We start from the raw sequence: 117,416 nt of genomic DNA, 5'->3' as shown, positions 1-117,416 counted from the left end.
GGATGCCACTGGAACCCAGAGGCAGGTTCAGCATCACTCGCGGCAGGCAGCTCTGCACCGCCCGGGCACCTCACGCGGCGCGGCGGGGGGCAGGGCACGGGTGTTGGCAAAGGGAATATGACTCCAGCAAGGGTGCCCTCGTGTGCGCGTTTATTTATGCGGAGCGATTAGCGCGCTGCGCTGCGCTACGAACCCGGCCACTCGAGGTTCGATTGCTGCTCACGGGCCAACGCCGGTGACGATTATTTGAACCGGTCCTGGGCCTCCCCTAGGTCGACTCAGCCTCAAATGAGTACCTGGTGCGGTGTGTAAACGTCGCCACTGGGGAGATAAAGGCGGCCGGCCTTCATAGGTGCTCGCTAACAGCACTTTCCCCAATAGTCTGATGAGGCTATACGGGGGATCTTTGTCTTTGTTTATATATACACAATTAGAAACATCATTGGGGATGCTGCGTTGGTAGTTCTGCACAAGCACAGATAACAAAAACAACTCAACACATCCGTCAATAATACTGCCTTCAAAGTAAAATATATAGCCGGTGGCATTTCGGACAATGGACGTTCCTCATAGAAGCGCCATCGTCTGAAACGTCGCCTGTTATATACATATTATTTTACAGTCACAGTGTCGTTGACAAATGTGTTGTGTTTTAATCCTGCTGATGCACAACTGCCGAAGTAGGAGCGTCATTGAATAATTGTTCTAAGAGTTGCTTGTTGATAAATGTACTTACCTGGGTCACACGTTTTCCCCCTCCTCTAGATGTAGCGAGTGATTCAGAGGGTTATTATATTCATTGTATTTATTTTTAAACTGGCGTTACATTCTTTTCATGTTTATTCTTTCAATTCATATTACATCTTTTATCATTATTAACACCTATTTTTCTTCAGATGGCATTTAAAAATGGAAATAAAATTGACCGATATAAAACATAAACGTTCAAAGAATACATACTCTTTGGTTTGTGTTGCTTCCGAAACGTGATTTAATTTCTTTGTTTTTCTTTTTCACCTACGTGACTTCACCGAAAAAACCAAAGAGTATGGATCCTTGCAGTCAAATCTAGAATTAAGTTAAAAGAATACGCCGAGCATGTTTAAACAAAAGTCCGAAATGAATTTCAAAAGAGAATTCATGCGTGCATTAATATTAATGAGAGTATATGTTAAGATAAATGATTTTAAATAAGAGCACGCGTAATCTATTAAAGTAAATTTCATAATTTTATGCGCCACCCAGACTTTTTGGGCTACCCTGTGTGGGACTGTGCAACCTGGGCCATACGCTTGGAACTCTGGAGGACAAAAGGGTCAACCGGCAATTGAGAGCCAGCTGCAAACATAAAAAATAATAATCCCAATAACGTCAGCAATCCTGTACACGAAGACCAAAAGCTAATTTTGTTAACGGCTTTTCGGAGGTGGAATATTGCATGAGTCTTTTAATAGACGCGCTGTAAAATTGGTAAACTAATGACACGCTCTGGTACCTTGATGACAGACACACATACACACGCACACGTTATTATACCTATATGGCACTGAAGATAATTTGCTTATGCGCACACAGATCCACTGTTTTGCTTTGCAGTTTGGTGGTGAAATGCTGTTCGCAAATACGAAAGCTGTTGGAACGTTTGCGCAAATCCGTAAATGACAAGAAAAAAAAAACACCCCATCAGAACAAAACAATGTTCCCTGTATGCTGCCCGAGTTCCATGCCACCAACTCGCACTATAATGTCTCATGGTTGTTATTGTTTGACTTGCATCCCACTGGGATTTTTGCACACAGCGTTGAAATACGGTGCTTTTTCTGGAAGACTTTGATGTTTTTTCCCAGGATTTTTCTGTTGCGTGTAGTCACTTTATAGATGTTTCTTGTTCATGTTTTGTTTTGTTGCGGTTGCACCCGAACCAAGAGCCGCATGGCTCCACAGGGTTACACTTAATAAATGAAACTGTAACTAAAAAACTGCCCGGTGTGTGGTGGTGCAGTGTGGTCAAACGACCGAAATGACGACGCAGCATGGGAGAGGCAACTGACTGTGCACGATTCCTGTCAAATGCACACTACGAATGCACGCGCGTACAGCGATATGCCCACACGTGCACAGCACTGTGACATGCGGACAACAACGCCAATCACTCGCAACACACAGTCGCAATAGACGCTCCGCGTCATCTTTGTGAGCGTGTATGTCGGCATAGTCGGCGATGCACGCATGAGCCAAAGACGATTTTCATGTTTTACGAATTTGCTCAAGCGTTCTATGGAGGAATGCGATGACAAACACTGTGGACTGTATCAAAGCATTTTTGAGGTACATTTATACTAACGCGATCTAACCCAAAAACCTTTATTCATAATAATATCGTTCTGAATGAATGACGTGACTTTACACCTGTTAATTAGTCTCATAATCGTCAAATACTGTTTTGGATGACTATTGGGGAATTCGTGTGTGATATTTTTAACACGCAACATTTAAAGGGAGCAGATATACTAATTAATTACCCTTCCCCAACCCACACTTATCAGCCTGGCAATGTTTTGGTAGGTAATTTTTAAAATATATATATCTGAAAGTTATATTTGAACCGCAAATTCAATATTCCGCGCTGGTCAGATCGGTGAAATTTGGTCAAATAACCCCCATGACCTCCACGGTGTTGGGTAGAGCTTCATCCCGTAAATGGTTTATCTATGGTTCATCAATATTTTAACTTCATTCTGGAAATGTAAAGGAGACAATAGATGCTTCTTATTGCAATGGCTGGGAAATGTTTCTGTCCGTCTCGTCCCGTCCGAGAATACTTCACGTTTTGACGAAAACGACAACACCACCAAAACGTACCGAACAAAAACTCCCTTAGCGAGATCTGCACAGGTTGCGGCAGCAATTGGCAACGGCATGCCTTTAAATAAAGAGCCCATTCGAATAATTGGCGTGGGCGCAGGGGAGGGTAGGGGAGGGGTGACCGTTGAGCCAAACGAAAACAACACCGTAAAGCTGTCGTGATTTCAGGAATTCACTGTTATTTTCTTTGAACCTATCCACGTGACTTTAAATTTCGATGTAAAGCTTTCGTGACTGCAGGGATTCATCTTCTTGGTTCTTTCGCTAAAGTCACGTAGAAGGGAAATAATAAAATAATGAAAATAAAACACAATAAAATAATTCTCACGACGTTGCGGCCACAACGCAAGGACGGCTGCTTGCGTTGTGGCCGAAACGTCGTGAGAATTATTTTATTTTGTTTTATTTTTATTATTTCATTACTTCCCTTCTACGTGACTTTACGTGACTTTACCGAAAGACCCAAAGAACGAGACCTCCACAATGGACGGTCTTGCCGGCTTGCTGGGTGGGAGTTCTCCAAAGCGGCTTCAGGTTGCGTGCGTCACGTGACGCTGAGCGCGATGTCCGACGTTCCGCTACCACACGTGCCGGGAGCTTCTGCCAGAGACGAAAGTGAGCTACTCGTGTGTTCGCTCTCCTGACAAAACAAACACACGAGGGAGTTATTCAGCACAGCCACGGAAAGCCCGTGGCAGCTCGCTGCTGTAATATTTTCCAGCCCATCGTAATTATATTACACACCAATGCCAAGTTTTATCTGATTCAAAACGTAGTTACGTTTCAATTAGTAATAAAGGTGAAGAAAGAGGCTCGTCAAGGTTCCCTTTGCAGTACTTAAGAGCAAAACTTTAATTATATTATTAAACGCTGGTTATTTCAGATAATGCATTTTTAAGGTCGCAACTCTCAGTCTTCGGTCTAAAAGGCACCTGTCACGTGACAATCGCCAGGCACTCCCATCTCAATTTCCTCCTCATCCTCAAAGCGAGGGTCCCCAGGTGCTGGAGGAGACCGGACCTCGTTTGATGTCCAATTTCATGGTCTCGTGGCTTCACTGGGGCATCCACTCATGGGGGACAGTGTGAGCCCCATGCACCTTTCGCACCAGGGGTCGATGTGTGTGTGTGTGAACACTTGCAGACTATTGGGGGGGTGGGGGGGGCAAACATATCTCTCATTAGCAATGTAGTGTGCTTTGTTCACTTGTTTCAAACACACCCATCGATTCGCTGCATATGTATGTATGGGCGACTGCTGTGGGCGAGCACATGCTAAGGCCGGAATGGCACGCGACGGTAAGTCGGAGGTCTGTCCTCCCTCCCCAAGTGCTGACGCGAACCCACCACACTCACGGTAGCAACTTACTCACCTAAGGGGCCGTCCATAAATGACGTCACGCGATTTTGGACGATTTTTGACCCCCCCCCCCCCATCGTCACACGGCGTCAAAAAAGTCAGACCCCCCTCAAATATGACGTCACAAAGCTCTGCCCCCCCCCAAAATAAAACATGCTTCAAATCGCTTTAAACTATTGTCATTGTAGTGCGTGTTTAATGTGGCGCTGCACTCTGATGTTGTAGGAGAAAATATTTATTACAAAGTCTATTTAATTAAGTAGAACGTGTTGTCTATATTTATTTAAAGTTGCGCATTTTGATGTGGCGTCACATTTCTCAAACCCCCCCCCTCGTCACACATCGTCACAAATGTCGGACCCCCCCCCCCCCCCCAGGTGCGTGACGTCATTTATGGACGGCCCCTAAGGTGAAGTCGACATCGCACAGGTTCGTGCCGAGTCGGGTGCAGAAGGAACTGGGAGAGGTGTGGATTTGAGACGTTTTCTGTGTGCCGCGTGTGAGCGCTATCTTCTCGCTTATTTGTGATGGTTTTTTTATTGTCCGGGTCCGTTAGGGCGTCCTACCAGGTGTGGACAACATCTCTCGCAACGAGGACATTCGCAGCCGACCTCCTGAGCAGGAGTAGCAAATGAGACTCGTGCATTTTTAAATCCTTTATATTAAGTTCACTTGCTTGCTTGCTTGCTTACGACCGTGAAAATCTTTCGGTCATTTTTTAACACACTTCCCGTGATCCAATCGAGCTGACATTTTCCACACAGACTCGTTGTGCGTGACAATGAATTTTTTGAAAAATTTTTCCAAAATTTTACACTGTTTAGGGATTTTAAAAAAAAAATATTCAATTACCAATTGCTTAATGCTGGCAGACAATCATCTGACCCATAGGTAGCAGCCATCTCAAGTCAGAGGACGAGAGGACTCTAGCCGCCACGCATAAAGGATTTAGAGTGAAAAACTTTGTTTTTACGGGTTAATTTTTTCACCCTGGGTAAGCAATACGCAGTGTGCTTCAAAAACATGTTAACACTTCTGAGAATTGGCAACAATGCCACGAGAAATGCGCCTCTGGAGACCACGTGGAGAAGATTCCAGGCACGCGTTGACAACGATGGCGAACAAGTGGGAGGCTCCTTGACTGTTTGAAGCTATTAACATTACATTTGTTCTCATTTTACAGTGCATTACCCGTTTCCTTTTCCATTAAAAACGATAGTCGCATATTAGTGTTTCAAAAATGTTGAAGCACCCTGTACACACGCATCGTCCACGTGTGTTGGGATGCCACTGGCTGATCACCCAGTGCTCGGTGATGTATCCCAGTGCTGCACTTTGATCGATGATGGCAATGGGCAAATTAGCTTGCACCTGGAATGATGTTTCGTTCAAAGCGTATAAATGCTATGAGAGGATTATTGAACCGGCCGCGACAATAGAAAGAGGAGTTTACGTGCTGTGCTGTGCTTTTACGTGCCTTTTGTTAAATGGAAATGCCAGCGACGGCGACATGAGAACATTAGAGGGTGGGTGGGTGGGGGATGGATTTGTTCGCAATAAAAAAGCAACGAAAATAAAGACCCTTGAAACGTCTCCAAAGAAATATCCATACAGAGCTGCATCGGTGTGACACAAAAGGAAGAGGCATTGGACATCAGCGACGCAGGTGTGAACCCAATCTAAGACAGATTATTACGTTATAAATGATTGCATAATGGATCCTCGCAATTCCGGTAACAGTGGCGGCACGGATTAATCGGGTGGGTAACTCATAGATCTTCTTTTTTGAGCGCGTCAGTGAATGGCTGCAATCCACGCGAGCAGCGTGTCTGAGTGGTTGCTGGCTCACGATTAAACCATCACGTGTGGGACATCCTCCAGCTGAGTTATGGGGTGATGAGTAAGAGTCATCAAAGACAAATGGGGTTTCCGACATGCAGTATCCGTGCCGATTTCTGAGTATTATACCCATTGTGAGTCGTGCGTGGATTAACTTCACTCCCGCACTGACCATTGTGGTCAAGTGTGGAAAAGCAATCCTCTTGACCAATACGGCGTGGGGAGATCTTAATCCGGAAGTGGATTGACTATACGGGATGATTGTTTTTTTGTTATTCCACTCCAGTTTCCCACCATCAATAAAATATTACATCTGGAGTTGTCCATTATTGAGTGTTGATAGCGTTAGACTGATCACTGCACGCCCACACACAATCATACTAAACGTAATGTGACTTAAATTCAACATATTCCATATCGTTTTGGTTTGATTGCCATACACTATTCTATTATGTCGGGCATATATGATGTTAAATTGCATATTGATGCGATTTAGCATCATATTACAGGGGCCTTCCCATGATATACGGTGCCCCACTGCTTAAGAATGTGTTTTTGTCTTTTGACAAGATTGCAATAGTACACATTTGATATAGTTGCGGGGGGGGGGGGGGGAGCGGGGGAAGGCCAATAAGATGATGAGTTCGCCAAACATCCTCTACCAAGACTCTCCTCGAAAAGTCTTGAGATTCATTGGAAGCTTGGGTTGGTGTTGTCCCCAAACTGCAAACAAAGCCACACCAGTGCAGTAAGAGGAGACACGTGGAAATGCTTTCAGGATGGAGAAGGAATCACCCTCTGAGAGAAATACCGCAGTTGTGTCCAGAAGACCGAGGAGGCAAATGAATCCAGGCTGCCACGCTCAGCTTTTCTAAATCCTCTTATTGATCCATGTTGGAGCAATCCTAATGAGCTGAATCGCCTTCCCTTGTCCACAGTAACTATGTACGTTTCAGATAAATGCTCCAATTCCTTCAGAACAGAATTGTTCTATATATAAAAAAACAATTGATTTCCTGGACTTAGCAGTTTCAATGTAAACCTCCTGGTAGTGCAATCGAATTATTCAGGTGAAAATCCATATATGTTTAGTAGGTCTTGACTTGAAGCTTTCGTGACTGCAGGATTTCATATTATTTGGGTCTTTCGCTAAAGTCACGTAGATAGGTAAAAAATAACAAAAAACTACGTTTCGATCGCATCAATGACGGTCGCTGACACGTGGCACAGAAAACGTCAATGACGGTCGCTTGTGTTGCGATCGAAACGTCGCAGTTTAACAAAAATAAATTTATTTTGAACCTATCTACGTGACTTTACCGAACGACCCAAAGAATATGTTTAGTAGGAATTTGTATTTCGTGGTGGGGATTGTAAAGCACTCGGACCATGCGACAAATCCCCCGCGATCGTACAGCCCAGCAACGTGAAGCAGGCACAAATCACGAGGATAGAACTGGAACTCCTGTGGTAATATTGGCAGAGAAAAATTGGTAAAAATCCATTTTTCCATTTCTTCGCGCACACACATTCTTAAAAAGGCCATTGGCCAAACATCCCCAAAACACTGAACTATTCTGAACAAAAAAGCCATGCGATTCATTTTTGAGGGTTGCATGAATATTAAACACGTTACTTCGTGTACAATTCTGGCCTAAATATGTCCACTGATATAATCATCCAAGATTGTCTTTGTCCACCCAGAAGCAGAAATAGCTTTTGCAGAAATGTTAACATCTGAACAGTATGGAAGAGTGGAGACTGAACGCACATGGAAAACGGGAGCCCCTCCACTTACATTTTTATAAATGATTTGCTTGTTTCCATCCATCCATATTGATTATTGTCCATAAACGACGCATTTAAAAAAATGAAAATTCACCAGGTTTGCGAGAAACAATTTTGTCCCAGGGGTTTAATCATGCAATATTACCTTTGTCTGGCACGGGACAGGGGTATTTTAGTTTTGTACCTAAGGGACCTATATACTTTTGTTAGGATGCCTCATCAGAACTACGGTACGTACTGGAAATGAATCCCAGCAACATATTCCCATTTTTTTTATTAACTTCAGCTGGGTGTAATTTGGGGCTTGATCCTGAAATTTTTGGGCCGATTTCACTTCACGGACCGGCCTAAATCGCTTAGATCAGAATTGGGCCCGAACGGAAATTAACGACCAAATATGTCAATCAAAAATATCGAATGTTGCGGGATTATTTAATTTAAAATGTACGATCCAACTGTTGTTCGTAACATTGTCATGACCTTGTACTTTTTGGGGGGAAATCTTACTCGAAAGTTGTTCTTGCAAAGAGCTGCCAACTCGTGTATCATAAAAAAAAAACATGGAAATCACACTTTTTTATTATCAATACGAGTTGTCTGTCAACTTCATTGTTTGGGAGAAATCAGGCCAACTTGAATGCGATCGAGTTATTTCAAGTTGGCTGTCTATAGGACACGAGGTATGTTGGAATCACGCACAAAGCCATATCGTATTCACAGCGAGTTGGATTTATTGCAAGAATGTTATGACATGTTGACAGCTACCAAAAAACCCAGAAGTTCACTGAAATTATTGTACAGAGGCTGCTTGTGTCCAACTGTGTATACACTCAACCCCAATAATCTACCATGGTGTTCATCTCTCAAAAATTATGGATATCTTACAAATAAAAAAAACATGCCCAGCTTTCCCAAGAATTCAGGAAAGGAACCAAACCTACATTACGAAATGAATACGAATGTTGAAAAACTTGTAATATTTTGGAAATTTGACCTAAAAAAACGGATCCCACCAAATGTTTTCGTGTCCACATGGGGAAATATAAAACTAATTTTAAGAGTAGGCATGCATGTTAATAGATTCCGGTCACCATGTGACCAAATGATGAAAATTACCTTGGATATGTAGAATACGTCCATTTGTGTTTGTCAAAGCTCGCGTTGTAACCCGAGCATCGTAACCACCACCCCTCTCAAGTTCCAGTTTACAACCATGCAATTCACTAACTTCGTTACATTCTCAAATATAAATGTAGGTGTTTACGTGAATATTGTATTATTTAAATAGATGAACAGCGCTGTGCTACCTTACAAAATTATACATTTTCATTTTTAGATTAACATTTATATTAACTCGCATTCATCAGTCAGCCACAACCTATCCACTGCTGGACGAAGGCATTCCCCAAGCCATCGACATCTCTCACTGTCTTACGATGTTAATGATCCGTGTTTAGTCCCCGTGCATGAACCGATTTCATCGCTGTCTCGTATTCTTGGGCACTGCGCGTCGTTAACCTCGATCGCCGGCTATCATCGCTCCGTGTGATGTCTCCTGCTCAAAGCCACTTACTATTCAGTCAACTTACTATTCAGTCAATACGATGTCCGCAACTCGTCGAAGACCTCCACGCCAATGTTTCACTTCCTGTCTCAGTTAATTCCATGCAAATACCTCTTCAAGCTTCTGTGCAATTGTTCAGCTTTTGGGATATTTTCCTTTGTAAATGCCTCATGTCACTGATCCATAGCAGTTAATATACACCGATTAAAAATCTGTCGCCACATTGATATGTTGTTTTATCACGTTTACAAAAAGTATTCAAACCTGCTCTCGTCCAGCCACATTTCATCATTTTGTTTTCCGAGCCGTCCTGAAATATTCCTTATAGCATTTAGTGAACTTGTTGAACTTTACATTTTCTGGTTATATTTATTTGGAGCTACACTTTGTATATTTATTAAGTTCTGGTGGAATTTTTTTGTAGTTCCATTGCCAATGGTTGTATTTTTAAGCAAATCCGAGATGCTAAACATTTCATTCATTTATGCCTTTATTTATCAATTCAATTTTCGGTACAAATCTTCAAACGCGCTATTATCAACATTATTCTTTAAACATTTACAAGCGTTAACTAAAATAGATGCACAATTGAACTCTTGAAAATCCACGATTTCTAAAGATCCTGAAATCTCAATTTTTACCGTGAATCTTTGAACCTCTTCCAGGAGCGGTTAATATCCCGCCCCCGAATATAATCTGCACTTAAGTGACATTTATTTGGAGCGCAGGCAAGCTTCAAATGAGCCACCATGCTTCACGGAGCCTCGCAACGCAGATATGTTTGACTCGTTGCAAGCACACCTCTTCTGCGTGTTGGGAGGAAGACGGAGACGGCACAGAAAATAGACAAAGGGAGCAGCAGAGGACAGGCAGTGATGTAGACAAACGGAGCGAGATATGAAGACAGATGCAGAGACAAACGTACCTCGAGACCGAGCTACGAAGAGACAGTGATACAAAGATGCAGAGACAAACGGAGAACGAGACACGCAAAGCTGCGAACACAAACCTACCTCCAAAGAATCACACCGCAGACAAACGTAGTTGCAGAGGCAAATGTGAAAGACTGAGCGATGGACAGATACAGAGATAAACGGAGGCACACTTTGTGGTATTGGTGTACACGCCACAGGCTGCTTTAATTTGTTGAATCGTGAAGGAGTTTTCGACATTTTAGACGCGTCTATGAGGACTCAAAACATTGTTTAACACAGACCCAAATGAGAGATATTCTCCATTTGGGATTTAAGAAAAACACGGCAAAACTCCCATATTCCGAGTTTTTTTTTTACTGTAGTTGATAGTTACGTACCACGCTTCTGTAATGCGTATCCAGTCAAGTCCCGTGCCTCGAATCTCTTAAATCGGCGATATATACCACGATCGTGCCAATCTTTTCACCGATTGGATTTTTCGCGTTGTGCCGCTGATTAGAGGATACGCCGAGTGCCCCCCCCCGCCCCACATCACCGTTGGATGAACAGAGTTCAGCTGCATCGCGTTGACACATCAGTACAAACGACAGCCTCCCACTCCCCAGTGGTTGTGTGTTGCGGGAAGCCACTAAACTTTCAATTAAACTTCCCGTTTTCACGTCGGCTTCTGCGCTCACACGCATCGAAATCTCCAAAATTCGACGTTAAAAGTGTTCAAGTTACGAGAAAGAGATTTTGGAAAGATGCACTTTGAAATTCAGTTCACGTGGCATTCACATAGGGGGGAATGTCCGTTATTTTAACCGGGGAGATGAAGGTATGCACTACAGCTGCAACTTTCTTCATGCAAAGAGTCCCATTTCAATGGTGAATGGATTCTTCACGAATGTGGTGTCCATGGGAATAGCCAAAAAGTGGCTTGAGGAAGTTCTATCAGTGATTCTTGGGACTGCAAAAGACAACATCCATAGAGAGAAGTCTAATAATACTGCAGTGCATTCATGTCAGCAACAACAACAAAATCCTGTAACTACGAAATTTAGAATGGATGTGGTCTTGACCAGTGGTTCCCAAACTTGATGGATCCGTAGACGCATGGTCCACTCGCGAAAAATATTTCGCGGACAACTATACAGTAAAAAACAAAAACTAGTGTTGTATGGAAAAAAAATATCGTATCCGCAACAGTTCCGTGGACCACTTCCAATAACCCTGCAGGCTGTCAGCAACTGGTCTCGTCATGTATGCATGTAAACAATGCATTACGTTATAGACGAACGATTCAAATGAATTGTTTCTGAATATTTAGCATTTACTTAAAGCAGACAAATTAACAATGGGTGGAACGATATTTTTTACAATTGGTGTAATAAAAATTGTAATGTAACTTGTGAACAAATACACTTTCAGTCGTTGGGAACGTGTATATTTAAACTATTCCCTCCATACGCTAACGGGATTTGTAGGAACAACTTACATGGCATACATTTTAACACAGTTTGGACTGAGGAAACCATAAATTCCCTAAAATGTGTGTGCAAGTGAAAACATGATAATGGAATGCACCGTCTAAATTCGTGTGATTAGAAAGTGGTAAGAAAAATTATTAAACGCCACAAACCGATTCTATAATGCAACCTGGCTCCCATCCCATCTGTTTAAATGAATAACATTTGAATCAGTAATTGTTTTCATATACAGAATTTCTCTTTTAAAAATACACCTTGCAGATTATAAGAACTGACCTGGTTATACTTTTTTGGTTTATTGAAAACAGTTAAGTTTTATATTATGTAAAAATACAAACGCAGCCTCGATAGAACGTCAAGCGATCGAAGGACTGAATTCTCCTTGAAATCCCACAGGGGTAATCCATACATGTTAGTTAAGGCACTGTGTAAATGTATACACTAAAACACTTGTACGTGTTTTATTAGCAATGTACACAAAAGATAAAAAGATTTCAATTCACATTGGGAAAAAAAAACGAATCATTTATTCACCAAGTTCTAAACTGCAGTTCGTTATTGCTATCATTTAACAAAGGCGACATTAATATTGAAATTTGGTGGGAGTCCTCTGCAAATAGTAAGGATGAAAGACACACAACGAGATGACGTCTTTGAAACCAGGGGTAGAGGGAGACCGAGGATGATACAAAGTAGTGATAGACACGTCAGCACACGCACACAAGCAATGATACCACACACACCACACACAACCCACCCATACTGATGTCATAATCGGTCATAAAGCTGTGCTGTCGTGACTCACGAGCAGCATTCAAACGCGGATTTACTTGCTCACTCTCTCAACATTCACAAGCGTTGTCCGTGCATTGGCACCGTCGCTTATGCTCAAAATCAATCAAGCGCTCAAAATAACTCAGTTACACGGTCACAACGATGACGTTGGAATTGTTTCCTCTCATTGTCGGTTACATTGTAATAAATGTAATGCAGCCTAGAGTACCATTGTTCTTTTGCCCCATGATCAAAGATTTTTTGTAAGTAAAATAACGTGTTTCAAACATCAACATTTTTTTTCTTGAAAATGATTCAAGTTTATAATTTCATGAAAATTAAAACAATTAACAAAATACACCTGATGATGACTGCTGTTTGTGATGAACAACATTAAGGATCTCAATTGTCACACACAAGGTTTACCAGATGACTGGCCTTCCCCTTAGTTGGCACAATTACAACCAGTTTAAAATTGGTGGGGGCCTGAGGGATGGAATAGGGGGGAATAGGGGTGAATAGAATGCGTGATTGGGGTATACGAGTGGGGCACTGCATTCATCAGCAGTTTACCCACCATTGCTCAAATGTGTACAGAACAAGTAAAATACAATGCCTACATAATGCCTGTGGCATGAGTAAGGCAGAACACCGAAAAAACGATCGTTCAGAAGATGTGCCCAGGTGATGCCGAGTGGTTATATCAGGTAGAGCAAGTAGTGTTTTTTCTCCCCACGTTGAAACTGAACTGAACAACCATAGTACACAATCAGACCCAGTAACGAATGTGGTGTGACACTGCTGAACGAGTCTGAATATTAAACGATATTTTAAAATCTTGACCTAAAGCTTTCGTGACTGCAGGAATTCATATTCTTTGGGTCTTTCGGTAAAGTCGCGTAGATAGGTTCAAAGAAAATAACAAAACACCAGGAGGAAAAAAGGGGGGGGAAAGCCTTCCCTCCCTTTTTTCCTCCTGATGACGATCGCTTGTGTTGTGATCGAAACGTCATAGTTTTTTGTTATTTTCTTTGAACCTATCTACATGACTTACCGAAAGACCCAAAGAAAATTATATTTTAAGATGTTTGCAATGCCTTTCCTTGACATAGATGTTAACAAGCCATTGTGGCCACGACCACCAACGCTGTGATGTTTCATATGATCAACGAAATAAGACGGTCACAAACATAGGTACAACTTGATGTCACACAACAACACTTGGTAGGTATTAGTCCAAACGGTCCGATTTTCCTGTTTCGAGTGAGCTAACTGGCAGTACCTCTTAAAATGGATAGGCATGGGACACAGGTTGTGCTGTGCATAGAGTGCAAGTGGTTAGGCACAGGGACGTGCAAGTGATTCAAGAGCAAAGCTGGTGGCACAAAAGCAGTGCACACTTGGGGCAGCAGTATGGGGGTGAATTTGGCAGTGATTGTCTGGGAGTTTACACTGGGGTTGTGGGTAAATGTATGCGAGAAGTGGAGCAAGCTTTGGAAGGGGAAGCCAACGTGAGAAAGAAAGATTAATGGAAAATAAGGGGTCGATCAGGGCAAAAGCATCCCCTCTCCTGTTGACCAATGAATTCATCAGTCTTCCTGAGCACACAGATAGCCACATGACCCACTGACACTCTGTCCTCTGGTCGACCCATGACGATTGTGATTCTGCCGGCCCATGCTTCCACATCAAGAGGTCACCTCTGCATCTCCATCACTGGAAAGTCACAGCAAAACATACAATTGTTAATACATTTAATACGTGCAATACATTGTAAAGTTGTAAAATAGTGGCTGCACGAGTAACCCAATAAATGTGTTTGCACGTAAATCACTTGGAAGGTAATACACGGTTGGCAGCCAACCCCAGCAGGAAACATTCATCTAAAATATAAAACTGTTTATCTGAACCAGCACATTGATGCTGGATTGATGTTAACACAGTGTGTGTTCAAACATCTGTTGTTGTTTAATTATAAGCACCATTTTTTGTATACCTTTTATCTCAAATACTCTCCCATTCCATTATACGTTTGTAATTCTTTCCAACTGTTTATATCGAGGACTAATGTTTAATCTCTCCCTTTGCTCATCATGTTTTGTCCTTTTCTTAGGATCCTCTATGTACATTTTATAGATTCTGCTTTTTAAGTTGCATATATAAACACCAACCCACTAAATAGTGGTGGCGGAGTAATGATGCATAAGTTAGCACACTGCTAAGAACTCACCAAAATGAGTTTGATTCTTAGCGACAGCTAAAATTGTTGGCAACTGATAAATTCACTGATCTTGAGCCCCTACTTGCACCAATCTGCACAGACCAGCATGGTGTAGCATGGCAAAAAAAAAAACTTTGACAGAAATGGCAAGATGAGGCCTTCATTCAGCAGCGCATTAATACAATGCTGTAAATTAATAGAAACTTACTGGAATAATGGTATATATGCTCATTGCAGATGTACCAGTACATTGCATGCATAGCATATATGTACAATGTAATGTTTGATTTCTTAATCTCACTGTGCATTGTTCAATTAATTATCAATGTCCAGCATCGAACGGGGACAATTTCTCGTGATGAATAAAAGCAAAAACGTCCTGCGTTATATATATGTTCACGCCTCTGATTAGCATGGTTGGCTACGTACGGTGCAAATTAAGTTCAACATATATACATATGTAACACACACGTGTGTGCACAGCTTTGATGCTATCCCTTAATTGTGGTCAAATAAAATGCAGGAGAGGCCCCTGGGACTTTGTCAGCACGGAATGTCGACAGTGGCATGTGGGGGGTGTGGAAAACCACACTGGCTCAAAAACTCCGATGGAGTGCAGCACTGTCCTAGTTTGTAAAATTGTGCGCTCGTGTGCATTCGCGTGAAAACGAGTGCATTTTTTTCTGTCCTAACCATGTGTACAATTCTAACGCTAATTACATCTGCGAGTGGGTGTGCTCCCTAAGGAAGCTTCCACCAGTCTCTCCCTCCTTAAAAGTCACCTGTCTGTCACTGTGAATTAGACTGTGCAGTATCCGCTGAAGCACGCCTGCCAATGACCTCGGTGTTATGTAGTCCTCATGCCACATGCGCGACTAAGTATTTGTGCAAAATAACCATGGGACAACATGTACAACATGATCAAGCACAGCGGTGAGATGTTTTGTGAGTGGTCCCTTTCTGGGATTCCCCTGTTAAGAGAGTCTGCTCATCTGCAAGCATGACACATTTGCAACTTTTAACTTAAAAGGAGTAGGCAATTATATTAGAGGATACTAAAGCTTCAGTGCATCATATAAATATATGGCCAAAGTAAAATGATATCCTTTAAGGCGACATTTGTGTGCACTTGTGTGCGTCTGTGCATGTCAAATATTCCCATTTAGCTTCAAGGATAATTGGGACAAGCACTGTTGGGCGAGTATCTATTAAACTCAACTATTTTATTTTACCAGGTAAGGCCCACTGAGCTATACGGCTCTTTTTAAGAAGCGACCTGGCCACAAATGATAGTTGAAGGAAGTGGTTTATCACGTGGAAATTCATAGCAGCAAAATACTCCAAAAGCATGTTTCTCAATGTGGAGGGAAAACACGGAGAAAGATCCATAGAAAAATCCATGCGACCATGGGGAGAACATGCAACATACAAATATACAGGCATCAAGGTGGGGGATTGAACCCACGCACTCCCGTATACCATGCGAGGTAGTTAACATCTCGCCACGGTGCCACCACACCTCCTTAAGGCTGCTGGCATGGCACTGCACTGCAGCAGGCAGTGGCTAGCACAATGTCTGGCCGCTATTTATTTCAGTGCTGATCATACTGTGTCAGCCAAGTCAACCTCGAAGTGACCCATGGCAAGTGGAGTTTTAGATGTCAATTCACACCATATCCTTATGTTATGTACACCAGACTTAGATGCTCACTAATAACTTAGTCCCAGCAGCCTATAAGGCTTACTAGGGCTCTTGCCACAGCATGTTTTGCATGAGTGTAATACTTTTGAACAGTTTATATGTTTATGTAGAACTGCTTTTTGTGTTCAGATTTTTGTCCTTCCCCCGCAACCTCCGATTAGCACGGCTGGCTGTGTACGGTGCGAAAGAAGTTCAACATGCTTGTTCTAAGTTGGAATAACTCACTATGTGGTTGGATGTGGGATTGAGAGTGAAGACGTTCAGGTGGCGCGAGCGGGGGCTGCCGTGCCCCCTTTTTCCCACGCCCCTTGCGTTTCCCAGTCTTTGTCTGCTCCTACGAAAAAAAAGCGGCGAACAGCAGTGAAACGACACATCGATACGATCGTGTGGCATATTCTCAAGCGCAGAGCGAACACATGGCAGAGTACTCAGTGTCTACAGAGTTCTCACCAAGTCTCTGTTTAGCAGGCACTGGCACCACCTATTACACTCAGGTGGAAGGAGGCAAACAGTGGATAAGGGAGGCAATGGTGCTTTAGCACAAATGTACACATCTTATTTTGACGTTGAGTTAAATTAAATGGAATGCTCATGAAAGGGATACCTACGGACACCAAATACCAATGCATGCTGTTCTGATATTGTAATTACAGTACACTCACCACCGTGCCGTGCCGACACACAATTGTATAAAGATAGATGCATATATACACACACACTCATACACACAAGAACATACAAAAATAGAGACATGCAATCATGCACATACATGTCTTAATGATGAAGTTTCATGGAATCAAGGTAAAAAATAAAGTGCTTCCGACTCATATTTCCAAGCAATAAACATTCCCTTATCTCCGAAAAACAATATTCTGACGCCCCTATCTCATTTCGACACTTCTACGACATTGCTAGGAGCCTTTACTCTGGCTTCCTAAATGATTCGGTGGATGTTTTTTTTCCACACCATGGCCAGCAGGCTATTCTAAGCCTCTGCAACTCAACTGCCTCAACCTCCCTGCTGTGCACACTATTGTGCTGTTTTAATGCACAGCCTTCAGACCAAATCGGCTATCTGAAATTGAAATAACCTATCTTCGTCAACAAATTGAAGTCCCTGTACATAAAACTAAATCCCCGACTGTATAGTTTCAGTCTCATTAGCTGAGATGACAAATTCAGCATCCACCTAATCTGCCGTTATAACTCGACAAACTAAATCCTGGTTATCACTGCCACAATCCCCCTGCTGAAATCGCTAAACCCCATCTTCATCGTTGGAAAATCACGAGAGAATGTGGCATTTCCCAAGCTGTCTTAATACAAGCTTAATATAGGGACAAAATAATTTCCCTACGGTTAAATATCGACCCCTCTTGTTCTGTAGCTCACAATTAGATTTGTCTAATTGTCTGTGACCTTGCACTGCCTGGGAATTTGTATTGAGTCATTCACAGACACAACACCCCCCAATGCTTTTAAAATGCCACCGACTGCAGTAATGCTCCTCTCTTCCTCTCTAAATGCAACCTATCATGCTCATCAACAAGCAACACTCCATTTACTACAGATCATTGTCTTTGCCACTATTGTTATCGTTTCGTTAAATAAGAGTAATTTCATTGATCTGATTCAGCTTAATAGCATGGAAACACCCATGCTCTGCCATGTGATAAATACATTATCAATGTGTTTTTGAATAACCTTTTGGCAAATCAACAGTGGTCGAGCAGCTGTGTCATTTTCAACATTGCTTCAAGGCCACCAATGTATGCTAAATGTACAATTGCCCGTCTGAGCGGACAGATACACTCTTTAAAAACGACACAATGGTCAATCAGAAGTTGCATAAAGCATGAAGATCAGTCGACCAGCTATTTTTTCAACGACCCTTCCACAACACACTATATTTTGCCTGCTGATAGTTCCCCACTGTGTTTTCATAATTAGGGCCGAAATCAGAGGTACAAACTGTGCCGAGGTGAGCATGGTGAGACGACACAGCAACTTGCTCTAGAGTATTGAGAAATTTCGTTTCCCATCTACGTTTGTACCGTTGGTTTAGGCTAAAGCAGAGACTGCCACCTGAACACGCTGTGAATCCAGTCTCTTCAATCCTCCCAATCATGTCGACCAATTAATTGCATGTTGCCCCATTTGCTCACTCATGCTAGACCTGTGAATGACATTGACGGTGGGGATTAATTTAATTTTTTGTAGCATGATTATTTTGTATAATAATTATCATATTCCGCATTAAATTCAACCTTCTGCTTTACACATTTGTCTTGTGTATTGAGTTCCTCTGACCACTTCTACACCACAAGCTCCTTAGAACGCACAAAAGAGCACATTTAAATATGGCTACCGCCCCTTAGTCATCTGCCAGTGACGAACATGCACTCGTAAACATTGTGGATCGCAAGGTCATGCAGACCTTTACAAAGTCCATGGCCATTACGAGAAAATGTGTTCAATTATTATGCTCAAGATTTGTTATTAGGTCATAGGTTTCCTTTAATTGTGAAAGCTTTTTTTAATGCTCTCCCCAAGGCTCAGTTTGATTTATCATATTTTAATATCCCCTGGAATACATCCGTGATGGTCCTGTTGGACGATATTCCATTAACTTGCACGCATTGCCCATCTTGAACTGTTCTCCTGCTTGCGCGTCTTCCTTTGTAAAGACTTGTTGGGCCAGCATCTTCAATCCCCTTGAAAATGTAAGACCAAATTACTTCTCCCGGGGTTTGCCCCTAATCCAAGACTCATAAAGCTCTCTGCAGAGCCATGGAATTGGCCTGTCCTACGTCAGAGCTCAACAGTAAGTTTTTTTCCCCTTAAGCCTTGCACTATGTAGTTAAATTATCTTTAAGTTGTGCTACAATGCTAGAACATAGGCTTATCTCTCCATAACTGTATTGATGACCATTTCTAAGCGAAGCAATGAATGCAAATGACAACCCCACACAATAATCACCCCGATATTACACAAGGGGAAAAACTTATCTGAATAAAACTATGAATGTATATGTGTTTCATTCAATGCTGGATTCAACCATACACAAATCAGAACCTGGAGGATTGAGGTACATTCCAATTTTTTTTTTAAAGCTACCCCCCCCTTTTCCAAGCCAACAATCTAGACACTACACATTGGCTACCTCTGAGCGGCCAACACCACCCCCGTCATTAATTCACCCAGTATCTGCTAAAGATCAACGATCAGATATGCAGAATATTTAATTATCCGGGAGGAATCCGATGAGCTATAAAGCTCTTTTTCCCAGATGTCCAGGAGGGGCACGGGGTAAGAACGTTACAATAGCAAACAGTACAAAAAAAAACACGACAGCAGTGCAAAGTACAAGAAAGGTAAACAAATCACACAAACATACAAATAAAACTAAACCATCCCCATCCTACCAGGCAAAGTCCACCGAGTTAACTTATTTTTCAGAAGCGACCTGGCCACAAATGATAGCTCGAGTGGCCCATCATTTGGATATTTATAGCACCAAAATAATCGAAACAATGTCAATGCATGTTTCTAGATTGTGATATTAAAACGTAGGCTTTTGCGACCAATATCATCCATAATATAGTTTTTTGGGTTAGATCGCGACTTTACCGAAAGAACCAAGAAGAGAAATATAAATGTGTCGTTCAACCCGCCACCACCCAACAGCCAATTTGTGTGCTGTACTAATAATGAATTGGCATGTTCTGTTTACGTGACAAATCTTATTAACCAGCTGTGTCGGGTGGTGGTGGGTTTAACGGCACATTTATATTTACGCGATCTAACCCGAAAAAAACCTATATTATATATTTTGAGTGGGGTGAATTGTAGATACACCACCTTTGAACTTTATTTCAGGCAGCATCTTGCCCATTGCATGCCTCACATTAAACTGTACGAGCTCGCACACTATATTTTACTTTGCTGTGTTCATATACACACACAACAACAATGTAACTATCCATGCTCGAACATAAGGGTTAAGATAAATATTGAGTACTAATTAATTTGGAGTGTTCTCTTGACATCCTGTTCTCAAATCGCTTGGACAGTCTCGCACACTCTGCAAGAGTAAACAGCTCCCCGTGTCAAGTTGTGCTCTCACCGTCCCACCCACGAGCGTGGACGCAAGCGCGTGCGGGTACCCATTGGGGACATCGGAGGTCGCAACGCCCACAGCCAGCCGGTGGTCAAGGCCTGTGTTACCTGAAACACAGCGCAAAACGGTCACTTGACTCGTCTTCATGTTTCAGTTTTTCAGTTTCATTTATTAGGTATAACCCTGTGAGCCATGCGGCTCTTTACTTGGGTGCAACCGTAACAAACAAAAACATGAACAAGAAACATCTTAAAGTGACTAGACGCAACAGAAAAATCCAGGAAAAAACAGCAAAGTCTTCCAGAAAAAACACCGTATTTCAACGCTGTGTGCAAAAATCCCAGTGGGATGCAAGTCATTAGCTATTGCCAATTCACTGCCGGAAGAGAGCATCATCTCCATGCCATCGGCACTGCCACCAGCGTTGTGCAGCCACCAATCTATATTAACTTGCAAAGTCAGCTGAAATGTAATTGCTCCATCTCCCTCCTGATTGTTTCCCTCCCCGAATGGAGTATATAATTCTGCTGTTTAGTTTTTTGTTTTTTATCTTGTCACTTGCCAGTGCATTCTGTCCCATCTACTCCCACAAGTTTTCACCAGCAGTGCATCACACAAGACCAAAACTGGCAGAAATTTAAAGCAATAAAACTGCAGGTTGCTCCAATGGAGAGCGGAGTACAACAGTAACCGCACCATTACTAATATGAGCCAATAATATCTATGTGTGTAACGTGCGTGACGTCACTCCACGTCGACCAGCCCCCTTCATTAAAAATCATGAACAGGAGGGGGTCTTCCACATGGACCCCCCCCCCCCCTCATTAATAATCACGAGCTGATGCACGAGGATGCTCAAGAGCGCAATGGTCGGCTAACGGATACGTGCGCGCAGATTTTTCAGAATTGTGGTAAGACTCGCAAGCGACCTAGGATAGGACAGGCACATGTGCCGGGGAACGTAGGACACCAATCGCACTCCAGAGGGTGTGTGGGGGATGCTCACCGTGACCCGAGTGCAGAGCGGCACTGCTGTACTGCTGCGGGTACCAGGCCGGGGGCGGCCGTGCGGGCGGGCCGTCGGTCCGTGCGTGCTGTGTGGGCGCGCATGTCTCCTGCAGCTGGGACCCGCCGGGCAACTGCAGATGGGGGAGCGGGGGGTCGCAGTAGGGATTGACGCATCAAACGGCCTCTTTAATGTCCAACGCTTTCTTTCAAGATGAGGGATCCCAACTGCCTCGATACTCTCATCATTTCTAAGCCTCAAAAGCTGTGATCTTGTTTGATTTCATTCTTGTTTTTAACTGTAAATGGGCGAGTAAAGAGAGGAATATAACTGTGTTTTCAGTACTTGGGTCACCTCATTGTATATAAGCTACTGCTTAGAAAAGGCACCAAGATTGGTGACAAATAAATCTGTTCATTAATAATATTTTTTATAACTGATGAATACAAAGCTTCCCAAACTTTAACAATAATTACAGTTCCTATTATAATATACAATTAACTCCATTCAATTCTGCATTCCCATTAATTGAAACACTGAAGTTTTCCTGTGTGTTGTATGCGATACTCAGCGACCCGAGTTCGATTCCCGCTCACGGCCAACACCAGTGACAATTATTTGAACCGGTCCTGGGCCACCCCGAGTAGACTCAGCCTCAAATGAATACCTGGTGTGGTGTGTAGTAAACATCGTCACTAAGGAGACAAAGGCGGCCGGGCGTGGTGTGTTGGCCACCCACAACCTCGTGTACTGTTCCGGCCTTCTTAGGTGCTCACTAACAGCACTTGCCCCAACAGTATGTTAAGGCTATACGGGGGATCGTTGTCTTTGTCTTGTACGCAGTCGATTTTTACTTCATTTTTTACGTCTATAATATATCCTGGCTTTTTTTTCAGTCTAACAAATGTCAGGTTTTTGCTGTTTTTTTATATTTGAGTTAACTACTTCAGTTTAATTTGGTTTTCTTAATTTTCAGTTCCATTTCGGAGATGATTAACTCAAATACCACTGGCAGAAAGTCAACACCTTGGAGGAAGCGCAGTCACTATTGCAAGTTAGCACAGCATCACTGGAGAGCTTCAGCATACAGGCTGAATAATCGTTCACTTTTTACAGCCCGTGAAAAAAAGAGCTACACCACATTTGTCAATTTCTGGCATCTTTAGTCATGTTCACGGATTTTAAGGAGCGAGGTGTAAAAATGACAAACGCCCCACTGCCGCTGTTATCCTTTCAATGCCGTGATTGCAGATTTTTGTTTATGGCTGTGAAATCAATAAAACAAAGGCCGTGGTATTCATCACACGAGACATGTTGACCCACATTAAATCCATTTGCAGTTCATCCGGAAATTGCATGCCTTACCTGAGCCAATTTTGAAAAAAAAAATGTATAGGCACAATAGCAATCCAGTTTTGAAATTAATATATAATTTATAATATGAATTAGATTAATAATAACCTGGCCTTTAAATATAACCTAGCCATATACGAGTACCGTACTTATTTTTACGTTTTAATAAACATGTCATAGGATAGGTTAGACTAGATTATTATAACAAGGCACTAGGAGTCATCATACGGCAGTGAGATGGAAAATTAACTGAGTTGCAATGAACTGCTGTGATACTGATCGGCATTGTGTGGAGAAAACATTGTTTACATCACATTACAGGACAGATCACATCACGGTGCCGAATACATTTTCAAAGTAGGTCAAATCACGATGCAAACACAGTGACAATAACTATGTCGAGCAGCCAGCGCTGAAGGGTAATAATAAGTGTGAAATGCAAGCTGGGAGGTTTTTAATAAGCTACAGCAATTTATCAATGTTTGAGAATCAATACCTGGCCTTGAACTGTTCATCTCAACGGTGCTTAAAGAACCAAAGAGTAATTACTGCAGTCACGAAAGCTTCAAATCAAGTTTTCAGAATCTACAGTTAACCATTAAAATGTGATGCACATACCCAAAATGTTCCAGGAGTTCACAATTAGACTCGATGCAGTGCATTAACTCTTCATTACTCTTCATTAGTTTTTGTGAGGATGGTTTGGCGTAGGTCAAAATAAAATAGCTGAATGAAAATTACATTAAAATGTTACAAAATCCAATAGAGGTATTAAAATTAACTAAAACATTAATGAAATCATCAAATTATTTATAACTGGATTAATGCTTATTATGTGAGAGAGTAAACTTAATTTTAATATACTGTGTTTGGCTCTTAATAATGGAGTTCACTATCCTGAGATGTAAAGGGAAGGGATGCCAACCACTTTTCCATGTGCACGTTGCATCATCTAACGTGTGGCAAATCCACACAAGGAAAATAATCTGAATATCTGCTAAATGTAAAAAGTTCATTTTAGTAAGTGAAAAATCTAAACAAATGAATGATAACAATAAACATAATAAAGGTTTTTGGGTTAGCTCGCGTTATTTATAAATGTGTCGCAACCCTCCACCACTTGACAAGTCCAATCACGAAAAAATGTGTCACGTTGACAAAAGACAAATAAATTTCGATTTAAAGCTTTCGTGAGTGCAGGGATTCATATTCTTGGTTCTTTCGGTAACGTCACGTAGAAGGGAAAAAAGTAAAATAATAAAAATAAAATAATACAATTATCACGACGTTTCGATTGCAACACAAGCAATCATCATCAAGTGTGAAAACTACAACAAGAACATTTCAAATTTCCTTGCTGTGGTTATTATTTTATTATTTCCCTTCTACGTGACTTTACCGAAAGAACCAAGAATATAAAAGACAAATAGTTCACTACTTTAGTGCACCGGTGTGTTGAAGAGTCGATCCACAACATTCACAATTTGAGTAGTACGACGTTTCGCTGGAAATTACATCCAGCATCTTCGGGCGATTTGCCAGAATAATGAAACCATCCACTTGCTCCTGGTCTGACATAGCGCAAGAAAACGTCACAATTGTTGAACCCCATCAGGAATCGAGATCAGAGGCGGAGGTGGGGGTGTATGCAATTATGTAATAGATCAGTAATCAGCCACTTAGCATGTGACTCACCTGTAAGGAAACTGCAATGTGCGTTGTGTATTACTAAATAATACACTTCCAGGCTACGCTGAGTCTATAGCTATCAAAGCGATTGAAATTATTTGAATTCGTCTCAATTTCAATTGTATCTCTAACTAATCTTTGCCAGTAATTAGTTCTGCATAACACTTCAACGTTATAAAAATCAACTGAATGTCCTTGTTGGCAAGCATGCTCTGCCACCGCTGACAGCTGTTTGGAAGAATTGAATGTTCTTTTGGTGTTCGTTTAGTCTTACGCTCATGTTACGTCCTGTCTGTCCAATATAACACTTACCGCATAAGCAATTGATCCGATATACACTTTCTGTTGATAACTTCAGTAATTCATCTTTAATACAAGACAATAGTTTTTTGAATTATGTGTACAGTATCAAATCTCACTTTCATGTTTTGCTTTTGCAAAACACGGGCTAATTTGTCAGTAGCTCCTGAGATAAATGGTATTTTGATTGTTTTGATAATCTGATCACTTTCAGCAGTATTGTTGTTCGATCTTGATTTGGCATTCAACGCTCTGTTAATCTGAGCATTATTGTAGCCATTCAGTCTTAGTGCTTCTTTAACATATTTAATCTATTTCCTTAAACTTTCACCATCTGACACTGTCTTTGCCCGATGTATGAGTGTCATGATTGAGAGGATTTATGTGCTGAGTGATGATGCGAATCTGCATTCAGATAGGCATCCGTGTGCGTTCCCTTTCGGTAGACGCTGTGTGTTATTTTGCCATTTTGACCGCGTACAAGCAAAATATCCAGGAAGGGGAAGTGTGATGTTCACCTCCATTTCCATGGTGAACTGAATGGTTGGGTTTTGCGCATTGAAATGATAAAAAATTCACGAAGTATATCTTTACCATGTGGCCAGACAACCAAAGTGTCATCGACAAATTGAGAAGAATTCAAATAATTGCAATCGCTGTGATAGCTATAGACTCAGCGCTGACTGGAAGCGTATTATTAAGTAATACAAAACACATATTGCAATTCCTTACAGGTGAGTCACATGCTAAGTGGCCGATTACTGATCTATTACATAATTGCAAACACCCCCACCCCTGATCTCGAATCCTGATGGAGTTCAACAACGATGACGTCATCCTGCACTACTTAAGACCAGAAGCAGGTGGATGGCTTCACTCTTCTGGAAAATCACCCGAAGATGCTGGATGTAATTTCCAGCGAAACATCATAACCGAATTGTAAATGTTGTGGATCCACTCGTCAACACACCGGTGGGCTAAAGTAGTGAACTATTTGTCTTTTGTGAACGTGACACATTTTTTGACTGATTGGCCGTGTCAAGCGGTGGAGGGTTGCGACACATTTATAAATAACGCGATCTAACCCAAAAACCTTTATTATGAATAATACTGGTCGCGAAAGCCTGCTACGTGTTAAACTGATAGCAACAAAACAAGAAATAGCACAGGAGGCACCAAGACAGGAATATGAATAGGGAAGGTTGGCTCCTTCCTGGGGATTCAGGCGACCACAGGCCTTTGCATAAAGAGCCTCAGAAAAGGTTTTGCATGCTTAAAGCCACAAGAGAGGGGGGGGGGGGGAGTGTCTGGTTAATTAACATCGCGATAACAAATACCTGCCACCGATTAACCTGCTGGTGCCCCCCCCCCACCCCCGCTGGGAAGGCAGACTGGAGAATGTACTTTATCACAGTGGCTTCCCACTGTCACCAGCGGCCCTTCGATGCGCCACTATACTGACCCGTCACAATGCACCGGATAAGTCACGCTATGGCAATACAAAATCCACAATGGATTTTTTTGCAAACACACCGGAAGTATTTTCCACCGCGCCAGTGAGATTATTTCCATGTAATCCAAAATCACAATCTCTTGCCAGCATAAAAATTGGTAATTTCTGCCATCACATCCCTCGGGCTTAACTGAGAGTGATAATAACCAGCCTTGCACCACATCGCATAGCTATTATGCAAATTATTAACAACCACGCTGCAACTGGCAGGGTCGACAAGGAGTCGACGCTACCTAGGATTTAAGCCGACGGCCCGGCGAGGCGAGCCCCCTTGCGAAGGCATGCTGCATCCCGGGCCAGGGTAATAGTCGTGTGCCTCCCACAGTGGGTCACACTCTGGCAAGAGTGTGACCCACTGTGGCGGGCTGTGCTGTGGCGGGCTGTGCTGCGCTGCCGTTGAATACTCCCATTCATCAAGCTACTCGGTACCGCGGCCGCCCCCCCGCCCCCGAGTCAACACGAAGCACAATGGTGCTGCACGTTAAAAAGTACGGCACAATACATCTCTAACACATCACTTTTTTCGTTTTATCTCCCGTGAAACAGAACAGCACGGTGGGACAGAAACACGCGTGCTAGACTATGATAAACTTGGCTGCAGGCAGGCTATTACACATTCAAATGAATATGAGGAAAAATGAAGCAAAAGAACACATTGGATTGTATTACTAGAAGCTAAGTTGCTATGCAGAAAGTGTTTATTAGGGCTTATGGTTTAGATGATTAGTTATCATTCACGGATACGAGTTTATTTCTGAGACTTTATAAAGGAATGAGAATTACATATCATAGGATATCAGTGTTCATGGGGTAATGGATAGGGTGCATGACCAAGGGTTATGAGTTTAATTGAACACCTGCTGTTGTGTGTGTGCATAATGAAACAGGTTGGCCAGCGTTCCCTGAACTCCACTGTGCATGCCCCCCCCCACCACAATCCAGGTTTTTTTTCCAAGTCATCAGATGCCAGCAACAAAGAGTGACTTAATTTGAATTGCAAGAGGGAACACTGGTGAAGATGTGAAACTTGATCCATGCCAGGGACATGAGGAATTGATTCTTCAAATTGTATCCCTGCTCAAACGAATGTAGAGTGCCTCTCGTATCTGTTGGTGGTCATTAGGCAGTGATGAAATATCCATATTGCATACTGGTTGGTCGAGTGTGACTGCGGCGTCCCTCACAATCATTTATGGCCTTCGGCCAGGAAAGTCACAAAAAAATTGCACACGAACGACGCATTCACGTAAGCACCCGATGCTCCGTTTTGAAGTTTTAAAATTAAACATCTTTGAAGTGTATTATGTTTTGAATTAGATAATTTGATTTCTTCATTAAAAGCTTATATCATTTTACATCTGGAAGACTTCATTGAAAAGGACATTTCGTGTGAATTCTCTCTCGTCGTTGAGTAGATGGCCTTGCCAGGAATTCGGTTCGATGCGGACTGTCACCTGGCGACACGGAGCTGCTGGCCGTGTGAGAAGACCGCCGTCTGCAGATCGATTCCAATGTAATCGAACGTTTGTCTCGGCGCCTCCATCGTTCATGCAGGGGGCGCGTAGATTTGCAGCGCCCCCTGCATGAAAACGACGGAAAGTGCAGCGTTCATCACAGATGAAGTTGTGCGCTTATAGAAGAGTATGGCAGGGGGTAGTATTTCCAAAAAATACTGTTATTCTCCAAACCTTGATACTCTTCTTCATATCTACTCGATGGTCAACTCCCAAATGGGTTTTGACCGCAAGATGAGCATTCTCACCACAGCATCACCTGACCGGCTTAGGGGTGAGGTCTTGTGTAAGGTTTTCCCAGGCCAGAAGTTAGACCTTGGGAATAAGAGTGCAGGTTTTTAGATGTGCAGGGAGAGGTGTGGTGATAGGCACACTAGGGGCTGCACACACACACCTGGGATGAGCCTTTATCTGCACTGTACATCAAGGACATCTCCCAGCCGGAGCTGCCACCTCCTCGTCTGCTTCCCCTCTCCGCAGACGCCGGTGGGGAGATGTTGAGCTGATGCATGGCTCCCTCTGCCTCCCCTGCAATGGGACATCCACCTGGACCCAGCATTCCTGTATTTCAACAATCACATACACGCAGATAAATACAGGTGAACAAAAAGGTGATTAAAACAACCGATACGAAAAATATTAAATGGTCACAGCGCAAACAAAGAAGCGGACGTGTGCTTGTGCAACATGAACTCCCACTTGGCGTTTAGCTTTGAATGCAACTTGATTTGCGGTATACTTTCCTTTTCAGGAAGGAGGCCACAGTCTATGATAGGTGTTGCAATAATGATTGCAACACCTAAACATTATTTTTATTCCCAAACATTTGTTTTGGCAAAACAATCAAACAACCAGTAATGCAGGTTTACGAAGGCTATCTAAATTCGGGTTTGGCTGTGTTCTTATTCAGGTTCTTAAGGCAAGCCACAAGAGCATAATGAGGGGGGGGGGGGGGTGAGCAATCGTAAAGCTCCTGAAAGGTTAAGGAGCATATTAAATATGCTGAAATTAGCAAAAAAAAAACAAAAGGTTTCTATAACACTTGGGGTACAAAAGGATATGGACATAACACATTGTTTGCCCCATCTTTGAACACTACTCGAAAGTTATAAAAATCCATGCGTTGTGCAAGTCAGCATGCACGCCTTATCAAAGGGATGATATAATATAAATAACTATTTTGTTTGTTCGATCTTTTTTCCTTACCTCTAAGCAAATATATCTAAGCAATGTGAATGCAAAACATTGCTTATATATAGCTGTTGTTCTTTGACCAGACATTTCTTAGATCAGCAATTATACACACACACACATATGCAAGACGCACCGTGACCAAGGAATCTTGCACCCAAATCACCATTGATGGGTTTCAAATACTCAGGGTGGCTGTTAACCGATCTCCATGGCAACACACAGCAACAGGAAATTACCATTTAATTGGGAGGCATCCACGCGTGACGTTGCTCTCCCCCCACCACCACCCCCCTCACTTCCCCATTGCACCCCCCCCACCAAAACCAGTGGTGTTTGCAACAACAACAACAAAAGGCTTGCATCTAGCGTGACGATTACGGCTCAACTCTGGTGCCACTCTGGCTGCTGATGCCAATTACCAAGCATTTGAGCACAAAATAAAAAGTGACTCCCATAAAAGAAAAATAACTGATAAACAAAAAAATTCAACATGCAAGAGGCAGTGACAATCTGAAGTGCAGCTCAAAGCGGCCCTTGATTTCAGAGGGCAGTGCACGAAAGAGAAGCACAATCTAAGGCGACACCACCATTGGCGAATATCAACTAGAACGCTGTATGGACAAATCTTATTTTCAACAGATGAACAAACCTCAGTTATAAAAACACGCAAATATTGGGGAGGGGGTAGAAATACAGAATGAATAAATGTCACACGCACAAATGCCGTAGCCGTAGTTTGGCCAGGTGCATTTACACATGTCCACACGCGCAAAGTATCACACGGTGTTTTACTGGGGCATTTAAAGAGGGCGAGCTATCGTTAAACATGCGATGTCAGACAGTCACTGCTCGATAGACAATCGATGTTGGGAACGTCACCGCAGCCGGTCAACGATGGCGCTTTTCCAGAACGTCACAAGTCGGTCAATGGTGGTGCTTTGTGCATCAGGTGAGGTGACTGGCAAAGTGCAGTTCATGTGAAACAAGCCACTTCCAAAAGCAATTTACAAAAGTGCCACGCTCCATGCTAACCATGCGGAATAACCGCATAATAACGGTCAATTACTAAATTATGATGTTAGACAGTGCATGGTTAGTCTGTGCACTGTTCGAAAATACTGTGGAAAATTGTTACGAAATTACACAGTTGGCGTTGCAACCTTAAATCGTTCAATTTTAAGGAACAAAATCTGAGTGGCTGAATGCTCTTTAAGCTGTCGCAGTGCATGCCTGCGTGAAGCCATGTCAGATTGAGGAATAGATGTACGTACATGTGTATGCACGTACGTACACTAAAACATAGATACCTACATACATTATACACAAACAACAACAAAATAGATTTAACATTTAGTCTCAAGAGACTGTTAAATGAGTGCCGTGAACAAGCACCTATTAGGTTTTATATGGCACATGTTGGGGGGCTCTGCCGAGCATCATGCTGAGCCACATTTGTATCCCTATTAAAAACATCCCCTCTGCCAAGTTGCCACATGGGAGGCCTAAGTTAGGCACATTCCACTTCTATGCACTTCCACTAACCCGCTGCGCCATCACGCCTCGGAGTAGACACACTCGTACATTTAAAATCAAGCACACAAGCACACAGCATCAGTGAGCTCAAGCACACACATGTTCACACATCCATTGCATTTGGCCTCATGCAAGCTGGATAAGCACAACGACCAAGACCCAACCGCTCCCCGACTGACCACCTTTGCGTGTGCACAAGGAACGAAATACAATCAGCAAGAGGCAGGATGTGTGTGCTTATATCTTCTGCCTCTCACAGAGCAAACATAACAACCCTGGCTGAGACCGCCCTTCCAATCCCCTCCTGCCCTTTCTGGACCCGCTCATTTCATCATCCATCCCTACCCTTTCATTACCGCTCAATTAGCTCAAGTGCGCGGCACTGAGCATGAAATAATAGCGGTCTAAAAATAACCCTGTTGTTGAACTCGTTAACATCTTGCGGAGTCCCGATGTATCCAAGAGCAACGGATGTCCCTGAGGACCAATCATTAACAGAATAAATAATTGTCGCGTTAGCACCCGAGGAAAGGGGAAAAATATTAATGCCATTTTCGTCAGTAACACAATTTATCCCAAAAAGCTATGCCATCTGGGCTCAGTACAAAAAAAATCTGCTGAGGTAGAGTTTTACAAAAGGACATTATAGGAATTTACTATCTCGGGCTTGAGACTAACAAACTGGACATGACACCAGCACACATTGGTCAGCTCTTGCGAGTATGACAGAAGTCTACAAGGCGGGTTCCTGAGAGGGACCGGGGGCATTGCATTCTCCAAGCTGGAAGCTCAACATCTACAAGCTGGAAGCTCAACATCGACAAGCTGGAAGCTCAACATCTACAAGCTAGAAGCTCTATCTACAAGCGGGAAGCTCAACATCTACAAGCTGGAAGCTCAACATCTACAAGCTGGAAGCTCAACATCTACAAGCTCAACATCTACAAGCTGGAAGCTCAACATCTACAAGCTGGAAGCTCAACATCTACAAGCTGGAAGCTCAACACCTACAAGCTGGAAGCTCAACACCTACAAGCTGGAAGCTCAACGTCTACAAGCTGGAAGCTCAACGTCTACAAGCTGGAAGCTCAACACCTACAAGCTGGAAGCTCAACATCTACAAGCTGGAAGCTCCACGTCTACAAGCTGGAAGCTCTACATCTACAAGCTGGAAGCTCCACGTCTACAAGCTGGAAGCTCAACATCTACAAGCTGGAAGCTCAACATCTACAAGCTGGAAGCTCAACATCTACAAGCTGGAAGCTCAACATCTACAAGCTGGAAGCTCCACGTCTACAAGCTGGAAGCTCCATGTCTACAAGCTGGAAGCTCAACATCTACAAGCTGGAAGCTCAACATCTACAAGCTGGAAGCTCAACATCTACAAGCTGGAAGCTCAACACCTACAAGCGGGAAGCTCTATGTCTCAAAAGCTGAAGCTCTCCGTCTACAAGCTGGAAGCTCAACATCTACAAGCTGGAAGCTCAACATCTACAAGCTGGAAGCTCAACATCTACAAGCTGGAAGCTCAACATCTACAAGCTGGAAGCTCCACGTCTACAAGCTGGAAGCTCCATGTCTACAAGCTGGAAGCTCAACATCTACAAGCTGGAAGCTCAACATCTACAAGCTGGAAGCTCAACATCTACAAGCTGGAAGCTCAACACCTACAAGCGGGAAGCTCTATGTCTCAAAAGCTGAAACTCTCCGTCTTACGGGGCAACCACGTGGTCGGAGACCCGAGTGAAGGATCGACCCATCGTAGGAGTAACTCCCCTGTAGTCTGGTAAAGGGGCAGTTACCCCTTGGTGTTACGGTGTTACAAATAAAAGTGTTGCCTCTAAAAGGGACAACGTCTGCGACTCAGTTGGATCCACGACACATAAAGAGAAAAAGTATTTTCATTCCACAGTGAACCTTGCAAGTGCTGAAAAGGACACTTCAATTGGGTGGATCGTAGGATGAAACATCTACCCACAAGTCAAGTTCACTTTTTTTTAACCAGGTAAAAACTCGGGAGACCAGGACAGTTGAATTTGCATGAGAGACCTGACAGTGAGGAAGAGGTCTATTGGGAGAAGGGGGCTCACGCCATGTGTGCCTCCTAATGTTAATGAGCATAACACCGTTATGTCTAATAACCCTGAAATGGGCTGTTAGACCGTGTACGTGACTATTGCACACTTGGGAATTGGCAGAGTAATGACATTTTGGTTATGGATGAAATGAAATAATTTGTTATATACTTTGCCAAGACATGAAAATAAAACATAATAACCATCATTCATGTTCAATGCATTACTGAATAAAGGTTTGTCCATGCTGATACCAGTGTTCAACGCTCATCTACGTCAATCCCGATTCATCACTCCATCTCCTGCTTGTTTGACCCACTGTGCATGTCTTCCCATATGCTGTGTTGTTACTTTCATTATTGGTCATAGTATCCAGTTGTGAAATGTTCGGCCAAAACCCATTTGCTTTTTTCAATATTGAATGTGAAGTCTTCGATGCTACAATTTTCAAAATCTATGGATCCCCTTTTCTGTTTCTTCGAGGAATTCAATTATGTTGCTTTGTGTGTACATTTCCCTTGCTGTAATGTGTTTGCTGTCAATTATGCTTTTCAGCCATCTGTCATAGGTACACATTTATCATGTTTTGATATAAGTACACAATTCTGATGAAATTTCTATTTGTAAAAGCACTCAAATCATTTTATCTGCACATGTATACTGTTTACAGGGACAAAACGCCATCACGTTTTTTTCGAACAAATTGTTGAAGCATGCTGCCTCACAGTAATTGTTTCTAATTTTCAATGTGGTCATATTAATTTTAAATTGCATCGGCATTATATTTTTTAAACTGTGTATTCATGGACTTGTTGGCTGTATGACCTCGCCTGTGCATTTGTGCATGCGCGTGTTCACCTGCGTGCGTGCGTGCGCACACATTCGTGCTGTACCTGATAGAGTGTGCGCGTGGAAGCTGACGCCCTCGTGGTGGGAAGGTGGCATCAGAGACGTTCCATTGGGCATCACGTGCTGCAGGCCATGCCCACCGGGACCTGCCACCCTCCCCCCTTGGCTGGGATAATGCCCAACGTGACCAAGGGGCCCCTGAGTCGAATAGTGGCCACGGGCGTTTTGGGATGAATAATTCCCTGGTGGCCCAGGGCCTGGGTGCATTGGGTATTGGCCCTGCACACTCTGTGTGGAGTAGTGGTCCATGTGTCCTGGGGGCCAATGACGATACTGTATCTGCCCCCTGGGCACATTCTGGGAGTTCTGCTTTGCAGTGCGCCGAGTTCCGGACAGGGCCAGTCAAACCTAACACAAGTGAATGGAGCAAGATTTCGTAAGTACTGCTGTGGTTATACGTGATGCATAAACATTTAACATTGACAACAACAACAGCACAATTTCAACGTATGTCGTCAGGAAAACCTTATCTGGGAAAAAAGTCTGCGTATATTAAAGGACATTTTTAAAGAGTTGCACTTTTCACCAGGCAAGGTGAGCAATAAATTAAACGTTTGAAAACATGCCCTACAAATATAATTTAAATAATGCTAACATGAATATAGATAGATGGTGCAACCAGACTGTAGCATAAAACATATTGATGTTAATTGTATACATCATATTTTATTGTATCTTATTGCTTCAGTACATTAAAACAAATTCCATGGCTCAGATTGTGCATAGACACGTGCGAAGAAAAATGTTATATGGGCAAAGTCACTAACAATATAAGACACCTGTCCCCATGTGAGCACAATGATATCACAACCAACAATTTCAATTTTTTTTCCACATTTTCCCCATCATGAATTTGACAGTCTCGATTACTAAAATGATGGGCATATTGTTAACGTGCCCCTAACGATGACAATGTAATGGCATAAAAGCAATGACTGTGTGGCAGCCGAGAGTGAAGTGACACGGCGACTGATGCGATTTAACATCACAAGTGGGTGATCCTACCGTAGTGGTGCTGAGTCCCTGGACCGTTGGTCCCCTCCCTGAGATCAGGCGTCCTCAGATTCATGGGCATGCTTGGGAAAGAAATAAGCAAAACACACAGAAACACCGACAGATAAGTGACAGAGGCAGACGAGGAACAGGAGACTTGGGCTCGCTGGAAGACGGGGCAGTAGGGGGGACAGAACCAAAAGGTCTCGCCATACTCAAGGCTGACACTAAACGTATCTCAGTCATACTGCTCTTTCCTCAGCACTTGTAATCATGTTAGACATGAACTAAATGAAAAGAATACAAGTCATATTGTAAATTAAATAAGGCAAATTTATCTAATAAGGCTGTGAGATGGGGTGCGAGATGAACTAACCTAATGCATATCGAACAATGGCTTGGGTTAGTTAAAATTTAAGAATGATGTTACAATATTCCATTGTCAGACAAGCCTCATTAAAAGTGGCAATACATTTACAACCACCCCCAGAGCGCTAATAGCAGGCAATGATTTAACAGGCCTGCGTGATCATTTTGGGGGAATCTACTTTTTTTCCAAGGCTACATTGATAACATTAAACGCAAGCAGAGCAGACATCTCTGTCTTGTTTAATGCAGGGCAAGGTAGCTATGTAACTATTAGCGTGCCGGGTCTAGAATTCCATGTCCACCATCCAAGCTCGGAAATTCTCCGTCTGCAACACCTAGCCCGTAATGCCATGTCTGAAATGTTTAGTTTAGAAAGTTAATGTGCTAAAATACAAGTTGTCAGTTCCTGTAATTGTAGCACAGAAGTGCTTTGTTTGGCCTCTCACGACTAATCAGAACCAATTCTTGCACAGCATTCCATTTATACCTTTCCTACAAGAGCAGCCAATGTAAAACGCATTGGAATGTTTTTTTTTTCAACTTTTTATCCCATCGCAAACCGGTTCAGTTTAAAACCTCAATCTTATTTCCGAACATTAAACAAGGCAGTTTGTAAATTGGGCCTACTGCATGAGTACTTGGTTGCCTTGTCCCCAGTGTTATACAGCCTGTTGACCAGATACAATACAAGCTAAAGTACCACTCTGTAAGCATTTTATTACAGTGCAGAGAAAGAATACTAAATGCTTAAATATATATATATGCGTGCTCTACAGGAATATACAAGAGCTTGCCTCGTGTGGGATGCAAACTTGGCAAATGCAAACAACTTGTTTTCCTATAACAGTCCCTAATAAGGAAGCCTGTAGCACCATGCCTGTCTGGTTGACTCGGTCTCAAATGAGTACCTGGTGCGGTGTGTAAATATCGCCACTAGGGAGACAAAGGTGGCCGGGCGGGGTGCTGGCCACCCACCCCGTTGTGTGCCGTGCCGGCCTTCATAGGTGCTCGGAAACAGCACTTGCTACGGCGGGGGGGGGGGGGGGGGGGGGGGCTTTGTCTGTCCGTGTATCCAATTCTCGGCGACCGGATACAATGCTGAGTGGTGCTATGCGTTTGGAAAGAAGTATTTACAGTGCCACGCTGAGCCACACACTGCACCCCCAGACAAAGTGCAAGTTTAATTAAAATAAACCAAATGCTCTTAACAGATTTCACTCTGTACTTCTGCACCCAAGCAGTCGCCACGAGGTGCTGCTGTCACGGCTTTATTGGCTTATAATGCGGCAGGCGCTGTCTACTTATGACACATGCCAGTGCATCACTGAGCCACATAATAAAGGTCTAAAAAAAGAAATAATCCGTTCCCTAAAATATTGGTTTGTCAACTTGTCAGTGTCGCCTGACAGTGTGTGACACAAATTAGCTTGGTTCCCTTGCAGCGCGGAGAGAAGAGCACCACTCTTAACTCAAGCCATGGGTACTCGGGAGCACATCTGCCAATGCACATGCGATGGACAATAAACAAAGACCCCCCTCCCCACCGTATAGCCTTAATAGACTGTTGGGGCAAGTGCTGTAAAGCAAGCAACTATGAAGGCTGGCACGGTACACAAGAGGGTGGGGATGGCCAAACACCACGCCTGTCTGCTTTTGTCTCCATCGTGGCGATGTTTACACACCGCACAAGGTACTAATTTGAGGCAGAGTCGACCTAGAGGAGGCCCAGGACCAGTTCAGATAATCGTCACTGGTGTTGGCCATGACCAGGTTTGTTTTGCAGCGCGCTAACTGCTACACTACCGCTCCCCACAATTTACAAAAACGCGACACGCATGCACACAACTTGCATGTGACATACAGTTCGCCTATGTGCAACCAACATGTGGTATACATTTAACACGCATGTCACATGCATGATACCTCTCAGAAATATACATGGCATGAACATGCATCCAAAGCATGATCATCTTTATCCTAAAGAAGTTTAACATGTAATAATGTATTCAAGAGTATTGGTACACCAAATGACATCTCACCCACACAGGATGCGCAATGTGAAATGAAATATATACACACCCGCACGTCTGGCCAGACAATCATAAAATGACAAACATAATGAACATGCACATTTATAAACAAAAATAAAGATCCCCTATATAACCTACATAGGCTTTTGGGTGAAGTGCGGTTAGCAATATGCCCGGCTGCCTTTGTCTCCCAAGTGGTGATGTTTACACACTGTACCTGGCATTCATTTCAGGCCGAGTCTACCTAGAGGTGACCTAGGATCAGTTCAGATATTCATCACTGATGCTGGTCATGATCGGGAATCGAATTCGAGACAATGGATTCATAGTACAGCAAACCAATCATTGCACCATGACTCACCATATTTTACATAGATGCCCACACACATGCAATACCCACAATAACACAAACTGTGGCAAAAGTGCATGCATCAGTTACATAAACACATCATTTTTAGAGTAGCACCACTCAGAAATCAGGCAGCTTATTACCCACAGTGGGGTGACTTCTTGTTGCCAAACAGTGTGCTGCTTCTACGTATTATTATATTACGCTTGTTCCCAGGAAAGCCTCACCGAGCCTCATGACTTTTACAGGAGGGTCCTGCCAAGGTTTTATCGTTGGAGGGCAATGATTGCTAGATAAACAATCCAATTGAGTAATTTCCAGGTAATTTTACAAATTTGGAAAAGTCGGGCCATGATGCCTCCACACAATGACCTACTCTTGCGAATAAAGTCACGGGATCTTTAACGTCCACTGTGAGGCCGACGGCACATTTTTACGGCGAATACATGGTTAATATACCAACAGTATTAATCAGGGAAGCTACTGGTTTCGTTTAATTTGTATGTGTTTGGGTCATAAGTACCTTTCTTGTACTTTGCATGATGATCACGTTATTGTATTGTTTGTTGCTGTAACATTCTCATCCGCCCCGACTGGCCATATGGTAAAAAGAGCTTTAGAACTTATCAGATATTCTGATTCTGATTCACTGGATCCATAAATTCAACTGCTGTACGCTGCTGCTACTCCTTGCTGCAAGGTGTGGCTACACGTTACTAAACTGTGTCCCTTTGCTTTTATAATGAGCTGACCCTACTTCTCAATAACTCTAAATTGTTTCTATACTTCCATCACCTACATTATGAGCAGCACATCAATTGAGCTTTTACAAACATCTCAATCTATGCGAACTGTCACTTCAATCACAGTGAACTGATGTTTTATGTTGTGCATACTTACATACGTTTAAACACTAAACACCCTCAGCTTCCTGAGGCATTGCTCTAATCTAAACATTTGATATATAAAATGTTCTGCACCTTAATGCGTGGTCAAGCCACACAGTCAAAACATGCAGATTATGTGATTTAAGGATTGCTGGCCTCATGATACCGTTCCTTACAATGCAACTCCATGCCTGCCTGTCAATGTGTGAACGTATTGTTTATTTGAGTCCTCTTCTGGTTATTTATTGCCCAACTTTCCCCTCAAGAGGGAGATATGGCAGCTTGATAAATCTATCATCGCATCATAAACAAAGCAATTGGCCAACAATACAAGTGGCACAATTTTACGGGACCTAAACACACACACACGTGCATGCCTGACGCGTACAGCAGGGACCTGGCAAAGACAACGCAAGGGCAACATGCTTCAAAAGAGATGTGCTTTATAGGCGTTCATGTCCTTCCTCTCCTATGCAAAATGTTTGGCAGGCTAAAATCACAATTCTATGTGTTGTGCCACATTTTAGGGCATGCCGGACCCAAACACGTGTGTTATGCTCGTCGCCTGCCCACGTATAAGGTGTTAAAAGGTGCGGCCAAGCGACTGTTTTCTCACAACACTGCTGGCAGGAGGACCTCCACTCGAGGGAGATCGACAGAGTCCCCCCCGCTCCCCCCCGAGGGTATTTGACGTACCCTTCCACCCTGGCCAGGCGTCTTGAAAGAGTTTGGAAAACCCACACTTTACCATATAATACTGTATTCCCATGAACACCACAGCTCGGTGACAGAGGTTGGGAGAATTTTAAGAAACTAGCTTTTTTTGTTCACTGCTGCACCCATAGAGTGGACCTGCAATCTCTGGATTCCAAGTCCAGTGTGTTAACCATAAGACCACGACAGAATTACCCACCCGAGTATGACGTGCTATATGGTCCGCCTTCAAAACGCGATTTATAATCTCAAAAGGGTGATTAACCGATTATATATAAAGGACATCAATGCATTCATTAATATGGAGAACCATGCCTAGGCTGCAGAGCACGTTACGTGCCCGTGTGCACTGATGAGCATCGCTTTGCGTTATGCCATAGGAAACTTTCTCATACCTCTGCCCAGTGGACGATGATCCGTGTGCCGTCTGGACATCTGGCTGCCAGGCCTGGGCCACCGATGAGGCAAACTGTGGAGAACGTTCGTGACATTGACAAGAGGTGAGCGAGGGGCGGTTGGGGGCAGAGAGACAAATGCTTTTAGGTTACAGAAAAAAGTATTCGCTCTTAAAAGGTAACAGGTACCATGAATGTTTGGTACTTTTGATGTATGCAAGTTAAAAGATGTTTTAATAATGGATTTGAAGTCAATTATGCATAATACCTTCCCCCATTGGTAATGTAGCAATTAATAAGCCATGCGGCACTGAACACACCTGGCACATTCTGCATGAATACCACTGTCATTATGTACTCACCAATGCTAATACACAGAGGAAATAATTGGGTAAACTTACAAATGAGCAAATAGGCACAAATGGACACACAAACACAATAATATTTGCATGCACAACACAAACACACGTACGTGTGCAACACAAAGGCGAGGATTCAACAGTGATACACATTCAAAGTATCCACTGTGGGTGAAAATAAACCCTGGTCATACCTGGCAGCAAATCAATGTGCAATGAGTTACAGGGGATTCTATAAAACATGTGTTGCCTCCACAAACTCGTGAACCCAGTGACCTTTGCCGAATCTAGCCCCTTCTATATCCCTTCCCACCATTCCCTGTCACGGCACTATGGACAAATAGCATGCCCACCAGTAATGGTTAAACCACCACCATCACCGTCCATTTTTGTTGTCTCTCTTCAAATCTCTACATCCTTTTCGATTTCCATATCTACCTATTACTTCATCTCTCTCACATAGCCTGATCCTTCTCCTCTGAATACTATACACCCTGATTACCAGCATGAGGGCATCTACTTTCTCTTTTGGCCGCAATACATCCGTAATTCGATCATTGACCGACACAGACTTTCAAATAATCCAAACTATTAAACTAAACTATTAAACCAGTTTTATTTTAAAGATAAGGTCCACTGAGCTATATAGCTCTTTTTCAGAAGTGACCTGGCCACCAATGACAGCTTATTAGATAGTGGCTTATTACGTGGAAATGTAAAGCAGCCAAATACTCTAAACGACTGTTTTCTAAATGTGGAGAGAAAAACCGGAGCACCCCCAGAAAAATCCATGCGACCACAGGGAGAACATACAAACTGCAAATATATCAGTGTCAGGGTCGGCATCGAACCCATGACCTCCTGTATACCAGGCGAGGTAGTTATTACCCGCTCCGAGATGTCTGCAAGTTGTAGTGCTGAATCTCGGAACGCGCAAGCAGTTAGCCATAATTTTATTTTGAGAGAAACATAGCGCCGCTGTTTTTAAAAGACATTGTACTCACTGCAAAGAACTGTAGCAACACAACCGCACTCAACGATAGCTCGTGCCAAACTGTGCCATACTCCCTCCCACATGGCCTTGTGGGAGCCTCGGTACATCTTCTGACCTCAAGACGTAACGATTTCCCTTCCGATTGGAATGGGAAAGGGTTAACATCTTGCCACCGTGGTGCTCCCATGTTGCATTTTCCACTCTTCCCTCAAGACGGGCCCCACTCTGAAGTAATGGAGGCTACCATTATGGCTGCCATGAACTCGTGCTGACAAGACATCAGGGTGAGTAGAATGAGGAGCCCATGGATGCAAAGAAGTCTGATGGAGTCACAATTGGACTCTGTTGCAGAGTCGATATGGGCTGTAATTTGGATGGTACATGCACTGGTGCAATCGAAATGACAACTTTATTGTTGCAAAAGGAGATGTAGCCCCTGATGACTAATTATCGTCTAATTATCTTCAACCACCATGCAATGTGAGTCAGGAGGGACCAAATGGCTATGTGCACGCACACCACACAAATACACAAACGTCTGTACGTGTAAACACCTGTGCATATGTGAGAATATTACAGCTGGGGTCTGTTAGCACCATCATAGAGCGTACACACTCAAATATTAACTTGGTCAACAGAACCAATTTGTTTAAAACTAATATACATAATTAGTTTTAATTCAACGCTGTTTTATACAGTATTTGTGCAAAGTGTTATTTGCATATAAGCACTTAAAAATACATTTTAGAAAGAAGTTTACAAGTTACATAATTTTAATTTGTATTTAAGTGTGCATCTGTATAGGTCATTATGATTGTTGTAGATGCATTTACACGTTATATAAACAGCTTTTAATACACACAACTGATTAAATAAGCATGCTTGCATTTATAATAGTGACGGGTGGAAATATCAATAGCGATTTTTACACCGCCGGGCAAGCGAATGTATTAGCAGGCCAGCATTATTGTAATAACAGTCATGAGAGATTTCAAGCGGTGTGTCTGCACGGGGCAAGATATATATACAGGGCATCTATTGGAACCAAGCTAAGAGACACAAGAATCAGAACAGTTTGTTATGTTGTGAGGAGATATGATGCCTTAAAACTGTGATTATTGTTCCCGCTGTATCAGCCTATACAAAAGCACAGTGACCCAAACTATTTCAAGAGGCTTAGTCACTGAAACAAAGCCATGCAGAGCCTGGCGAACACACATTTCATGTGACGCAGTTGTGACTCAACAATATTAGCCAAGCTTGTGTCAAGACAACCAGCTACACATTCTCCACAAGAAACACGTCTCAGCAGCGCACCCTGGAAATAAAATAAAAAATCAATAAAATATTACTATCCGACACGGTGATGTGAAAAGAGGAAGCGGGTGATTTATATGTATTATTCCTGACAGTGCAGTGTGTGATTCTGTGACATTCGGGTCTGGAAAGCTCACTTCTGTGTTCACATCACTGCAACTAATCCATTTATATGTAAAGGCATATTCAGGGGGAGGATTAAACAATTATGTATGACGGTATTCAAAAGCAGCATTTTTACAGCAAGTCACAATTATTGCAACATTTTAAGCAAAACCTTAGGGAAAGGGTGAATTCATCCATGGTGTTAAGCAGTTTCATATTCACATTGAAACGCAGGTTCATAAGTATGCAGTTGGGAACGAGAGTGCGACTGTAATCGAGGTAGGGGGGGCGCGCGCACACACAAACCTGCTTAGATGGAAAATTATAATCATTATCAGTCTAAAGGGCACAGATGCATTTGCAGACGATACATACATGCATTCCACTATGTACAATACAGCCATAGTGATCAGTACAGAGTTAAAAGTGACCTAAACGATGTATAACGGCAAGTCAACGCTCACCACTGTATACAAGGCTCCACATGCAAGAATTTTACTATTTCGTATTGAGGAGGGCTTGGAGAAATAGGAGATGCCTACATTTCATTCCACCACAAATTAAGTCAGTGTATATATATATACACTGCTGGGCAAACAAAGCAGCTGTGTGATGAGCTTAATGTGGATATAGGAAGCTCCAATTGTTAAGTGACGAAGCATTAAATACAATCAGCCAGCAGTAGACGGAAAATGACAGCTTTTCATGGTGATGCATAATCCATGTGTGATTGGTGCAAGAACCGCTGTCATGCATTGGTAAATGTCTTACACTGCAAGCTATAAATCATGCACGGCTTGTAGCACCAGTGATAGCTCAGACAGTGGAAAGACTTGTATCCCACGACGCTGCTGAGGGAGGTCTTGCATGTGTTCTCGTCCACAGAGCAAATAACGTGCAATGCAACATGTAAAATACACCTGGCATGAGGGGGGTCCCGTTTGTGAATGAAGCGTGCAATCACCTGCTTGTGCGAGCACTGCGCTCCCATGGATCCTAAGGGCACCGCTGTGTTGCACATGGCTGCAGAAACAATACACGCGCACACTAGCATTAAAACACACACACTTCCAGACCATTCCCTGATACATTACACGGCCCTTTTTCATACAGCAACCAAAAAAAACACCCAGAATGATAATTGTGCCTAGGAAGCAGCGCGTTAGGATTTATTGTGTGCAAGTGTGCATGTGAGCCACACGGGAAATGTGACCGATTCTCGGCTCGCGATGCGGCGAGCTAAAAATAGCATCACCTCCCTTGGGAGAACATGTGCAATCGCGCAGACGCATGAGGACGTGCAGACGCACGCGTGTACAAAGGCACTCGCATGCACGTAGGCTTTCACACACAAATGTACCTGCACACCTCCGATTATAATCAAGGTTGGTGAAGTACGGTGCGAAAGAAGTTCCCCATACATACTTTACACAAAGGCATGTGGCACACGCACGAGCATATGAACAATGTACAGCACACCTTTACAATATGAACAAAATAAACACGCACACACTTGCATAAATACACATCTTTGTCAGATAGACAGAGCAATGCCTACGCAAGCTTGAGAACAAAACCAATCTATATCCAGATTTGAAACATGTACTCTCATGAATGGCGGTCCTTTTCAGTCACAAAGCATGGACAAAACAGCACGCAGATACCCAGGCAAACGAGTTATAACTTCCATCGAAAAGGCTGTAAATAAAGGCTCTGATATTTTGCATATCAGGGTACACGGTTCAACTTACTACAGCCCATGTTACAAAGCGTATCCTAGTAATCCAAATACACATCAATACCATTTTCACCAATATCATTATCTGATATTCATGAAGTATTGCCATTCGTGACCATTTATTATGGCCAGTAATAAACACAAGGATATGGTTAGAAAGAATTATACCATGGTTAGAAGGCATTGTTTCTCCACTGCTGTGTTTTAGGCTTAGTCGATGAAGGGGAAGCTTATGCTGAATGCCAATTCCAATCGTGCAGTTGGAATACTATAATAATGTCATGTACTGACACCCTGCTGCCACCTGCTTCGATGGAGACACAAAACAAAGACAAAGATCCCCCGTATAGCCTTAAGACTGTTGGGGCAAGTACTGTTAGCGAGCACGTTTGTTGAAGGCTGGCACGGTACACGAGGGGGTGGGTGGTCAGCACCACGCCCGACCACCTTTGTCTCCCGAGTGGCGATGTTTACACACCGCACTAGGTACTCATTTGAGGTGGGGTCCACCGAGGGGATGCCCAGGAGCGGTTCAGATAATCGTCACTGGTGTTGGTGGCCATGAGCGGGAATCGAACTCGGGTTTCCGGGATCGTACCGCGGTCGTGCTAACCGCCACACTACCGCTCCCTACTAGACACATGCACACACACGCACACTCGAGTGCAGCTAAAGCACACACTCGCTGTGACATACACAGGGAAAACTTGCATACATTACCCCCACTGCCCCCTAATTCACCATCCTTCTGTGACTGCGCTTTGTGAAGCTTGACAGCTTCCTGACTGCTGCATTAAGCAGGCAGGTTTATTTAACATATAGAAATGTGATATTTCAATGCGCACAATTTGCCATTCAACTGTATGTACACACATAAATACGCACGTACACAGAAATATTACGTAAACCATTGCTTCTGTATCACAGCATTTATCTAGAGGGGGCTGGCAATTATGGCATACTTAACAAGGATATCATGCAATAAAAAATGTAGTACTTTTTGTGTATTCATTTTTAATATGTAGCCTTTAATAATATATTTACAACAACAAAAATTGTGAATAGTGCATATAGGTCACACCAGGCAAAGGTTCCATTCAATCAGCTATCCCACACACCCCACACAGTCTGCCTGCCAGCCACGTTGTCTGCCTTAAGAGGCCAACAATTGCTTAACCGCATCTTCCGCCGATTGCGTCTCTGCCATCCTCGTAGGCCACTTGCCGGGCTCCGCATCGCCTCGTCACACGTGCCCCTGGCCGATCTCACCAAATCCGGGGCCCCCGCTGAATTTTGCTGGTTGCACCTCACTTCTACCGTCACCTCATCGAGGCTGCGACTCACACGATGGCCAGGTTGCTGGTGGGTTTAGCCAGGCTTTTCAGCAAGCCAATTCAACTCTGTATTGTTTAGAGTCTGCGGAGCAAGCACGGCAGAGGGCGGGGTGAGCATTTTCTGCGTATTGGTGAAGATCCAATACTGAAGGTTCCCTCCTGTGTGTCAGGACGCTGGTATTTAGCTCCTGAACGTATTTCCATACGCAGGAAGGGAACTAAGTCTGAGGGTGGAATTGTTCCTTGCTCACCTTGCATAGCAATGCTTTCTATTATAAAGGATTGTTTTAACCAAGGGTCCAAACAAAGACGAGGGAGGCTATGGTCATCAAAATGGGCGAATGTAACGGGGCGCTGAATTAGGGTTAGTAATTGTGACGGGGTATGTGTATATGTGAAAAGAAGATGTTGGTGATTAGTAGTTTAAGAAGAAAAATCTGGAATTAACTTCAGCACAGGTGAATTTTTTATATATGGTGTATTGTGATTAAATGTCTGAGATTGACAAGAAAAATGTACAAGGGTTGACTTAAAAATGTCTGATGTTACAGCAGCTGCTTTGCTTTGTCACAAAAAGGTATGCATTTAGCCTCGAATGAACTCAGCAGCATAAATAAATCACTAAGATGAACTGATATAAACCAATACAGATAACCCTAGGTAAGGATGTATATTAAACAGAAACCTAGCCCCAGCATATTTTGTGAACTTGCTTCATGTCAAAATTGAAAACATTAAACCACAATGAATTTAACTCGATACAAATTATATCAAAATACTGCTAGACTATGATAATGAAAACAGTCACAATGACTAATGTAAGGCTTTTAATGGAGGCTTTTTTCCCTTATGAGCAATGATGTCACACGGGAATGAACTGAAAATAAAGTGATAAATCCAACTGTGTGTGTATTTTTAATATCCCGTTCTTCAACAATAACTTCATAGCAAAAGCTAATTAAATTTTATTTTCCAACAATCATTAATATCCTTACACTCTCTCCTCTTCGCCATTCTCACTGGATGTAGAGAACACGAATCGTGAGATTTAACCCCAAGGCGGTGGCAATGAAGCATTCACCAGCACCATTTGTGCCAAAGTTCCCTGCGTCAGTGAGAGCCAGCCATTCCATTCATCCCATATTCGTTTGATACAAACGTTTGGCTTCCAGCACCATGAGTTCATTGCTATTTACGCAGCTAGGAGCGCTTTGATGCTCGCTGTCTCATTTACAAAGGAAAACTGGACAATAGTATATTAATTTAAAAACTCATAATATGGCCACTGACCAAACATGTAGACTCGCATATAAAAACACATCTGGGCAGCAGTGGCAAATGAAATCTGAATTGGTCCTGAGCAAGCCCACTTCACTAATCTGCACTAACAGCATGGCGAGGTATGTTCAAATCACCCCCACGACTGACACAGCTTGGAAAGGCCTTCATCCAGCGGTGGATTGAAAAAGGGGTGTAAGTTTATATTTTAGTCAGATCTGATCCTACAATCCTGAGCCAACTAGCTCAATGATGAGCTTGCTGATGACTAGTTTATCTGTAAGTAGCATAAATGGAAAGATCAGCCACTAATTAGGTCAAAAGCATTGAACCAGGTATTTGTTCAATCAGATGGCAAATGGAATCAGGTGCATGTACAACACGTTTACAAGGGTAAGTAAGATCCATATGCATTCTCACGTACATGAAAACACAGCATTAACATAAACCATTCATGTATGCAAGCTGCACATATTGGGATATATTTGGCAAATAAGATGCTACTTACATTATGGGATAAAGCGTAGTGGATGTTTCATTCAGAACAAGAGTCAACCACATGACTGAATAGGATGGCTGCTGTGTCGAAATGAAATTCTGTGCATTATGGGTTATGAGACAATATATAAACACAGCAGGTCTCACCTTGGTATGGGTTTGGCTGGGGGCCTCTCCACTGTTGGTTGTGATGCTGATGGGGCATGGTGGCGCTGGAGCTGCTTGTAGGAGTGTGTTGGAGCCCCATGTACTGTTGCTCACGCAAGCCCTGGGTACCATCCACATCCCTGAATGACTGGCTCTGTTAAAATATACATGGAGATATGATCAGCTTAACACCCATGAATCAATAACTTACCTTCAACTAGTCTTGAGCTGGCTAATATAAGTCTCTTTTGCAAAAGATACGATTATATTTATTATGCTTGTTTACCCCAAAAAATCCCCCAAGAGTTGCACGATTCATTTTAGGAGGGTCCTGCCAGGTAACTGCATGAGGTTTAAGATCACAATTTTCAATATTAAGAGCACAATCAGAACAGATCATTCTCGCATATGTACGAGCATGTTAGAGTTCTTATTGACGAAAAAAATTAGATCACTAAACCAAATTAGCGAAGCAAATTTCACACACCAAAGGCGTACATTTTTTTTCTTACACAAATTGTCAAAGCATAATACACCGTGACAATATGAATAATTTAAGTGCACAAAATTAACGATATTTTACAAACACCTGTGGACAGATGTAATCTATCACAGGGACAGATCAAACATGTTAATTATAAAAATATATTCATTGGGTGTACGTGGTTCATTCATTGAGAATGGCAGATGCATTAGGGAAGATAAGTCTTTACACATCTAAGATTCTCAATACACATGCGGGGATACCTTTGCCTGTCTCTCACTGTCCCACAAATCCCTTACAACTCCCTCCTAAAAAAAATCTTCAATTAGAGAAGAACCTGGACTGAGCCCTCATCTCCACGAAGTGGTATTTAAGGTCTGTATCTGCGGATTAGCAGTGTACAACCCTCCATTCCCCCCACGATTCTAGAATTTCCTCCTGGGATTTCAGCAATTCCTGGGAAGGAAGTGCAGAAGAAGTATGCTCTGGAGTTACAAGGGAGCACCGTTGGGACAAATCCACACAAATTCCTGCAGCAGTCACAAAGTCACGTAGCCCGACTGCATTATATCTCAAATCGTAAGCATCGTAGGTACAGGTGGATGTTCTAATGGGAGCCCACTGAGCAAACACCAGGTTTCTTCAGGTAAATTGCAACACATGCTGGTCTTCAGCTATGTGGTACAGATCATCCTGATGAAGATGATGTTGTTTTATGATACATTAGAGTACCTGTCTATCTTGTTCTAAATTTAAATACTTGTGTTGCTTTAATAAAGACCTGGGGCATTGGCCCTTGTGCTCTGTCTGCAATATTAAGACAGGCACTGTATCATGATGCACGTTTGCATTGTAACGGCGATGCTGATTTTTATAATTGTTTTTTTACCCTTTAATCTGGCAACAAAACTGACACCTTTTTTACGAGGAGTCATGTTTGCATAGACCACAATACCTGCAGTCATAATGCAAACAAAAATACACAACTCTGATAATGTATGCACTGTCCTTGATCAGAGTTGTGTTTTTTGTTGCATTATGACTGCAGGTATTGTGGTCTATGCAAACATGACTCCTCGTAAAAAAAGGTGTCAGTTTTGTTGCCAGATAAAAGGGTAAAAAACCAATTATCACATTTTTTACTGGCAAATGAGGTACCAATGGTACTGATTTTTATGTTTGCAACATCAGCATAGAGCTTAATAAATGTACCTGCTGTTGTTGGAGAGCTCGGTTGCCACTAGATGTATGGCCACGGTTGCCATGGCCCGCATGCCCCCCATGCATCTGCGTGCTCCTAGGGGCCCCAGGAGCCTGGTGGTTGTGGTTGTTGTTGTTGTTACGCCCCCACGACGGAGGGCCGTGCTGTGGACTCTGGCCGCACGGGAGCTCGGTGTGGCCGGGCGACGGCACGCCCCCGGCAGGCAGGAAGGGCGACCTCTGCAAGGCCCAGTGGTTGAGGAGAGCCTGTTGAGAAGGTGGGCCGGCAGGGTAGCACACACCTGCACTGGCCTGGGTCTGTCCTGAAAACCTGGGATCCCCCCCGCGCATGTGAACCATCTGGCCCCCATCCTGAAAAGGCACGCATCACGGGCATGCATGCGCATTCTCTTACACACTGTCATGGGACGGAAGACCATCCAGGTTCATTCATTTACACGCTTGTTTTGACCAAGCCGAAGGTTTTGCATTCTCGACGTTAAATTCGGCTTAAAGAAAAGACAATAAAAAGCTGTGTGGGTCATGCAATCATCCAATTAGCTGCATACGACAATAGCACCGTACACAACAGAGATTGGCCAAAAAGGCAGATTAATCTGAACATTAATTCAAATTCTGATTTATTCACAGCTAGTACACATTAAATTACACACAGCACACCTTATATAAATGTTATGATTCACCATGGAGTCCATCTACAACTCGTGTGGTTATGTGTATGTCATACCAATAACACACTATTTATTTATACTGGATAAATCAAAAGAAAGTACACATTTTAAATTGGTAATAAATGCAAATTCGACGATATTCTAAATACAACATATATAACCCATTTATCAGACACATTCACATATACATGCATAATACACATTAACATGCATACCCACAATGTGAGCATTTATAGTCTGAAAAAACATTTACAACCGCCTCTGCTTTTAACTTTGCATATCAACACCACAATGTGCGATTGGAAAAAAATATCAACACTGTTAGCACAGGCAGAAACATAATGTCTTTACAATGGTTTCAATAAGGAAACAATGTACTAATGAGTAAAGATTCACAGATATGCAATATATAAATAAGGCAAAGCATGGAGTGTAACATCATAACAACTGCAGTCAGAATTGTGTGACGAATGGAATGAAGCATCTTCAGAGTCAAGTTATAATAGCAATGGTGTATATTTACAAAACAGCTTCGAAATAATGCTAATGTAACAGCGCAACATTTTAATAAGGAAAATTACTGCAAAGGGTAGCGTTGTAATCGTGATGTAAAAATATACCATAACAATGCTGCACAGAATTGCAATGGCACTAAATAGTTTTGTGATAACAGTTTAAAAAAATATGAAGTTGCAATAATGTAAGATTGGAATACCGTTAGGCAATAAATGCAGCATTGCAATAATGCAGCAACGTATATTTAATGGTTTCCAATTATGCTCCAGTGCAGTGCTCTCAGGGGCAAGCAGAGATGATAATCAAAGAGGGGATAATAGCAGAGAAGAGGGGGGGGCAGACGAAAGGGAGGAGGATAAGGTAGAGATCATAAGACAGGAAATGGGCAGGTAATAAAAAAAAAATGAGCTGATGGGGAAAAGCCAAAATGAGAGAGACAGTGAGATGGAGAATGGGAAGCGTGGTATACTCGAAATTCAATTAAGCGAGGACAACTGTGAGAGAGACAAAGAAGGGAGAATGAAGAGGTTGGGAAATGTATTCGGTCACATGGAAAGAGAGACATGACGCAGTGGGTGGAAAGTATGTAAACAGAAGGATTGAGATGGGAAAAATTAGAGGGAATACTAAACCGAGAGAAAGGGGGAATTAAGATAGGGCCAGGAAGAAAGAGGGAATTAACAAAGAGAAGGTATAGGATGAGAGCAGGGCAGGGAAAATACATTATTTATGAACAGTAATTCTCACTGATAACTGTCAAATGAGATCACATGGCGACTGCACAAACCCCCAGCCCCCCGGGCTCACCGTGACGCACATCCACACATGGGCTGTGACGCACCCACTAGTGAGCCAAGGGGCACACAGTATGGAGCATGCACGCGCACACATATAGGCGCTCAAAGAGACACGTAATTGCACAGAGGCTGTGGGACCAGCGGAATAGGACACACATTTTGACGAGCTTTTAGAATGTTTTTCATTGCAGTTGTTCACCTAGCTCAACAAATAACAAATGTGCAATTGATATGCACCATAATCAGCCACAATCTATCTTTTGCCGAAAGCCTCCCCAAGCCGTTGCCATCACTCACAATCTCACGATGGGACAATCCATATAGCTCATGCACACCAGCAGATTTCATTGCTCCATCTCCACGTTTGGACGGACTCGTGGTCAGGTGCCCTCCTCCGGCTGCCACTTCGTCATGAATCTCAACCACCAGCCACCATCTCATACAGCAATGTGTCCTGCCCAAACTAACTTAAGTCAAAATGATGTATCTAACATATTCGTATTCTCTGTCTGCCTCTCAGTCTAACTCCAAGCAAGCACCTTATAATGCTGCCATACACTTTTAAGCTGTCCCTTTGACAATGTCTATGTTTTTATTACATACACTATCCATACACATTTACAGACATGATTAAATTTACATATGAAATTATTTCAACTAAAACGTGTCCTTTATACATACTTTAATGTTAGTCACATTCTTAATGTCTGCTCTACTCTGTCTGGGCAACGGTCATTGACAAGATACCCAACAATGCACCACGGTTGGCTACGTACGGTGAGAAAGAACTTCAACATGCATACACTTCTGTAGCAATGTATTGCACAATATTTATTTACAAACATAGTCTAAAAATTAGGGCTGTAACTATGCATTCATGCATGCGTGACAATCAATTCTTCATCCCAAACCAAACAGCTTGCCAAAGATAAAATCATTCATTCACGCAAATAATATGCAAATGATATGGTATTATTATGGTAATTTATGAATGACACATAATTGGGAGAGGTGAAATGTGACAGAGCAAGATAAAATGGGCCAACATATAAATGTGAATAAAAGAAAAAAAACTGTCGAAACGGAAGTGCAAAATAAAATACAATTTGAGAAAGACGGTCTAAAATGCGTGGCAGTGCACAAAACCGTAAAAAAGACAAACAATTGAGAACTACAAGATTTGAATGAGAAATTACAAAAAAACAGACCTCTATGTCAAGAGAATTCTGAAGGCCGAAGTGCAGTGAGAATTTGTATTCGTTCATAGCATTTTATTGCCACCAAATCCAAGCAGGAATTGGTCAATTTTGCATCATTCATTTACATTAACAGTATCTTGACTTAAAGCTTTCGTGACTGCAGGAATACATATTCTATGGGTTTTTCGGTGAAGCAATGTAGATAGAAAAATAATAAAAATATCACGACATTTCGATCACAACACAAGCAATCACCTGAATACGATTGCTTGTGTTGCGATCGAAACGTCGTGATATTTTTTTATTTGTTTTCTATCTACGTGGCTTTACCGAAAGACCCATAGAATATTAACAGCATCATTTAAAAAATCTACAAATTCACAATCATTGACTATAATGCAAAACCTCTGATTCAAGTATTGAATCGCCACACATGAATGATTAGATGCATTGAATCACGAGGGAATTGAATCGTTACGACCCTACTTAAGAATACCTGGGCATTGTTGGCATCTTAACTTTAGCTCAGACAGTTGGGAATATCAATTAGCTGGCACACATTGTATGTATTAAACTGATCACATTTACACCATGTGAATTATAATTATAAAGTCTTTATTCAAGTGGAGGGAGGCAACTGTGTATAATTAACTGCAAAGAGTAATTTACGGTCACATGACAGTGAGTACTCATAAAAAAAACTGAAGAGGTAGTGTTGACGACAGGCATGGTCATTTTCACGCTTAGCTTTTAAGGGAAATTACATACTGTAGCATTTGCATTGAGGCAATGGGTTAGCAAGTTGGGAAATTATGCTTATATACTCACGATGCAGATAGGTTAAGGTCGTTATGGTTTAATTATAGAGCAAGATCCGATTTTACACTGCATGCCAATCTGCCAACACAGTCTCCACCACAACCGCACCTGTGGAAGTGCAGGTCCCCGGGGCATCGGGGACTGGCAGTTGACCAACGTGGAGCACCGACTTTCACCAAAATGCGCGGCCGCCTCGGCAACATTCATCTGCGCTGCAGCTGTAATTTAAATAAACATAATACATTTTTTATTAAATCACAACATAGCGAGGATTTTTTTACGATTATGCATACATCATCCCCCTTTTATGATATGCCACTGAAGACAATGATGGTAATGATAATTTTGGTTGACTCTTTCCTTTTATTCAAAGATGTAAATGCCTTCACAGCTGGAAGGTGAACAGCCAGGGGAAATTATGTCGACAAAAATAAAGATGCTCTGTCAACTAATGGGATTATTTAAATCCTGCATACCGCCACTTGTAAGACTATTTACAAGCTTCTATGCAAAGAGACATAAAAACAACCATTATAATTTACAGCCTTTTGTAAATCCGCTGCTGGATGAAGGCACTCCAATGCCATGTCAGTAATTTGGGTTATTTGACCATATTAGACCATGTAAGCTGCATAGCTGGGAATCAAACTTGGTCACTGGGCTCACATTGCAGTACTCTACAGGGAATAAAACACAAAGTCCTTTATTGTGGTAAAGACAATTTCAAAGTAAAACAAACTTACTTTGTGGCAGCCAATAATTATGCACATTTAATTGGTGGGAACAATGCAGCTATTTCCAACGAGCATCTCCTGTGAGTCACAGCAGGAGATCAGCAGTGCCAATTTGGCCCATTTCATAGCAACACAATTAGATTAAATCTTGACTGAAAGCTTTCGTGACTGCAGGAATTCATTCTATTTGGGTCTTTCGGTAAAGTCACGTAGATAGAAAAATTGCAGTTCACCTGCTGTATTTTTTCACCTGAAGGCAATTGCTCGTGTTGCGATCGAAACCTCGTGATTTTTTTATTATGTTTCTATCGACGTGACTTTACCGAAAGACCCAAAGAGTACAATTATATTAGTCATACAATAACTTTGCACCAAAATTTCTTTGTTTTTTTAAAGCAATTTTACCGATTAGTGGCATTAAACCAAGAGAGAAGTGCAGAGCGGAAATACGCCACCGCTGGCTCGCAGAGTCACAGCGTCGTGCGACACCGCAGATCAAGTCTGGCCAAGGCTTACAAAAATAATATGTGGATCTGGTTCAATACACGCCTCCAGACTGGCACTGCTCTTCCATGGCAGCTTGACAGCTAAGGTTTCACGGAAAATGTTACGTCTGTTCCCACATCCACCACAAGAATGTGAATAGGGACAAATGCAGGTTACACATGTATTATAGTTACGCACGAGTTGATTAATTACACACTGTTATTTGGACATGTTAATACCACAACAATTTGCACGTAAATGTTTAAGGTAGATGAGTGCAAAAAAACCTTATTTAAATATTTATCATTCATATTGCGGGGTCTAAGGAAAAATACTGAAAATGTTCAATCCTAGATTTGCTAAATAAACATACAAAACTATTATCAAAAGTTCTAAATAATTAAAACCCTCTTATAAATTTGAGCCTGCAATTTAGATGTATATATAGTCTTTTTTCCCCTGCATCCAGATGTTTCCAGTTTCAATATATTTGTAACTGGATGATTATGCGCTGTGAACACGTCAAACAAGCACACAATCTAATAAAAACGTGGACGTAAATCTCCTGCCAGCATGAAATCACATTAAGGGCCACATTGTGCCTCTCAAATGCATAGTCAGGTTGAGAGCATTACCCTGCAACTGCTAAATTGCCAGAATGTACTTTCACAAATGTTCACCAGGGAAACATGCTCATGTGGAGAGGTGGGGGTGCCTTTCTAGGCTACATGCTGACCAATGCAATACTTTGCATATGAAAAATCTAGAAGTATTCATATCAGCACTCTGTACCATCACAGGACACGCATGAAAGAAAGCAAAACAGCTTCATAGGGCCCCTCTCGTTCTGAAACAAATAATACATATATTTTTGTCTTGAAACTAAATTATCCAATGCCAAATTACAATAATCTATTTAATAAGGAGAGTTTCACCGAGTCTCGCGACTCTTTTCTCATCAGATTTCAGCATCGGCACATTTGGCCAATTCCAAAAATGAGTGTTTGGAATGTTGGAGGAAACCGGAGAAACAGGATAAAACCCACACAGTTCCTGAGGGTAAAGATGAACACTGCTGTCTCTTGCCACCTGGCAACCCCCAAACATACAACACTTAGAGTGCCAGGGTGTTCACCCATCTCTGTTTTGCGTCAGAGATCTAATACGATTAGGCATATTTACGGTTATTTTCTACAAGAGAAATTCACAATTGTACGCAAACTTCAATCATTTAAAAATAAATTCTACTTACGAATCCAATTCAACCCATAATTAAATTTTATATCTACGAATGAAATTTTGAGCTGCTCAGTTATAAATCAAACAATCTATTGAAAATGCTCCATAATAACTGTCCTTGAACTGTCACTATTAATAAAACACATTTTATGTTGGCAGCCACAGAAAATCTAAACAAACGACAGATTGTACAAACCTTCAACAAAGTCCTTCTATGTTATATTTAAACTGCAATGATCCAAAATGAGCATCATTTAAATGTTTTATTTCGGTTCAATAATCTTCGATCTTACCAAGTAAGCCCAGATACAAACCCTGGTGTATTTGAAAGATACAGGGGGCATATATAAAATGTTAAAAAAGGAAATGTCTTCGTAAAAATAAGCCAATATATTTTCATGGATAGAACTGATATTTACACAAGCAAATGAAAGCCAATGTCTATACCTTAAATAAGCCACGCTAATATCAGGCAAATACTGCAGTGCTTTTTCCAAGGCCCAGTAATAAGCACAATATTTTACCGCAATTCAACATGAACAGTTTTGAATAACCCAGGGATTTATAAAAAAACATATTTCAACGAAATCTTTTTTTATAAATCCCTTGCCTCCTGCAGAGCATGGATGAGTGAAATTCCACTTGTGCTCCTTTTACCTTAATTTATTCATGCGACTTTCACAAACGGCCTCAAGCGTGGACTTACCGGAGGTGGCGTGTGTGGCGCTCCCTCCGCCCTCACCGGCGCTCTCAGCTCTCCGCAGCACGGACACGCCTGCGCGTGACGGGTGCCAACAACTTCCCTGCTCTGCATCGGCGCTGTGCATTCGCCGCACGCCCAGCCCCCCCACCTTCCCCGGTGGAGCGCTGCGCTCACCGCTCTTCTCTCCCTTGCCGTTCCTGAGAAAACATGTGCTCATTACTTACCAGCCGTGCGATAACAAGCAGACAACCGTAACAAGCATTGGCACAAACATTTCTCATTACTTTAAAAGTCTTGGGACCAAAAAAAACACTTTACCAAGTGTGGTATAATAAGCAGCCATTTTCGTGTCATCACAAGGAAAGCATGAAACAATTGCAATCTCTGGAATATCAAGCAGTGGTTATCTTACCAGTCCTGGAACAACGACTCATATACAAACTCGTAGACATATCAAGATTTAACACATTGTTATTCCATTGCAAGAAAGATCAACTCTCAGTGTTAGTGGTACCCTTTTCAAGTGGCCAAGACAAGACATGCAAAATGCATGGGAAAGTGTCAACTGAGTGGAGTGATGTGGCGGTCAAATACATGGGGGGGTGGGGGAGGATGGGATGCATCTCACCCGTTGGGCTTGCTGGGCTCACTCTGCATGGGCGACTTAAGGCAGAGCACAGATACACACGTACACAAAGACAAACACATGCATAATCATGCATAATCATGCTGAGAGTGATAAAGATCCAAAAACTGTAAGAGAATGGCAAATATCATGATTACCACCCTAACACAACTGGATTAAGATGTTCATCAAGTGCTTTCTATTCTCTAAAGAACCAGTCACGAAAGCTTCAAATCAAGATTGCCTTTCTATTATTCTGCATTGTTTATTTATGGATCTTGAATCCAAATTGCATAGATATCTCAAATAAAAGTTATGCATATATTTCATTTGCACGTAATGTGACACCGTAGCCATTCTACATGGTTCTCTTTTGGTAATATGTGGATGATTGTTACATCTCGGTCATTTTTATTATGCAGTACTTGATGTGTAACATAGCACAATATACAAGCATGCAAGAACTACATGTTAGACGTAGATTGGGCAAGGTGTATGAAATCTGCCATGGACATGGTGGCGATGAATGAATAAAATGCACATTAAACCTGGTTGAAGATGCGCTCCCTAGCGAGCCGATATTCTTCTTCGCGCTCCTCCAGCGATTTGGAGCGTCGGTCCAGTGCCATGGCTGGACCGTGAGACTAAACGCACGAGTGAAAAGTCAGAGGTTACATACACAGGGCCCAACAATCACGAATGGGGATCTCAACATTTTGAGTCTCACCTTTGTGGGGCACGTGTGCTATGACCTACATCGAGTGCAAATTTAAGAGTAGAATAATAAAGTGGGTTTAGTCTGTTAAACGTTTCATTAGTGGCTGATCTGTAGGCAGCATCACAGAAGTCAAAAAGTGGTAGAATGATAGCTTCAACAAATTTGCAGGTACAATTGAATGGGAAAACAATGTTTATTTATTTATAAAAACACAATTTTTGATGTGATTTTCTTTAAACAATATGGGGTAATAGTTTATTTGTGACTTAAGTACCAACGTCTACTAGCAGGAATGGAAACCAAATGACTGCGAACTTAGCGTGGGGTTCACTTAAGACCACACAGATCTACAAAGTCACAAACACCGGCAACTTTTTGAGTATCTACATTCACCTCCACCTTCCTTTTATAACATCCAGTCAATCGCACGCACCATATTGTCACAATCTCAGAGAAATGTATTCAAATTAAGCTGGGTGCCGAGGGCTTGGAGAGACTCGGGGGCTCACCTGCTGCGAGCTGGCTGGCGGGCTCTCGCGCTTGAGGATGAGCTTGCGAGGGGTGGGGCTGCTCTCCTCCACTGCAAAGTGCTCTTTGAATCGCTGTAGGGGACTGTGACACGCAGTCACCAACGAGAGACATGTTCCCGTCTTTGTGTTAACTCGGAACAGACCATTCATTCGAGCACCGATGGCAAATGTCTGCTATAGCGGCCACAGCGCGCAAATTGTGGGGTTGTGTGAATAATAATACAGTTGTGTTAAGATGTTGAAACACCAAAGATACCGTTTGCAAGGAATCAAGTCTACATTAACCACACGTACTTGTGGTGAACATGCAACCAAAACCTGCTCTGATAAAATATGCATTGTCTTTGAAACTGATCCTCCACCAGATATATAATGGCATAAGCCTATATTACACATCTGATTCGTGCATGCGTTACGTGCAATTGAAAGTCCAAAACTGCGTTGCAAGCCCACGACATACACACATAAATAGCCAAAACATGGCATTTCCAATCGCTTTCCCAGTTTCATGTCATTTGCCGGCTGTAGGTTTTTATCCGGAGGTGGGATTGTTATCACCATTCCCAGTGTTAAGATATTTTCACCATACTGATGTCACCTGCTTCACCAGTAGGAACTATTATATATGCCAACTGAAAATGTTTCATCAAGAAACCTTTACAAAAAGCAATTCTCATCATGACTCATAGTGTGAATTGCAGTCTTCAACCATAATCCAATCTCTGGCCTCTATTTATGTGATATGAAAAAAAACCATTGGCATGGTGTTTTTGACGAATGTGTCGAGCGTAATGCTTCATCCGTGCAAGATTTAGGCCGAGTCAACTTACATCAAATAAACGACCTAAGAGATATGAATTGCCGTTGTTGTACAATGTAATTTAAGTATATACCTGCACATTTGTAAAAATGTATCGTAAAGGTTTACATTTTTAGTTACCTAGCCCATTAATCAATCAGTGAACTGGAGTACCACACATTGCATGGAAAGCTGGACGGTCAACCAATAATAATCTCGGCTTTCATTTTGCATATGTTAAGTAGTGTTCTTCATTGAATTAATAAGTCAAGTGAAACCCAGTCATCACTTGAAAGGGCATCGACACGAAACGCTGGCCAATGGTGAGGCCCTAAAGGTGCAAAGGTAAGGAACTCTAGAGCCTTGCTGTGGAAGCCAAACCAGCAGTGGTTTTGTGGCCTTCAACTTATTTTACGCCATACGTATCCAACCGTGCTAATAGGAGGTGTGAGACTTAATGTTATGCACAGCCTGGGCCCAAGTTAGCTGATATAGATTACCCCACTGGACATTACCTAGACCAGTATAAATGAGATGCTAATTTTAAAACTACATTTATGAGTGTGCAACGTGGTTCCAGATATCAAGGTTATGAAGCAGCCACTGTGCATTCTGGTGGAGAATGCCAGTGCAAGCCATGTCCCATCAGTTTGTTAAAGTGATTTAAACCATCCACTAAATCCTCGACTGCTGACGTCTTCTATGTATTATCTGGACGAAATCTCTAGCAATGGATCCATACCGTTTAAAGCACAAGGTGCAATATATATAGCGCTTTGACAATGAACATTGGATATACATTTTACTTAGAAATCTTACCTAGAAACATCATTTTTTGTCTGTCCGTCTGTCTGTCTCTGTGTTTATGTGCAGGGAACTTGCGAAGGATTTGGCTCGCGTAAAAAAAAAGTAGCCGGGTACCACGCCGTAAACTCCGTGGTGACCTAGCGCTATTCCATTTTCCCATCCGTCAACTTGCAAGTAGTTGCATTAACAAATGAGTGAAATGCATCATTATTTATTTATTTCCTCGCGCCGCTAACTGCTGCAATCATAGCAGCTACCACCACAGAATACACTGCTGTAATCATAGCAGGTACCACCACAGTCAGTATGCACTGCCATAATCATAGCAGGTACCACCACAGGCAGTATGCACTGCTGTTATCATGCCAGGTACGACCACAGTCACTATGCACTGCTGTAATGATAGCTGGTACCACCAGTCGTTATGCTCTGCTGGAGTCAAAGTAGATACTGCTATGGAGTTGGTAGATACTGCTATATACAGTTAGTAGATACTAAAACAGTCAGAATATACCACTAGTCAGTAAATACTGCTACAGTCAGTACATACTACTATACAGTCAGTAGATACTAGTACGGTTAGTAGCTACTACTACTGGCTCAGGAGATACTACTGTACAGTCAGTAGATACAACTATAAAGTCAATAGATACTCCTTACTCTGTTGAATGTAGGGTGTGGACGTATATATACCTACATGGGGGTAAATATTTTTCTGAGGGGGGCGTCGACAATTTTCGAAAACCTTTTACATCAACTATTTACCCTCCACTTTCTATAACTTTTGGGAATTCTGCAAGCCTCTTATAATTTGGCTCGTGGATAAATGGACAAACGGCCCACCGGGCTTTCACAGTAGTTTTGAAATATATTTTTTTGCCCGGGCAATGCCAGGTACTTCCGCTAGTGTTATATAAATGTTTAATGTAACATATTTATTACATTAACATGGAATTTTATTGCAGAAAAGTTAAACTACTTTGGACAGTCAAAACGGAACTATATTTCAGGCTTTACTATGCCCACTCACAGCAACTTCATTGATTGATGTGCTACTGAGTTGGAGGTCTTTGAAGGAACTGGTTCTTTTATACCTATCGTTATCTTAATATACATGTAATTATGTAAGATGCCCATTTGCTTTAAGGAATTTTCTCCTTCCACATCTGTTCATATTTTGTATTATTTATTCACACACGAGTATTTTATACTACGTATTTTTGTTTCCCTTTGTGATCCAAATACAACGATATGCAGTGACCAAAAATGTCATCTGTATAGAAAATATACAAAGTAACACTTTAATGCGCTGTTACATTGTATGCAATATTCAAAGTCGGTATTAAATTCAAATATACCTACCACACTTTCTAAGATCCATAAATAAAATTGTAATGTATATTATTCACAGTAAATACCAAAGTGTTTGGCGGAGAGCTGATCATTTAATCTGCATGTGCCAGGGAATGCAACGAGCCACCAGTCTCATGCACCATCTGCCTCTAGCACACTCTGTGCAGTCCATATGACTCATGCACTGTGGAGAGCTTGCTCAGAAAAATGTTGCCAAATCCCAATCAAACGCTAGTCCTTCACGTCAGAGCTAAAAGTGTCTAGTTGACTTTGAACACCTGCACAAGTGTGTAGGTGTAGGGGTGCAGTGATAAGCACATTGTGCTCTGAACCCAGTTACAAGGGTTCAATTTAGGGGGGGTCTAAAGATGCCGATTCATTGACAAATATTGAGTTGTAAACTTCATGATACCTGCATAGAAATGCATGTGATAATGTGTTTTCCAATTTATTCCATTTTATGCTGTTATTTAAGCTAATAGGGTGAAATAAAAGCTACACAACAAGAAGACAAATACGAAATTACATGAAGGATAGTGAATATTAGACAATTTATCAAATCACCATCTATATCAATTCCCAGAGCAATGGAAATAGGTCTTGGGCCTCACCTCGGCCAACTGGGGCTAAATGAATACCTGATACAATGTGTAAACAAACACTGGGGGAGATAAACAATCTAGGTATGGTACTGGCCGCACCACCCTCTCGTATGCTATTCCAGCCTTATTATGTGCTCAGGGATATAATTTATTCCTATGATTGAAAACGAAAAAAAGAGACCTTGTGTGTATATTTTTACGGGGAAATTGTGACCAGTTTCTAAAAGGTAACAACTCGGAATATAATTACAGATGATACACTGCAGTGGCTCTTAATATATAAACTTGGTTTGATAATCTCTACATCAATTCTGTGTAAAATTAGCACACCGGCCAATGTATGGCCAGGCATACAAAGGCCCACTAACCCCTTTGGAGTGACGCACCAATTTAAACACGTTTCATAATAGCACTCACTCCAACTGTCAATTTAAGACAAAATAAGATTTTATCTTTGTTAAACTTTAATTAAATCAGTTATGCGCATATTTAGTTTAAATCGAATTACAAGTGCAAAAGAGTGTTTGAGTGTGTGTGTGTGTACATGCAAAGTACGTGAGTGCATATTGGTGTGCGCGTCCACATACATACTAATCTGTCATTTGTGAAATATTGCACTGCTACCAATTTAATGTTTGGGCAACTTTCAACTAAGGTGGCTATTACTTCATATAAAACTGACAACTTTTAAAATGTAATTTCGTAAGTTGCTAATTCCTTTTTTGATTCTTTGACAACCAGTATTGGTGTCCTAACATAACCCTTGACAGCATTATGCAAGAGACTTGGGGATCTGAAGCAGCCTGCCTTCTATCAGGGAAGTGCCATTCTGTAGCTGATAATATGGACGAGTATGAAAATAGTAACGTGAAACATGGGCGAGTGGCAGACTGGGGGGGGGCTGATGCCCGAGTTGTTTTACACAGCCTTCAAAAATTAAAGACTCTGGCTTCAAATCCTGGGTGAGAGAGGCAGAAATAATCTTGACACTAAAGATTCAGGGCTCCCATGTGCTGCGAGTTACACGGTCTACCTCTGGATACCAATTATCCCCAAGTTTATGTTTGCACCTGATCAATACACAGCTCTGTAACCAGAGGTAAACAGAGAAATCACTCTAGGGTGGTACGAGCATCATTAACTGTCAGTGGAATGACCTGTGGTAGGTATTGCAGCGCAGGAGGCTCGATTATTGGACAATACAACCATGAAAAAACTTACGTGTAACAGACCAGTGGCCACAGGATTGAAAAACTAGCAAATTAAAGAATGACCTTGTGCTGGTAAGAGATGGCATTATTTGTGAACATATGTTCAATAAAACACTTGCTCGAATGCTTTATCATTGCTGCATGGGTAAAAGTGGTGACAGGTTGAGTTGGAATCTGGCTTGTTCACAGGATGCAGTTTGTCTTAATATAAGAGGAAGATCTGCAATTAGCCTGGGTGTGAGTTTAATCTCTCAATGCAGGGCATCCCATGTTGTAGTTTGCATTTATTTTGCTCCGATGTTCAATGTTTCAATGTTGAATGTGCCGTGTGTGCTTACAAGATGACATGTTCGTTTAAGGTCACTTGATAAATTAAATAGGAAACTACAGAAACATGATACTGCAACCAGTTAAGAGATTCACATGGTGGGAGGCAATCAGCATGGGTGCGTGAACACCATATAACCATACAGATGTAGCATCAGATGTAGTGCAGCGATAAGAAAGTCGCTACTAAGTGTCCCATCAACGTGAAAAGGGGCACAGTGCTAAGCAGCTGTACATCAATGATTGGAACAATCAACATCAAACTGTATATATATTATGGTATAAGTAGAGATTATCAAAATATAAGTAGTAAATGTATAAATGACAGGTGTATGATCTGTGTGAATGAATGTGTGGATATTTGAGTGTCCGGGAACAGCAGGTGTATGGCATGCAGCCGAGTGTTGTTTGTGAATTATGTTCATTATTCACTACCTGAAGAGTGTGCAAAAATACCCAACTATTGTGTGTACATGCATGCGTGTACTGTAAGAGGAGAATGTGCTCGTACATGCGAGTATTCGCAGTCTTGTGAAGCATCAAAGTGGTGCCCTTGGGTCCAAGAACCGCATGCTCCAAGCCAAAGTGTGTGGCTACACGGTGCGCCAACAGCCGGTGATACGATGTCATTGGGGACAGCGAGTGTATATTCGCACTGCACGCATTCAACACACAACAGCAGCAACATGAATTGATATGCGAGTTCGCCGGTTAAACTGCAGCCATCCCTTATGAGGTTTTATTTTAGTAATTGATAGGTAGAGATGCTGACAGTTGGGGCATCATTACAGCATGGTTCCCAATGACTAGAAAGCAAAATGCGCTTCATTGAATCAATTTGGTATTTGCAAGTGTCATATTTCTGTGCAAATATATTCAATTGAAATCCATATTCAGTTGGTAACCAGTTCAAGTGTTTGACAAGGGCAAGGACAAAATCTAAGATGCTAATTATGGAAGACGTGTTGATATGTAAAGCTGATATAACACAAAACAAACATGGCAGAAATTAATACAAACGCAAACGCATGGATATTCAAAAGATAGGCCCGAAAAACAAAACTCACAAATTCAGCCATATATGAACCTACGCATGTGGCAATGACACAATTGATAAAAATGTGTAGACCAAAATAACTGTGACTTGGCCCGCAATTCGGCCTAAATTGTGATCACGCTGACACGCTCACCTCCGTAACAAGCAATCACACATCGTTTAGGCGTTCCAGTAGTCTATTACTCCTCGTTGTGAAAACCCATTCCATTACGCTGTCAGCGAGTCGGGGCCAGTTTAGTAAAACGCATTACAGGCACATTCAACAGGCCAGCACACGAAACCTCTAAGATGACCAATGGACAGTGAATTTGTATCACAGCACAAACATATATTTAATTTAAAAAACGAAGTAACGAAAGGGAAACAATAACTCACTTGCTGTCTTTTATGAACTCCAAAATATCTTGCTCCATCTTCAGCAGAAACATTCTGTCTCTACAGAGCATCATCATGGGGCAACAATGGGTTACATGAGGAATCTTGAAACCAATACGTGCCTTTTGTGACAACCTAACAAAGGCTGCCATTGGTGCAGCGCGATACCACAGGAACTCAATGACAAAGAGACTCACGGGCATTGGGATAAAGTGATGTGCAACAAATTGACACTCACAGGGGCACCAACACAATAACAGAAGGGCAAAGGTTAGCCACATGTGGTAATTACTGTTACTCATACACAGAAGCAAATATGCTGCAACCTGTCTTATAGACTGTTAGAGCAAGCTATGTGAGCATATATTCAGAATAACATAACAAGGGATTAGTGTGGCCAGTACCACTTAAAGCTGATGGTCCAGGCTATTTTTTTCTACGTGCATATGCAGGAGTCAACCCGAGGTTGCACATATCATTGTACAGTACACTAATCACTGTTCCCACATTGCCCACACAGACATACCTGGGGTTATTCTTTAAGATGTCGGTCAGAAACTCTGCCACATCAACTCCTGTAGAATCCTTCAGCTCCAGAACAGGTTCTGTTGAAACAATTTAGAGGCTTGTTAATGTAATCGTGCATTGTTCTTGCTTTGACCGATTGAATTAATAGTGTAACATATTACACACAGACCTGGGGAAAATGCACATCGTGCACACTAGTAATTGGTGATTCCTGTAGGAGTCATATTTAAATCGTGGGTGATTGACAGTAGGCATTTGGCAATGTTCACGGTAAAATATCCATTCACTTTCATGATGTTTTGAGAGGGGTAAAGGTGCCACCTAGTGCTAGTAATTTGAATTGCTACTAGAATTGCAATCACTGAAATTAAAGAGGAATTCTAGGCTGTCAAAGAATTCCCATTCATTTCAATGGCAATTCTTGTAAATGAACGGACTCTTTGAGATAGAATTTCAAGCCTCGTTAAATATTGTTAAAATCACTGTCGAGCATGTCTTTATGACACTACAGGGACATCACTGACCTCAGTTCCATGATGCCCAAAACAATACAAATGTATTAACATCACAAAAACACTATTGACAGCACACTTGACAATAATTTAAGTACGTCGTCTTCGAAAAATAATCCATAAACTCACGTAGGACAACCAAGACACAGCCTAGGTACATATCAAAATGATCAGCATTATTTGTTTTGGGATTCGATCTTCGATCACCATCGGCTAAACACAGCTTTAACGAGGCAGCTTGCCAAAGACAAAATTTGCATGTGAAGGCAGACAGAAATTACAAACAAAATGAGGTCACCGTTAGTTATTGGCACACTGCAGCAGGTGCTCCTTTTCAGTTCAGTGAACCTGTGGGTGGCTCTAACATAGATTCAGAATATTTTTACAGGTGTGCATGATCATGTATGGACATGCACAAAGCAAAGCTTTTTACAGTTTTGCAAATGAACATTGAAGGAATATCCACGTCACCTTTAACCAGTTTGGCTTTAGGGATCAGTCCAGGACAAGGGAGGAGTCCAGAAGGCACATTGATGTTGGTGGAGGGACAGGGGGTTCCAGAGGTTTCAGGATTCCCAGGATCCGGTGCTCTTCCTGCTTTGTTCTTGCTCTTGCTTTTCTTCTTGGTCGACTCTTTGCTGCCCTCTGGTGCCTGAGGTTTCCCCTTCTGAGTTGCATCCTTGGAAACGAAATTGTTTACAGTCTCCATGAGCGAAACGACATCCACGAAAATCCAAGCGTTTACTACTGTGTCAAGCAAACAATGCAAGAAGTCAAGCATGAAGGTGGCTATGTAACTGTATTAAGGGTCAAAGGATACAAAATATACATTTTAACACTTAAAAAGATGCAGTCTTAAACGCATTTACACCAATTGGATTGCTCTTTTCGGTAAAAAAAAATCTGAGTTTTAGTGAGACAATTGACATCAGGGCACACGTGTCGTGTTTCCTGACTCCGTCACATCATGAGTGGTTATGGGGAGTGCCCAGCTCAAAGCAGTTAACATGGTTGGGACGAGGAGGCCCTTGAGCCCACTTGGGAAACTATGCTGTCAAAGTGGGCCTGCTGCAAAAGCAGACAGCTCCAGCCTGAGTCTCGAAGCTGACTGTTCCAGAACGATTACAAGTGGTCATCAAAACAAGAAGTGAGAGACACGGTTGTAAGCTGCTTACCTGCATGGGTACGACCTGCGGCATATGTCCTGCTCCCTCTGGGGGCTTCTCGACAACTGGTCCACGTGGCTTGGCCTGCCGCACGAGCAATTAAATAGACGAGGTAACCATCAGCACTTCTGATGAGCACGGTTATTTTTACATATCTGGGTGTACACGGTTGCCATTATGCAAATGACCCGACTCACTCAAGAACACAAAACTGTTTTGCCTCTGTAATGTTCAACAGCTGCCAGGAGAATAGTCTAAAGCCTGTCATCTGGATGGTTTGTTGTTGAAAGGTTGTGTCTTGAGATATCTATGGGTACTTAATACATGAAAAAAAATAACTGAGGTATTTAACTTCCTGCTCTGCAAAACAAATGTTTATTTTGCCACGTGCAGTTTTTTTTTCAGAACAAGGAGTCCATTTAACACGTAGGCTTTCCCGACCAATATTATTCATAATAAAGGTTTTTGGGTTAGATCGCCTAAGTATAAATGTGTCGTAACCCTCCACCACCCGATACAGCCAATTATTAAGGGATTTGTCACGTAAACAAAACGCCAAATAGTGACTACTTCAGCTCATCGGTGTGTTGGAAAGTAAATCCACAACATTTACAATTTGAGTACGACATTGCGCTGGTAATTACATCCAGCATCATCGAGCGATTTACCAGAATAGTGAAGCCATCCACCTGCTTCCGGTCTTAAATAGAGCAAGATGACGTCATCACCGAACCCATCAGGTGCAGAAAATTGGCTGTGTCAGGTGGTGGAGGGTTACGACAGATTTATAAATAACACGATCCAACCCAAAAAATGTATTACGAACAAGCAAGGAGTGTTGCATTAGATTTTTCCTTGCTTGGAAATCTTCAATCAAAAACACGATGCAAACAATCGCACAAAAATATCTCTCCTGAAAAAGTATGGCTTGTTCAATTCAAAGCCAAAGTGTTTCAATACTTAAATGAGTACTGCGAAGGGACTGGACCATTTCCAAATGAGTCTCTCCATGAGACCAGCACTGTTGACTTGTCACAAAGTAGTACTTGTTAATATTCTTTGGGTCTTTCGGTAAAGTCACGTAGATAGGTTCAAAGAAAATAACAAAAAAACTACGACGTTTCGATCGCAACACAAACGGTCGTCTTCCTTTTCCTGAAGACGACCGTTTGTGTTGCGATCGAAACGTCATAGTTATTTTATTTGAACCTATCTACGTGACTTTACTGAAAGACCCAAAGAATATGAATTCCTGCAGTCACGAAAACTTTAAGTCAAGATTTAGTACTTGTTCATTTTTTATGAAGCTAGGAGATGTGCCAGGTTGAATTGATAGTTAGTTAGCCGAGATTTGAACTTGAAACCACCTAACCCGTGAGTGAAGCTTTTTTTTATATTACCACCACCAAAATCCAGTGGGTTACACACAAAAAAACGTCAGGCACCAAGAGCAACTTACCTTGGATTTCTTTTTCTTCTTGGATGTGGTTTCTGTTGGGCCATTGACAGCCGGAGTGAGGTTGGAAGCTAGGGGGTTGGTGGTGACCTGCAACGCTTTGACAAGGGGGCTATCTGCACCCCCTGGTGCAAGCAGGGTGGGGTGGGCACTCGGTGCCTCCGCAGAAGCCACGTTTGCAACCCCACAACAGTCAGGAGTGGCACCTTCCTCCACTTGCTGTTTTGTGAAACGAGGAGCCTACAAACAACAATTGACAGTTTTAAGGACGTGAATGAAAACTCATGGCTTTTAAAAATAAACATATTCCTGCGGAGGGAGCTGGTAGGAACATTGGCAAATATGCCCGACTGTGAGGGCAGGCACAAGCTGGCGTGAGTAGGTTAAATGTTGAGTTTTATAAGGGCACCACGGGGTGACCAGCCCCTCCCCACCAAGCCCACCTCCCACCCAGCCCCACCCTCCCCACCCAGCCCCTCCCTCCCCACCCAGCCCCTCCCTGCACGACGGACGGACACAATAATCCCCTGTGGGCTGGTGTAACCAGGAGGTTCCTACCAGTATGATGGCTAAGTTGTGGAATATTTTAAAATAAGGGATGAATGTGGTAACAATACCATAACATAGCCTATTTAAACAAATGATGCCATCACGGGGTTTTCAATATATATTTCACGGAAGATACACTTTTGTGATTTCCTAAAAAAAATAGGTTATTGCATAAACAAGGAAACGTCAACCCAAGCAGGATTCATTGGTCAGTAAACTTACCTCCAATGTCTCCAAGTGGTAGTTCTCTAATATCTTTAGAAAACAGTCACTGTGAGTTGTTTAACCAAATGGGAGTCGCACGAGGGTATGAATAATTTGGGAAGAAAAAAAGATGCCTTACATCTTCTACATCTGGTTTCTCTGGGACACCAAATTCGACCAAATTGGTTTGCAATGATCACTGTCACAGCTTACCTTGGATCGTTTTTTCTTTTTCTTCTTCGATTTCCCACTCTACGTATGCAAGAGACAAACCAAGTTATTTGCATCTGTACAATTTTTACATCACAAAGTGTTCATTAACAAACAAAAAAAACACCTGCTTCCAAAACAAGCAGCCTCAATTTGGAATGGCAGTTCTAATGCCAAAATAACTATCCTTTAACTTAACATGCAGTCATGTGCACTGGGAAGGCCTCCGAGAAATGTGCTATGATGAGAGATGCTTGGCATGGTAATCCGGATGGCTTTGCCGACCCAACTATTTTGGAAAGTGACAGCACAAAGCCAAACAGAATCAGTCGGAGATATGCAACCCTCTCGTTTTAAATGCAGTTGTTTTCATATTCTTTCTGCAAAGGCAAAAGGCATGTTTAAGTAAGAATAAATGTTGATTTGTAACGGTGTCAAATAAATGTATCATATACTCTGCCTTTGTGATATATTTTGGGGTTTTTTTGTAAGTAAAATGTTATGTTATGCTCAGAATAAAACAAATGTTCGAAAATAATCCCAATATCATGAATTTTGGACATTTGACTCGAAAATTATGCTGGATAACTTATTTGAATGTTTTTTCACCGATGAGTTACGTTTTTTTTGGCGATATGCTTTAGGCAGAGCATAGCACCTTTGTGCTATTTTTAGACATAATTCATAGCACAGACCACTTCATCCTGACAGGGAAGTCTTAGGAAGAAGCATTGAGAGACAGCTCCCAATATATTATCAATTGGCCTCTTTCACCCAACTCTTATATATGGTTGTGTTTTTAGCATGTGCAGGACAACATGGTTTCCCTCATATGTGGGCAATCCAAACTGGGTGTGGTTTATCTAAGTTTACTTCCAATAAATATATACAGTAATTGACTACTATATTTACCTATAAGAATGTCAGTGTGTAACGTGCGTGACGTCATACATATTGCACACGAATGGATGCAATGAATATCACATCACGGTCTGATTTTCACTTGAAAGTTTCAGATTTACTGCAATACACCCGTCCTTGGACGGGATAAAGGCTAGTAGGTGAGGTTTGTATGAATAATAGGCTGCACTTAGAAAATGAAGATGCTTCAAATGAAATTTTTTTTACCACAAGTGGTAACCGGAACCTAAGGAAAATGGACATTCACTTATTCACACTGCAGAGGGGTGGCACTTGGCAAATAATAATAAGAAAATGTGGATAGCCGGAGTGGTCAATATAATATGCATGAAAATAAAACCCAAGTGTGAAAAGATCTACAGATAAATGTGAATCACAAATTTAATTTGCCAACTGACTCCTTATGCACGGATAAACACAAACAATGCATTAATATGCCAAGTGACTCCTCTTAATCATGAAAACGTGACTGGAATACTGTTTGTGCTTGTGGTAAACACTGCCAGATGAATCCTCTTATCTGCAAATAAATACAGATAATAGGATTAATTTGCTGCATAACGTCTCATTAATTATGAAATGAGAATGTATATATTGGGAGATTGGTGACAAATTCCATGACTTCTGTTACCCATAAAAAGTTGCAGGAAATAGGAAAGGTACATCCGTGCATAACAGGAATTTTAGATTGTAGACCACAGATAATACGATTCAAGAACAGGGTGAAAAATAAGAGCTGCACTGTACCTTGATTTAAGGCTTCAAAAACCCACAAAGAAAATTGGAATGTTTCAGCTCTGTTCGATATTTATCTATAGTTATATAATCACAAACACATGGTTATGCAACTGTCAGATATTAGTTGGTAATATTAAATTGCCTCGGATTGTCTTCCCTATAAACAAAAGATGCACGGACAAAATCGTTTTGGTTAAAAAGCAGAACTCATAAAAGTACAAAAGTCGAAGATATATGATCGCATGGATAGCTAATCAATACAATCCAGAATCTAAAACAGTTGGAATATATCGCTCTTTAGAGTCAATAAATAGTAAACTGTATAGTTTGTACAGAACCGTAATTTTAAGTGTGAAAGTCTTAATGTACATTGCAAATCATGGAACGTCACAAAGCAAACATGACTGTTGTAAATGTCAGGAGACTTAAGCAACAAACATCATTCAGGTGTGCACATCATAAACCAGATTATCCAGTTATGGATGGGCAACGTTTCTCATACCGTGTCAAATTTAATTGAGTTGTTCTCTTTAGTTACATGCCAACCATAGTGTGCATTTAAGAGGCCGAGACAGTACTGAAACATCTGATTTATACAATCAGCAATGCAAATGAAACAAAAAGTGAAATATTAAAACATGGCATATGTGCCATGCATGGAGGGTGGGCTGATAATAAATTTTGTAACACACCACACAAATAGTACTCATGTAAACATTCCTGCATAAGCAATGAATTATGTTACCAATTTGGGAAATGTCAATTTGGTAATGTTTTATAGCTCAAGAGTAACCAGTGACTGGTCATAAAAATGCAACTCACAGATCTTGTCAAAATTATCATACTCTTTACACACTTTACTACCAGTGCAGTGCATATTACTAATTATTCTAGAGTGAGCAGCGTAAACTGCATCCAATCACTTCAAAGAATAATTGCTTGCACAAAATATGGTCAGATCGCAAAACAAAATTGCTCTCACTGTTGGGACCTGAGTGTCATCCACTTTGACCAGCTAAGTTTTAAAATCTTCATTTTTTAATCCTACACTTATGACATTTGGTGGTCGATGTCAAGAGATGCGACCTCCTTCAAATGATAAATGCTATCTTCCTTTTATGTCTGCTTATGAATTGCACAAGTCCACATAAAAGTCGAGTTTCCTCCAAGACATTGAGATATGGTTGCATTAGAAGATTAGATGTGGTATAAATCCAAATTGTGTTGTGTTGTAATGCTCGAAACTGGAAAGAGATCAGTATATAACGAAACCACACTTAACTTAAACATCCAGAATGTCTTTGGTACGAGGCTCTTAACAATTGTCTTATTTTCAATAATGGCCTCAGTTGGCTGCGTTTAATACATTTTTTAGGAACGCTGATATAACCATACTGCTTCTACAGAACCCAAGTAGCACGCTTCTGTGTTTTTATATTTATAACGACACAATATGAGAATATTGGCCTCTGTGAACTTGTTTTTGCTTTAGTGTAAGGGCAATTATGCAAGGTGTTCGGATGTTTAAGAGGTTGCTAAGCATGTGATTAAGAACCCTCTTAAAATATGTATGGCTTGTGTTTTAGTGTGGACCTAAAACCTGTCAGACAAATGTATATCTTTATTTTGCGGTGCTTAGAAGATGTGCATTTACAAAGGCCCATAATATATAGCCTACATGTGCTTTTTCAGTGAATTTGCTATCCTTGTCCATGGCGTGACATCAAGATTTCTGTATGGTGGGGCTGGATTGCTCAATACCACTGTGCCTTCAATTGCACGTTAAACACAGCTGCAATATGTGTCCAGTGTAGAGATAATCATGCTTGGAACATGGACAACATGGACAAAACGCTCTTAAGAGTAAACAAGAGTTTTTGCACTTACAATTGTTATGGAATTGGCAAATCGGTGGAGCATTTCGTTTGTTAACAGGCATTTTTATACTGAATGGTAATAGCAAGGGAACAAACGGAGAGGAAGTGCAATAGACCGATTCATTCATTAGTGCTGATGGCTGTGACAATGAAAATGGAAGATAACCTGGCTTCATAAAGTCCCTATTAGAAACAATATACCACCAGGTTCAGTTGTATTATCTTCTGAAGCTGAAGAAAACAAGCTCTCCTTTCATAAATAACAATGTAATGAAGCACAAACATGTAATAAAGACTACGTATTACAACTAACGGTTCTTGCTTTACTAATAATTCATTTAAAACATGTATTCAACATGACAGTCTAGATTAGTTGTCAGCAATTGTTTTTATCAAACATAGGGAATAAAAAAACTATTCCAAAGCAACACCATCCTATTAAATGTGACGATCAGCCACAAGAACTGTGTTCAAGCAAGGCAACCGCCTTCTCATCACACAAGTTCAGTCCTGATTATGAATCGGACAGCTGTTACCTCATTAACTTGCGCCGCTGGGGATTCTGGGATGAGTCCCCTTGTCCCCAGTCTTGTCTGCAGTAGAGTCATCATCATCACTGCCTTCCGACGCATTGCTGCCCTTTTCTGCTTCAACTGGACTAGATGCTTCCTCGGATGGACTACTTGACCCCTCCAGCGAGCTCGTAGGCCTTTCAGAATGATCACTCAGCATTCCCGTCAGGTTATCTGGCTCCTCAAGAATGAGGCTCGCCTCCACGGATGGCATATCTAGCTGCAGAGAGGGGGGGCAGGAGGCCTCCGTGATAAATGTGACGGACTCCTCCGGCAGAGTTGTTGCATCCAAACTGACTGGAGCTTCCGTACTGGGTGTTATCTTGTCTGGCATGGTCTCCGATGGACTCCCTTGCATGGTTCATTCGAGCCTGCTTCCAAGAGGGTAGACAAAAAATAATACATGTTTTTTTACATAAAGCCAACAATGGTGCATTCTGAGTAAAATTTGAGTCAGAAATCCTGACCTGACACACACACACACAGTGCCATTTCCAGCGTGGGAACTATGAAGACAAATGCACCCATTGCAATGTTCCATCGCATAGATTGCCTCGATAGCCTTTACAGAAGACAAGTGGAAATGCATTGACAACTACAGATGTAAAAGTGCCTCTTAACTTGCAATCAGGAATTTTCTCAGTGAAAATGGAATCTCTATATAATGCCACAGCATTCAACTGAAGACAGATCAAGCCATTCGACAATTGCATGGGTTCTGGAATATTAGTGACGCCTTGGTTGGTTTCTTTATTAACTATATGGGAACATTTTATACTCATATTTAGATTAAAAAAAGTTCTCAAGAAACAGGCTGTAAATGTTAACTCATGTATCAGATAACTGTAAAAAAATACTATGATAATAAAATGTAATGTTTCCTTTTATATATTTGTACCATGACGTTATGGAAGACCAGGCTTGCAAAGTGTTTTATCTTCATAGGTTCATAACTGGTATGGCATATGTACAGTATTTCGTTTCATTATTTTAGGGCAGTGTTACTGGATTTTGGTGAGATACCTTTTTTTGCAATAAGCAGCTTTTTTCCTCTATATTAAAAATGTTGAAAACTAAAGTATTATTATTTTTGTCTACAACTACAGTACAATTTCACCAATTTGAATGGAGATTTTCCACCATTAGTTGCTCCACACAAATTTTTCAAACAATTGTTTGACAACCAGTGAGAAGCAGCTTTGTCCATGCATATAACACTTTTCACAAGTGGCTAGTAATGTTTAGTGAGCTCGGAAATAAACTATACTGTACCCAACATGGATTGCAACAGGTCTAAAGTTATAATTTCATGTGGACACAAGCCCATTCTTGAACATAAAAATCTGAAATTGCCTTCACGTTTGTCCCAATGGTCAACTGAAACCACCTCAAAGCGTCAATAAAATGAATGCTACAATCACGCAAACCAAATGATGGCAGCAGGAATAACCAATCCCTTCATTACTGCTCATAAGACTGTGACGATTAATCTTTCTTGTATAGTGAATTTGTAATTCTACCAAGAACTAGGTCAATACCTTTATCTTCTTTGCATGGCAAAAATTACAAAACATAAAACAGGATTCTCAAAACAGGCATTAAGTGTCACATGTAATTTTTCCACTGTTGAGTTAATTAAATGTTTATGTAGTACAAAAGCTTTTAAAATAACGTCATCAATAGTCATAATTGTTATAAATAGAATGTAGCCCTTAATGTGATGTATAGAATTATTGTACAACGTTGAGAGACTGCAATTTACATGGATAAATGAAATTCTTCATATCAAACTATTAATTTTCCAGTGTGATTTGCCAGTTTCTCCAAATTAATTGTCAAATGACCTCAAACAATTACAAATAGGACACAATTTAAAGGATCTAAAATTAAGTCTAAATAAAGACAGTTCATTTGAGCAAATATGTAAACATATTTTTGTCAATAACACTGCCTTAAATTCTAAGCAAACTTTTTGGCCTATGAAGGGCCACTGCCCTATGATATAGTAGGAAGAGTTGGTGGAACATCAACACACGAGGCTGCATTAAAGCAGGGCAACAAGGATGCAGCACTCCAACAATATGCGGTGCACACGGGAGCTAGGGGTCCAAGTGACACTCACTGGACTGTTGAAGACCTATGAGACTGGAGGACAAGGGAAATTGGACTCTCAAAAGCATGGGATGGACCCACAGGCAGAGGTCGCAACCGGGTACCCGATACCCGTACCCTACCCGATACCCGGCTACCCGGCCGGGTACGGGTACCCGTTTGTGACCCTGGTGCGGCCGGGTACGGGTAGGCCGTGAGTCACTGGTGAGTCACCGTTTGTCACTCATTTCCCAACGTCTTGTCTCTTCTCACAATTCAAGTTCCTAGAATCAACCCACCCGCGCCTGCAACATGGCTTCATCCCAGAGGTCGCAATCGGGTACCCGTCCCCGTACCCTACACGATACCCGGCCGGGTACGGGTAGCCGGGTATCGGGTAGGGTACGGGTAAGGAATCAAACCCCGTTTGCGACCTCTGCCCACAGGACAAGTGAGATCACTGGATAGATAGGGGATTTAGGTAACCCATGTGACTTGGGCACCAATTGACACGGGACTGGGGCATCCATGGTGTAAGGGACTCACGGAACTGGGGAACCAAGACACCACGAGGAGGAGACGGGGTGCCAGGGAACCTATGATAATGGGAAAACCAGGGGACAGAATGACTTGAAGGGCATTCCACAGTTCTGAGACACCAAGGAGACTGCAAATCAAAATAGTGTGGGGGGGGGGGGCTCACATTGCAACACTGTAACATGTGAGACTCGGGTAGGTGAAGCTGAGTAACTCACTGAACTTTAAGCAACTCGCGGGGTATGCGAAATATAGGGGCCCATTTGACTACGATTCCAGGCGGAGTAAGTGGGCCCCACACGGCACTCAAAATCCCCATGGCACGTACGGCACTGGTAGTTCTAGAACAGGACACATGTCCTGTAACACGGAGGCGTCTAGAGCACGTGGCTCACAAGATCATTTGGCTTCTCTGCGACAGTCATCCCAGGTGACTCGTGGAATCCCACGATTAGCGCGGTTACCGAGGACAGATCCTCCTACAGAACGATAATTTTCGGAGACAAGAACCCCCCACCGACGAACTGGTGTGTGTGTGGTGATCTCGAGAGAGCGCAGAGTTTGGGGGGGGGGACCCCCCCACGAATCTCGCCGGGGGCCTGACACGCGAGCCGGGCAAGGCCTCGGCCTAAAGCAGCGCCACGCAGGGGCCTACGGAGGCGCCGCGCCGGCTCCCACACAAACCCCCTTCGCCCCTCACACAACAAGCAGCGGAGACGACGAACTGAGCGAAAGCAACAAAACCAAACCCCGCACGCACACAAACAGCAGCAGCGAGCGTGTTACGCACAAGGCGGCGGTGGTGGTGGCAGGCGACGCAGAGGGCGCCGAGTGGCCGTGTCGCCTCCACGTTGCTGGCCGCGCCGCCTCGGCCTCTGCCGCCATGAGCCGCCGGTTCCGCGCGGTGGAGCCTCCTCCTCCTCCCTCCCTCTCTCGCTCTCTCTCCTCCCCTCCTCTTCCTCCTCCCCTCCTCCTCTTCCTCTCTCCTCCTCCTCCACCACCAACAACAACAACGCGGCCCGCGTCGAAAAGTGCCGGCCCACGATGGATGTAATTATCCCCTGCACCACCACCACCCCTCCCCACAACGGACTGGGGAATACAAACTTGCGGTTGTTTGGGTGGAGAGAGCCGAATGGAGATGGGGTGGGGGATGAAAAATCAACAACTTAGTTGTTGTTGTTGTTGATGGTTGTGGCGGTGGGGTGGTTGTTGTATAATTTTAGAGTTGGTTGAGGAGGCGGGTGTGAGGGGGGGAGGGGTGAGAGAGAGAGAGAGCGACGTGACGTCACGCGCGGTGAGGAAACCCCCACGGCTCTGGCCCCGCCCCCTCCGTCCCCCCCCCCCCACGGCCCCGCCCCCCTTGCCCCCCCCCCCGGCCCCGCCCCCTTGGCCCCACCCCCCCCGGCCCCCCCCGCCGTTGGTGACGCTGCCACGTGGCGCCCACATTCAAATCCGAGGGCCGGATCCACCCCATTCATTCATTTCAAGTTGACGTGTTTTTTGTTGTTGTTGTTGTACAATGTAATGCTTCCTCGTCGTCGCTTGAAGTCATGCCAAGCACATTTTTGGGACCCATGCGCTTAACCTGCAACAATGCGAGTTTATCACCGATGAAGCCTCGGAGTGCCTAATTGAAGTTCAAATAACTCACAAACACATACCTTGGGAAAAGACCCAACGCAGAAGATCGCCTGGATTTGGATCTTCCACAAAGCTCATGGTCCACCCTAAATCACATCCACACAAACCATGGCAGATGCGTATACCTGATGCACAAATGCAAAAAATTGTAAAACTATCCAGTGTACGACTGTGGTCATCCACAACATACCGTACTACATATGCCAGATCCACAACTACGAAGGAGACATCACAGCGATGATGCACTCCGCTGCTCCTGACGCGATTATCTGACTTGACCACCTGATTTGTAGTTGTTCCTCTGCATCTACATCAGCCATACTAAAGAAAACGATTCAGTGTTCTGCACTCATTTTCAGTGTGAGGGCCGCCACACATGTGAAACCATTGGGGGGTTTGACAGTAGCACGACGACGATGATGATGGGGGTGGTGTTTTCACTCGTATGTTGTCGGGGGCCGTACTAGAAGCGCTGGGCCCCCCAAAGCGTGGGGCCCGGGGCAGTCGCCTCGATTTGCCGCACCCTAAGGACGGCTCTGGCTGTGGCAGCCTTTGCTCATTTTACACAAAGAGATCGCCACAGATGAATGCACAGCAGCAGCAGAGTGGTGTGTGTAATACGCTATTAGTTACTCAATTGGTTGAGCGTTGTGTAATGTTTAACGTTTGGTCAACATTAAATGTTTCCACCAGGGGGCGAAATTGTAGCCCTAATTTACATAACGTACAACTCAATTGTAAAAAAAAAAACACAAACGCCAAAGGACGCAATACAACAACCGTATGCTTGCATTTTTCGGGACAGGCTGCGCGGTTTGCTGTTTTCAACATCATCATTATTCTAATTGAGAGTGATGGACGCATTGAACATGGTACATATCGTAATTTGGAATTCGAATTTAACCCGTGGGCTTTTGCGACCAATGTTACGATTCATAATTTTTTTCTGGGTTAATTCGTGTGAATACAATGCCAGCGTGTAGTACTCCCTCCTCCACCCGACACAGTTGAATAAATAAAGATGCCAAGTGAACAAACACGCTGATGTTATTGCTTCAATACACTTGTATGTTTAAGAGCAAGCCACAACATTAACAATTAGGCCCGACGTTTCGCTGGTAATTGCATCCATCATCATCAGGCGATTGCCAGAGTTGTACCCGCTGGTGGCAAAGCTTTGTAGATAAAAAAAAAATATTGTATTCTTGGTTCCCGAGTGCTAATCATCATGTTTCCCCCATTCATATCTTCGGAAGTTGTACCGTGTTCCAGCTATGGCACTACAAAGTTGTCAAAAAACTTCGTGGCCGCCGGGTATACGGTTTTATTGCCACGTGCTTGTGATTTTGTTTTGGGTGACGTCTTTACACTGCGGTGAATAAAGTTGTCTCCAGTTGGAAGTAGGATTTAGAGATACAAATATTGGCACGTATAAATCATTTTTGTAAACATGAAAATCCCGGGTTAATGAAAATAATTGGGGCATAAAACGATCACATGGCTTATCCCAAAAACAAATATGAATACAATAACATACAAATAACATATCTCCTCATTCACGCATCATAATACATGTCTTTAAAAAGTAACAAATTTAAATATTTGTCTTGTGTAGGAGACAAGAAGACCATGTTTACTCAAAACAAACAAAGCTTATTCCAGCTACAAACAAACTGTACAGTATAAGGATAAGTATGTTTTCTATAAGTATAGTATTTTCCTACTTATATTCTTGGTTCTTTCGGTAAAGTCACGTAGAAGGGAAACAATAAAATAATAAAAATATAAAACAATACAATTCTCACGACATTTCGACTGCAACACAAGCAATCATCGTCGGGTGTGAAAAACACAGCAAGATGATTGATGATGATTGCTTGTGTTGCAGTCGAAACGTCGTGAGAATTTTATTGTTTTATATTTGTATTATTTTATTGTTTCCCTTCTACGTTACTTTACCGAAAGAACAAAGAATATGAATCCCTGTAGTCACGAAAGCTTTAAATCAAAATGTTCCTACTTGTAATTGGAAATCCAGTGACAATTTGAGAATTTCAAATTCCAATGGTAGCAACAAATTTATGGGAAGAACAGCTGTTGCCTTTTCACAAAGTGTCACGCATTTTTATTGAATCCAAAGAGTAATACCCCTGACGATTTGAATCCTTATTTTGTTAAAGTATATTCATATGTATTTCTTACCATGGAGACCTGGAAATAAATACATATATTTAAGTGCAATGATACAGAAGACTAATCGTTATGAAAAAAATGCAAAAAGCATGCACGTTTATTCTGATTGCATATGACATAGTGAATAACAACTTTAAGATCTGTATCCAAGTTTCAAAGCCACGTGACGGCTTCAGGTGAGACTGAATGAATTGTTATTGTCTCCATTGCATTTACAAAGTGGACAATGATTTTATAATGATTTGGTCAAGGTCTACGTTTCCTTTGATATTCTGACACTTATGAATGTGGTGACCTTAATCAGGACACGGGTCGTGCAGATTCGATTGAGTGTGCTTCTCGGTTTCAGGGAAGGTCGGCGCTAGGTTATTCGGCATGCATACTAATCAGAGACCTTCAGTCTACACCATATGAGAGCTAATGTAGACAAGCCTCTATAGGGAGAGAGACCAAGGAAAAACATTGAAGGGGAGTGGGCTGGAGAGTTCGGGTAAAAAATAAAACAAGCAGCGGCCTATCGTTCACAGCAGACATAAATTTTCGTCAAGAACGATCCAAACCAGTGCTTATCCAAAGCAAAAAAAAATCTGACTTTTTAACACCATCAGCACACACCTGATGCTGGATATTGATGTTGAATCCATTCAAGTATAGAGGAAGAAGTGCAGTTTTCACACTGCAATTGATCCACTGAGTATAATTTCTGCCTTTATGGACTGCACGTATCAGATCATTCACATGTGGAAAATATAATTATTGATGATTATTTTACCGGGTTTAGCAATTAAACATTAAATGTTCATAGGTTCCCCTCTTCTTTAGAGAGGCATAGTCCAATTATGTGCCTGTACTTTAGTCCAAGCATGAACTATAATCAACTAATGCTATGCCACTTTTAGTTAAATGGAGTGTTTCCTAATGACAGTAAATACTTTTAGTATCAAAGATTTATTCTAAACATCAAGATATACAGCTCTACTTCTAAATTGATCAAAGCATCTCAGGATAATTATTTTCAGTACTTTCTAAAATTAAAACCCATCCCATCAAGGATGCATTGGTTCCACGTGTATTATATAAACGATTAAATTCCAGTGACTATTCAATTGAAGTTGTTTTCATTTGCATGCCCAGTTCGTTTTCCCCACCAGCGAATGATTACGATGTATATTGCTGGAAAGTGTAATGTTATAGTGTTGAAAATAGGTATGCTGATGCAGCCTATTACACGTCTGTCTGGACGGACGAGATTAATTGTGGCATCAAAAGACTTTGATGGCGTTGGCTTGGGGACACCTTCATGGAGCAGTCGTGAGACCAAGCCTGATGATAATGCTGAATTGGAAATCTGGACCATGGGTAGAGAGTGAACACTAGAGTGTTTAAAATCATGCATATGTCCTTTCTTTCCAAAAAAATGTAACATCTGCTGCTGGCTCACGCTATCACTTGTTCCCTTGTGCAGCTACAAGCCATCAAATTCCAGTATAGAATGAATGACTTCATTAAAATTTTTCCCACTTCTTCATCTGTGTTCATTTTTGTGTCAACACAATTTGTGTTACCTCTCTTATTTATGGAGTTGCAACTCGAGATATAAAACAGTACATATACGGTATATAAACCAACTGTCATTGTTCAACTAATTACAAATTTGACGTCTTTGTTCACATCGATTGGAAGGTGATTTCACATAGTCAACAGGTTAAAAAGAGTAACAGTATCTGGCCTGTGAATTGTGGGAGTGGACATGCCCTCCCGTCGTGTTCTTTTGATGTCATATTACGATAGATTACATGAAAAAATGTGTATTCTATTGTAATATGATGGTATGATCCCATGCTGATCATGCACAGCATGTAACCAAGTGCTTCACAATAGGTGCTCAAATATTCATCAAATGAATGAATTTTCAGTGATTACCCTCAGGGAATATCTAATGTATATAAATATAAAGTAAATTTGGGGTAAACGGAAAAATATTTAAACTCACTTTTTTAATCTCTCACATTTGAATAACAGCTCTTCTACCTTGTAAAAATAATGCCACAGTCTTGAAATAAACGATCTTAAAATTCGATCGACAAGCTTCTATTTAAAAAGCATGTCACATCTGATTTGGTAAGTAAGGGTGGTGCTACTGGAAAGTAGGGAGTGTCAGTCTTACCAGATCTTGTGGATGCGGGGGGGGGGGTCGAAGGGGTTGGAACCTATTCAGGATTCACCAACCAACAAAACCCTCTATATTTTGATAAATGCACACTCTAGATTAAAACATATATAGGCTAAATAAGACACAGAGACGCCACCCAATTGTGCTGGTTGTACCATGTTTATGTACCATGTTTATGTACCATGTTTATGCACGACTCTGCCATTCGGAGTTTGACCATGTCGAGTTGATTAGAATTGTTTGGTTCATATGTGTTTTTTTTAATACTGTAACCAGGTTTGTATTATGTAGCGTGTCCTTATCGAAAATGAGCATTTATTGCCTTATCGGTTTTACCCGTGCCAAAATAAAACCTAAACCATAAAACATAAACCAATTATAATAGAGCCGATTAAATAAATGATAATTATAATGCAATGCTATTTTTTGCACAATGTATACAATAATGTTTATTCCAGTTGAATATATATTTCATGCTCATAGAGTGACAGCATGAATCACATCCAGATTTAATTTATTCTCAGCAAACTTAAAAAAAGAAGCATGTGTTGCAAACATTTGTCAAATTCAGTGAAAATTTGAACAAAATCAATTAAAAGGGGTCTGTTGGGAGTGATATAATTATATCCACTCTGAATAAGGGACACTGACCAATATGTCAGCCAATTATATTGTGTTCAATTTATGGCTTTATGAATGATGAACGGACGAGTGAGAAAATACATCGAAAAACCAGTTTACTAAATTTTAATTCGAAAGAATATACACATAGCGTCTTACCTTTATATTTCCCTAAAAATACAATTAAAAAAACCCCACTCTAGATCAGCAGGTGAATACTCTGATCTTACAACATTGAAGGAAGCGGTGACCTCATCCCAACCGCCTTCCCCACCCATCCCTGTCCAAGGGCTGCCCCAATCCTCACTGCCACCACCCACCCATCCACCCCACGAGAGGAATCACGGCCACGCATGCGCATCGAGTGGCGCGTGGCGCTGTCTGGCACTCGGGTCCTGAAGCTGGATGAGTGAGCAAGGACGAGGGAGGGAGCGCAGAACTGGGGCCTGGAGGGCGTTATAACAACCACCCCCCACGCTCCATCTACACCCCCCTCTGTATCTGAGTCTTGTGTCTCTCTCCCTTCTGTCTGAGCCATGTGCCCCCGGGTTGAGCGTGGTGGTGCCTCCATCCCGGTTGTGTTTCGTGTCTCCTGTCAGCGTGAGCTTTGTGTTTCTCGTACGAGACATGTGCCTCCTGTTTAGCCATGCGTATTCCCTGCTGTATGAGCTCTTGTCTTCCTGTATGGACCCTGTGTCTTCTTTTCCTTTGAGCCCTGCGTCTCCCTGCTGTTTGAGTCCTTTGTTTCCTGTCTGATCCGTGTCGTCTGGCTGGGTCATCTGCCCTCCCTCGTTGTTTGAGTCCTGTGTTTATTGTCTCGAGTCCTCTATTTCCCTCTCTGACTGAACCATGTCACTCCTGTCCGAGTTCGTCTCGTTTCCACCTGTCTGAGCATCACGTCTCCTCCTTTGAGTTCTCCATCTCCCTCCTGTTTGAGAACTGGATTTACCTTCTGTCTGAATCCTCCTGTTTGTTTAACGAGTCGTACTATTGTATAATGTGTCATCTCGAGTGAGCGTCGCATGTTCCCGAGTCTTGTGTCTCTTATCACTACCGCGATGTTTCTGCACGGACGGGGATATGGACACAAAACCTCGTGTCCACGTGAAGAAGAGGTCAACGAGTTGGAGAGAATGTGGTAAGGATGCGTTTGAGGTGTGGTCAGGAGCTTGCGATACAACTGTAACACAATGGGGCTGGTGGTTTGTTTGTATGGAGATGTAGTTGAAGATGGATGGCGTTGTTGATGGTGGAAATTGTCGTGGTGATAACTGATTTTCGAAGTAGGGTTAAGACCGAGATGTGAATGATAATGTGGATAATTTGGGTCTAACATTGACATGGTACTGAACCCAAATAAGGTCGTGTGATATGGATGGTCTCGTGATTACAGTATTCTTAAACGTGAAGGTTTCGCGATTTAAAAAAAAATGCTTTCATTGGGTGCACCATGGTTTGAATAAAAAAAAAACGTTGGTTGAAACCTAAAGCTTATAAAAAATGCAATTGATTTGGTGCATTTAATATTATCTCTTGAATTACCAGACCCACTGGTTATTGATTTTGTTGTAATTAGTTCCTTCCGACCTGCTGTATCTAATTTATAATCCGGCTATCTCTGCTTAATCGCAACATTTAATAGTGCTGCTGCTTAGCATGGCGATTGTGGTTTGCACACCGCAGGGAGTTTGCATGTTTGCCTGATGCTGTCGGTCAATACAAACCAAAGGCTCTACTTTGCATCAAAATTCAACAACCCAAGCATTCACAAGGATCCTCGGATATGCCTAACGCTCAGGGGAACACACAAAGTGTTTTAGGCTGAGAGTGTCGATTGTAAATCTACCACAGCCATGCGGGCTTCTGTTGAACTATTTGTTTTACTGTTAAAGACAATTATCTCCCATTTCAGCCAAGCTGAGGCACGGCAATAAAACGTTTCCAAAATGGAATTGGTAAACTAATAATGCCAAAGAAAATCCTACACTCAAGACTCTTGTTCAGCAAGGTCATGCGTTGGAATGTTTGGCCAAATCCATTGAGTGTTCGAGGGAACCAGAGAAATGAGATGAAATGTATGTTGAGCAATACCTCGGTTTACGTCGGGGATGCATTCCTGAAACGCGAACGAATATCAAAACGAAGTAAATGAAAGTACTTTTTTCCCCAAATCATCAAAATACTATACTCTTTGGTTTTTTCGGTAAAATCACGTAGGTAAAAAAATAAAATAAAATAAATGAAAACAACTAAATTAAATCACGACGTTTCGGAGGCAACACAAGCTTCCGTCTTCAGGTGTAACCGTCACAGCCAGAATCACTATTTACTTTATTTTTTACCTACGTGACTTTACCGGAAAAAAACCCCAAAGAGTATGAATCGTTGCAGTCACGAAAGCTTAAAATCTAGCATCAAAATACTATGCATAAATAATATATTCTACTCTACAGTCCAGTTTATTTCTTTATAAGCGCGGTGCAAAGTCGCTTGTGATGTACACGGGCAGGTGGAAGCGAAGGCTGAAAGGACGGACGAGGCTGCCAGCAACGTACGTGTGGGGTTTGAGACTATTCAATCGGGCTGTGCTGTTACGAACAATAAAGTGACGACGTTTCTGCGAAACGACGTTAAAGGGGGAGATGTGAATCAGGGATTTTGCCGTATTCGAGGAAGCGACACTCTGCACTGCCATCTCCTGGCCACCTCAGCCCCATGTCTGCAACAATTGCTGCCAACCATCCCAAGTACATGCCAGGCTCAAGCCTGCTTGTCTTTCGAGTAAATCAGGCGAGTTGGACGTTAATCGGAGGTTCGCACCGCCGATTAGCACGGTTGGCTACGTACGGCGCGAAAGAAGTTCAGCATGCGATGTAGGCAATACATATTACACTTTGAATAGGTCCTATTTTCAGTCAAGGAAGCTTTGAGTCCTACGACTTATTCAGGATGGTCCTGCCCAGGATGTCTGTCACATTTATTTCGGAGGTATTTTTTGACATGTGGGACGATACTTATGCACAGTATCCAGAGGAAACCCATGCACATGACAAAATAACACATCCAAGAATGTGTTCATTGTATTTTAATGCACTATACAGTGCAGGCTACCTCGCAAGAGGGTATCTCACGTATGCAATAATCTTCTTGGTTCTTTCGGTAAAGTCACGTAGAAGGGAAGTAATAAAATAATAAAAAGAAGACATAATAAAAAAAATTTATTTTATTTTATAATAATAAAATAAAATAATAATAAAATAATAATAAAATAAAAAATTATTTTATTTTATTATTATTTTATGTTTTATTTTATTATTTTATTACTTCCCTTCTACGTGACTTTACCGAAAGAACCAAGAAGATGGATCCCTGCAGTCACGAAAGCTTTAAATCGGTAACGAATAATGTTAGTGTATGATCCACCACCCCACCTCCAATTTTCTGCATTCTAGACAAGCATGTACTGTCATGTTAAGTATACTTTTCAGGCATTGTCATAACAAATACTGTACACCAACAGCCAGGATTCCCGTTATTTTCTTTATGTATGTCAGTATGTGCTCAAGCGTGAGCCTAGCTCTCATTCGTGGCTTCTTGCCAACTTACAAATTCAGTCAATAATGACACGCAAAAAGAACAAATTGGAAGTTTGTTAATAAAGATAAGGACCTCAAACAACCTCTGGCTTATCGCATTAGTTTAGCAATCTGACGGTACCGTGATTATCAACTCCTTTCATGTCATTTCAATCATTTTTTTCCTCGTAAAGGGGGGGCAAACCAAAGCAACGTGGGGCTGTCAGATAAAAGTTGCCTTGCACCCGGCTGTCTGATTTCAGTGACAATCATGTTTTGAGCGTCTCCTGGCATGTCTCTCTTTATCCCTCGATATCAGAAATTCAGTATGCAAGGCTGCGCATGGGGTATGAGGTTGTCCTGATGTGTGCTACTTCCATTGGCATCATACAAGGACAACACAAGTACATTTTAGCCAATAACTTAATCTGATTTCCTGTTTTTTTTTCTATATAGCTGTTAAGTCAATTGTAGTTATGTTATTTCATTGAATATTTACTTGGGGTTTAATGGAATCCCAGTGATCGGATAGCTTGATATTTTGCGTTGAAAAAACTCAAAGATCTGATAGTATGTTTTAACATTTTGTATCCATTTCGTTAGATACATGAAAACATAAGACATTCACCTCATCCAGTAATAAGTGGCATGTCATTGTGAGCAAGTAATATTGAAAGTTAACATCTAGGAATACAATGTTCAGATCAGTTATAAACAATTCACAGCTACTTAGAACTCTACTGGCTGACCTGAGAAGTGAGATTTAATATATTTTTCAGAGCATGACTCATTGGCCTCGCCTTGCTACCTTTAAATACAGCAATAATAATTCCACATATTTACCCACAAAGCCTCACTGGCTTACGCCTCTCTTTATGGGGGCCCTGCATCGATATGTTTGGCCATTTCCATGAAAGAGAGTACAGATTAAACCGGAATTCCCAGGGAAAAAAAACCCACTTCACAGCCCCAAACCTACAACACCTGGCAAGCCTTGGTCGCCACCCATCCAAGGACTACACAGGCTCAACTCTGCTTAACTTTCTCCGACTGATGAAATTGGGTGCATTTCCAATCATTTGTTCGTAGACTCTGCATACATTGCTTGCAATCGTGGACCTAAACAAATTGATAGGCACGTTGGACATGAAGGTATTCTTTTTTTTAATGAATCAACCAAATTTAAATCCTTTAACAATGCCAATCTCTGCCGATATCAAAAGTATGCCAGTGCCTTCATGTGTGTGCAATCATGGCTCCACCTCTGTGGGCTGGGTTTCGAAACACGACCCGAACTTTTGCCTTGGGTTTCCAAGCTAAATGCTTGAATGCCCGGGCCACTTAAAACGGAAGCCTAGATACATTACCTGTATTGCCCACGACCAGTTATATGCAATGTGTAAAGCCTGGATTTGTATATTTGTGGTGGATTTATGATTCTAAATTAGCTGCCATTGTTATTGCGATGTGCACATTTTCAACTCAACTGATGATCACACGCTTCGGTCGCATCTTTGACATGCCATTGTGCAGCAGATGTGGGGGGCAAAAGATAACATTAATAATTTGCATACAAACAATGCAGCCGTCGTTTGTGGGTTAATGCTAGCTGTGCTCTCGTGTCCCTGGTGCCACACTAAGCTGGGTTTTGTGGAGTGCTGATGTCAGCTGTGAACAGTACAGTGCATTGATTGAAAGGTCAATATTTTTGCACGCAACCTGGATTCATTGAAACGGTCCGACCGAACGGATTTATTTTGATTTCTTTTCTCTGCGAGAATTTGTTCACGTTATGTGCATTTTTTTTCGTTATTTTCGTATTCATTTTTGTTTTACTAAGTAGTGCGGTTTAAATTATTTTTTGTACGGAACTCGATAATTGATGGTTTGGGATGCAATTGCATGAATGACGCTATATAAAATGAAATTTTTTATTATACCTCATTTCAACTTGTCAAGATGTTGCATTTGCAAGGCATCGTTCAATATAACGGAATACTAACAATAGTAGCACGTGACAAATTGCGCGAGGAACCGTTTATTTTTCTTCGAGGCAAATTCATGTGCAAAAAATAAAGCAGCCCACATTGATTTGAAAACAGTGCGGCTTAAATCATGCTTTTGGGGCGTCGCTCTGTTGGTAAGAGCAACAGGGATCATAGTCGTGAGTACACGACTTCAAATCTTGACCAGGGTCACTCGGCCCATCATAGTTCCTTTTAGGAACAATCATTTTGAGGTGTGGAATTTATATTTCTGGCATAGAAACAAAAATACATGACTCATAGAGAGTTGCAGTGATGAGCACTGCCCAGTATACGCTTGAGCTTCTGAACACCTTGGTAATATAAATGTAATAATTAAAGAAATAATTTTTAATTTGTTGTGGAAGGCTGCCCTTTACGTCAGGGTGTGTCAGAGCCCTTTACACTCAGAGTTACGTGACTTTTAAGTAAACGTATTGTATTAGTAACAGCCTGCACATTGTGTCAATGTGGTAGTTTAATATGGAGTTAACATTTCAAGTACAGTATATTCATTTTACAGTAGTGCACACTGACCACACCAGAGAATTGCTTCAACAATTTGAAGGACATGTGCGTTCTCATAGACGAAACAATAATATTTTTAAAAATGAAATTCTGATTAGCTTTGCCTTGATACAACAAAGCTGGTGATGACGAAGACGACATAACCATGCTGGCAGTGGGGAGCGGTGGTGTAGTGGTTCGCATGCTGCACTTCGAACCCGGTGACCCGAGTTCGATTCCCGCTCAGGGCCAACATCAGTAACGATTATATTTTATCTGAAGCGGTCCTCGGCCTCCCCTAGGTCTACTCGGCCTCAAATGAGTACCTCGTGTGGTGTGTAAAAATCGCCACGAGGGAGACAAAGGTCGGCCGGGTGTGGTTGCTGGCCACTCATCCCCATGTGTGTCGTGATGACCTTCATAGGTGCTACTCGCTAACAGCACTTGCCCCAACACTCTGTTACAGGCTATACGGAGGATCTTTCTTTGTAGTGGGAACCACTTGGATGCTGCGGTGGTGCTGCCATGCTGACTGACCCATCGTCATTAATCGGCTCAGCGGCTTTGCTTGTTTTTCTCGTCGCAAAAGGTCCCGCACGCAGATGACAAATTTACGCCACTGTCCTCAATGTGCTTGATTTACAAGCAATCATACACATGCATAATGATTGCATGGGGAGTGGTGGTGGTGGGGGGGCTTGATTTGTGCAAAATTTTAACTGGTAAGCCATGAATTTGTAATTGTTTAAATAAATCTGGGTGACACTTAATTGAGAGAGATTGGCCCCAAATAAATTGTTGTTTACAGCATGCAACTGGTGACATTTGCCACATTGATCATTCATCTGTTCTGCATAAGCTGAAAGCTGAGACCTTTTGTTTATGGGGGCTTTTTTATGAGTGCTTTCTGAATAAGGGGCATTCGGGTTTAAATTATGTTGCATAATTCCTGGATGGGAATTGAAAATGTGTGCACTGACAAAATGCATGCAGCGCATGTAGTCATGCAAACACAACATCATGATCTGGCTGGTCTCGTCACGATTCGAACTGCGCAGCAGAGCCCACTGGAATGATTTTAAGGGACTAATCATCCATGGAGGAACTTGTTTCGCGACATAGATTGCGTGGAAAAGAAGAGCTCACATTAAATGCGGTACAGTATTAGTCCTGTTTATAAAATTAAACGTAACCTAGCAGGTCAAATTGTCATCTGATTTGGCCGTGTATAACTTAGTCGAGCGCTTTGCCTTTGTCAGTCTTGCAAGGGTGCTGAAAGTTGAAAAAAGGGATGTGGTAAAGCTTGAGTCTTAGGGTGATGTCATTCTATTTTGAAATGCGACTGTGGTGAGGGAGAGTGGATTATCGTCACAGCTCCTGGCTTTGTGACTGCAGTGCTTGGAAGTCGGCCACTGCACTTAACTCCTTGGATACATTTTATACCAGCACGAAGCCAACTGATGTTTACTGCGATATTGGAATTAAAATGTCTTCATCGTATTGTGAAAATCTATCGGTTTGCCCGACTGGCTGTACGTTTTGCACTTTGGTAGAACAATTTGTAGCACGAATACGATTATTGCTGCTGTATAAAATCTTGGACAACACTGTAAACGATATTTTACATCTCACAAACCCCGACAAAGGACTTCAAATGCTATTGATACCCAGAATTGCTTCAAAAGTAGCGTTTGAGAAAAAATATGTAAACATAGATTTAATATACTGTATTTATTCTATAACTTGATGGAATACTTGCTCTGCTCATAGAATTGAACCATTCATTTATTATATGGCTAAGTCTTGTACATATTAATTTTCCGGAATAATAACATAGCAAAAACAAAGCCTAATCATGGCGCAAGACCCATATGCACAATGCTGGACTGTGAGCTTATGTCCCGCTCTGAGAAGTTAGGCACATTCCTTTTTGAAAAGTTTTGCGTTTGAGGGAAAAGAATTGCCTGAATAAAAGTGACATATATACGAGGGCATAACATTAAAAACCCTTACAGGGAGGTCTGACATCAAATTGCTCTACTGCTTCCTACGTAACATTATGTTGCCCTTACAGGCAGATGTCTCTCACCCAGGCTCCATCTCTGTGTGATCCACCAGCTCCACCTCTGCTTGAATTTGCAGGCATGGCCCTGCCATCACACCGAGTCAAATTCGCGCTGTTGAATTCTGACTGAATTAAACGGAGTGATAATGCACATTTTCTTTCGGGAATTCCCAATCTTCCCTCCACTTTCATTTTTCTCAAAGAGGCCTAGAGCTTGTGAATTGAAGTGAAAGGGAGAATTAAAGGCGAGGAAATGTGCCACGTTGCCATTTTTAACACGAGGCTATATAAATTGGAGCAGTGCCAAGGACATGATGGCATTTAGAAATTACATTCCTCCAAAATGTAATCAGCTTTTCTTTTCTATTGCATAGAGTGCTATGCTTTAGGTTTTATTTTTCGATATAGGGCAGAATGTTAATTATGTCCTGACCAATGTATTGTAGACAAGTTATTGAAATGCATATGCAGTCTGCATCTATAACAAAACATGGGTTAATTATTTCACATTGCGGACAAAAAAATCCACTTAGAGAAATGCGTCTCCTACAAAACAAAATAAAAAACAACGCGAATATGGAGCCATGGGCAGTGTGTTCAGTATGGCACATTCAGTCTGTAACCTTCCACAGTAGTATTTACATACAGTTGTTCACATAGATTAAAGAATACAGCTGCATTATGCCTTCATGCTGCTTTGCGTGGATCCATTTCGATATATGCCGATACCACCCATTTGTTCTTATTATATGGTATAAAAACATTTGATAAACGTCCACTGTAAAAAAAACACGGCAGTTGAACAGAATGTCAAGTTTTGAGTTTTGATGTAAAATCTTAGGATGAAGATGCACGGTTGGCTACGTACGGCGCGATAGAAGTTCAACGTACTGTAGACGGCACGACGTGCAGGAAAGATGGTGTAGAATTGGCAGACTTGAACAAATTTGCACTGGACATATTCTGCGGATTATGCAGAATGACGGGGTTTGTTTGGACGTGTCCTCGGGGATACCAACCGAGGAGATGGAACAATTGAATTGAGCTCACGAGCATGTGCTGGGTGGATTGTTACCCCGCAGCATTGTGGGAGGTGGCGGCATATTGGGGGATGCCTTCATTCAGCAGGTGATTGACCATGGCTGATGGTGATGTCACATTTGTGACGAATTCAGGCATTACGAGACATCTTGCGGGAAAACGGGAGCTGAAGTCACATTATGCTTGTCAACTTTCTTTTCAGCGTTTATTGCGTTTGTTGAGGAAGACTTGTTTATATACTGTATATATATTTTAGGAAAGTTTGTTCAATTCATCCGTAAAATGTACAGTAAATATTCGTTATACATTTTTGAATGTTCAAATCATAATTGACTTTCTACGTACAATTTCTAGGCCAATGTTAGGTGGCACGTTGAAGCAGTGGTTAGCACATTGTGCTGTGAACCCAGCATTCTGTGTTCATTTCTCAGCTATGACGAACATCAGTGGCAAGGGCGATATCTGAAGGATGGTCAAACAATCCCCACGATCAGCACAGTTTGGAGAAGCCTTCACCAAGCAGTGAATGGACAAAGGAATGTGAAATATTATTACCTTTCTCGTCAAAATTAAAGTTTGCGGAAATTGAGTGGAAATAATGTAAGAAAAGATGTTGTGATGCTGTCCCTGTTGTGCTCATTAATATAACGTGCCAACTCTCCATCCTTCAAGAGCCTTTTACCTTGGTAATTAGGCAATTCCTGGCTTTTATTGATTTAAACATCTAAACCATGACCATCTGTTGGAGGGGACGTTTAGTGTTATTGAACACATGTTTTAAAAAAGATGGCAAACCACTGTGTAAGTGTTTAGTGTCTGTTCTGTGTTTAAGGCACAATATGTAGCTTTGCTTTAAATTACAGTTTTTATCATTTTTTATTTTACTAGCATGCACACTTAAGAGCTCATCGTATATAATAAAAATCTGATTCCGCTTTAACCAATACTAAAGGTTTCAATCAGTAACCAGCGACCCAACCTGTAGGCCACTCCTAATCTGTATAAGTAAGCGTTAATCTTGCCTGCGAAAATGTTTTCAACTTTAAAAAAATGGTGCAGCGCAATAAAAAAATAGAAAAACCTAAATATTGGGTGGGAGATGTTATTCCATTATCATTTTCAGTTAAGACTGCCATACCTTGCTGCACTTGAAAATATTGTTTACATTGGATGTCTGTCTGACCTTTGAACTCAGAATCTCTTGAGAAATAAAGGTGCTGTACCCAGAGGCAAGCGCGGACCTCCTTGACCACTTTGTAGATCTCTGTAATTAGATTTTAAAACGGCACAATATTCCTTTTTTTAGGATTGTTTAATGAAGTGACACCAATAGAGTCATTATTATACATCACTTTCTCCTGTAATTGTTGGCGTGTGGATTAGGTCTAAGAGTTGCACCTAGCTTGGCACTCGGCGCTGCGGTGACGTCACTGTCACAAATAAAAAATGTTTTAAAGTTTGTCAAAAAAAAGTTGCATAAGGAAGCGTAATAACAACCCAGTGGGCATAGGAACACCATGCGAAACGTAAAAATAAAGAAACGGAAAAAATTTACATTTTCTATTATACAAGTTTCAATCTTACTTGAAAAACAGTAACAGAGGGAGGCACCTCCCTCAATGACCGTGGCAAGCTCACTAAACAGCTCAGGGGCTTTATTGGCAAATGCTCTGCCACCTATATGGACATTATTGCACGGTTCATACATTTTATTGTGTGAACCACAGTGGCAGAGCGCATGCGTGTTGGCGATACACTCGCGTGATGCGATGATTGTGTCTGTGCACGCGCGTAGTAGTAATTTCATGAAAAGCGTCAGGGGTTATAGTTGCGGATGAGGTTCCCCACACCCAAGTCGCAAGGCTGTAACCATGGAAGCGCACGAACACACGGCATCGTCTTTGTGAACGCTGCCTCTGCACCACGGCGAAACACCCTGAGCTGGGCCGATGTCACGAGAGGAGAAAAAAGAAGCTCGTCTCTTAGAAGAAAAAGCACAAACACGAGGCTGCGTCACGTACGAGTTGGCGTTCAATAAGGCTACATACGTTTTCACAGGGGCTATGCTCACTAAATGCAAACTAAATTCCCGTTTGACATTATTTGTTGCACGGATGATGCCGTTTAGACGATTGCCTGGCTAATTTGCAAGGGAGTGAGCACAGTAGCAACAACAACAAAAATACAAACAACATCGATATTGCAGGGCCCTTAAGGAATATTGCACGATTAGCAAACTATGTGTTGAACCTATTTAAGCGTCACATTCATTGAAGCGTAACCTGAAAGGGCCATAGAGTGCCTTACATTAATCCTTTGTTAAAATGGAAATCTAGTCGAAGCAGAATTGTTGAAGTCAGATTCCATGTTTTCACTTGAAATCTTGCCTTCTTAACACTATCGGCGGTTGTGCTAAATGCGAGCGTAAGCAAATGTTAAGGGTCTTTAGGATGAGATTGATGGATGTGAAGAAGGGCCTTTGTCTGCTGCGTTTCCCTGCACAACCATGTGTGCCAAGCCCCACTCGGAGTGAGAGGGGAGGGGAGCCAGGGAATTGTGAGAGAATGGGTGCATGACCAGAACCCATCTTGGGCATTTCAAGCACACCCACCTCAGGGCATTTCTGGTGTGGGCAGGTGCTTAATTAGTGGCTACCCTTCCATGGGGAACAGAATTTTGATTGATTGGTTTTGGCTGCTGCTGCTGCTGAGCCTGGTAGCTGTAAGATGTTCTACAGACAGAAGCCCCTAAAAGCCTCTCTTTCCCTCAACGTTCTTGCCACCTGCACTCAGGGTTTTTGGTGACATGATAATGGGTGCCTGGTGGCTCAAATGGTGATTGATGGTGATTCTCATTGCACAGTATCTTTACGCTGATACCGTTTGAGTTTTATATATCAAAATACAAATGAGTATCGTGAAGGACAAACTCATTTTTTTGGTAAGACAGACTAGTGAAAATGTGTCAGCGTTTTAAGAGTATTTTTTGGTGTTTAATTTGGTGTACTCCTGCACCTCTGATTAGCGCGGTTGGCTACGTGCTAAAGAAATTCAACATACATACAAGCTTTCATGAAGTACACATTTTCATATATGCTTTAGCATGGGTTTTTTGTCAGCAAATTATTCTTAGCTTAAGAAATATAGAAGGCCATTTCCAACACGTCACATTCGTGCACAACTCGCTGCAATTTGCGACCCAATTTTTCTGAAGTGTCTCACTACAAAATTCTAATTAATGGCAAAATTACCAAATTTTGGATTGCATCAGCCATAATTCATTAAAGCACCATCCTCAAACAAAATCCAAATATAATACCTTGGATTGAATTGTACACAAATATTTTGGCGTAAATACTTTGCCGTAAAATCAGTACCAAAATTGTTCCCGTGCAAACATACTAATTTGAGTAATCTCCGAGTACTAAACCCATGGCCAAAGCAGCAAGTGGTTTCTGTGATAAATATCTTATGAGAAGGTGATGGGGCCTCATCATAAAACGGGCCTACAGGCACGCGTGTGCTCCGTGCTTCTCGACCGAACTTTGTTTTTCATCTTTCTTGGCTGGTTAACGGTCACGTGAATCTGCGTTTAATGCAAATGTAAAGTTTTCAATATTTTATTGCACGGTTTTGTCCGATAGTGGCTAGTGAATTTGTGTTTGTTTTTAAGGCACTGTGGGAGGTTGGTGGCAGGGGAACCGGCGAACTTATAAAAAAGCATAGAGCAATTGCGGGAAGCCTTGCATTGTCACACACACACCGGCACCCGGCTCTGCACGCCAGGGAGGAGGAGGGGTCAGACAGCATCTGCAATCAGACACTCTCGCTTGGCCATCTCCATGGCAGCGAAGCGCATGGTTTCCCCAAACAAAAGGGGAGAGACGGTGTTCCGTTACTGTACAGGTAGCATGTAGCGGTGCGAGAGAGCACACCTGAGAGAGGAGACAGCTTCGGGCTGCTTGAGACCCGTGCGTGACCTTGGGTGAGTGCATTGGCGTGCGTTTTGTCCGTGGCGCTGGGACCACCTTTCCTTTGCTTTCGCCGCGTGCTTGGATGCTGGCCAGGGTAAATGTACAATTTCCTCCGTGCACGTGAGATAAATGATTGCGGAACAAAGGTGCGTCGTGCGGTGATGTGGGTCATGTGGGTGAATTTGTGCGTCTTGTGAATCGAGGCTTTGCCTCTGGAGGCCAGGGGTTGTGTCGCAGAGTGGAGTGGGTTTAATGTAATGAGCAGAAAGTTTATGTGTCACAGACACTCTGCATTAATATCAATTTATAAAGTGCTATTAGGTTACAATTAAGCTATGCTGAATACATCAACGGTGACCTTTTTGAAAATGCATGCAAAATAGGCTATTAAATTAACGATTGACGCATTTCACGCGTTATTTGTGGAACCTGTGACACTGTATACAAGAACTGGGAAGGCTCTTTGGTTCTTTCCTGCAGTCACGAAAGCTCCAAATTAAGATTGAACTGGGAAGTTTTTTTATTCCTGCGGTATGGCGCATGTAGATGCAGAGAGCATCAGCTACAATTTCACATTCAGGTGGTCAAGCCAGACAACCGCGTCAGGAGGAGCGGAGTGTCATCGCTGTTTAAGTCTCCGTCAGTATTTGTGGACCGGGCACTGCGTCGTGATTACGTTGTGTGGTCTGTTCTGGATGACCACAATCGTGCACTGAAGAGAGTTTTTTAAATGTTCCATTTGTGCATCGGGTATCCAGCATCTGGCATTGTTTCTGCGGATGTTGTTTAGGGCGGACCATGAGCTTCGTGGAAGATCAAACCCAGAACACTTAGAGGATGTAAACATGAAACACTTGTCAGTGTCACACAAGTATCCTGTTGAAGGGATACATTCTTGTTAATTTATCTATTTCGTTTTTTTTTGTCAAAGTAAATCCATTGCACTAGCTTTTTTGCAAAAGATTTTCATCTGGTGTTTTATTTATCGTCGTGAATTATTGACATACTTAATCACATCGTTATAACTGTATACAACCCATTAAACGTTGTAAAAGGCTGTAAATGTCCCATAGCGGAAACAAATCTGTTGCGAGGTATGCAGTTTTATGAAAATGTACAAGCTTTGTCTTTGTAACACAGAAACACTCTAAAGAAATAATGTACATTTAACACGTAGGTTAGTGTCAATATTACGATTCAAAACACGAAAATCAATGAACAATCATATCGCGCTGTACATATTTCTTTCTTATGTTTTACAATAATAGTGATAATAATTTCCAGCCGTCTGTAAATCCACAACTGGCTGAAGGCCTCCCGAAACCCTCAGTGGTTGTCTGTTAGTCACGGTGGCTAATTGAGCGTTCTTCACCAGGCTAGCCGGTGCAGCTCGGTGAAGGTGAGGAGGCCCCACGACCAGTTCGGATATTGCTCGCCACTGATGTGGCCGTGAACCGTCAGGTCGTTAGGATCGTGGTACGGGGTGCCAGACACTGCAACGCTGAACCCCCCCCCCCCCCCATACGCATACAGCACAGCACATCACATCAAATACAGCGGGTGCAACGGTAGCACAGTTTTAGCGCACTGCGCTCAAAACCTAGAAATTGGAGTTTTATTCCCCGTTAAGGCTTAAACACCAGTGGCAAGTGATATCTGAATCATCCGGACTGACTGGTGTGGTGAAGGAACGCCAAACACCACCATGACTTACATGATGTTGGGATGCTTTCATCCAGCAGTGCATTGGATTATGACACGGAAAGGCAGGGACCAGTAATTTTTCAGTCAATTTACAATTGACTAAGTACATTCCCAGAACAGCTTAAATGTTATCAGAAATTGATTCAGGACAAAACCCCCCCTACCATTAAGCAGCTTTATAGCTCAAAGTAATGCAGATTTATGTCATAACCCCTATATGATTTGCCAGGATACAAATGTATTTAAAATCGTTATTGTTGTTCGTCTGTACCAGCCGTTATATTTCAGCAAAATAACACGAATGCCTTGTTTCTGTGAGAAAACATATGCAGTAACAACAGCCTTGATAGAGTGCACGTGATATAATTTGTTCATTGAAGTGAATGTTGATTAAAATGAATAACTAAGAGGGAAAAAAAGAACTGCAGCTGCAAACAGGCTTACAAAATGACTGCCTATTTTATTTCGGGTTTTCCCAGACTTCTCTGAAAAAGAGACATCGTGCCTGTATGGGATTCCACATTGTGCTAAACACACGCGATTGATTGATGGGCTGTAATGTAATATACTGTCTGAGTCATCCGGTTACAACTTTGGCAGTGAGGTGAGAAGGTAATTTGGGGATGGCACAGAATGGTTGGGGTGGATTCATTAATTTGCCAACTCTGACGAGTAAACACATGCTTATCTGTCGCGTTGGATTGTTCACAGTACATTTGCATTAGTGACAGCGAAGAGAGTGTGCGTTTTGAAATTTGTATTCGAGTGTTCTTTTCTGTGTGTGTCTGAATGTATGATTTATGATGTGCTCAGGTTTATTTCAGGTTTGGAAAATATGCTATTATATATAACTCTTGTATGTGCGTGATGTTTTGTGTATGCAAATCTATCATTACAGCTTAAGACGTAAAATGAGGCATAAATATGGAAATGAAAATAGATAAACTGTAAAACCCTTGGTAATGGCTCGTGATGTATATTTTCAGATTCCAAAAATCCGTAAGGCCATGTAGGTAATTAAATTAAGCCAGAATACGATACTCAACCAACTGCAACTATCGTCAAACATTTCAAGGATTTATGAAATTGTTTTGGCATATGGATTTTACAAAACGCTGACATGCAGTGTGACGACGTCTCTGTTACCGTTCGAGAGGGGCTGTAAACAGATGGCCCGTTAGGGGTGTAATCCCTCGGGAAGGTCCCTGACCCCAGGTGTGCAGGCAGACAGCGATATTGCCATGGAAATTTATGCACACCCATGGCATCTGCTGAACATGCCCTGCCACACGCCTGCCATATCAAACACATTCTCTCTCGCATGTCCCTCTCAAACTGGTCCTGCAATTAATGCAGCTGCATGAGGGAGTGTTGGGGGAGGGGGGAATGGAAATTGGGCTGCTTGCCATGATGCCCCTGAACGGTGCAGACCTATACATTCTGTTCGGTGTACACCAATATAATAGCAATGGTCTAATACAATGCCAAATGTTAATTTTGTTCTTTCAGCACTTTCTGGCACTAAAAGTGAGGACATATGAAGCTCGCCGGCCAAGACATAGGACTCGGTACCGACGTTCCCAGTCGGAGACGGCGTTCCTGGAGGATGTCCAACAGATAAGAATCCACTGATCAAAGCTATGAATATAGACCACAGGATTTTCCACGTCCCCAACATTCAACTCAAGGACCAGCTGGAAGAGGGCATACAGCTTGACGAACAAGTATGTCCCGCAACGAGCGCGGGCAGGGAGGGAAGGCCCGCCACTCTTGCGGATTCACTGCTGGAGCCGTTGCCCTTGGTGGCGGTCGACGTGCATGCCTGGCCCACGGACCGCATGCGCGAGATGATCAAGGAGAAACTCAGGCAGAACAGCAACAAGGTCGCCTTGGCCGCCTGTCCCATTCGCCCACAAAACCCAGCCGTATCGGTCACTCACCCCAGTGCAATGCCGAGTTGTGGGAAGACGGTGCTTTGTATGGAAGACACTGACGCTGAGCATCGTGGTGAGTCAGCGGGAAAATTGGCTGGAAAACAACGACTGAACCCCGAGGGAGGAAAGCCATCTCATGGCCCCTGCTCCTCCACATCCACCTCTAACTACTTGAGCTGCACGCCGGCCGAGATCAAGAGGCAGGCCCTGCGGCGATTCCACATCCGGAGACAGAAGAGCAGCCCCGATCTTACGCGTTTGGGCCGTGACAACGCAGCAGCTAATGTAGTCGACACTGAACCACGAGAAACGCTCTTGGCTAGCCCTTCTGCAGAAGTCTTTACGTGTTGGCACAGTGAGCCCGTGTCTCCCCGGCAGCGATATCCAAGAGGCCGGTTGTACATTCCAACATTTGAAGAGTTTAAGAGGATGAGGCGTCAACAGGAAAGTGCCCTTAAGATGGTGACAGTAGTTCAGCCTGAGGGCCTGAATGACGAGGTTTCTGATTACGAAACTGACGTGGGGAAACCCAGTGGACATTCGAGCGACGAAAGCACAGGTGGTGGGAGACGCATTGAAGGGCACATTGATTCTAATCAAAAGGGCTTTGGAATCACGGCACCGTTAAATTACACGGAGTTAGCACAATACCGGACACAGAAGGGTGATGGTGTGTTGGAAGTTTTGTCCACAGAGTCTGACTGTGGCAGAGCTTGGGCCAAAGGGAAGGAGGCTGTGACCGTATGGGAAGACACTCGAAAAGATCAACTTGTTTCCATTGACCACGATCGCCGTGGATTTGCTGCTAACCCCAGGGGGTCATTGCTGCATGGCCCCACGTATGGACACGGTGCCATATCTATACCTGTCACGCAGCAGGTGACCCCACTGGCAGGCAGGACAGGAAGGCGACCGGGGCATCGTCCTGAGCAGCAGGGCCACGGAGAGCCACCTGCAGGTCTCGGGATGATGGAGGGGCAGGTGATCAAAGTCCTGAGGGACGGGCGGCGAGTAGGCAACACGGAAGGGATTCTGGGAAGCACCGGGAATGGTAAAGAAGGGCCCTCGGGAGCGGCGAGTGTGGGCGAGGGTCGGGTGGAAGGCGCGGATGGCGAGCGGCGGAGTTCGGTGGCGAGCTGCTGCCTGCTGGGGCCCAGCCCTGGGCTCACTGACTACACGACCTGTCTGCAGCGCATGAAGACCGACATCCTCGGCTCGGCCATCCACCTCCTTCGGAAGAGGTGAGAGTTCATGTGCGCACAGTATTCCGTATGTGTAAATGTTCACCGTGGATTTCCGCTTTTAAGATTTAACTAGTAGTGACAAAGCAGAAATCGTAATCTTTATTTATCCTGGATAAATCCGATGAGCTATGAAGCTCTTTTTCACACATGTCTAGTAAGCAGCTTTAGAAATGCGGGATTTATAATTCATAACCGACTAAAGCTCTCTGTTGTATTAAGTTATATTGATTTAAAGTGAAAACAAATTTGTCGATTAGTAATGTAATTCTTGAGGACAATTTTTATATTTCTGCTGTTCATTAACAATGACAGCCCTTCCAATTAAAAGCTGTGGATTTAAAATATTCATTGTGTTTGTCAGATACATCCATAATACACATCTCCCCATATGTTTAAATACCTTTAAACAATTCTACCAATACCGTAATGCTGTATTAAAGCATTTTACAATGTACTCAAAGTCACTGTGCAATATTTGGGGCATATCTGCCATATAATTACATTTCTAAAGAAATTTGGTGTTACAAGAAAAAATCCTAACCTTAAATTTTTTTACCTTTTTTTACACATCAAAAACTTTAATACGTTGTCATAGAGTTACGTTGTGCTCTGGTCTATTCAGCCCAAATTGACCCTCCCACAGTCACTGCAATTGACTCAGTGGCCACTACAAGGAGCCAGACTTCACTGCGCATTGTGCGAGCGGAGCCGCTCTTTATCCCTGGGATGTGACCAACGGAGGCGGCTCAAGTGGCTCTGCGTTATTAGCCATCACATGGCACCGGAGTGGGGAAAGAATTTCGACGGGCCAGCCGAGTGCCCGCACGGTGGCGACCTCCCTCCCCATAAGGGTGCTCTCGAGTAGTGAAACCGTCCCGATTGCACGCGGCCGTCAATAACCTGACACTATAGCGCAGTGCCGATTTATTACGGAATCTCCCATGCCAGCTGCAGTGGAAGTTTACGCACGCACGCACGCACACGCGCGGTGTGCCGTCACGGGACCCCTGCCCGTTGAAATGCCAGCCCTCCTCTGCGCATCGCCGTTGCTGCTGCTGCAGAACGTGAAATTGTTATTGTGCCGAGTAGGGCTCGCTTCCTTTAACTACAACAGCTGCGCCCGTGCTCCAGATGCCACGGTGACCTTACTCCGTACGGGTAAGTGGAGAAAGGCGCTAGGGGATGCAACAAACGTCAGCCGTGTGCATTCGGTGTGAATGCGTTCGCTTGGGTTGCGTGCATTTGAGATCCTGGCAATGTCATAAGTAAGGGCACATTCCTGTGCATTTATGTACATCGTCTGTTATGCATAGATGTGTGTATGTCCCATTTGCTACGTACTTTGATTGGCCAGATGAGCGGTGTTATGCATTTGGCCGTATAGAAAGAGTACTGTCATTGACTACTGTATGGTGTATGGTATAAGGTGGCAAGTGCTGTCAACATTGTTGTGTTAAATCCACGTTCAATAATGCATAGCTGTTACTACGCTTACGTTTTAGTACAGGAGGTTCAGTGTTCTGTTTTTCAAGTGGCATTTTTTTAAATTCCAAGCAATTTACATGCTGCGGGGCTCGATTGACTTGTGCCGAGTTGCCATAAAACACAACAAAATTGTGGGTCTATGCAGCATCCAAATCCATCTACATCTCAAGATACCATGAAAGACAATGGGTTATGCATAAAGGGAAAATAAGGCTTGCACAGGGAGTCCATGAAATGTATCATCCATTATTAAAGCATTATAATTCCGCAGCAATTTTAGTCAGATCAAAAAAACTTCGTTGCACACACTTGGTGGTATGAATATTTTATCATGTGACTTTCATCCCTTTAAGCCTCCAGATGTCCACCATGTTATTGGTGACTCGTGGTATCGAGATGAGAGAGAATCCCAGGTGTTCACCAACATATTGGTTGTGACACTTTCAAATACTTCTGTTCTGTACTCTTGAACATCAGTCAAGCACGTTGGTTGAAAAACATAAGTCTTTGGTAGAAGGAATATTTGCTGTTTTAGTATAATTCTTTATTAACGGATACTTTTACGGACACCCTGCGTTTACGATAGTTTTTAAAGAGACGAAAGAACGTCATGGGTAGAGGAGAAGAGGAAGAGCCTTGGAAGCTGGACTTGAACAGGGCACAGCAAGTAAACATCATGATTGTAGGCCACAGAGCCATCAGGGGAGGAGAACGATTGGCCCCTCACAGTGCGAAGGTTGACTTGGGGCTTCAAGAGGAGGCATTCGTGAGTACAACGAGATTAGGTGGGAGAAGTAGGCAGAGGTGAGGGTTATTTTATGGTTGATCCAATACTGGATTGGGAGCCAGCGAAGGGACTGGAGTGTTGGGGTGATGTGGTCTCGATTATGGGTGCGGGTGGTGGTTGAAATTTGGACGACCTGGAGTTTAGACATCAAATATGAAGGCATCAGAGGCATGGCCTACTGTAGGCTATTTTTTACGAGACAAGATTTATTTGGGATATTTGTACACTCGTGTGCCAAAGCACTTGTAATGACTTACAAGGCTGAATTGCCATAAACAGTACAGTATATCTGCAGTGTTATTTAAATGATAGGGAGATAATAGCAATACTGTGACTGTCCAATGAAAACAAAGCATTCATTATTTGAATACCGTAGTTAAAGCCCTAATTATGTGCACTGTGCTGACATTTAATATAATTAAGCCTCAGACTTACGTCATAATAAATAGCTACAGGACCATAGCTGTAGCTTTATTTTGATTAGAGGAGTCCTGTGTATCTCCGCGTTCTCATACAATTACAATTTTGTTGGCATACAATCCCAAAACATGTCTTAAAAACAACGGTTTAAGTAACATACTTGAGCTCAAATAATACAAAAAATAAGGGGAGTTGCATTCATATGGGAAAATAATTAGGGGAGCATTGTAATGGTCCTGGATTTTTGATACAGAGACTTGTGTGAATTAGGGGAAAAAACCTTAATAATTACTTGGCTAACGAACATAATATTTGCCATACTCACAGCCATGGTTGATATGATAACAGACCATGACATATAGTGACTGGATATTGCCCAAACATGTCTCCGATTCTGGGAACCATTTTCACGACATTACATTGCACGTCACATTTTTCAATGTCACATTAAACGGCATTTAAGATGGTAATTAAACCAGAGTGTATTTTTCTGCAGGTTAATATCAATTACCATTGATTTTGATTGCTTTTTATCTTTCTTGGATTTTTTTAAAGCTGTATTGTGCTTTTCGCATGTGGTATGTCATGAGTTGAACAACGTTCGATTCGACATTCTCTACGAAAAAGCATTGCCACACCTTCATCAAAACACGACCACCAAAATCCCTCATCAAATCTGTTATCCACACGAGTGATGCCACCTTAGTGTTCATCGTTTGGTAAAGAAAGCGTTTTTAGTATTCTTCGGAAATAGCGTTTGCTGCGTTACGTAACAAAGCAAGATTAATGTCACGTTTCCTTCTTTAGCAGTCTCCACGTGTGACCAGGCTACTACCATAATGTCCCTTACACTCGAGAACCTAAATGTATTCACGGGTGACTGCCCAAGATTTTAAACCAGGATCTCGGTGGTGCCAGATCAGTGATCTGACATGATGTCAGCCCCTTGAGCCGTGTGGTGGACGCCTCGCAGGCTTAATTTATTTTTCCCAACACAAAACGCTGACCCCGTTTACACATTTACGCACGTGGGCGCCTTGCCTGTGAAACCAATCAAGTGCTGCCGCAGCCCCTTGGGGACTGCTGACCCAGCTTTATGCAAAAACCTCCGCTCGTTACAAATGTGGAAATCTCAATTGCTAAGTGGCAAATCGGCAAGCCTGCAAGTGCTTTACTGTATCTGTGAGTGTGGCACATTGAACGCAGTGAATCACTCATATATTCATTTCAGACGACTCCTCAAGATGTTTCAACACATATCCGAGGTTTCTGGGCTTACTTGAGTTTAGCTTTGCCCCAGCTCAAGGCATTTGTCAATTAGTCTAGTCAAAATGGGATGGAATTTTGATGATGAATTACGTGTGCTGAGGATGTGATAAGGGAGCCTCTGTGGATGTCTCAACGGGACAGTGATTTGTTGTGTTGATATTGAAGTGCTGGACTTAAAATTTTGGTCAGTAAACAGTGCTCTAGCGTTATACTGTGGCAATTTCCACCTTGCTCGCCCATTTGGTTCAGTTTTATTGTGTATAGGACAGTGGTACATCATGGGGGATGGCTGAAATAGCCTCATGATTAGCGTATTTGATGATGCAGACGACGGTACCACACTGTCTTGCTTACTATTTAAAAAAACGCCAAAAAGGCCCAAAGGGGGCAGGCTTCATGCAACCGAGTCCAAGAGCAGGAAAGTCACTCAAACTGGAGAGACACCTTGAATTTCATAAAGAGGTTTTGAGTTCCGTTCAGTAAAACACAAATGTACTTTCTGCGTCGTTCATAAGAGGTGGAATATAGATTGGCACTGAGCGTACACTTACATGTGTAATGGAAGGAAAGGCATTTGAAGGAAACCTTATAAGAATGCATTGATCCTGTATCATGTGATGCACTTGACCTCCTGCAGTAAGAGTAACAATCTGCCTAGATCACGGTGACCTCATACTCAATGCGGCCATACCAAGCTGGTGGCCGCCCCGTCCGTTGAATCATCTGAGAACCATCCCTGCTTCTTGTTGTATAGTACTTTCTGACTTGTATTCTTACTTGCATGAGCTTTCAGTGCATTGCGTGTCTTTCATAGCATCTACAATACATTGCACTGTCAATGTTATAGTCTTCGATCAGTACATTTAGTTCAGCAGATTTCTTTTTTTAAAAATTAACAAATTGAAAGCAGACAATTGTGCGTATGCTTTTTTTTTTTATAGACCACCAGTGTTTCTCAATTCATTCGTAAACACAGCCACATTGATGTTGCTTGTTGTATTTTCATCACGTCTGCCACTTCATACGAGAATTGCGCGTGTGCGCTGCAAGCCTGTGCCAGTTTACTATTCCCCGTGCACTGATGTAAGTCGCCACACTTTACCGCTCCACAGCTGTGCAGGTGAGAATGAACCCGAGTGCCCGGAGTTAGCTTCTGGTGAAGACGCAGGGATGGCAGCAGCGGAGATTGGAGCAGCTCGGGCAGAAGGAATGCTTCGGGGGCTGGAGGGATCGTTGGAGAGCCAGGAGTTCCCTAACGCAGATGAAGATCACTCCCTCTCGGGACAAAACAAAGAGGGAGAGGAGGAACTGGTGGCAAGGGCTCCGTGCCGGCTGGGAGCATACGGAGCCGAAGAGTGGTGCCCAGCCTCAACGCTGCAACGCTCGAGCACAGATGACGCAGAGGAGGTGAAGTCATTTGTTACAGAGACGTGCACTTGTGTTATGGGTATTGTAATGATGTTTATCATCGTGTAGACAGTGTGTTTTTTAATTTGGTTTCCATTATTAAAATATTGTGGTCTAGCGGTGGGGTAGTGGTTATCACGCTGTACCCTTAATCCGGGTGACCTGAGTTAGATTCTTGGCCACGGCTAACATCGGCGGCGAGCGATGTCTGAACCGGTCCGAGGTACCCCCCCCCTCCCGTCCCCTTCACTAAACCTGTACTAACCAACGTGTTGTGTTGTGATGAAGCAACCTCTGGGGAGGTCTTCATCCAGCCTGTAAACGATTGTTAACATTTTCTTGTGCTAAATGTAAATGAAGCAGGTAAGTTGTCTCGTTAACATTGAACCCCGGTGTCAAATAGAGCAGGGCGAGGCCAACCGTCTATACTGATATAATACTTTAGCATAATGACCAGAGCAAGTGTGAATGTATGTGCATTTGCAATGTTGTTTGTGAATGATACAGTAAAAGTAGTCTCAGGAATGCTTTAGCTGGTCACTTAAAACATTGAAGTAATTAAATGTTGGCTTATGAAGAGACATATGTTACAATATTGCTTAACTTCAAAAACAAACAAAATTGGAAAATAGAGAGTGCCAATTGTCAAGCTTGTTGACAATATTAGCTATTAAAAGTAAACAAAAAAATGGCCTCTACCACATAAAAAAAAAAGATCAAAAGCAAAAAAATTTGAGAGGAGATCATTTCAAAGAAGGCCATTCCATGTAAATATTCCAGACACCGCTTTAATTGCACTCAACGAGCCCAGTGTCCACATTTCCTTGTCGAGTGTGTTGCGGATTGTTTGCGGTTTCCTGAACGATCTCCAGCTCCGCACTCTCCGCCCAATGTCACCCTAGGCCCTCAGCCCGGGCATGCCTGGCTCGTCGCCGTGTGTGGAAGGTGGCTCAAGGGGGGTCCCCACGCCGCCCCCTCGCAGGCTGCGTTCTCGGCCCAGTGACCCCACCCCCGTCGATCGAAACGGCAAGAAGCAGGAGGGCCGCACTCGTGAGCGGAGGCACACGCACTCCGGCCACTCCCCTGGGACCGGTACGAATCATCATCCATCAGCAGCAGCAGCAAAGTCATTATCAGCAGTGGCAGCATCAGTATCGTGATTGTCATCGTCGCCGTCGTCATCATTTGATTATTATTTTTCTTGGTTATAGGCTTTGTGTATTGTCTCTAATTTTGTACTTTGATTTGTACGGATTTATCTGCTCAATTGTGCCATCCACTTTACTAATCTGCACTGACCAGTGTGGTGAGGTATGGTCCAACAACGCCCCATGACCAACACAGTCTGCGCATTGACAAATGTATGCAGAGTTGTAATTATTATGAATGAAAGACGTGTAGGTGTAGCAGAGACAACGTTTACACCTTGATAAAACCGTGTATTTTTAGGTGGAGGCGAGGCCTTGTGGAGCCCCTTGCGGCAGCGAAGTTCTGGCAACGGTGGAAGCAGCCGCGTGGCCGATGGCGGCGATGATGGCGGTGAAGGAGCGGAAGGCGGCGGTGTGGAAAGGGCTGCGTCCCCTCGCAGCAACAGGCAGAGTCGGGCGAGCAACGCCAGCGTCGACAGCGGGGTGGTCGGGCTGCATGACGACATCGAACGGTCGGAGGTAGCGGGGGTGGCGGCGGCGGCGTCATCGTCGTCGTCGGCAACCGCGACGAGAAGTGCGGAGGTGGAGCGTGCGGACAGCGGCCTCGGCTCCGAGGTCGGGCAGCACCTGACCGGAAAATACCGCGCGCGGGCCTCGCCGCCCGTGCCCGCCGCGGTGCCCCGCGGCAGGCACGCCGCCCGTGCACCAGACTCGAGCTCCAACCAGGCGTGGGCTCAGGCCCTCGCCGAGCTGGAGCACGACAACGGCGAGGCCGAGGAGACGGACGACCCGGCTTCCGGCTGGTCCAAGGTCTGGGTCGCGGACGCGCAGCTCAACGGGGAGCAGGCGGCGGAGGAGCGAGAGTCGGGCGCCTGCGTGGACTGCGGGCGCGAGCTGGCAGGCGACGAGGAAACGGGGGCGGCCGCGGCACGCGCGGCGGCGACGACGGGCGGCGGAGAAGAGGGAGAAGGGATCGCGGCGCCGCGAGGAGGCCCCGTGTGCGAGCGGTGCAGGAAGTGGCGGCGGGAGAGGAAGGAGGCGGTGATGGAGTTCGTGAAGACGGAGCTGAGCTATGGCGAGGACCTGCGCGTGATCCGCGACGAGTTTTACCGGCCCATGCAGGCGGCCGGGCTGCTTACGTCGGAGCAGCTGCACACCGTGTTCGGAAACCTGGCGCAGCTCGTGGAGGCCAATGGCAGGTTCACGACAAGGCTGCAGCAAGCCATCGGCCGCGCGCACAGCCAGGTCAGCTTGCGAGGCGCACACAGGGGCCACGGCAAATCTCACACCGAAGTGTCTCGAGTGCTTCTTTTCATTACATCCCGGTAATGGTTCTTGGGCAGTTATTGGTAGCTCCAAGTGTGAAACTTGACTCCCAGAAAATGTCAAGGTCAAAAGGGTGATCGCAGACAATGCTGCTGATGTCAGCAAAGCTGCCATCAACGTCTGCCATTTGCTGGGTGAATGTAACTGCCGTATATCAAGTAGACGGTTAGGACTGATTGTAATTCATGTTACCTATAGATGTGGTATGTGCCTGATCCTCTATTCACGTTTCCTATTAAATATTTTAAGGGAAGAAGGATGGTTGCACGCCGAGGCTTGTATGGACGGCTGTCCAGAGCGGGTTCCGTGACCACACTGTGGCCGATTGCCATACATTCAAATGCATTATTTATTTTAGTGACATTACTGGAGTGCCTTTAAGTCACTTTACAATGTTTTTTGTTTCCATAATTAATAAGGCTCCAAGCTCATGTTAAACACCACCGAATATAGCCTGGGCAGCCATGTGGCGACACAGGCTGTTTGTTGTATTGACTTTTGTCTTTCTTTATCCAGTATCTCCAACGAGAGGTTATACATAACTCGTCTATTGATGAGTTTATTAATTTACAGTGCGTTAACCTTATATAATTTATTGTCGTTATAGCAGGTTCGCAATTTAGTTTTTTAAATACGTTCGAGTGACACACCAGAAGGCCAACACACAGAATTATAGAACATATGCAGGAAATAATCTTGACATAGTTTGTTAAGAAGAGTAAGAGGGCTTGGGCAGTACATATTGCTGGAAGGAACAAGGTTAGCACCTAGATCCACACCTCCGGTTAGCACGGTTGCCGACGTGCGGTGGGACAGAAGTTAAACGTAACATACAAGACGAATGATAGAGTGACAGCCAAAGGAGTAAACCCACCCGTGATGGACGCCAATTACGGAGACAGAGCGACGAAATCGGGTCACGCGCAGAAGCTCAAAGATTGTCGCACCACAAGTTCGTGAGAGATGGCGACATCTTGGGAAGGCCTTCATGCAGGAGTGGATCTATTGTGGCTGATGATGATAAAGACGTCATCACACACACACACGGGTTGGTCCCCACAAGTATACACAGATACAAGGAAAGAACCTGTGAATCACACCCATGCGAATTGTACGGTGATGGTGATTGACGTCTATTAATATCAATCTTGTCATTTATTCCTTCGAAGCGAACACTTTGTACTACGTAATAAAATTATCTACTTACCGTGAGAGATATGCCGGCTAATGTGTGTAGGAATGGAGCTCTCACACAGAGATAAATATGTGTATCGCATTACATTCATATACTTTGTAAAATATACTCATATAATTTTCTACCAAATGAACTTGATTGGCATTTAATAGTCGGTCGAAAAGGATTCATGTGAAACGACGAACGTGATGAACGAGAATTGTTTCGTAACGAGCAGGGGCGCCGACTCCGCCTCCTCCTCCGCCTTGCAGGGGGATGTGGATTATGTGAGCGTGCACGTGGGAGAGATCTTCCTGGAGTCGCTGGCCATGCTACCGGCGTTCCGCACGTATTGCCTGAGGCAGACGGAGGCCCTGCAGACACTCGCCAATCTGGAGAGGGAGAAAGAGCTGCTCCGGTAGGGCTCGCGTGGGGAGGCCCTTACTCTTAACGGTGTCCGCGCGGTAGTTCCGACGACTTGAGGTGGCCTCTTTCCCAAACCCGTAGTGACCAGCATGGTGAAGTACGGTCAAACAAACCCTCTTGACTGGCACGGCGTGAGGATGCCTTCATCCAGAAGTGGAATTATTTGTGAACTAATATTTAAAGGGAAATATTTAAAAAAGTTAATTTTTCAACTGGTTCGGGTTACAAGGAAATTATCTGGATGTCGATACTATTCATTAATCCTTTCTTGCATGCTCATGTGCATGTATCTGTGTGCGTGTGAGTGGTGGCGTAGCGGTTAGCGCCCTGTGCTATGAACCCAATGACCCAAGTTCAATTCTCGCTCACAGCCAACACCAGTGATGATTATCTGAACTGGTCCTGGGCCTGAGCACCTAGGGAGACAAAGCGGTGCTGGCCACCCACACCATCTTGTGCCGTACTGGCCTTAATAGGTGCTCGTTAACAGCACTTGCGCCTACAGTCTATAAAGGCTATACGGGCGATTGTTTTATCCTTGTCTTTGTGCGTGTGAGCAGGATATTCCTGGACGTCTCCCAGAAGGAGAACCCGGCGCTGCGCCGCATGCACCTACGCTCCTTCCTCATGGCACCCCTGCAGCGCATCACCAAGTACCCGCTGCTCTTCACCCGGCTCGCAGGCACCACGGTTACCGCGCACGGTCACCGCGGCAACAGCGACCGGGACAACGACGAAAACGACGACATCGACGACGTCGACAGCAACGGCAACGGCGGCGGCGCCGGCGGCGTTAGCGCGGCGACCCCCGGCGGCGATCAGGATTCCGGCGGTCGGGGCGAGCGCGAGCGCGGGGACCGGGCGGCGCTCGTGTGCGCCAAGCGGCTGGTGCAGTCCCACCTGGAGCACATGGACCGCCTGACGCGCTTCGCGGAGGGCCACGGCGGCGCCGCGGGCCCCGTCTGGAGGCCCTTCCGCAGGGACAGCGGCCGGCGGCAAAAGAGCCCCCGCGACCTGGAGACACTGGAGCTGCGGGAGATCGCGATCAGCAGCACCCGCTGGGACTGGGGGCGCACCAGGTAGAGCCGGCCCCGGGGGGAAGGGGGGTTGGATTGCGTCTGAGTTTTGAGCGCTTTTCAAAATTGCGCGCAAATAGGATGGGCACGTGCGTGATTAAATTAACACGATTGAATCAACACGATTTAATTAGCAAGATTAAATGAACACGATTAAATTAACACGATTAAAATAACAAGATTAATTTAACACGATTAAATTAACACGATTAAATCAACAAGATTAAATTAACAAGATTAAATTAACACGATTTAATTAACAAGATTAAATTTACACGATTAAATCAACACGATTAAATAAACACGATTCAATCAACACGATTTAATTAACAAGATTAAATTTACACGATTAAATCAACACGATTAAATAAACACGATTCAATCAACACGATTTAACTAACAAGATTAAATTAACACGATTACATTAACACGATTAAATTAGCACGATTAAATCAACACGATTAAATTAACACGATTACATTAACAAAATATAATCAAGATGAGCGCCTTTGGCTACGTACATGCATGCATGCATACGTGTGCCGTTTAATACGGAGAAGCCCTTAGATTAGAAGCACATGCAACACTCCATCGAGCACAGTAGTAGTCCTGATGTGTCGGAGGCAGAAGGGATATTTAATTGGATTATATTTTTCCCAGACATTAGCAAGTATGAATACTTGAGCCCCTTTCAGAGAATCCTTAATATAAATTCCTGGCCTCTCATTGGCTAAAAGAGACTCCTATGAGCCTTTCAATTTGACAGGTAAGCCTTCAGTGCAAGGCAAATTCCGACAGGGAATGCATCCAGTACCACGTACACCTGGGATTATAGCAGCCACTGTTATTTTAAAGTGTAAATAATTAAAATATAACCTTATCTGAAAATAAATATCAAAACATTGCTTTACGTACATTTACATTATGAGACCTCCTTTGCCAGTAGCAAGATATAGTAATATGTTTTTACCCTTTTATATTGCACCAAAACTTACACCTTTATACAAGGGATCATGTTTGCATTAACCACAACACTTGCGGTCAAAATGCAAACAAAAAGACAACTTTGATAATGAATGCACTGTCCTTGAAATTTTGTTTGCATTTTGACCGCAAGTGTTGTGGTTAATGCAAATGTGATCCCTTGTATAAAGGTGTCAGTTGTGTTGCCAGTTAAAAGGGTATAAACATATTACTATATCTTGCTACTGGCAAAGGAGGTCTCATAATGTAAATGCTTACCCCGAGCTCTCAATACTCTGATGGTGCGTTGGCTTTGAGTTGTGCGCCTTTTGGCGTCATCTGGTCCAACACCATGTGAGACTAGGCTCTAAGAAAAGCTGTCTCGGGTGTGGACCAATCAATTTCAAGGACAGTGCATTCATTATCAGAGTTGTCTTTTTGTTTGCATTTTGACCGCAAGTGTTGTAGTTAATGCAAACATGATCCCCTTGTATAAAGGTGTCAGTTGTGTTGCCAGTTAAAAGGGTAAAAAACCTATCACTACTACTTTACGTACATTGTCATGCCTTAAAGTACTATATGACGTTAATGAACGGTAGACCACTAAAAATGACTTTGCAGCCCACTGTCAATTCGCTGCTGGGTAAGAAGGCCTGTCCACACTGCATTGGTCATGGGAGCTGTTTGACCGTAAACTTAAAAAGTAAATTTTTTTTTATTTTGCCAGGTAAAGTCCAATGAGCTACAGAGTTCTTTTTGCAGAAGAATCTTGGCTATCACAAATGATAGCTCAACGAATCGGCTCACCGCGTGGGAATTTCTAGCAGCCAAATACTCTCAACGCATGGTGTTGATTTTAAATGTGGAGGGAAAATCCGAAGGACCCAGAGAAAACCACGGGGAGAACATGCAAACTCCAAATGTGCAGTCATCAGGGTTGGGATCGAACCCATGCCCTCCTGTATACCAGGTGAGGTAACTAACATATCGCCACCGCACTGACCATGCTGGTGAGTGCGGGTTGAGATGGATGTGGGGGAGGTTCAGGACCGGTTTAGATAACACGCACCGCTTGATGTTAGCCGCGGCCTGGAATCGAACACAGGTCGCCAGGTTCATAGCACAGTGTACCACAAATCCACCCCGGGATGCCACCGTTGGAATATAATAATATTCAGGTTTTTGGTGCAATTCCCTGGGTTGTTACATATGTAACTTGGAATAAATAAGCTATAGCATTGTTTCTTTATACATTACATTCCTTTACAAATATCGATCAATGATAAAGAAAGATTTATGGATAAATTTTTGTTTCATGGTTCAGTATCCCGGGGTGTTTTATGTGAATTTTCACACAACCGTTCCCGTATATATATTCAATGCATTATACATCACATTCAAATATGAATGTGTAATGCATCGGCACTTACTTTAAAATGTGATACATTCAGCAAGAGTAAATGCATATACCGTACACACATTTCACAAATATTGTGTTATATTATCTCTCTCGTTTATACTTTAGGATTTACTTTCGGGTGTTTACATGACCTCGGAAGAGTAGAGGTCAACTTTAGAATTAAAATATGACCGTTTGAGACAGGAGTAACGTCTGTGTTAATTAACAGGTGAGAGAAGTAGATTTTTAACACTGGAAGAGAGAATTGTAGATGTTATAATGAAGAGTTTGCATTTGGTAGTATTCAAGAGGTTGCCAACCGAGCTAAATGATTGGAAACTGCAAGAGCAGATCTAGGAAGGTTGGGTGTTGATTTTTGCAACAGCTACTGGGTCAAGCAAAATGAAGCAATGGAAAGGTGTGGTAGCATCTTTTAGCATTGGTCATGCCGACTTCTCAAGTTTGAGTGAACTACGATGAATATTATTTGCTGCACGTTCAATGCATTGCATTTTCGCTCATTTTGGAACTGAACGTTGCACCTTTTAATTATTTTTGTTTGCGTTTTAAATCCCAGCCTGCTCTTGAGCTTGCTGGCTCGACAGACACTTGCCTGGTTTTAAAGAAAGGTTATTGATTGCGTGGGTTACATTACTCATCCGCAGGCACCAACCATAGCGGTCAGTGCTCACAGTCGGCAGGTGTTCGCTCCAGCGCTCGTGACGGCACACCCGTGTGTGTGTGCGCGCCCATGAGACAGGTTCATCCTGGAAGGCCGTCTGCAGGTGGCCCAGCCGTGCGACGCGCAGTGGGCGCGCCGGGGCCACCGCTCGCTGCGTTTCCAGCGCGTGCACGCCCTGCTGCTGGTGCTCGTGTCGCGGGGAGACGGCAGCGACGGGTGGGCCGACGCGCTCGCCGCCACCTGCCCGTCGGCCCGCTCCCCGGATCCCAACGCGCGCTCGCCGGCCAAGACCCCCTGGCACAAGGCTGCGACGCCGTCCATCCTGCGCACGTCGTCTCTCCGCGAGAGCACGGTCCGCGCCGACGGCGCCGAGAGGGCGCAGGCTATGCCCACGAGCGCGTCGGACTGCGCGCTCGCCTCCCTGTGCGGCGCCGCCAACACCGCCGCCGCCTCCTCCCAGGGGCCGGGGGCCGCCGGCGCTCGAGAGGGCGCCGCCCTGCGCTCACCCGGCGGGGCCGCGGGGCCGCACGCGGTGCGCGGGGCCTCCCTGGTGCTGGTGAGGGAGCGCGGCGGGGGCAAGCTGAGCCTGCTGCGGGAGCCCCTCAGCCTGGCGCGGTGCGTGGTCTCGCTCGACCCCGACGGAGGGCTCGGGGCCGCCGGAGGCTCGGCGAGGGGCGTCGCGGGGCTCCCGGAGACCAAGGTGGGGGGGGACGGCGCCGAGGTGGCGCTCATCGAGCTGCAGGACATGGCGAGCCGCGACATGCTGCTGCTGCTGGTGAGCGAAGGCGCCGAGCGCTGGTTCTCGGCGCTCCGGCTGCACAGCCAGGCGCTCGGCGCGTGGAGGCTCCGCCGCAACGCTCTGCCCAACGTCATGATCGGGACCAACCACGCGTGTGCCTAGGCGGGGTGGCGGGGAGGACCGCTTCCGTTTGGCGCGTGGCGTTTGACGAATTTCGCAGGTGCTCAGAATTCAGCACCGCGGCGGAAGATTTGATCCCCGTTGCTGTTTTAATTGTACCGCGGTATCTTTCGGTGTCGTTTTAGAAGTTTTACTGTCCTGCGGTGTGGACATCACTCGACTGTGAGAATATTGTCAAACCGTAAGCTTCGTTCCGCTGTTGGCAGTGGAAGGTTAGAAATCTGAGCCTGCCCTTAGCATGGCCGTACTCGCAAGAGTTGTCCTGTTAGCATTGTCACTTATGTATGTGTGTTGAACTTCTTTCACACCGTACGTAGCTAACCGCGCTAATTGGAGGTGCCTTTCACTAACTACTGTATTGTAGGCAACACTGCAAGTTCCTTGTTCCCCTGTTGATTACTAATAACACAAATACCTTGCCTGACTATATATCTTGACGAAATTCATTTTAAAAAATGCACTCAAAAGTCACGCAATATTCTTGTCATAGCAACTACGTTACAGAAAAGTGCAAAAATTAAGTTGGATTAAATAATGAATTTATTACATGGTGCATCTTTAAAGGTATTATTATTAGAGAATAATTAGATGGCAGCCTGAGCTGCGTGGTTTATGTTGGGGGGTTAAGTGAAAGTTTAAACAAACCAACAAGCTCGAGTGATCCTCCACTTAGGATTCTCTCAATTGTGTATACGATGTGTATCACCAACACCATGGCGAACTTACAGAGGCTTAGAGGGAGGAAACTCACGATAAAAATCTCAAATGTTGCCCAATTCTAATGATGGAGCATATCTTTGTGGACAGCCTGTATTTTATGCCTGGAATGTGCAAGTTTGCATGGACTCTAAAACGGTGGCTGCATTATTTCACAGGTCAGCGTTCCCGTTATGATGCAGAGTAGCACGGTGTGCTGACGCAGGTCACACGGAACACGATGTGACAGGCAGCTTTTGAAACGCACAGTGGTAGTTGCGACACATTGCATTTACCAGCTCAAAAGTTCACGCTTTACCAAGATACAAGCCCCAAAGCCTGGAAGCACTGGGACGCATGCATTGCAAGGCCTCCTTTCCACTCCAAACTTCTCATGGTTCCCCTACTTTGAATGTTCTCATGCGGTTGCATTGTGCGGGGTTGTGTGACAATGTAATTTCCCAAAACAGATGTGTTTGTTCAGTCACTGCATCGCCTTTAATTGCACAATTGCCCTCGCAGCACACTGCAATCTTTCTGCCGAAACCACGTGCCCTGCGTATATCCACTGCCAACGCTAATCCGCTGTTCCAAGGGGGAATCCAGCTTCTCGCTGCAGAGCGACACCGTGAGCGTGTCGCCTGTTTTCAAGACACTTACGTGAACGCGTCTGTGCCAGGCACACCTATCTAGTCTCACTCGCAGTGTTTTAATGCGTAATCTTGGTCATGGCATTGACACTTTAATGGACCATGGATAAGACTGTGGTTTGTATAACTGTGCAGTTGTACTTTGTGCAATGCAGCTTATAAAGACTGCCTCAAGCTCTGCTTGGAATGATAGTAAAAAGAAAACCGACTGTTTTCCGATGGCGCAGCTACAATAGTTTAAATACGTGTTACTCGGTCCACGTTGACTTACAATATCACATTTTATTTATAACATGAGTTCGTGTCGTCCCGTTTTGAATGTTCCTGTTTAACAAGCCTCTCTCTCCCCCCTGACCCAGACCCCCATGCATGTGCGCTGCCCACCGATTGTTGCAAAGAGATTTGATTTTGCTTGTGGCAGTGTAGCCTACAGGGTAAAATCTCACTCGCGCCCCACGTGTACACGCCGCCGCCGTTTTGACAGTATTAACATTGTTCCTTCGGAGTGTGAAATTGTGTATTTAATGTACGGCATTAAACCATTTGCAGGGTCAACGAAGAGCCGAATCCTTTGTTTTCGTTCCGTTTCTCAGTCCGCTTGCGAGAGTCGCGGCGGTGGCAGCGTTTCGAGTAGTGGCGGTCCAGACGTCCCTACCCCTGGCCACAGACTCCATCTCTTCTTCGGGAATTCTCAGCTCAGCCGAGGAGCGACACAGTCCCTCCAGCGTGTCGTAGGCCGGCCACGGGGTCTTCTTCTAATGCCCAATGCTCGTTCTGCCTTTCAGCACCTTCTCGCTAGGCGCCCCTGGAGGGCGCTGTGGCCACTCGATGGCCGCATCAAAGTCGCGGGGAAATTGCCGCGTTGTTTGTGGACTGACAAAGCGAGAAGCGGCCAATCCAATTGCTGTGCTGGATCTCAGGGTTCTGTTAAATGCTGTAGATTTGCTGCCATTACAGGAGAGCATCTGGCTTAACCAGGAAGTTTAATCACTTGTTGGATTGATCTGAAAAGCAAAACCTGCACTAT

The 117,416-nt window shown here is 43.1% G+C and overlaps 2 protein-coding genes across 7 annotated transcripts; one reads left to right on the top strand and one right to left on the bottom strand.

The window, feature by feature from the left end:
• Positions 1-20,703: 20,703 nt before the first annotated feature.
• Positions 20,704-77,132, bottom strand: LOC133346168 (R3H domain-containing protein 2-like). 3 transcript variants are annotated; one of them, XM_061557633.1, is made up of 23 exons: positions 76,655-77,132; positions 73,201-73,607; positions 69,132-69,170; positions 68,169-68,405; positions 66,719-66,793; positions 66,015-66,222; positions 65,030-65,108; positions 64,504-64,563; positions 63,583-63,726; positions 57,952-58,054; positions 57,273-57,368; positions 56,728-56,750; positions 56,103-56,296; positions 53,046-53,155; positions 48,927-49,286; positions 47,231-47,384; positions 43,200-43,258; positions 39,461-39,534; positions 34,729-34,799; positions 33,708-34,071; positions 28,407-28,573; positions 21,644-21,776; positions 20,704-20,744 (listed from the first exon to the last, which is right to left on the bottom strand). In XM_061557633.1, the coding sequence occupies exons 2-21, from the start codon at positions 73,294-73,296 to the stop codon at positions 28,420-28,422; spliced, it is 2,700 nt and encodes an 899-aa protein (XP_061413617.1). In that variant the 5' UTR covers positions 73,297-73,607; positions 76,655-77,132; the 3' UTR covers positions 20,704-20,744; positions 21,644-21,776; positions 28,407-28,419. The 3 variants fall into 3 exon arrangements, with proteins under 3 accessions (XP_061413617.1, XP_061413616.1, XP_061413615.1); XM_061557632.1 differs by having other exon boundaries at positions 56,728-56,762; positions 73,201-73,610; positions 76,655-77,131; XM_061557631.1 differs by having other exon boundaries at positions 56,728-56,762; positions 76,655-77,131.
• A 5,765-nt stretch (positions 77,133-82,897) lies between these two features.
• On the top strand, positions 82,898-116,944 carry LOC133346166 (uncharacterized). Of its 4 annotated transcripts, XM_061557627.1 has the most exons (9): positions 82,898-83,633; positions 89,068-89,190; positions 98,894-100,559; positions 105,636-105,930; positions 106,833-107,022; positions 107,380-108,323; positions 109,851-109,996; positions 110,565-111,083; positions 114,203-116,944. In XM_061557627.1, exons 3-9 carry the CDS (start codon positions 99,025-99,027, stop codon positions 115,023-115,025), a joined length of 4,452 nt encoding a protein of 1,483 aa, XP_061413611.1. In that variant the 5' UTR covers positions 82,898-83,633; positions 89,068-89,190; positions 98,894-99,024; the 3' UTR covers positions 115,026-116,944. The 4 variants fall into 4 exon arrangements, with proteins under 4 accessions (XP_061413611.1, XP_061413609.1, XP_061413612.1 ...); XM_061557625.1 differs by lacking the exon at positions 89,068-89,190; XM_061557628.1 differs by lacking the exons at positions 89,068-89,190; positions 114,203-116,944 and adding an exon at positions 112,771-112,826.
• The last annotated feature ends 472 nt before the right edge of the window (positions 116,945-117,416 follow it).

Source organism: Lethenteron reissneri, chromosome 23, assembly GCF_015708825.2.
Source record: "Lethenteron reissneri isolate LAM-NWPU_2019-01 chromosome 23, ASM1570882v1, whole genome shotgun sequence".
Classification (NCBI taxonomy): Eukaryota; Metazoa; Chordata; class Hyperoartia; order Petromyzontiformes; family Petromyzontidae; genus Lethenteron; species Lethenteron reissneri.
Note: the sequence above shows the minus strand (reverse complement) of the source record. Positions and strands in the feature narration are given on the sequence as shown.

What these genes read in the sequence shown, in the direction of transcription:
- LOC133346166 (XM_061557625.1), top strand. Translation starts at nt 99,025, where the DNA reads ATGAATATAGACCACAGGATTTTCCACGTCCCCAACATTCAACTCAAG. An exon ending in ATCCACCTCCTTCGGAAGAG is followed by an intron (nt 100,560 to 105,635) that starts GTGAGAGTTCAT and finishes ACCGCTCCACAG; the next exon opens with CTGTGCAGGTGAGAATGAAC. An exon ending in GCACAGATGACGCAGAGGAG is followed by an intron (nt 105,931 to 106,832) that starts GTGAAGTCATTT and finishes ATGTCACCCTAG; the next exon opens with GCCCTCAGCCCGGGCATGCC.
- LOC133346168 (XM_061557632.1), bottom strand. Translation starts at nt 73,296, where the DNA reads ATGCGTCGGAAGGCAGTGATGATGATGACTCTACTGCAGACAAGACTG. An exon ending in AGAAGAAAAAGAAATCCAAG is followed by an intron (nt 66,794 to 68,168) that starts GTAAGTTGCTCT and finishes CTCGTGCGGCAG; the next exon opens with GCCAAGCCACGTGGACCAGT. An exon ending in CGCAGGTCGTACCCATGCAG is followed by an intron (nt 66,223 to 66,718) that starts GTAAGCAGCTTA and finishes TTCGTTTCCAAG; the next exon opens with GATGCAACTCAGAAGGGGAA.